The sequence below is a fragment of the Epinephelus lanceolatus genome, chromosome 7 (assembly GCF_041903045.1).
Source record: "Epinephelus lanceolatus isolate andai-2023 chromosome 7, ASM4190304v1, whole genome shotgun sequence".
NCBI classification, from domain to species: Eukaryota; Metazoa; Chordata; class Actinopteri; order Perciformes; family Serranidae; genus Epinephelus; species Epinephelus lanceolatus.
In genome coordinates this window covers 9,060,192-9,193,169 of record NC_135740.1, presented here as the reverse complement: position 1 = coordinate 9,193,169, position 132,978 = coordinate 9,060,192, and the positions used below count along the sequence as shown (strand labels likewise).

General features: G+C 40.5%; 9 protein-coding genes across 15 annotated transcripts; 3 read left to right on the top strand and 6 right to left on the bottom strand.

The window, feature by feature from the left end:
• Window positions 1–11,393: 11,393 nt before the first annotated feature.
• Window positions 11,394–26,138, bottom strand: LOC117260948 (LON peptidase N-terminal domain and RING finger protein 3-like). Its single transcript, XM_033633090.2, has 12 exons — window positions 25,293–26,138; window positions 22,490–22,608; window positions 22,264–22,386; window positions 21,663–21,779; window positions 21,382–21,589; window positions 21,186–21,270; window positions 19,770–19,884; window positions 19,086–19,207; window positions 18,310–18,468; window positions 18,036–18,198; window positions 17,764–17,913; window positions 11,394–16,820 (listed from the first exon to the last, which is right to left on the bottom strand). Exons 1-12 carry the CDS (start codon window positions 25,978–25,980, stop codon window positions 16,662–16,664), a joined length of 2,208 nt encoding a protein of 735 aa, XP_033488981.2. The 5' UTR covers window positions 25,981–26,138; the 3' UTR covers window positions 11,394–16,661.
• An 8,121-nt stretch (window positions 26,139–34,259) lies between these two features.
• commd5 (COMM domain containing 5) lies at window positions 34,260–43,160 on the bottom strand. The gene is made up of 7 exons (XM_033633005.2): window positions 42,883–43,160; window positions 41,637–41,797; window positions 41,303–41,331; window positions 41,130–41,180; window positions 40,746–40,841; window positions 40,355–40,430; window positions 34,260–35,102 (listed from the first exon to the last, which is right to left on the bottom strand). Exons 1-7 carry the CDS (start codon window positions 43,001–43,003, stop codon window positions 35,001–35,003), a joined length of 636 nt encoding a protein of 211 aa, XP_033488896.1. The 5' UTR covers window positions 43,004–43,160; the 3' UTR covers window positions 34,260–35,000.
• Window positions 43,161–43,168: 8 nt separating this feature from the next.
• Window positions 43,169–54,416, top strand: fam199x (family with sequence similarity 199, X-linked). Its single transcript, XM_033633004.2, has 8 exons — window positions 43,169–43,267; window positions 45,116–45,294; window positions 45,959–46,178; window positions 46,925–47,083; window positions 48,730–48,891; window positions 49,203–49,386; window positions 49,564–49,667; window positions 51,556–54,416. The coding sequence occupies exons 2-8, from the start codon at window positions 45,128–45,130 to the stop codon at window positions 51,727–51,729; spliced, it is 1,170 nt and encodes a 389-aa protein (XP_033488895.1). The 5' UTR covers window positions 43,169–43,267; window positions 45,116–45,127; the 3' UTR covers window positions 51,730–54,416.
• A 4,152-nt stretch (window positions 54,417–58,568) lies between these two features.
• On the top strand, window positions 58,569–60,773 carry smim19 (small integral membrane protein 19). The gene is made up of 3 exons (XM_033632750.2): window positions 58,569–58,851; window positions 59,493–59,617; window positions 59,897–60,773. The coding sequence occupies exons 1-3, from the start codon at window positions 58,718–58,720 to the stop codon at window positions 59,953–59,955; spliced, it is 318 nt and encodes a 105-aa protein (XP_033488641.1). The 5' UTR covers window positions 58,569–58,717; the 3' UTR covers window positions 59,956–60,773.
• Window positions 60,774–62,774: 2,001 nt separating this feature from the next.
• On the bottom strand, window positions 62,775–74,164 carry pld7 (phospholipase D family, member 7). 3 transcript variants are annotated; one of them, XM_033633376.2, is made up of 13 exons: window positions 74,067–74,164; window positions 73,743–73,987; window positions 73,122–73,223; window positions 69,750–70,745; window positions 69,339–69,526; window positions 68,292–68,475; window positions 68,076–68,190; window positions 67,724–67,851; window positions 65,806–66,009; window positions 65,504–65,643; window positions 64,914–65,079; window positions 64,716–64,815; window positions 62,775–63,760 (listed from the first exon to the last, which is right to left on the bottom strand). In XM_033633376.2, the coding sequence occupies exons 2-13, from the start codon at window positions 73,863–73,865 to the stop codon at window positions 63,558–63,560; spliced, it is 2,649 nt and encodes an 882-aa protein (XP_033489267.2). In that variant the 5' UTR covers window positions 73,866–73,987; window positions 74,067–74,164; the 3' UTR covers window positions 62,775–63,557. The 3 variants fall into 3 exon arrangements, with proteins under 3 accessions (XP_033489267.2, XP_033489268.2, XP_078025308.1); XM_033633377.2 differs by lacking the exons at window positions 73,743–73,987; window positions 74,067–74,164 and adding an exon at window positions 73,441–73,707; XM_078169182.1 differs by lacking the exons at window positions 73,743–73,987; window positions 74,067–74,164 and adding an exon at window positions 73,459–73,707.
• gpr137 (G protein-coupled receptor 137) lies at window positions 74,157–79,993 on the top strand. Its single transcript, XM_033633378.2, has 8 exons — window positions 74,157–74,281; window positions 75,803–76,279; window positions 76,594–76,643; window positions 76,768–77,008; window positions 77,721–77,870; window positions 78,037–78,162; window positions 78,297–78,415; window positions 78,950–79,993. Exons 2-8 carry the CDS (start codon window positions 75,893–75,895, stop codon window positions 79,044–79,046), a joined length of 1,170 nt encoding a protein of 389 aa, XP_033489269.1. The 5' UTR covers window positions 74,157–74,281; window positions 75,803–75,892; the 3' UTR covers window positions 79,047–79,993.
• Window positions 79,994–81,647: 1,654 nt separating this feature from the next.
• syvn1 (synovial apoptosis inhibitor 1, synoviolin) lies at window positions 81,648–94,515 on the bottom strand. Its single transcript, XM_033632472.2, has 16 exons — window positions 94,324–94,515; window positions 91,370–91,521; window positions 91,137–91,229; window positions 90,855–91,007; window positions 90,089–90,137; window positions 89,319–89,422; window positions 88,877–89,003; window positions 88,229–88,328; window positions 87,910–87,975; window positions 87,446–87,562; window positions 87,036–87,193; window positions 85,558–85,704; window positions 85,234–85,380; window positions 84,587–84,770; window positions 84,216–84,331; window positions 81,648–82,544 (listed from the first exon to the last, which is right to left on the bottom strand). Exons 2-16 carry the CDS (start codon window positions 91,499–91,501, stop codon window positions 82,336–82,338), a joined length of 1,902 nt encoding a protein of 633 aa, XP_033488363.1. The 5' UTR covers window positions 91,502–91,521; window positions 94,324–94,515; the 3' UTR covers window positions 81,648–82,335.
• Window positions 94,516–98,376: 3,861 nt separating this feature from the next.
• Window positions 98,377–110,769, bottom strand: smad5 (SMAD family member 5). 3 transcript variants are annotated; one of them, XM_033633589.2, is made up of 7 exons: window positions 110,517–110,769; window positions 105,333–106,287; window positions 103,535–103,846; window positions 102,238–102,345; window positions 99,984–100,205; window positions 99,622–99,878; window positions 98,377–99,481 (listed from the first exon to the last, which is right to left on the bottom strand). In XM_033633589.2, exons 2-7 carry the CDS (start codon window positions 105,733–105,735, stop codon window positions 99,338–99,340), a joined length of 1,446 nt encoding a protein of 481 aa, XP_033489480.1. In that variant the 5' UTR covers window positions 105,736–106,287; window positions 110,517–110,769; the 3' UTR covers window positions 98,377–99,337. The 3 variants fall into 3 exon arrangements, with proteins under 3 accessions (XP_033489480.1, XP_033489479.1, XP_033489481.1); XM_033633588.2 differs by lacking the exon at window positions 110,517–110,769 and adding an exon at window positions 109,985–110,144; XM_033633590.2 differs by lacking the exon at window positions 110,517–110,769 and adding an exon at window positions 109,657–109,815.
• An 8,813-nt stretch (window positions 110,770–119,582) lies between these two features.
• ap1ar (adaptor related protein complex 1 associated regulatory protein) lies at window positions 119,583–130,334 on the bottom strand. Of its 3 annotated transcripts, none has more exons than XM_033633335.2 (10): window positions 130,126–130,334; window positions 127,033–127,081; window positions 126,911–126,937; window positions 125,751–125,776; window positions 125,560–125,656; window positions 125,299–125,397; window positions 124,314–124,378; window positions 123,216–123,289; window positions 122,947–123,069; window positions 119,583–120,449 (listed from the first exon to the last, which is right to left on the bottom strand). In XM_033633335.2, the coding sequence occupies exons 1-10, from the start codon at window positions 130,194–130,196 to the stop codon at window positions 120,178–120,180; spliced, it is 903 nt and encodes a 300-aa protein (XP_033489226.2). In that variant the 5' UTR covers window positions 130,197–130,334; the 3' UTR covers window positions 119,583–120,177. The 3 variants fall into 3 exon arrangements, with proteins under 3 accessions (XP_033489226.2, XP_033489227.2, XP_033489229.2); XM_033633336.2 differs by having other exon boundaries at window positions 124,314–124,375; window positions 130,126–130,333; XM_033633338.2 differs by lacking the exon at window positions 125,299–125,397 and having other exon boundaries at window positions 124,314–124,375.
• Between the last annotated feature and the right edge of the window lie 2,644 nt (window positions 130,335–132,978).

Here is a 132,978-nt window from a genome sequence, read left to right as displayed (position 1 = left end):
TGTAGACATGATAGGCTACTTTCCACACTTCCAGCAGCAAAGCTGTCAATTAGGCCCATTATCTTTGACAGGGATCATTTCCTCCAACAAAACAAAATGTTGGCACTAATTAATGGTGCTGTTAAGTGTCCGCAAATGATCAGTTTCTTTCTTATGACATTTCCACTTCTTTCCACTCCTTTTTGAACAATCTTTTCATTGTCTGTTGTTGTTGCTTTCTTTTCTTTTTTAATGTTCAAAATAAACTTTCAAATCAAAATCAATCAAATTAATTAAACTTCCCGTCATGACTGGGCTGCATTTCTGTCAGCGGAGTCATTTTTTTCCGAACAGCTGATTGGCCAGTGGGTGGTGCTTTTTATAGGATCAGATTCAACCCTGAACTTACCCTGCTCTGGAGCAGGATAGACGTTCAGAGTAAGTTACTATGGTGATCTACCCCGATAAGAACTTAACCGGCTTCGTGAGACCGAAAACCCAGGGTTAACCCTGAAGTTACCTCGCTAAGACATTAATCCTGCTTCGTGATACAGGCCCCTGGTCTCAAATTGTCAGTCTTTATTTATTTATTTATTTATTTTTGAGAATTTGGGGGTCAGGAGCATAAAATAAAGGATTCATTAATTCATTATTATCTAATCTGGATTGCATCACTGGATATGTAATGAGACATTTGAAAGATTATTATAATTCAACAATTAAATGACAAAAAAATCAAAAATAATATTTCTTAACTTTCAGTTTCATTCCTCAAAACAGTCTAACATACTCTTAAAATGACTTTAAAGGGCATTCCAGCAATTAAGTACTGCAGTTCCTTAAAATAAGTTACTCACAAGTGACAGATTGAAAAACAGAACGGTCAAAATCAAAGCCCACAGGCTGAGATATCTTGACTTTAGCCTCCCCATGTGGGCCAAGCTCCAAAACACTTGAACCTACATTTCCCATAATACACCTCAGTGTCATCATTCATTAGACCCTCCATGCTGTCTTTAAAACTCCAAACCCTGGTATGTAATGCAGGCTTTCTAAAGTTCTTCCTGAGTCACAGAAAATATTATACAACTGTTGCCTCAGGCTGAGTTCTACTTCCTATGATGAGTAAACTGACCACTGTGTTAAATCTGTGTAATACTCCTTTAAGCAACACACTAAATTCTTTAGGCTTATTCAAGGTCACTTTCACTGAAGTATCTCGAGCCTTAAGCTCATAGCTGACAATAATCTAATTGGCACAAAATATTATGATGCAAATTATTTTATAACTTTAAATGAGTGGCTCAGTTTCACTGAATTATTTTACACCCACAGTGTTTCTAGTGACTCTATTTTGAATTTATGATTTAGAGCATAAAACTCATATTATAATACACTATAACAATGAATTATACCGATTTATCAAAAAGACTAATTTTTAAGGAATGACTTACAGTACTTTGAATAAACTCTCCTTTGCCAAACAGAGCGTCTCGAACACTCACTGTACAGTCTTGGCATGTACACACATGCACATCTGTGTTGTGTGTACGTGATTGTCTTCTCGTGTGTGGGCAGAATTTCAGCCAACTGTGTGTGTTGCGTGCATCAATGTGTGTACAATATGAGCCAATGTTTGCACAATTGACGGTCTATGTGATGTATGAGCATGCGTATGTGTGTGCGTGCGTGCGTGCGTGTGCGTGTGCATGCGTACAGGAAGCTGTAATCAGTGAAAGGGCTGTTTAAACTCCCCAGATGTCTTTTCTGGGTGAGTTAGGTAACGCCGCTGCTGCCCTACTTCTGATACATGCACTATCACACACACACACACACACACACACACACACACACACACACACACACACACACACACACACGAGACTCCAAACTGGACCAGCCAAGATGTACGATGTGTGAGTGTCCGTGCCAAGTATCCATAGCGATGACTGCTGGGTGCTGACCTTCTCATTTACAGGTTATATAACTAACCAACTTGGCAGGAATCCCAGAGGTGAGGACAAAAACAAACTACTAATCCTGCCATGAAAAAAAACTTCTTAATGTTAAAAGTAATTAAAGTTTTCATAACTGTGTTAAAATCAATTTAAGGCTCAGCCACTCCTGTGTCTGATATTATTTGTGTCAGGCATTATGTGAGACTCTGTCCACAGGAGTGACAAATATAGGACAACCATAAAATAGGCTCACTTCTCTCAAACAGCCAGAACTCTGTGAGACACAGAAGTGGTCACAAGTCACAAGTAAGTCTCAGGCCTTTGCACTCAAGTCCTGAGGCAAGACCAACAAGTCTCAAGTCAGGTCCCAATTCCTAAACTTTGAGTTTCAAGTACTAAACAAGTCATAATGAGCTCCTCACCAAATGTAATGTCATTTGAACACTGTAATAATATGTTGAATTTACAAAAACTATGAATGCTTTTTAATATTTGTACCTATTTGTTACTAGGTTTGTTTATTAAAAAGTTACATAGCCTTGACTTAGCATTCTTTGTGCAACTTCAAATGTCAAACAATGTTGGAGTTGTTGCACCTCCATCTGAATTTTTCTGCTTGCACATCTTGCAAACTGCATTTTTTTTTTGTTGACCACGTTTGTATGCAAACAATGTATTTTTGGTGACTTTTTTTTGGTCCCATAATTTTTTTATTTTTTTACCACTGGTGGTCAGCAACATAACATTAGATGTTCATGATTCTCTCCTGCAGCTTGATTGGATTCTGTTGGACTGGTTCAAACAAAGTGGATAATCTGGGAAATTAAGTGCCGACTTGCCGTAAATAAATAGTGTTTATTTTAATTGATTCAGGAAATGTGGGAAAAATGATTGATTCAAGGCCTACTTTTTAAATAAAATATGTTTTAATCTCTGGGCTTGGGGAAAGGTATCAAGTTAGACTGAGTGTCAGACTGAAGCTCCCAGAACCTTCAGTCTGACATGGCTTCCATTGAAGGCGATTTACAAGGGGGAGGGAATTTGATTTTTCCCTAACCAATCAGTAGAGATCAACGACTCACCCAGAATCTGACGTCATTAGTATCAGCTGCATCGCCGTTAAATCCAGTTTAGCAGCTTCCTTAATTTGGTCCTCCATTAACGTGAGTAGTGGCGAAATACCTCGATAACATTGTTAATGTGGTCTGTAGGATCTGTAGCGGTCGCCATTGTTGCTATCCTCACCAGTTACCCACCGGCGTACAGCTTGACATCAGCGTGGCGCTGGACCCCCGGCGTTCATTGGTCCATCCATCATTTGGACAAGATAAATCGTAAATACATTGAAGTATGCCAGACCATTAATGCAAGCCTACTCAGTTGAGTGGGCGGGGTCTATGGTCTGGAACCAGGCTAGTATCAAGTATTAGCAAGTCAAATGGCTCAAGTCCAAGTGAAGACAGGAGTCTGGTGTTAAAGTCCAAGTCAAGTCGCAAGTCTTTTTTTATTAAGTCATCAAATTTGTGACTCAAGTCTGAGTTACGACACATGAAGACAATGTAATTTACTGGTGTCACTTTGCATCCTTTGTGATTAGTTGTTGTATCATCAGGAAACATCAGTAGAAGGTGCAAGATGCTCACTTAAAACAGGTTATATGATTCATCCACTGCACGTGCTAAACCTGTATTTATCTCTATAAACAGATTCTGCATATATCTGCAGAAGCCTGAGCTGTATTGACCAATCAGGTTTGACCAGCAGGAAAATAATCCATGTGGAAAGGCACGATGCTTTGGCTGAAATACAATCTCGGAGCACATTCTCTATCACCTGAAGACGATTTAGCTTTGTTTGTTTTTTTGTTTGTTTTTTGTTGTTGTTGTTTTTCTTCAAATTTATCTGCATTCATATAAAGATATCCGAAATGACTGGTGCACTGAAGAGGAGGTCTTGGCTTGATATCCGCTGACTACACCAGATCAGCCTTAAATGTTGGCCCTCACCCCCAAGAGGCTTGTCTTCATCAGAAGATAGCCAGTGAGTTCTGAGATTGAACCTGCATTAACCCGCACTTAGGGGCAGTGAAAACAAGCATATTATCACCTCATAAAATTAGCTAAGTTGTTAGCTAGAAGTTTTTACATATTTAGCAGATACAGAGCGACATAAGCATAAATCCGGAGTCATGGCTGTGCTGCTAGCCTTGCTCTGTTTTGGTCTCCACCAATTTGAAAGGGAATATTTTGTCTCTTTAGTTGCTAAATACTCCACTTTTGCACTTTTTTGTATTTCCACTGCATGGTTCCACTGCAAGCTATTCAACTCAGCTCACTGTTTTTAGGTTTTCCATCCGCAAAAGTTGTTGATAGTACCCTACTACACTGAGGGGGTACTATATGTGGGGGAAACAAAATTGAGAAAAGGACCTGGTACCAAAAGTACAGTACAGGCCAAAAGTTTGGACACACCTTCTCATTCAATGCGTTTTCTTTATTTTCATGACTATTTACATTGTAGATTCTCACTGAAGGCATCAAAACTATGAATGAACACATGTGGAGTTATGTACTTAACAAAAAAAGGTGAAATAACTGAAAACATGTTTTATATTCTAGTTTCTTCAAAATAGCCACCCTTTGCTCTGATTACTGCTTTGCACACTCTTGGCATTCTCTCCATGAGCTTCAAGAGGTAGTCACCTGAAATGGTTTCCACTTCACAGGTGTGCCTTATCAGGGTTAATTAGTGGAATTTCTTGCTTTATCAATGGGGTTGGGACCATCAGTTGTGTTGTGCAGAAGTCAGGTTAATACACAGCCGACAGCCCTATTGAACAACTGTTAAAATTCATATTATGGCAAGAACCAATCAGCTAACTAAAGAAAAACGAGTGGCCATCATTACTTTAAGAAATGAAGGTCAGTCAGTCCGGAAAATTGCAAAAACTTTAAATGTGTCCCCAAGTGGAGTCGCAAAAACCATCAAGCGCTACAACGAAACTGGCACACATGAGGACCGACCCAGGAAAGGAAGACCAAGAGTCACCTCTGCTTCTGAGGATAAGTTCATCCGAGTCACCAGCCTCAGAAATGGCAAGTTAACAGCAGCTCAGATCAGAGACCAGATGAATGCCACACAGAGTTCTAGCAGCAGACCCATCTCTAGAACAACTGTTAAGAGGAGACTGCGCCAATCAGGCCTTCATGGTCAAATAGCTGCTAGGAAACCACTGCTAAGGAGAGGCAACAAGCAGAAGAGATTTGTTTGGGCCAAGAAACACAAGGAATGGACATTAGACCAGTGGAAATCTGTGCTTTGGTCTGATGAGTCCAAATTTGAGATCTTTGGTTCCAACCGCCGTGTCTTTGTGAGACGCAGAAAAGGTGAACGGATGGATTCCACATGCCTGGTTCCCACTGTGAAGCACGGAGGAGGAGGTGTGATGGTGTGGGGGTGTTTTGCTGGTGACACTGTTGGGGATTTATTCAAAATTGAAGGCACACTGAACCAGCATGGCTACCACAGCATCCTGCAGCGACATGCCATCCCATCTGGTTTGCGTTTAGTTGGACGATCATCTATTTTTCAACAGGACAATGACCCCAAACACACCTCCAGGCTGTGTAAGGGCTATTTGACCAAGAAGGAGAGTGATGGAGTGCTGCGGCAGATGACCTGGCCTCCACAGTCACCGGACCTGAACCCAATCGAGATGGTTTGGGGTGAGCTGGACCGCAGAGTGAAGGCAAAGGGGCCAACAAGTGCTAAACACCTCTGGGAACTCCTTCAAGACTGTTGGAAAACCATTTCAGGTGACTACCTCTTGAAGCTCATGGAGAGAATGCCAAGAGTGTGCAAAGCAGTAATCAGAGCAAAGGGTGGCTATTTTGAAGAAACTAGAATATAAAACATGTTTTCAGTTATTTCACCTTTTTTTGTTAAGTACATAACTCCACATGTGTTCATTCATAGTTTTGATGCCTTCAGTGAGAATCTACAATGTAAATAGTCATGAAAATAAAGAAAACGCATTGAATGAGAAGGTGTGTCCAAACTTTTGGCCTGTACTGTATGTTGAGTCAGGTTGAGCCGAACCTGAAACATTTGTCCACCAGCTAGTTGCTAATGTTGTGTGTCTGTTGTTTGGTGACATATGTAAAAGAAAAAAAAAAGAAAAAAAGAGCTTTTTCACTGAAAACAATCTGACTTAACCAAACAGTAGCCAACAGTTGCTGGCCATAAAACCAAAACAACATTAAAATGCTCTGTGGCTTTCTATAAAACTGAAGATCATAAAGGTCCTGCAACTTAAAAGTAGTCATGTGATCCTTTGTTTTTACAAAAAGATTGACCAGTGCATCCTAAGTCAAATAGCTGAAAGTACTGGCTGTTTGCAGTCTGAAGTGGACATTGTAAGCTACAAGGCCAAAATGAGATAACATCTGTCTGGCAGCAGATGACAAATTGGACTTCCACAGCAACAAAGTAGACACACACTCTGCATGCTTTGGGGTTTGGTCAGAGAGGCCTGACCTCACTGACCTCTGTGTACGAACCACAGTGACCCTGGATCGGGTGAGGTCGGATTCTCAACCTGTCATTGTGTCCAGTGACATTATAGCTGCCCATTTGATCCTTGCTGTGACAGTGAATTTCAATTAACACAACAATGACAGCAGTGGCTGGTCTAAACCTGCAAGATAAGCAGATCTGCCTTGCCATCAGTGAACACGCTGTTTCCAAGAACTGTGCAGTCACTGATGACACTATCATACTTCCAGCTACAGGCCATCCTCACCAGATTTAATTTCATTATTTCCTCTCATTTCATTACACACAAAGCTTGATAGTTACCTTGTTTAAAATGATAGAAGATTTAATATGTTTAGATTAAAACAAATCAGCAAAGAAATAACATGAAATGCAGCACACCTTGTTCTGTGTATTTCATGTCATGGCTCATCAGCTCTGTCAGAGATGATATGCTCTGCCTGTGGTTCAGCACCAAGGCTGTGTTTGGACAGTGGATTGTTTCATTTTCTGCATTTCCATTTCAAAAAAGAGAACACTCCCCTGTACCTCCTCATGAAAACTATGACAGGGATTTGCATGGGCAAGACTGAATTGCACTAAACCTTTTCATTTTGTTTTTGTGTTGTGTATTCATTTCAGTCATTTAATCATGACTCAGTAAATGCATGTTAAGAAAGAGAAAATATGACAAAGCGTATTGTATTTCACATTATCTATTTGTTTGATTCAGCGAATTACGACATTTTAAATCGTTTGCAGTAAATAATCGCAAGCATGAAATTTGGTTCTATGTGTTGTTGCAGACAGATCCTGCACATTCCTTTGGAAAATGAAGCCAATTATCATGTGACAAGCATGTGCAAGCCTTTTGCAACACACAAACTTATGGATAACAAGTGCTCTTTGTTTTCCATTTAAATAAGACTAAGACTTTACAGTCATGCTAGCAGCTCTGTGAGGCTGTAGTGCTTTAAGCTAAATGCTAACACCAGAATGCTAACATGCTCGCAATGACAATGGTAATATGTTAATATTTTGCAGGTAGCCTTGCATTAACTATGCTCACCATTTTAGTTTCGCAAGTTAGCATGTTAACATTTGCTGTGAAGCTGATGTCACGCTATATCAAGTTTTTTAGACGAGGTCGCCCTCTTGTGAGAAACGCACTGTGTTAGCTCTGCCTGCTACAGTCGTCAAGCAATGCTATTTGGACAAACTAATCATGATAAACAATATATGTGACTTGGCAGCCCAGAGCTGGATTACAGACCCTTATGCACTACCTCCACTTACATACCCGAATATTGTAGACTATCTTGTTTTTGGACTGCATACACTTTGGTAACAGAGATAATGGAGCATGTACCTCACATGATGGCGCCCACGTCAGACAGGGTACAGTATGACATACCTTCACATTCTTTGTTAACACTGTTTTTTTTTTCATAAACCAAAGTAGTGGACAAATTAAATTTAGACCTAATAATGGTGCTAAAATTAGGGCATCAACAAAGCTGTTAGAATTCATTTTGAGGGGGAATGTTTGAACCATAGGTAGTCCATCCTGTAACCTGTGAAGACATTTCATTCAAAACCACAAATCTAATGTTGTCTTGTTGGTGATGCTAGATGAAAAGTTACCTGATCAGTGAAGTCATTGGGGTTAATCCTCTGGGAACCACGACTGTCTGTGCAAAATTTCATGGCAATCCAACAGTAGTTGAGATATTTGAGTCTGGACCAAAGTGGTCGACTGACTGAGAGATCGGCATTGCATTACAGAGCCATGCTACTGATGTGGCTAGTGAGATAAGGTCACGTTTCCAGAATTTAAAAGATGTGTTTAACACATAATGAACATTTAACTGAACATCTTCATGTATTTTGGTTTGTGGCTGAGTGATAATTCAACAACAAAGACGGACCATCTAGTGCACTTGTAAGAGTCTCAGGAGTGCTGATTTGCATAAACAGGATAGATCCTAGACACTAAAGAAAAGGTTTTGATGACAGAAATGTACTGTATGCAATATGCTGGTCTCATTAAAGCTCCTATGCCTCTATATTTAGAGGCGCCGGGATTGGCAGGAGTAGGCCTTCAAATCTCTAAGAGTCCTTATGGGACTGCAGAGACGAGCTAAACTTGCTAATCTGCAGTATAATTACACTGAAGAGCAACAAATAAAGAGCATGCCAGGAAGTGAAGCAGACACTGCTCTTTCCCTCCATCTCTACTTCTCTAATACTTTCTCTAAGTTTCTAACTCTGACTGAGTGACCTACATTTGTGTTGCTTGCATAAACATAAACTTCCTGTCTGTCCAGCGTCCCCCCCCTCGCTCTGTGTATCTCTATCATTCGGATGCACATTAACAGTGTGTGTGTTTCTTATTTGTGAGCATGCAGTTCAAACATATTGGAGATGTGTGTGTGAAAACAAGCTGTCACTCACCTTGGTTTTGGTCCCACATTCCAAAAGCTTATACCTCTCTCTCTCTCTCTCTCTCTCTCTCTTTCTCTCTCTCTCTCTCTCTCTCTCTCTCTTTCTCTCTCTCTCTCTCTCTTCTTTCTCACATTCTCTCTCACAAACTTGTTTTCTCTCTGTGTTTTGTTCTCTTCAACAGTCTTTTCTTGGTTGTTTACTCTGCCTTATTTATCCTGCCACATTCACACACACACAAACCACCACCCTCCTCTTTCAAACTGCTCAGCTTGGATTTGTGTCCATCAGTAGTTTGGGCTTTCCTTCAGAGACCCTCTACTTCAGAGGAATGTTTTCATGACCCAAATTGGTTTTGTGAGCAGAAGTGCAGATTTACTGTATCAACTGTTTGTTTAGGCTATAGCCTCCTAACCTACAGGGTTTCACTCAGCCTGCCTTCTATGGACCTGACCTAAAATGAAATGTTGTTTAAGAATGTGACAACAGTGTGAGTTGTTACCTAACTGTTAGCCTATATAGGACTTGTGAAATGCAAAATCTCTGGTCACATTGCCCCCATGTGAACATATGAACTGCTGCTGCATCGATCTAATTAGATCGAAGAAGAAAATGTTGGCACTGTAAATCAGGAACACCTTGCATTTGCATGTTTCATAAGTATTATATCAATGATTCTAAATAACGAAGTACACGAGTTGACAGTTATCAACGGGCAAAAACAAAAATGCCTCTGGATGTAATTGAACAGGCTGTTCTCTTGCACTGTCTGTACATTTTCTTTCGAAAAGTAATGGAACAAAATTTGAATGTAATGTATTCCTGGTGATAATGAAACAGTAATTTGTGTATAACCCATGTATTTTGTAAGACTGCGATCATATGACCAATGCGCTGACAGGTGTAAAAGGAAGCAGTCCCACACAGGTTGGGGTGGTGGGTGGTTAACAAAACACAGACCTTTACCCCAGGAGACCGGAGTTCGGAGGCGTGTGAATCTTGAGTCATTTTAAGGTATGCCCCTACGAAGTTTCTTTTCTTAAACCTAACCACAGTAACTTTACTTGCCAAAACTAAACCTCCGTAACTTACTGTCAATTACGTAACTTTACGTCAAGTAAATAATGTCATTTGCAGGGCACTAACTTGTAGAAGATCATATGAACTGTTGCATGTGCATTTTTATGGCATATCGTTGTATAAGGATACATTGAATTATATAGACCTACAACCAATCAGAGTGACGAAACGTAGCGCTCAGAAATGGACAAGTGTATCAGACTGCAGCCTGCAGAGATAAGCTGTAACGGTGTAGCATCAATGTCTGTGAACGAGTTTTTGACATCAGAATGTGAAAGTAGTAGCCTACTTCAACAAAAAAATTCCATATGAGCGGCAGCCATCTTGGTTGTTTTCATTAGTGCCTTACCAACACTTTCTTTTATTAACCCTCTGACACTTGGAGCGACATCAGTTTTCTTGTGTTGCTTTTGGACACCTTTCGCAAGTATTTAAACCTTTAAACCTTTTCTTTCAAAAACATGGGAAAAGAGACAATGAACAACTTGATGAGTAAGTTGCAAACAAATATATAGATTAAGAAAAAATTAAAAATGAATAAATAAATACTGAACTAGGGAAAAAAGCCAGGTGAAAGTTATATTAATAGCTAATATTATTACATATTTCAAATTTGAATTTTTTTTTAAACTAATTTTCTTGTTTTTGATTTTCTCTTTTTACTAATTTCTTACAATTTTTTGGGGTCATTTCTTCTTTCATAGCTTATTGCCCTCTTCCCATGTTTCTGAAAGAAATCAAGCCAATTTACTCAGGTTTCAAAGGGTTAAACTACGTCTCTGCTCACCATAGTGTCAGCGTGAGAGTACGCAAGCCAAAAATGGCGTCATCATGTATTTTATACTAAATGCAAAGGCTCCACCAGTTGTCAGCCATCATATCAAAGATGCTCCATATTAGATAAATGGTTGTAATTGGCGAGGAGGGAGACAAGACGTGTCTGCCAGAGCAAATAAAACACGAGCTCACAGATTCCTCTGGTTCCCAGGCTAAGTCTGTATGCTAAGCTAGGCTGGTATCAGTCTGGTATTAATCTTTTTATCTAATGCATAAAAGTCTAGTACAAAGTGATTCTCTATGTTTATGTCTCTCTTTGTAAAGCCCTCCAAAACTACAGTGTTCGGTTTTTTTCCCAAAGAAAAGCTATTATTTTGAAGATTACATTTTACTTGCATGAAAATCTCCAAAACTGGAGTTGTATTGCTGGAAACGCTGACTACCTCCCACATCACTCACTGAACAGACCATTGTGCTTTGAAAGAATTCCGACTACACTGAAAGGTTTGATTCATCTTATGAATTATTGAACACAAAGTGATGTAACCAGAAATCTGATCTTATACTTTCTAAGAAACTCAGCCAACCCAGGAGAACACAAAGAAAGGAGACATCAGACTCAAGTCCAGTCCAGTGTGTTCTCAAGCAAGCTGAGAACACAAACCTTTTGGTTTATTCACAAGTTGCAGCTTCAAGACTGTACTTTTGCAAAAGTAATGCATACTAAAGTTTTACTATCAAAAACAGACATGTACAGAAAACATCAGAGAGATGTCGAGACATACATACATTCATCTTGTGCGATTTCACCCAGACACATTTAGAGGCCATGGACAGGAGGTTAACAGCCTTTGAAAGAAGCAGGCCATGTAGTGACTGATGTTAGCGCAAATATCTGAAAATATTAGGAGCACTTGGAAAAGCTTTTTTAGGACATTAAGATCTTTAAAGTTAGATGAGCATGGATGTTATATTAGGATTTTTTCAACTCACTTTAACAGGAGAGGACATACAAGAAGTCCTACACTTTGTTTCTGAGAAGCTTTTCACTTTGCCAGGTGAGATAAATCAAGTGCTCCTCAAAATACTTCAAATATTTGGGATCAGTATCCAATACATTACACACAAACCTATGAATTTTTGCAGTTTTAGTTGACAAAGTGACATAAACTCTGTGTGAAGAATTGATGAAGATGGTGCATTTTGACATGGGCACAAATCTTAAGAAAAAAAACACATTTTTGAAGCAGTGATGAGACACAGATGATATACGTTATTTGTTTAGACTCTCAAATTACACTTTTAACACAGATTAAACAAGACTGACAAGAAAACAACAAAATTAGGAAGCATAGTTTTTCTTTCTCTCTTTGTGGAAGTGCTCTAGAAGGATGCTAGAGGTAGTTACACTCCTTCAAAAGATCAGTGGTTGAATTCTGAAAGGTCAAGATATCAGTGGGCATCAGTAATCCCCCATCCTACTGTTTTTGCATAGCTGGATAACAAAAGATCAAAAAGATGCCACTTCTACATCTACACTGTTGTTATTTTGTTATGGTTACTGAACAAACTGGAGACATTGAAATTACAAGCCACTTCACAGCTTACAGGAAGTTTGTCAGCATGATCAACGTTATCATGAGTTTGGAGTGCTACAAAATGTCAAAAATGATACCATCAAGCTGCAGCAGCAGCTTAAACCCATCCTAATCTTTAAGGATTCAATTCTTGACACCAAGACAAATGCCACTGTGTTCACATCTTCACTGGGTCATAGCTTATAATCTGTGCTGTTTGCTATGGAAGCCGAGAAGGGTCGTGCTTGCAGTTATTTTTTTGATGCTGTCATCTCGAAATCACAAGTTAAATACGTTTTCATCATCACAAGATAACGAAACGATAAAAAAATAAAAAGTTTTCCAGTGATTACAGGTTAATTAATATATGTTGATTATTGGGAAAACAAAAGGCCAGTTTCTCAAGATAACAAGCTAATTTATCATCAAGATCAGGGGATAATTATTGGCAAGCTTGAAAATGAGTGTTTGGTTCATTTGATCACGCCTGACTTCAGCCTTCAAGATCACTGTCATGACTGTCAGGGAGGATTGTCCTTAAATGACAGGGAGCGTTATCTTTAACAGAGAGACAGAATGCAGTTTCTGCCGGTGTAGATAATGGTATAATTTACTAGTGATCTTTAGAGAAAGACTTTTTTTTGACACATTTTTTTTTAAATGAAAGCATGGCCATTTTTGGCTTCCGTAGTTTCCTGATTAACACTTCTCCTCTGAAATCATCTCTGTGATAATCCAAGCATATGGAAAAAATGTATCCTTTTTTATACATATATATATATATATTTAAAAAGCACAAAAAAAACATGAGTCAGCCAGGATTGCAGGAGCTAAGGCTAAGTGTGTTGGTTGTCGGTGTGGAAAAAAGTCAATTCTAACCCACAATGATTTAAAAACCTGGAATATGGTGGAGGTTTGCATTTAATAGCTTCGTAATTTAATGCAAAAACATGAGGGCAGCAGGCACCACCTCATTTAACTCTCAGCGAGAAAGCTAATAAGCTTATTTCCCAAAATGTCTTAATGTCTTATTGAATGCTTTAATTAGGCTAACTTAATGTGTAGGATTTCTGGGAACCAGATTACATAATGGATTAGTATTAACTGGTGTTATATGTCAATAATAATACTAATCACTTTTCCAACACAAACCCCTCTGCCATAGTCCAGGTTCTTAAAGACATTATCTTAAGATGTTATTTAGGGAACCCAAAGTTGTTGCACAAAACGTTAGCATACAGTAGTCACTATTGCAGTTTATACATCAAAGTGAAAATGGAAGAAGTCCAACTTAAGGCACTAGAACTGCTGTCACAGATGAATAATAATTCACAGAGTACAGTCAGGACATCAAGAAGCTTCACTGTCAACGATGAACTCGTTCATCAAGGGAGTTTAAATATTTTTTTCTTACTTATACTCATGCTTACAAATTGTAAAAATAAAATAGCATATGTGACTTTCTTTTCGGTGGCTTTTCCCTTTACCTCTACCTCTTCACATCTATCAGGAAATACATGCCTCTCTGAATTTGAAATATCTCTGTGATATGCTTTTATACTGGAGGTGTGGTTATATCTGACTAATGGCTTTTTCATTTCCTGCCCAGTTTGAACAACATAGCTTTTCAGTGGGCACCAGCTACAATATTAGCAAACATTACAAAGGTTATTGTTTTATACATTTTGGAGAGATAGCTGAAACCAGTTAATCTTATTTTCTCAGCACTTGTTCAATAGTACATGCCTCTTTAGACAGAAATCTTCTAATATAATTTAACACTTGGATCATTACACAATGGATTATATAGTTTATATAGTACTTTCTATAGTACTGCTGTTACATTCTGTGTCATATTGCAACCACCTGACAATAAAGTATCACCAAATTATTGTGGGGAAAATATTAAAAGATTGTGGTATTCACTTTCTCAATATTATAGCATTACACGGCTTTAGCCTTCAACAGAAAATAATAAATGTGGATAATTTAATGTGACACTCCCTGTACTAGTACAGGTGAAATACAGACAAAATAAACACACGACTAAGGTGAAGAAAATAATAAAATACAAAGAACGCAACTGACATAGAAACATGTAAAATCAAACACGCGTATATAAAATAAAAACATTTTAAAGGCAAAGCTCAACAATCTCTTGCATTTTCCAGAGATTTAGCTCTTGCCATGTAAAAACAGTCATGTCACAGACATCAGCAAGGCCTCAATATTTTTCTAACAACACCATTTTCTCAGAAATATATTTGTGGGAATTCTCCAAATCAATATATACAAATTTTCTTTCCGTGAAAATCATTTTCTGAACTAAAATTTGCAAAAGAAGGGAGATTAACCTTAAAATGGGCCTAGTATGCACTACCTAATGTGAAATTGTTTCACACCATGTTATTCTGTGGACAGAAGGCACCAGCCTTTAGCATACATCAATCAAACCCATATGAAAGGAGATCTGTAGCAGTAGCGTCGGACTACTAGACAGTGCAGACAGGCTTTCATTTAGGGACTGTTTACCGATTAAGTCATTAGAGGATTTGAGTTTATTCTGTGGTAATAAAAATAGTTAAGTATTCTGACACTAGCAATAGTGGAAATGCATATCCTGAAGCCTGTCTGCTCTGTTTCTTTCCCTTACTTAAAGTGGAAGTGCAACGCAAGTCTGAATAAATACTGAATAAATATACTTAGGACATAATGGTATCAGAAATCCAGGTATTGCTTGCCAGGCTCTCTTAAAGCCTGTAATTATTACAAGTACCTCTGCTATAGAGAGGCTGCTGACAGAGGGGGAATCCAAATATGTTAAAGTCAACATAGCTCAGATTGACACAGGCCGATACAAATACTGCATTGATTTGGGTCACCGGCGTTCTAAAAATATGTGGTCTGGAAGAGAATCTACCCTCAACTCCAATTTCTAGAGTTTGTCCTGGCTAGTTTTCAGTGGCAGCTATGTTGGCCCCAACTCTTTACCCCCTGCTGATTGTGTAAATAGTTGTATAACAGTAATAATACCCTACAACATTACAGAATATTATTACTGACGTTTGGGTCAAAGGTTAAGTTTAAACAAAAAGCCTTTGGAAAGTGAGCAGCTCAGCATCTCTTTCTGTAAAATGTAAACAATGTCACGGCATGCATAAATAACGACAAAATAAATAGTGAAAAATAAAAAACATGGATGAATGAAACACAAGAACAAGCAATGAAAAAGTTCAGTCCATTGTTATTCATGCAGCATGATGTAGTGTCAGACAGGGACAGCAATGAAGGAAGCAAGGAGGACAGGAAGACAGAATAGCAGCCAAAAAAATGATTGTTATTGAAGTTATAATAAAGGTGGCAGAATAGTAAACATATAGGTTTATCTGTTTCTGTCTACATTTAGTAATGGGCATACAAATTAATCATATCTAATCAGTATTATTATTATTATTACTACTATTCACTCAACAGTAGTGAGTGCAACCACACAAAAGGAAAATTGTTTGGTCTCTTGCAGAATTTCTATGTACATTTAGAGACATACAGCAAGTGGACACTGATTGGTTGAATCAATGGTACTTGCCATAAATGAATTTGTATGTCTGATCTGGGGAAATTGTTTTGTCTTTGTTTTAAAGCTATGTTCAGACAGGCAGCTCAGCCTGTTTTTGGGAAAAATCACTCATATCAGACTGCAAAGTTTGTTTTCACAAAAAAAATGTATGCAAGAGGAAGAACAAAGAACTATAAACATGGAGGAGGGCCAGAAAGGCAACAGTGGAACCTGGACATTTGAAGACATAAGAGCACAAAAGCTTGTTGCTGTATACCTGGAAATGTAGCTTCTTAGCATGTGCGCATTAGTATTGTTACAGTGACATCCAATGTTATAACAGAAGATGATGTAATGTACCAAATCTAATCACATGTGACTTGTAATGATGACAGTCATCATAAGAAATCAGATGTCCCTTCTGTCTGAACATAGCTTCAATCTGCAGGTCTGCACGGCTGTTTTTTTTGTATGGTGTGAAGAGAATGTTATGAACAAAGATATCTATGTATTCAGCTCACTCTCATCTTTGTTGCTGCTTTTTTTTAGTCAAAGTTTGCTGTAGATGTGCAGATGAGTCCATCACTGTTTTGTGAATGGGGTGGGGCTACAACAAAGAAGGTGCAACAACATCAATGTCAGTTCTTTGTGCATCAAAAGTAAGAACAACAGGTCAACTGCTGCTTTGGAGGAGGATGTGTGTCTGTGTGTATGGGGGGGCAGGTGGTTACTGCATTTTCCAGGCAGGTGGAGAAGATGTCACCGGTGCCTGTTGTGGGCCATGAGGAGCAGCACCTTGCGGATGCCGCTGAGGCGATCTTTCAGAGAGGTGAGGGCCAGAAATGGCAGCTGGGCTCGGCCTTCTAATGGAAGAACAGCTAGCAGCCACCAGCACCATGAGGGACCGTTAGGACTGTCCTGAAGGAGGAGGAGACACAATGAGAGGGTGTTAAAGATTAAATAAAGTAAAAAGAAAATTACAGTAAATTTCAACTTTTATTATGAAAACTGAGGCCATCTGACTATGTGTGACGCTAACTTTGCTGAGAGACACCTGTTTTTGATTATCTCATCAGTCCTGCAATGTTTGAACAATTTCAGTCTGGTTTTTGCTCCTTTTGCAGTACAGAGACAACCTTTGTGAAAATGATGATGGCAGCTGAGTCTAGGCTTTTAACCATACTCATCTTTTTTGATCAGAGTGTAGCTTTCGATACCATCTCACATAACATCTTGGAGAGATTATCTCCCACTGGAATCATTGGCACCTGTTTTGCCTGGTTTAGATCCTATCTCTCTGACCACACTCACTTTGTCCAACTTAAAAGTTTCAGATCAAACTTTTCCAGTTACTAGCGGTGTTCCTCAAAGCTCTGTTTTGGGTCCCGTTCTCTTTATTATTTCCCTTCTACGTCTTGGTCATATGTTTAGGATACTTGGCACACTCAATTTCACTGCTTCGTGGACAACGCCCAGCTCTGTCGATCCACCAAGCCTATTTCCACTCCTCCCCCCACTTCCCTATGTCCAGAAGTCCAGGCAGTGGAAATACAACGCAATTTTGACTATTCAAAGGGAAAGTGACATTGCTATACCAACCACTGGCCATCTTACAGTGCATCACTTCAGTGTTCCTACCGGCAGTGCAAATGCAAACAGAAAAAAAAGCCCTTAAATAGGCCTATGTAGTTCTTGGGGAGCTCTTTTAAGGGAGTTCCCAGAACGGTCTATGGTTAGTCGGACAGCATACTTCCCTCTACATCCCACCAATCATCTTGCTCATCGGTTTTAGCCAACAGCACCGTAACTCCAATTCACAACTTGATTACATCCCGTCACTTGGTAAATTGTGTCTGTGTACCTGAAGTGCAGAGTCTTTCTGAGGCATCGGTCCAAAGTGTCCTTCAATGCGTTCCTTCTGTTCTGTCTTTAAGGAGTTGACCCATACCAGAGCCTGGTCGTACACTATGTCATGCAGAGACTGCAGCTCACGCTCTTCCAGACCCTCCACCTACACACATACACACACATACATGTTTGAATATAATAAATGCTGGTAATTTCTCTATAAAGCCATCACTTCTCCATCCCATCAACCCTCTAGCTACTCCTCATCTGTCCACTCCCTCATACCTTAACATCCTCCAGGTACTCTATATCAGCTGTGTTGTATCCATCCCTCTCGCTGTGCTGAATGACTTTAAACCTCCGTCTGCCGATGGTGTCCACAACTGAACGGCCATCTGAAAAGAACTTCACATCACGGATCTCCAACAGGCACCCATAGTCTGCAAACCTAGAAACACAAAAAGGAGGGGCCGCGATGTTACACTTCTTGCATCCATACTCTTACACTCCTGTATTTAACACATGACCAAGCAGACACAGGTACTGTCCAAGTACTGACCCCTTAAGGTTATCTGCCAGACACATGCCAAAGCAGTTGGTTCCCGTCTCCATGCATCGGCGAATCATCAGTCTGTAGCACGGCTCGAAGATATGGAGAGGGCACGGCACAGTGGGGAAGGCCATGGTGCACACAAATATAGGCACATTCTTGTTAAGACTGAGGAAAGAAAGGAATAAAGGAGCATGTGTTTAATGTGGTGCACAGCAGCGTCATGATACAAGGAAGTGTAATATTTATATTCTGTTTTCATGGTCAAGAATTCATTTGTCAATCTCAATTTCGGACGCCAAAATGAGTGAAAGGTCCTTAAAATGTTCATAAAACAGAAATTTTAACATCTATAATTACCTCACTACTGTGCAAATTTGATCTGCACCATTACTCACGACTAACCTTTAGACCAAAGACCAAAAAACCCCAGAAAAAAACAACACTGGCTTCTGTGACAGTGAATAAGTTTTGCACCAGTTTAAGAGAAGTTATTTACTGGAGTTTGCTCTCGGCTCAAGGAGAGTGATACTTGATGCCTGAGGTGACGCACGCTAAGAAGTCAGTGTGTCAAACACGTGTGTTATCTACTCTAGGTCAGTGGGTCAAACAACAGGACATTCACATAATGTGTTATGTCAGTCACACATTCTTAAACATAAACTATAATCGGTGAGAGGAAAGGATTTGACAAGAGCAGAGAGAAGAGAACAAATAGAGCATAACGAACAAGTGAAACCTGATTGTAAGACAGAGGAGAGGAGCAGAGGACGGCACAAACATACTTGGAGAGCTCAGCCATCTCATCCTGGTGGATTTTCTGTCTTTCCATGAGCTCAGAGGGAAGATACTTCGATATCAGCTTCTCCATTGCCACTGTCTTACAGTACTGCCTCTGGACCAGGTACTAGAGAGAGATACAGACATGTCCTATGTTAGAAATGTGTTTATAATTAAAGAAACATAGAGTGAGTTTTCAATGCCATCCATGTTGAGGCTTGCTCTATATTTCGCCCCCAAAGATCACCTTGTTCTGTGTGTGACACCCTGATTGTGACCTTACTGAGACATCGGGTATCATTTGTGATGTAACAGATCGAAATTAAACAAGAGTTTGTGGGTCAATGTCATTTCAAAATTCAGCATTTCCACTATCAGTTACGTTCATTCAGTCATGGCAGGCCACCAACTCCACATTTAGATCAACAGCAATCCCTGGCATCATGTTTCCTTACATAAAAATGACCCCAGTGACTTACACAGTTAGATATACAGATTTTAAATATGGGAAAAAGAGAGCGCTGGTATCTGCTCGGTACACTGTATTGGCAAATATTCTTAAGTGTGGTGTCGGAGGAGAAAAAGTTGGATCAGGGAAATAATTACTGGTTTCGGTTTAGATTACGCTCAATGGCACCTTGTGGACCAGTGTATGTTATAATCCTATGAGAGAGTATCACAGGGCATACCTCAGACAGCTCCTCTTTACAGAGTGGACACCTCGGGTTGTGGTCCAGACATCTCTCCAGACACCGAAGACAGAAGGTGTGACCGCACGGTGTCGTCACTGGCTCATAGAAAAGTCTGGGTGGGAAATATATAAAAATACAACAGCTCAAAGTCATAAGACATAAGAGTGTGAGGCTGCAACCATAACAGTTTTTTTTCATTAGCCATTAGAGGGTAAGTTGGATATTATTCAACCTGGACCCCATTTCCCCATGTTTTTGTGTCTTAATGACTAATAGAGACATTCATTTTTGAAACTGATCCACCATTATGCAAGGCTGCTGCAACCGGCAGCTGCAAAACAGGCTGCAGTGCAACCACTTGGGGCATTTGTGCACCGTCCAATTATGCCCACTAAAAGTGCTTGTTTTTACAATTGACAGGCTGAGATTGTTGTTATACCTGTTTGGCAATATCATGGAAGGGACCCCTCCCTTGACCTCTTTGTCCAAGATTAAAATCCTTATTGTTTAATCAGAAACAGCCTCAAAATTGCCATCGCCAAACCCACCAGACTCCATATAAATTAACAATAGTTATAGCCTGTATAGAGCCAGCATGTTTTCATCTGTAAGTGGGTGAATTAATGGTTTACTTCAACCAAACCAGAGTTGGTGATCGTTGAAACAGTGTCGGGTCAACTCTGTCAAGGTTGGATGAAGTGTGTTTTATGATCATAGGTGATGACTAATGAATGCTGTTTCTTTAAATGGAGTTTTTTGCCATAGTAATTTTAGGGTTGTTTCAGGTTAAATAAAAAAGATATTACTCTTTAACACAGAGGAGTATCTCTGTAGGGATCCTTTCCATAATGTTATCAGACAATGCTACGAAAAATCTGAGCCTGTCAGTGGCAAAAATAAGCACTTTTAGTGGGCGTAAATTGACAGTGCACAATTGCCCATTAACATTACTGTATGTTGCATGTTTCACAGCTGCCTCACTTAATACTGGACCAATATTCAAAACTGTTGTCTCCTTTAGTCACTTAGACACAAAAAATTGGAACATAGAGTCCAGGTTTAAAATATCGAGGCCCCCCTTTAATCTTTCCATTATTTTTTAGATTAATCAATAAATCATTTTGTCTACCAAAAAAGAAAGTGAAATAAATATAAATATGAGGTTGTCTGTTAGTGTGAATATCAGCAGTTTGGTCCCACATTAGCTAAGACAAAGACTTTTTTATTCCTTTCTTAAAGGCTGTATGGCAGTATAATGATGTAGTAAAAGCTGCTGCATGTCACACATTTCGTCACAGGCTACATAACTGTTAGTGAAAATTTAGCACACACTATACAACTGATAACTTAATTGCATGCTGTGTGACTTTCAATAAAGGTTAAGCCTGAATCAAACTGTAAAGCAAAGCTCACCTCATACAAAGAGAACACTCCAGATCTGTGGGGTCCAAGACGTCACCAACTGCAGAGCTCGATGGATTAGTCGCCTCTGCTGGATCTGAATGGAGAGATTATCAAATCAAAATAGTAAAACACAAATGCTAATGGAGGGGGTGTGTATGTGTTACTCGGCTAGGTGCATGTGTGTGAACAAACTCTGAAAGCTCACCAGATTTGGCTTTCTTGTGATCGCTGCTACTCTCCTGTCCTCCCTCCTCCACCTCCTCCTCCATGCTCCACCGTTTCCTTTTGAGGAGAAAACGGTGATCCAGTCTCCTGACCTCAGGCTTTCCCTGACCTTTGACCTGACTGCCCTCTGGAGCAGGAGGAGCGGGCGCAAGACTGGACGCTGATGACAACAAGTTGGTGCTAAAGATCTGAAAGAAAATGAAACCTTAATGTCATGCTTATTTTCTAACTGCTGACTGCCAGATGTGGAGCATCTCTTACCTGGGAGGGAGTGTTAATGCTGCTCTTGATGTGTGCTCTGGAAGACAGTGTGTTGGAGCAGTCTGAGATGTGCTCAGGAACCTGATCTGTAACTGGAGCCAGGAGATCACTGAGAAGCTGAAAGAAGACAACATACAATAATGTGATTATTGTATATGCATTCATGATAGTATAACAATCCCCCAATGCTAATGCAGTGTGTCATGTTTTCTTTGAAATAAGCCAGACACAACTGGACAAAACCAAGAAATGACAAATTGCTTAATGCAGTTGTAGACTGTGAGACCTCTTCTATGTATTAAAGGTTCTGTATGAAACTTTGAGCGAATCCTTATTATTAGTGACACCACTCTCTAAGGCTGTGAAGTGAACTGCATCCTGGTGTTTGTGCTCACACACTGTGGCATGAGAAAACACCTGGGAAAAGTTGCTTTGCTTTTATTCGCCAATAGTTTTAAGCTGTTAACTATATAGTAAAACTTCATGATGTTAATAGCAAATAATAAGAAATGTAAACGTGAGATATATGACAATAGGGTCTTTTGAGGGGTGACAGCTGGGATAAGCATATTGTAAAATTAAACTTTGATGTTGTATTTACCTTGTGGGCCTCAGCCTTGGCCAGTCTACAGTCAGGCTCCAGAGACAGACAGACCAGGTACTCCCTAAGAGCTTCCTCTGTCCTGCCCAGTGATACCAGGGCCTGGGCCTTACGAACATGACCCTGTAGGCAGGAAGAAGACATACCACTTAGCTTTTTACATTTTATGAACATAAACTTATTATTGCATATATTTCTATAATGCAGAAAATGTTGTCTGCTATACCTTGGACCAGTGAGGCATAAGTCTGCAGGCCATCTCAGCATCTCTCAGAGCCTTTTCATAGCGTCTCAAACTGGAGTGGATCTGGGAGCGATTACTGAACAGTATGTGGTCCATGGGTGCTGAAGAGGAGAGGAGGGACAGTTAAATAAATCAGTCGGTCAGGTAGTTGTTACTTACAACCATAGTTAGATTGGTAGTGTTACAAGACATTAGGGCAACAGTCTAAAGGCCAAAGATATTCCCTTTACAATGATGTTAACCAGAGAAAAGTAGCAGATTGTCACATTTGGGCAGCTGAAATCGGTGCATTTTTGGTTTAATGACCCCTATACTGTGGCAACTGTTTCACAATACACTGCAGAATTAAAAAAAAAAAAAAAGCAAGGCCACCACCTGTTTATTTTCTTATGTCTTGAAAAGCTGAATTTACTGGTGATATAAGGTTTCAAGTTACATGACAGAAGGACTGTTCAAAATGGATCAGTTTCCACATTATAAAACACGTTCTGGAAAAAAAAAAAAAAAAAAAAAAAAGCGTGCTGCCTTACAAAACCAGTGCAGCACTATCAAGGTCACCCACATTCCAGGTTTCATAACGATGAAAACTTATGCAAATGTCGCAGTTAGCCCTATGGGAATCAGAGGGGAAATATATCTCTGGCTTTAGTACAGGCACAGGTAGTAAATCACTCCATGAAACAAAAACAGAAATAGAAGTGCAGGAGAGCAGAAGGGATTCTTTCACAAGACAATTTAAAAGATTTTAGGTGACCCACAGGTTGTAGATGTTAATGCATGTGCAGTATCAGGTATATCATGCACAATACTTGCAATAAAAGATGGATATAATGCATGCTTAGCACAATTTCTGAATGATACTCATTTTCAAGAGTAATTACTGCTTCGTTGCACACACACATGCATCTGTACACACACACACACACACTTGAGCTAATTATAACACTGTGATCACTGTACTGACTTGCATTCATTCCCCGCAGGCTTACCTGAACCTTAACCATAACTACCAAACACAACCTTCAGCCTTGGATTAATCCTGATCCAACTCTAAATTTAACTCTAAAACTATGTCTTAACCCCACAACAAGAGGTTAACCCAGTTGGTAAGTGAATCCCCACAATTTGAGGGTGCAAGCAGATATTTTTCCCCCACAGTGGGATGAATGTACAGCACACAAACACACACAAACTGCCCAGTACAAACACCATGCAGGTGATTCGACCTTATTTAAGGGCATTAAAAATATTTCCAGAAAATATATTGATAAACAGGGTAAAGCACATAACAGTTTCTGTAGGTACAGCAGCTTCCACTTTCCTTGCCTTCCTGAGATTCAGCTCACAAACTGATTTGCACAAATGCTTTAGTTAAGCAAGTGTTCCAGTAGAAATTGCATGCTTTAGTTAATAACCAAAAATGAGTCAGAGTGATAGAGTTAATGGGGCAGCCTTTAACCCCTCCCCCAGGATCAAAGATCAACATCCTGCAGGTCATTTCTGCAAGTCATTGCGGTTTGAAGCCAGTCCCACCAAAATATGAGCGTTATGTCATTCTTTGTTAAGCATTATTTATCACATCACCCTCGCTAAACATTCTGAATGAATCACATTGAGTAACATCCTGGAGCATGCTATAGGACCCTGGAAACAGCCCGGGACAACCCCATGCTATTACTGTGGGACCCACCCAGCTCAGCAACAGTCAGCTGCCTGCGCAGTTCCACTGCATCGGCTGGGAGATAAATGCTCTGCTGGTGGGGACCCAGTGCATAGAGATGTCTATCTCCTCTGTCAGCTGTCGACAAATCGGCCAGGGGAAACTCTGGTATACTTATCAGAGGATTCAAATGTCAGCGAAACCAGTAACTTTAAACTTACACAACCAGTGCTGCTGCAGAACAACACAGTGAAGTCAAATGAGGTTAGGTCACGTATCCCAGTCATATAAGACCTCCGTGTTAGAGGAGATTCTCCATTTCAGCAGTTGACAAAGTGCCTCAGAATCTGTTACACAGTCTAATTTAACCAAACTAAATTAACTAAACTAAAACTTAACTAAAACTAAATTTACATCACTTTACCAACTTTGCATAGTACATCTCATCTCTTACATGATTCATATATGAATCCCTATGAAGTAGCCCTTATTCCAGAGCACAGATCCTAACTGTAAATCTGTCCATACTATCAGTTATTTTACTACAGATAATCCCTGTCTGCAGGTCACAGTTCACCTGTCTGATCACCACACCTCCTCTGCCTATTATAAACCTCTGGTTTCATGCTATGAGCAGAAGCGTCCCTAGTGGTGACCTGCAATAGTACCCTTGACCCACATTTGCCTGAATCATTGTTTGACGTTATACAATGAGGGAGCTGAGGGGGGCGGGTTACGTGCTTACGCAATGTTTGGTCCACTAGCCCAGCCTACATAACCGTGTTATCCAACACATGGCCCTGTGACTCTCAGATGCCAGTAGAGGCAGCTAACTGCTGGGAAGTGTGTCTAACAGTATATAACACACTTATGAAACGAAGGCATATGTAATAATTGCGATATATTATTTATGTACGGCTTCATGATAAGTCACCTGACATGTTAGTATGTAGCATAAACCTTATTATACTGAAGAATAACAACAGCAAACATGGAGTTTAAGAAGCACAAATATTTAGCCCAGTCACATACGCAGTAGAGACATGCTCACTGTATGTCAATTGTTAAGTTGCTCTTACATATAACAGTGAAGTTGCTCTAACATATAACAGTAAAGTGTCCCACCTATCAGTATGGCTTGGTTGTATTTCTCCAGCGCTGCTTCCATCTTCTTCTCGGCGTACAGTCCGTTGCCCTCCCGCCTCAGCCGGCCTGCCTGGCTCCAGGTGGGGAACCACTTGGCCAGCAGGTTGCTGAGGACCACATTGACCCTGTAACTCTGGACGTCTGCTACCCTGGAGCTGTCCCTGCACTCCTTACACATCATCTGCTTCACCTCCCTCTCCAGACACTTCTTGCAGAAGCAGTGTCCGCACGGCAGGGTCACAGGCTCAAAGAGAAAGCTCAGACATATCCGGCAGGAGAAGTCCTCGTATCCGAAACCTGTCGCACCAACTCCCAGGCATCGAGCCGCCACCGTAGCCTCTCCCTCCTCTCCTCTCCCCGCGCACCTGGTTTGACTGTCACCCAGGTCTTGCCTCCTGATACTACTCGCCAGGTACTCTATGAGGTTGGCCAGGTGAACAGGTCTCAGTCGCTCTTTCTCCGACGCTTGTCTGTAGACACTGAAAGCTTCTGCGAATTTGCCCCCGAAGGCGAGAGCGTCAGCCCGCTTCACCATCAGCTCCTGCCGGCTGCCTGGATCTCCGAAACCCGCTAGTTGGCACTCGTAGATATCCGCAGCTAGGTCGAAGTTTTTCGACTGGAAAGCCTCCGCTGCAAGCTGCAGCATACTCTCACTCTCCGTCCCCATGCCTAGCTGTATGCTCAAAGTGTGTCTCCTCACCTATGTGGTGCATATCAGGTCGATACCCCAGCTGCCATTCATGTTTGCATCCGTTGCTGGGAAGTACTGACCACACTGATGCACGTTCATGTCAGGAAGTACCCATATTATTCTCAATGGACCAGCGCATTAGAAAAAAACTGTTATGTAAAAGTTGTGTCATGTGATGCTGGCCAGCTGTTCTCATTGGACGACTTGAGAAAAACTGTTACAAAACAATCTGCCATGTAACAGTGTCGGGGGGCCGGAGCCAGTCTGACCTGCATGCGGCACTTAAGTAAACAGTGGCGGGTCAGTGTGGGAGCCCAGCTGGGGGACCATCAGAGGTCACTGGCGGTGGAGCTGGAGGACTCCCCAACACATTAGGAACTTTATTAGAATCATATTTCAATAAGTTATTCCAAATGATAATAATTCATGTTCAATAATATTTTTTCAGTGAGTTTGCTGTCTTTGCTGGTCAGAGGGGACAGACCTATAGTAGTTTTATTTATGTACCAGAATCAGGTCATAGCCCTATGCACCAAAAAAAAAAAAAAGAGAGAGAGAGAGAAAAATACTCAAATGAAGTTTCTTGGGGTGTGATGTCAGGTCTGTTTGGTGGTCAGAAATTAAAGAGTTATAAAACACATCTGGGACACAGTAAATAACCCATGGGTGTGGGCTCTTAGAGGCATTCACTCCCCATTTCTGTTCATATTATACAACAAATAGGGGAAATATGTGACCTACAATAAGTTGCTAGCGTGACCTGTTATGTGACCTAGTACGGCTCCTCACCTGTCATGTAAAAGGTAAAGCAGTTATGTGACTGTCAAAACTGCTTTATGTAAGTTGTTTTCTTTGTTTTTTTTACAATTAGAAAACCTGATTATAATCATTACTTCTTTTATAGATCAAGTAGAAGTTCCATTTACATATCTTTGGAAATGCTATATACTAAACGTTATGTTACACAGGCATCAGTTTGAGCACAATGTAAGCATTGAGGACAGTTTACATGGGTTGCCCTGTGCAATACCCTTGAAGAAATGTGGGAATGTGAAGGCTTCTGCTCATGGGCACTTTGACAAATCTTTGGATGCAATAATACCATTCACTGTCAAACTGACATTTTGAATGTCAGACTTTCATCTTGGACTTGGTCACATTTTACTTGCTCTTGTCTCAGTCTCAGACAAAGAGGACTTGGGATTTTAACTGTGGAGATATCACCAAACTGCTGTTAAGTTTATTTCATATCTGCAGTGTTATCATTTGTTTGCTCATAGAAAACAGAAAAATAACCACATAGAATATTCACCTCTGCAATGGCTTTTGATTATTCTATTAAAACGTTTCTCATGGTACACTTACCCATAGCCTACACACATAAATGCAGTTTGGAAATAAAATGGCTGAATGAAGAGGGATCTTTCGTTTTCTGTGGGTGTGTTTAGAGGCTCTTTCAGGTCAATTTCAGGAGTGCCTGTTGTTTGTGCTTTCCACATTTGATCATAAGTGTGTCATGCAGTGTGGGACTCGTGCTTGTCTGATCTTGATCTTGACTTGGTCTCAACCCCTCGAAGTCTTGGTCTTGTCCCGGTCTCGATACACTCTGGTCTTGATCATGACCTGGTCTTGGTTAAGCTGGTCTTGACTACAACACTGGGATATACCGTGCTGTCAATACTGTGCAGTGAATAAACATTTGAAGCACTCACTCACTCACTTCACCTTGATACCCACCAGTCTGCTGCTTCCACCTGTGAGACATTTCAGACAGGCATGTAAACCTGACCAGCTCTTACACAAACTGTACATCTGAAGACGGATCATTTATACTGATGTGGAAAACTTCAAGGAGCCTCAGTTGTCCTTACTTGAATATGTAAGTTTATTACAACCCATATCTGATGACAGAAGCTTTTGGCACAGCACATGTGCATGGACAGAGATAGATATACCAAATACATAAAGTAATATTACTTTCACACAGCCTTATACACTTTATCACAATTCTGTGTTGCCCTGTGTGTGGCCAGAATATCATCTACAAGGTCTTGGTTCTGTATCCAACATTCAGAGCAGTAATATAGCTGCAAACCACTATTTGCTATGTTAACACATAGTGGAGTAATGGCAGTGAACTCTGAGGCCTCTGAAAAATATCCAACCATGACCATGTACAAATCATACATTCATGATAACATTCACATAACTTTATGTCTAAAATGTTTTTCTTCTACATATACTAACAGGGGAGCACGTCATTCCTTGTCACTGCCCCTCAGATCACTTTCCTGAGCGTCAGACAACATACGGCACAAAGCTTGGCCAAATATCAACTTATCAAACTGTTACGCTGCCACAGAGCAAACTGTGTTTGATAACTTTGACAGGCAACAGTCACCCAGTAGAACTTTGAAGTTTACCCAGTCACTGTTGCATAAAAGTGTTACGACAAAAAATGTGACACATTGAGACTTTGGTTTAAGTAAGACTGTATCATATAAACCTAGGTGTCACATACAATACTAGCACTAATAATAGTAAAACCAAAATTTCTAGCGATGGATATTTTAAAAACTATCACTGGCTGTATTATAATATACTATATGTGCTTGTAGCATTATTTAAAGGACCACTTCACCCAAAAAATAATCATTTGTATATCTGTTACTCACCCCGTGTTACGCTGAATTTGTGAAGAAGACTTTGTTTTTATCACATGCCTCCACAGTGAACAAAGACACAAAGACAAAGACATTTTTTGATAACTGGAGTAAATGGGGGCCAGGTCTAACAACAGCAAAACTAGAGCAAAACATCCTCTTACACACTCTATCACACCTCGTACAGTACAATCCCAGACTTATTTATACAGTCGTATGCTCTGTCCTTCCCAGAGACATGCATTTGTAGCTATTAAAGGATGAATGAAACATTCCTCATCTTGCAAATGAAAAGTTAAATTCATAAGCAGCAAACCACAACCTCAGGCGTTTTGCCGCTACAGCCTTTAAACAGATATTACTATATAACTGACATTACTTGTTGTACTGTTGCAGCATTTGCATTGAGCATTTGAATCAGTGGCGTCCCCAAGGTGAGGCCATGGGGGACAATGGCCACCCTGATACAACTGCTGGCCCCCACACTGGCCCACCCTGGCAAAAATACTTGGAGGCTGACACTACTGTCTTAAAGAGGCTGTCTCCTTCTTTTTTTAAGCTAGCATCAAGGTATCTTGTAAAACAACCTAAGGCATTATTTGGTGCCATATTGGCATAGCCTATTGGGAGGGGGGATAAATAATACTTCAGTTAGGCTAAATGTGGGTGAAGAAATTGATATAGTTTTCAACTGGACTATATACTTGAATAACATAATCGAATCCTGCAACTGAGTTATGGTTACGGGTTTTCGTTTTGGTGGGCCACATCCAGACTTTAAGTGGTCTCATCTGGCCACCCCTATACAAAATTCTGGGTGCGTCATACCTGTAATTGCTACTTTTGGGCACAGTGGCTGCTCTATAGCCAGGTACATGACTCTTAAAAAATGCTGGAAGTAGGTCAGAGTTTAATGACTCTGGATAAGGGATTGTCCTCCAAATTGTTTGGATTCTAGACTACATGGTATTATAAGCATTACCTGAAGTAGTATATCCTGCAGCCTTAAAATAAAACCTGTTAGCTCTGTGTGTGTGTGTGTGTGTGTGTGTGTGTGAGCAGAGATTATAGGCTGGGCAGTCGATCAGTGTCCATGTCAGTAGTAGCGGTGCTGGTAATATAGGTCGGCCGGTCTAGCCTGTGAACTCAATCCCACACACAGACACAAACCCTAACTAGACACTCCGCTGTAGCCAGACACAGACTGACACGCATGCAGAAACAGACAGACTGACATATATGCAAATGAGGACATTTGAGGAGTCTTATACAAGCATGCAAACACACACACCAGTCAGACATACATGCATAACAATCAGAGACCTTTCTGTCCCTTCACACCTTGAAACCTTGTTATGTGTGTATCTAAATAGGCCAACGTCTAGCTGGGTCCTCTAGCACAGACTGTCTGGACCTTGCAGACTAGGCCAGGACCAGCAGTTGTCCTCAAAGTCTCCTCACAGACTATTATACAAGAAAGAAGGATGGATATTCATGTGATGGATAACAGGCATGTACTTGTGCTTGTCTCAAACACCAGAGGTATCTTAATTCACAGAGAAAGAAAAATTGTATTTCAGGGCACTCCTTTGGGGAGGAATGCAGAAACAAACAGGAATGAGAGGCATGAAAGAATCAAGGTTACATGTGACAGGGGTCTTAAATCAGATTTGAGTTTGAGTTGTGAGTTTGAGCCACTGTATGTGTGTAAGATGTGTATCACCATGCAAATTACATTTTTGCCACTACATGGAACAGATGAGTTTTTTCTTATGGTTGTCAAAACAAGTAAAATCTGATTTGTGTTGGTTTCTGTTTGTGAGCGAGGCAGGATCAGGTCTGTTACTTATCACACAAAGAAGAGATGTTGTGTGTAAAATACTGCCTTTTTTATCTGTACTGAAATCATATTAGATGGGCATTATGGAGGGATGGAGGCTGATAGTCACTGCCTTATTACAGTGATGAATAATGTTAGCATTAAAAATTAAAGTATCTGTAGCTTTCACATCTAAATCCTTTACAAACATAATTTTTGTATTTTTTCTTCACTTTTTAATTAGCATTTTGTGTGTGTTTTAATGTTTAGTGAAAGATAATGCTTTTTCTAGGTATTTTACATATAACACATTTTAAATTGCATATAATTCAATTGATTTAAGCTAAATTTTAATTGAATTATATGGACCAACATTACTGTCTTTAAGAGGCTGTGGTGTGCTCATTTTTCAAGCTAGAGCAGATATCTTGGTATCTTTTGAAACTAGACAACCTGGGGCATTAATTGTTAGCAATCATGTCGGCATAGCTTGTTGGCAAGGAGAATAAGTCATGCTCCAAATTTAGGCTAAATTTTGGTGAGGGAATAACTGGCATGACACCTTTCAAAGGGGTCCCTTGAAATCTCACCTCAAGATATTTTAATGAAAATAGGTTTTATGGGTATCCACAAGTCTCCCCTAAACTTGAGAAGACTCATTTTCTGTAATTTTTTGTTCCTTCCAATCAATTAAAGCTGTACACTCACCAGCCACTTTATTAGGTACACCTTGCTAGTACCAGGTTGGACCCCTTTTGCCTTCAGAGCTGCCCTAATTCTTGGTGGCATAGATTCAACAGGGTGCTGGAAACATTCCTCAGAGATCTTGGTCCATGTTGACATGACAGCATCACACAGTTGCTGCAGATTTGTTGGCTGCACATCCATGATGAGAATCTCCCGTTCCACCACATCCCAAAGGTGCTCTATTGGACTGAGATCTGGTGACTGTGGAGGCCATTGGAGTACAGTGAACTCGTTGTCATGTTCAAGAAACCAGTTTGAGAGGGTGCGTTATCCTGCTGGAAGTAGCCATCAGAAGATGGGTACACTGTGGTTATAAAGGGATGGACACGGTCAGCAACAATACTCAGGTAGGCTGTGGCATTTGAATGATAATCAGTTGGTGCTAAGGGGCCCAAAGTGTGGCAAGAAAATATTACCCACACCATTACACCACCACCAGCAGCCTGAACCGTTGATACAAGGCAGGATGGATCCATGCTTTCATGTTGTTTACACCAAATTCTGACCCTGCCATCTGAATGTCACAGCAGAAATCAAGACTCATCAGACCAGGCAACATTTTTCCAATCCTCTATTGTCCAATTTTGGTGAGCCTGTGTGAACTGTAGCCTCAGTTTCTTGTTGTTAGTTGACAGGAGTGGCACCTGGTGTGGTCTTGTGCTGCTGTAGCCCATCTGCTTCAAGGTTCAACGTGTTGTTCATACAGAGATGGTCTTCTAGAGACCTTGGTTGTAACGAGTGGTTGTTTGAGTTATTGTTTCCCTTCTGTCATCTTGAACCAGTCTGTCCATTCTCCTCTGACCTCTGGCATCAACAAGGCATACCAGAAAAAATCCCAGTAGATCAGCAGTTTCTGAAATCCTCAGACCAGCCTTTCTGGCACCAACAACCATACCATGTTCAAAGTCACCTTTCTTCCCCATTCTGATGCTTGGTTTGAACTTCATCAAGTCGTCTTGACCATGTCTACATGCCTAAATACATAATATATTGATATGATATTATTTTTTTTCCCTCCTTTTTTATTTATTTATTTATTTTTTTTTTTTCATTTTATTACTATTATTATTATTATCTTTTTTTATTTATTTTTTTCTTTAATTGTCTATATTTGTTTTTATATACACTTTTTTCTGGTATCGAATATTTCTTTTCCATACTTCCATACTTTCCATTATTTTTCATGCGTGTGCTTCACCTCCGCTGCTACAACTCCATCCTAGGGGAAACACTGCTGTGTGCGTTTTGTGCAACAGGTGGATGTGGTAGTCTACTGGTAGAGTAGGGAGAGAGCTAAGTAGCGTTGAAGTAGAGTAGAGCAGGGCAGAGAGATGGAAGCAAAATATATTAAACCCGGTGTTAATACAGTAGAACTGGAGAGAGGGGTGTAACATAAGTAGAGGTGGGCATGGCTCAAGTAGGGCGCAAAATTATAGACGGATAACGATTGACAAAGATTGCCACTGCCCCCCCCCAGGTTTCAGGCTCAGGAAAATTTTTCACTTTAAGCCCTGACACTCATATTTGTGTAGGAATTAAGCTACAATACATGACGTATGTTGTTTTAATTAATTAATACAGTGTGAATAAAGATTACATAACATGAAAATAACTGCCGTCTTTGTTATTTGATAGCCGCTTAAACAATTTTTATAGGGCAAGTAAAAACTGACTTCGGGCAAGTAGATCTCTGACCAACTTGCCTGACCGGGCAAGTGAAAAAAACCTTAGCGTTGAACCCTGCATCGCCAACATGGGGGACAAGGTGATTCTGAGCCACATGAAAGGAAAAAACACAGACGTCTCGTTACTGCATCGCTTGCACCGAGAGTCCCAACCTTTGTGCCTCAGCCCAGACATTGAACTTACCAGAGTTTTTATTTGCATGCCATTATGGTACTTGGCTACAATCGCCTATTAAGAATAATTAAATATGATGTGAAATATGATACACTGATATATTTACTCAGATGTCGCATATTCTCTTAAAAAAACAAACAAAAAAAAAATGCCAAGAAGTCTGGAAATTAGGGTATGGAAAAGTATGGAATTTTGAAATTCCAAATGTGTAGGAACCCTGAAGACATATATATGACTTTTGTTTATTTTTTATATCTTTCTTGTTCACCTCGTCTGTGTCTCAAGAAAAAACACATCAAAAACTATCAAAAGAGTTGGGGAATATATTGATATGATTGAACGTTGCTCTTTTGTATTTGTATTGTTATGTCGGGTATAATTTTGTAAGGTAAAAGGGGTAGGTGTTTATAGCTTCTACCTACACCTTTTCAGTTACATTGATTATTGAAATGTACTGAAATAAGCACATTCATTCATTCATTCATAAATACACTGAGTTGCCACGATGTGACTGGCTAATAATCTATTTGCGTTAAGGAGCAGTTGAATAGGTGTACCTAATAAAGCGGCTGGTGAGTGTATATTTGTCTTCTAAAAGGAAAAGGACAACCAGCATATCTGAAAAACAAAGAATCGCCAAACACATGCAGATGCTTAACATATATAACAGGATTGTTGTGGAACTCACAATCGTCACTGAGCCAGTATTAGTCAATGCATATCAGATGATTAGTATCATTAACTGTAAAATAAGAAACCAAAGTCTATCAGCATGCAATTCCTTAATTCTCACACTGACATAGTTTTCAACCAGATTCCTGAAATTCAGTAATAGCTTTTGGTTTTGGTGTGCCACCCCACAATGTCAGTGGCCCCATCTGTACACCCCTATGAAAAATTTCTGGGGGCATCACATAATAAACAAATAATAATAATAAATTGAATAAAGCTTGAATCACTGTATGATTGATGGTTTTGTTGATTAACAGCTTTTGACACAGCCTCATGATATGATTTGTCGCTTATCTGTCACGTCTGTTGAGGCTGCCACTTTGTTGACTCATTTCCATAGTGTGTTTGTGGTGGTGTTGTAGGGGTGAAAAGTGTCAAGCCATTAAAAGAAAGCACCATATGAATTGTAACCTCTCTGAACAAATCATCTGCTCTTTGCATGTTCAGGAATGGACAGATTTTATTAGAGAAATGTGGTTTTAGAGGTAAAAGTTATTAATATCATTATAAAAAAAACATACAAAATAACAGAAGAATCATTGTTCTTTTTATACAATCATGCTACAGTCCAAAAGACGTGAATCTTCCGTTTTGTCACTGCTGAATTACATGTGTACAAACATAGAGAAAAAATCTCCTGGTTCATCCTTTGACTCGCACGTCTTTGTGTTTCAGAAGCATGTGAACAAAATGTTCACTCTCTAACAGATCAGATCACAAGACAGCAGTCAGAGAAGTGAAAGAGTGTCTGAGTGCTCACTTGACTGCATTTATATTTTGGCACTCTGGAGGCTTTGCAGCTGTCTCATATCTCTCTATAACCACTGATTTAATAATGCTAATATGTACACTTTACAACAACGTAAGAGAAGAGTGATACAGTTTTTAATTTAGGCTGTGAGTCCGTGTCTTTTTGTCTTCAATAGGTCACTAGGCACTGAAGCCAGCAGGCTGACTATTCTTATCATTTTGTCAACAGTCAAGAATGTTGGATGCCAACACCATCACATCATGACATCGTGACAGGCAGATTATTCTTATCTTTCATAATATCATATTAGACATTATTAAAACATGCAGCGTTTGATGCAACTTATAAAACTCTCTCTCTCTGAATCTCAAAAACTAAGCAGAGTGGTTTACAGTTTCATTAAATAACAGGCCTGTGTGGTATATCAATCTTGGATTTTGAGAATATTCCTCTTCTCCAGATCGTTCATCTCTTTGAGAATCAGAGCCACGTTGTATCGGAGCTCCTGGAACTTAGACACAGGCACCTGAACAAGAAAACAACAATTAATTCACAATGCAAAACAGACAAGGTGTCCAGTATAAGAAACAACTGCAGAGCCAAGGTGTAGCTCAAGTGTTAATGGAGTGCATTACCGCAATGACATACAAAAACCTGTAGCTGTGGGATGAGGACCATCATTAATATTTGTAAGTAATACCTGAGAAAATGACATTGTTTAAAGTGTAAAAGAAAAATGTGACTTCCTGTTCTTGTACACTGTCAGCCCTTTGTTACAGTTTAATTTCCCTCACACCTGTCCTCTGTGAGTGCAGTGGTGTTTAAAAAGGTAAATAATCACCGAAAGAGCTGTTGAAAGTCTGAAAGGCCTTAAACGTCACATTAAATAATTCATGCTTGAGTCTGACCTTTGACCTAAAACAATACAAATATATGGGTATGTATTCAATTAGGGGTAGAGGAAAAAATCAATTCAAAGATACATTGCAAAGCATCTCAGTGTGAAAAGATCAATTATTGGAAATATTAAGCTGATTTTTAAGCATTATGATCGCCTGTAACGATTTTGTAAGACTAGGCTGTGTGTTTGTCACTGCTGAACCAATTGGATGGTGAAACTTAACAGAAGCAAACATGCATGTGTTTACATTCTGATTGTTGGTGAGGATGGCTGAATGTGAGTAACTGCAAATGGATACAATGTGAGGGGCACCCCCCTGGCTTTAAAGCGACTTCTATGAAGTTGAAAAAAAAGTGACCTGAACAAGAGCCACACTGTATATATCTAAATTCCTCTGGTTATTCAAATACGATATGTTTTAAAAGTAGCATAGCAGTCACACAGTGAGGAACTAGAATTACCACCTCGCTGTTGTATGTCTCCGCGAACCAGTGAACCAGTCAAGTTGCAGTTGCAGTTTACATCCATGTCTGTCCAGATTCATAATGCAGCCATAACAGCAGACAATGCCTCAAATATGATGCTGCTGCAAAGAAGCTACAGAATCTAAAATGTGGATGCTTTAACCCAGCAGCACAGATCTATACAATCAGCACGGTTTCAAGGTAGACACACAATATTAGTGTCACCAATTTACTATCTGACCAAAACTGTCTCTGAGTTTATGATGTTGTATATGTGGCCAGAAAAGTGTTTTTGCAGAACATCTTGATGTCACAGTGAAGCTGACCTTTGACCTTTTGGATATAAAATGTCATCACTTCATCATTTTATCCTATTAGACATCAATTAAGTTTTTTTAAAATCATAATTAGCATATGAATTATTGAGGTCACTGTGACCTTTGACCACCAAATTCATCAATTTGTTTATTCCTGAGTCCAAGTGGACGTTTGTGCCAAATTTGGAAAAAATTATGAAATAAAACTCCCTCAAGGCATTCTTGAGATATCATGTTCACGAGAATGGGACAGACAACCCGAAAAAAGCAATGCCTCCAGCAACATCTGTCCAGGGCATGGAGACATTTATATAAACCACAGAGAAATAAAAACACCTGACGTATCAAGAGTATCAATAATCATTTTATAATCACATCATAGCCCTCTGAATCAAATTTTATCATGAGGTGCCTACAGATTCCCACCCCTAAACTGTATATTTTATCTATATCTACTATAATTTCTGTACCTCTTTTTCCTGTGTTAAAGTCTCAAGCTGACTGTGAGTGATCATCCTGCACTAGAGAGGATACATGTGCTAATTACAGAGAGTGGTTATGAAAAACTTCAGCCGTCTCTTCTGTTTGTTTGTTGTTGTGACAGCAGCAGATAATCTTCAGTCATGTTTTGGAACAGATCCTGAGAAACACACATCAGGTAGATTTAAGGAACATCCATCAATAGAATCTGCACACCGGATGTTGTTGCTACTAATCTCCTAATTCTGCTGTAATCTGATTACATAACTGCTGCACTAGGTACAGCGACGGCCGTGGTATAAGTCCTCCCTCCTGCTCCTGTCCGCATTAGTAGCTGGCTTTGAAAACAAAATCTATTCTATAATTATCAGGCAGGTACGGAGTATGGCGCCCCCTGTTGAGTAATGCATCTTACTAACTTGTTGAAGATTTGATCCAGTTTGCTGTCAACTTTCTCACTTCTCACTCTTTGTATCATTTACAAAATCACCTGTGACTAGGGGCCATTTTTCTTGAGAGTACATTAATATTTTTATAATACAAGTTATAACTGTTTTTCTCATATAATGGTTGTTTCTGGGACGTGTAGGCAGAAAGGTTGCTGCTGTTTGCTTAGTAAAACTACAATTGTTTTCTTTATATAAAGTCAGATTGTTATGTCTTTTGCTTATTTTTTGAACTGAAGATTTGGTCTTTTCCCTTGTCATTTAAACTGATAATTTTGTAAGAACAGACAGAAGAAACACAGTCAGAGGTCCAGCTACAATTCTTTAAAAAATGGCACTTCTGTAGCATCTGTTGTACACTGCTTTGTAATAAATGTTATACAATAAGTAGAACCATGCAGACATGGTGTAAACATAGAAACAATACTGTCATCATGTGCACTAGGTCAGGAACAGGTTCTAGGTTAGGCTGTAGTTAGTAAACGTTACCTCAATTATTCCACTGTGATCTTATTATGTAACAACTGAAACAGACCTAATTAGCCCACTGGCTAACGACCAACCTCTCTCTGCCCACAGGCTGGAGATTCCCTGGAAATTAGGGCTGAACTAAATAGTTTGAGCTTTTAAATTTCATTCATGGCATTGACAATAAATTTCTTCATTGACATTCGAATGCTGCAAAGCTTTTTTTATGTGTGTATTCATTCTGTTTAAATGTCGGTAGAATTAGATTCTGGCTGCCACCAGCAGTGTTTCTCACTCCTGTGATCAAAACATTTCCAGTTACTCCAGTCCAAAGTCAAAATTTATTGAAAAAGATAATGTTATAATTTCCAAAATTTACATGTTCTCATCTAACAAAATATTTGGCTTCAATCGACATTAGCTGCCATTCAGCCTTTCAAAACCAGCAATTTCACTGTGGTCACAAAACTGTTTCCCCTCCGCTGGCACACACAAAGGGAGGCACGCACTTGTATTACAGTTTTTCTCAATTGTTTACACACAAATACTGGTACTTGAGACACAATGACCACAACATGTAACTCATGCACCAACCCCCTGAACCAATTCTGCTAAACTACAAGCACAATTCCTGCTTTACACTCAAATTGCAGTTCTAACACACATTTTTTTCGAAACACTACACACAATTCTCTGCATTTGGCACAATTTTCATGAAGAAAAGCTCTTGTTTTCACAATGAACACACTGTCATTCAAAATTCTAAAGTTAATGGCCCTACTATGCACACTGACTCATCACATGGGCAAACACCTGTCACACAGTTTTACAATTAGCAATCAGATCTTTAGCCTAAAAGGGCAACAGGTGAGCTTTTCTGTTTTGGAGCAATTGATGCCAACATTGGAAACAGAGCCAGAGCCAGAGCCAGAGCCAGAGGAGTGAGAGTAAGAGGAGGAGGAGGACGGGGAGGACGAGGACGAGGAAAGCCAAGGATCGTAATCTCTGATGAGATCCGAGCCACTTTTTCTGCCTGGAGATGGAAAGTGTATGACCGAAATCCACAAACGCGTATACCCCTTCTCCAAGCTATGGTAGATGCATGTGGAGATATAGCAGTTGATGCTTTTCATGGCTGGATTTGCCATGCTAGGCGGTATTTGCCCCGCTGCTTGGCCAGGGAAAACATTGCTTGTGATGTGGATGAGGTGCTGTGGCCAGACCGAAACAGAAGAGAGGATGCAGCATAGTGGTGTTTTTTTTTTTTTTTTTTTTTTTTTTACTGTAACTGTATACAGTAAATTCTTCTGTTGTTTTGTATGTAGACCACTGTATGTGCAACTTTGTGTTGGTTGGGATGTACACTGTGTACATTGTTTTTGTGGGAAAAATAAAATATATTTGTTACTGTGTATTTGTGTGTTCTGAGTATAAAAACAATATTCTAAAATGTTTTACAACACACTTATGTATGTACTGTCTGTAGTAAGTGTAACAATGAACAAAAAAAAGGCCTAAGTCATTATGATGAATGGAGAAGAAGTGTTTTCCATTCATAATAGTGTTTTACATTGAGCACATCAGTGTTCAACTGGTTCTTATAAATGTCTATTCATATAATGGTTTGTGTGTGTCATTTGAAAACAAAATACCATTTTGAGAAGAAATAACATTGTTTTGAATGTAAAGTTTCATTTCGCAGGAGAATTGAGGGGTTTTGCCCATTGTGTGTGTGTTTTTTGATTTGTGTGTAGAGTTCTGAGAGTATGAGGCATGCTTTCAGAAAATGTGTGTAAACAATCGAGAAAAACTGTAACAGGGTGGCCTAGCAGTAAATAACAGCACAATAAAATACTAAAGGAAGTTGATTTAATGAAAACAGACTAACTCATTTATCCCAATTAATCACTTCATTTAAAGCGAGGATTTTGTTAGAAGATTTTTTTTTGTTTTTTAGTGTGATGATATAATGACACAAAATATTAGGGGCGGGATTCACCAGAGGCCCCATGACACCATACTGTCATAATACTAAGTCACGATATAATATTTTGCCATACTGAGTATTGCAAAAACACATACTGTGTTATATTGTGATTTAGTACCTTTTTTCAACTGCTAAATATATCCCAGAAGGAAAACTTTTTCAACATCTATTTTATCTAATAAGATTAAGTATTCAGTCTGTTTATCTCACTTATGTCATATATATTGCAGCAAAATCTATTGAGAGGACTGAAAAAGAAACTGATTATGTCATTTGATATTTAACTAATAGATGACTGGGTGTTTTTTAAAAAACAAAATTGTTCGTATAAATTTTATATTTTCTTTTTTAGGTACTCTGGTCACTTGGTTTATTTCTGTGTGGCACTACACCCTGAGAAAGGTGCAAGTTGACAGGCATTGGTGTATTTTTAAGGTTTGTAGCCTGTTGGAATGAAGATATTTTCTTTTTTTTTCAAACCATCTTATATGCCTGGACCTGGATCATTCATGCCTTTTTTGGCAATAAGTCTTCCTCTTTTTTTTTAGGAACACTGGTCTATATGCCTTCAGTACTGGTATCAAAATGGAAGCATTATACTCAGTGGGTTTTGTATTTTTTTATCTGGGCTCAATTTTTTCGAATAGCAACAGGTTACTTTGAGAAGGATGTAAACCTGCCTGTGGTATCAAGACCAAATCAATTGCTTAAATACCTCAAAGCGATGAAAGCTTCCATCTGACAGTTTCATCTGCATCAGAACAGAAGGCTGCAGGGCCCTGGCTAAAGAGCTGTGGAGACAGATGAGACACAGACACAGAAATTATATTTCTTCAAGAAATATGTCCAAAACATGTTTTTCTTTTGATGGACCTTTTTTTTAGCAGATGTCTGCTAAGTCTGTTCCACCATGGTGACCATTCCTGCTCAGTCCGACTATCCACTTCTCCTTGTATTTATTACAAACAAAGTACACGCATAAAACATGTCCCATGTCTGAGAGATTTTCCCAGGAAAGATGTAGCAGACACCAAACAACAAAAATAGAAAAGCTTCAATGAATTAGTTATAGGTTGAAAAACAAAAACATGTCTTCCCTCCCCTACCTTGTAGAAATGGCAACATCCACTCTCCATTTAAAGTCTTCTACTGTGGGGAGGTGTGGATCACTCTGGGAGGCCGCTGATTCTAGAGCTGCACGCCTGCAAACACAGAGAGAGGTGTGTCACAGCATGTATCTATGAACAGCATCTGAATGACAGCCATAGCAGCTCTGTTCTGAATTCATGGACAAATCTGAGAGAATGTCTGAAAACACACAGTCTGACTGACCACGACCACAACACTGGCCTAACAAGTTTAAATTGCAATGTGAAAAAGGCATGTTTTCTTTACTGTTTTAAAGGGAGCTCTGTGCTTTCATAAGAAGACACAAAAACAGCGACTAAATGTATCAATGTCTACATTCAGAGGCTGTAAACTTGACATACCTGCTGCCAAAAACCACACTGGAGAAATCTGTGATAAAGTCTTCAGGTATCCTACGTGACAAAACACAACAGAAACAACAAATTCAGCATCTCAGGTTGAAATTGTGTTGTGTTATAAGCAGGAGTGATAATGCATCAAAACACCGAGGATGTGATAAAATGATGAGACTTGCCTCAGTTCTCTAAGATCTTCTCTGAAGGCCTAAACAGGGACACAAACAACACATTGAGGATTAATTTATTCAAGACTTTATGTTTTTTTTTACATCTTAATGTGTAGTTCCATGCTTATGTAGAGGAAGCAGTTAGCATTGGTTGCCCTAGATTCCCCTACAGGTGTGTGGACACCTGAATCCAATGCAGTCACACCTGGGCTTTTCATGCTTTGACATGTCAAAATGTCTGCAGTGCCCATCTGTTAGCTGCCAAGTTACTGACGCAGAATGATTTTGTGTTGTGTGCCAACATATTCCAACATATAATTTCCAGAGTTTATCACCAGCTTACCTCCTGTTTAAGTGATGATGTGGGTATACGAATGGCCTCAGACAGCACTCTGTACATTCCAGCTACAATGTGACTGAGCCTCTCCTGTGGGATGATGCTGCTGTCCGCTATCGACTTCATCACCTCTCTGCAGTCCTTCCCCTCCAGAGCACTGACCACAGCTGGACACAGAAAAATTCAAGGCACATTAAAGGGATAGTTGAGATCTTTTGAAGTGGGGTTGTATGGGGTACTTATCCACAGACAGTATATTTCATTGAGTAGATGTCAGTCGGCACGCCCCTAGTTTGGCGGAGGAGGCTGGAGTCTGACGTGGAAGCTAAGCAATGTACTGCTGTAGCCACCCAAAAAAAATGACTATCAATTTAAAGGTATGCTATATTTAGAATATTCTTACTGCTTTACCTAAATGTCAGACAGTGATATCCACCGGAAAAATGAAGCCATTATATCACTTTCGTCAAAGCCAGACTCCGTTGAGAAAAACAGTAATTTAACACTGCTGAACACAGGAGCTGCTGGACTACTGCTGGCCCTATCATTTAGTTTGTTTGTGTTACTGTGGGACTTTGGCATTTAATAGGATTTATCTGGATTCACCAAAGTCACACAATAACACAAACTAACTAACTGATGGAAGCATTGGTGGACCAGCAGCTCCCGTGTTCAGCAGGCTAAAATGACTGTTTTCTAAATGGAGTCTGGCAGCTTTGATGAGAGCACAGATGGGGAACTGAAGCCATTAATGGCTTTCCCATTGAAACGGGCTGTCTGATGGCAAAGTAAAGCACTGAACATACTGTCAAAATAGCATACATGTACACTGATATAGATTTTTTTTATATAGGACTTTTAAATTTTTGTTGCTGTCCTCTGTCCACAGCATGGATAAGTACCTCATACATCCCCACTTCAAAAAATCCGAACTATCCCTTTAACTCATTCATTTGATGGCTTCAACTGATAGTACTGATCAGAGTCTCGTGGGCTGAGTCTTATTAGAGCTGAGCATGCATGCATCAGCAGGAGCATTTTGGTAGGAGTCTCCTGCTTATACCGTCATTTTAGCTTCACATCTTTCTGTCAAAATTTCGCAGCAAAGGCTGTTGGTTCCTTAATATCATTACTTTTTGAGAAAATTACAGACAAGTCCGTAATGAGTGACATTAGCTAAAAACATTTATAATTTACGAAAGCCGTTTTAGGGAGACACTATTATCTCGCTCAAACTGGTATTTAACGTTACCTTTCAGTATTTTTCTGAACAACTCTTGGTCCACATCCTTCAGGTTTTTCGACATGGACTCGATTTCTGGAGGTATCCTGCCTCCCAAAAAGCTGGAGTCCTTTGTATGGCTTGAAGACATGACTCACCATGCACTAATAATAATATATATAATAATAATATACTGTATATTGCTGAGATAACAAACGGCAAAAAGATAAATTGAAGCACAGGCGTTTGTGCTGTTTTATGCTAGTTCTCTGTTTATGTGACAACTTCCGCCTTCACGTCACATGACGCTGTGCTCGCTCCCGGGAGTCTCGCGGTGACAGCTTAGATCATCCGTAGAAAAGAAAGGATTTGCAAATGGAGGTGGCAGAAATGAGCATTGTTTGAACGACGAAAGGTTGGTGTTATAATGTAGATAGCCTCTTAATTACAACTGCGCCAGGTTAATAAACCGTTCAGATGTGTTAGTGGGTGGAAAGTATTAGTTCAGTGTCGTTTTGTGGCTTTGTAAACGCTACGTGGACATTCGGGGGATTAGCAACAAACGTTAGCTAACAGTGTTAGCTTGTGTTGTGTTCAAATTACAGGCTGCTCGTCTTTAGCAAAGACGATATCGACGTTTAATGTTAATGTAAAGTGTATCCAAACTAATGTGGCTACCTTATCTAATGCTGGATTCTCATTTGATTCACCTTTCTTCATACGACGATATGTTTATATTGAAGCATTTTAGTGTGTTGTTAAGAAAAACAAGTTACGTTATGGGAGTTGGATGCCTAATGTGGATGAAATCTAGTGTCAACAATAAACAGTAGTGAGCAGTTTAGGCAAAAAAAAAAAAAAGAAAGAAAGAAAAGAAAAAACATAATCAGTAGGTAAATTAATTAGCTTTGCCCACTGACGTTATTAATGTTAACGTTACCAGCAAAGATCGAAATTCAAAATCCAGATGTTACTGCTTGCTAGTATTTGGATGGACAAAAAAGTTTTGCGTTGTTGAGTGACTGGGTGCGACATTTTTGTAGTGTTTTTTCTTTTTCAGCTGCCTTTATTCAAGGCGACTCTCTTGAAGTGTTCATTCGGTTAAGTTTATGCATAAATATATATTGTGGCCTTTTCATTACAGTCCTCCTGTCTGTAAATTCAAGTGCCATACAACTAGACTCTGATTACAAGATGTTTGAAGCAGTACATATGTATTTTTCTAATGTGAAATTTACCCGAAATGAGTTATGTAAGATTAATCACTATTAACTTCCACCCCAGAACAGAAAACACCATGTGACATAAAACACATTAATCTGCACATTGCTACCAACTTTCCTAGTGATAAATATCTGCATATCTAAGTGAGTGTAAGCAATGGGAAAATAGATTAATCATATTCTGTAAATATAAAAATTGAGTCGTCATTTATATTTTGCCACAATCTTTGTAACATTTTCTTTACAGGAAAAAAAGGATGTAAAATCTATAAGGATACTTTTTCTACTTTGTTATGAACACAGTGTATTGGTGTTAAATATTGCAAGCATTGTTAGTATAGAAGAACATGAGCAGAGAGTCTGTTGTTTAGACTTGGAATCAATAATCTTGTATACAAATAAATAGATAGATAGTACTTAATTGATCCCAAACTGGGAAATTCTTGTGTTACAGCACCAAGTAATCAAACAGTATGTGGACATTAGAATGTAGAAATACAAAATATATACAAAAATGACTAGTACTGAAATTCAAAATATACAGAAATAAAATAAAATAAAGAATATCAAATTGCAAGAGTAAAAAGATCAAACTGTATACACAACACTCAGAAGTGAGGTAGAGGTTGTAAAAATGTACAAAATAGCTACAAGTGTGCAATTTGTTATTACCAGCAGTGCAAACAAATGGTTTTAACATAACTATTAAGCTATAGCTATAGAGGAGAGGCTGAAGAGAGCTGTGAGTGCTCTCTGTCAGACAGAGGTGAGGTGTTTTATAGTGGTATGGCTATAAACCATAAATCACAAACAAACTTTATGCAAGATGACTATCATATGACACAGCCCTGGACACCTGTAGAAGCCAGTGCAGTCCAAAACAACAACTTTGCGATCAATACGTACTACCTTTTTGTGAAGCTGTTTTTGAGAGCGTGTCAGATGTGTTTATTGAATTTGACGATTATTTTGGAGACTGTAGCTCTGTTTCAAAATGCCCTGTGATGTTTGTCTTATCTTTGCTTCTGTTTCTGTGCCAGGAACATCTAGCCATGTCTGAGTCTCTGTATGAGAAGTTTTTGGCCCCAGAGGAGCCTTTCCCTCTCCTCTCCCAAAGAGCCAACCTCAGTGATGTGGGAACCCTGGACGTCAGTGACTTTGGCTGTCAACTCTCATCTTGTCACAGAACAGATCCTCTACACCGCTTTCACAGTAACAGGCAAGTAGACAGTGTGTGTTTGTGTTCACAACGTGTGTGTCACTTGTCTGTGAGGTAAACTTGACTTTCTGAGTGTATTTTCAAAGGTTATTTCATAGTTGTTTTGGAAATTAATTTACTATATCCGTTTTTATGGTAGGGTATCCGAAGGGACAAAAGCTGGACCTTCCACCATCTGCTGCAGTATATGTCATTGCAGCTGCCGGTGGCATTCACCACATTGCTATCGACAAATGTTAATGTGCTTGTCAAGTTGGCAGTGCACTAGTATTGATGTATTTCATACTGTGTGTGTGTTTGCGTTGTCTCACTCCCAAATATACAGCACAAGGGCAGTTGTACCAGACTTAGCAGTTGGTTATCAATTGAAATAGAAAACACAGGGTTCCACATAAACAAAAATCTCCACTAAACCTCTTGCCTCTGTTAAAGTGTAACTGTGCAGAAAACTATATAAATAGTTACATGCAGCTGACACTAAAAAAAATCCTCAGTGACTTTTGCATCTATATTTTTGTAAATCCCTTGTTAAGACAACAATCTAAGACATGTGCATTGTTAAAATGTACATCCAACCACTCTGTCTCAGGAAAATGATCTGAACAATTTCCAGAAATGACTCATGTTGAGAAGGAACTTTGACGTTCACTCATTGTTCTTCCAGGTGGAACCTTACTTCCTGTGGGACCAGTGTTGCCAGCTCAGAGTGCAGTGAGGAGCTCTTCTCCTCTGTGTCTGTGGGGGATCAGGACGACTGTTACTCCCTCCTGGATGACCAAGAACTAACATCTCTGGACCTGTTTCCAGAGGGCAGCGTTTGCAGTGATGTCTCCTCCTCTATCAGCACCTATTGGGATTGGTCTGACAGCGAGTTTGAGTGGCAGGTCAGTTTTTCCAGCTGGTTATGTAAACTAGAAGTTAGTGGTAGGAGATATGGCCAGGATCCTCTGTCTCTGTGTATAATGTAATTTTATATCACGGTAACAGTGTACATCACAATAAAGTAATTGTTCTTTAAATTCAATTAAGAAATGGTTTAAAACAACATCACCTTATCTCATTACATTTAACTGTTTCCTTCTTTTATTTGAAACTCTAATACAAACAAATAACACCTGCCCCACATGAGACAACACTTAAAACCAAAATTCTTTTAAAACAGAAGCTTTAAGCTTCCTGAGAACAATAATTTCCAGTTATACATGTTTCTGTATTTACAGCTTCACTCTCCTCCTCCACGTCTGCCCAAATCACGTTACTTAGCAAGGCAAGTGGATTCACAAGATCACACAAGAATCCAACCCTGATTTGCTCCATAGCCTGCCCCCAGATAGCTAACACTGTTGCCAAAACTCTACCAGAGATTTGGCAATACACAGTCCTGCCGTTGCACAGTTTATACCATCATATCGCCCAGCCTTACCACAAGGATGTGTTAAAAATACTGCTGATTTTAATTTCAGGTGCTTTAGGATGGAAGTCATGAGAACCTAGTTGCATTATTTGTTTGCATCAAACACAGAGAGTGTGGGTGTTTCAGTGATTTACAGGATAGTTTGTCCAGTAATCAGTGCTCTTTTAATGTTTCTCTGCTGCTCACTGTCTGCCTGTCTTACTTCTGTCCACCCAGTTACCAGGAAGTGACATTGCCAGCGGCAGTGATGTCCTTTCGGACATCATCCCGAGTGTGCCAAGTTCACCCTGTCTGTTTTCCAAGAGGAAGCCTAAGCCCCACCCTCATCGCAACCTAGATGAGTTACCATGGAGTGCCATGACCAATGATGAACAAGTAAACAAAGCCAGCACACACAGCTGTGTTATTGTCTTTTTAAGTTAGTAACCTCTCAGTGCTGTCACAGTGCTTAGAATCAGTGTTCACTTTGACAAGAGTCTTTGTCATTTACTGAAAATTGTAGTTGGTTTAAAGTGACAGTTTAGTCTTTTTGTTTTGTTTTAGTCAAGATGTAGTGGGACTTTAATTTTATTTTAGATGAATTTCAGTCAGTGTTTTAGTTCTAATTTTCTCAGACAGATTCATGATACTGTAGTGGATTTTGCTGAAAGATATTTCTCCTGGCTATAAAAATTCCAGTAAGAAGTAAGCATACATTCGTTATTTGGGCTGAGAATGTGTTACTGACTGACCTTATTTCTGTCATATAATATAAAAATGAATGCCCAGAGTTATTTATATTACAGATACTTTACATATCTGATATTAATGAGGTCTTCTGCTAAATTTGGCATCATGTTTCACTCAGAAATCAACATTTGTAAAAATTCAGGAAACAATGTAGTTAACGCAAACAAGCAATAATGATATCTGGGATACAACATGTTTATTGACATCACATGGAGCTAAAATTAATACCAAATTGTGCTTAATGTTCACAGAATGAAATAGTGTCTGTTTATGAGTTGTTAGAAATCATAAATCATCTTTTAGAAGAAGTGCATGTTTACCACAAGCTAGCTAGGCTATGTTAAATTAAACAATATGCTATTGAAGTAAGGCATGCTAATTGCTGACACAATTAAAATTGAAAACACAGGTGATTACTGACTGAGGTTGTTTGCCCAAGCAGAGCCAAGTATTTTGTCTCAACTTTGCTCGTCAGGGAATAACAAACAGAGATTTTTACCATCATTTTTGCTGTCAGTATTTTTTCATTTACGTTGTTACAATTTAGCCATGAAATAAGGACGTCAGTGAACAGTTATTGGTAAAAAAAATTTTGTTGATAAAATAAACACTGCTTAGAATTCATATCAGTGAAACTGATAAACGTGCTTACGCCCCTGCTTTGTTGGAGCTGTCAAGACCAAGATTAGTATTTTGTTTTTTTCCCCTGTCACCTAGTTGTAATTCACAAACTAAACAAGAGGGCTTAAAGTGGAAAACGTTCTCACAGGGGGACAAATTTAATGAATTTATGAAAAGCCACATCATTGCAGATTTCAAAACTTGAGTCAGCAGCGCAATTGCGTTGCATTCCCAAGCTAACATCGTATTAGTATAGACATTCTTCCCATCTGTACAGTCTGGATTTTCAGCAAGTTGCATCCTTTCATTGTATTATTTGTTTGCAGATAGATATATACTATAAAAGATTTGTTTGAACTCTTTTCCACTTGCAGTAGTTTGCTTCGTTGTAGGTAGTGCTGTGCTGAGCTTATGCACAGAACCAGGGCTGATCCAGGCTATTTTTTTAATTAATTAATTACATTTTTTTTAATTCATCTGTGTCAGCAATATAAGGCACCAGTTATTTTCAGGTCATTAATTGTTGCTTCATTTACTCCAGTTGTCAGAAACACCCCATTACACTGGGTTACACACTTAATATTCACCTTTTCAGTCTTCAGTGTCTTCAGAGATACCTGGGGAAAAAAGGAACAAAACTCAAAACCACACGTCTGTGTTTCCACTTTCAGGTGGAGTACATCGAGTACCTGAGTCGGAAAGTCAGCACAGAGATGGGCCTGAGAGAGCAGCTGGACATCATCAAGATCATCGACCCCTGCGCACAGATCTCTCCCACTGACAGCGAGTTCATCATAGAGCTCAACTGTCTCACAGACGAGAAACTCAAGCAGGTGGGCACTAACTCTGAAACACTTTACTTAAACTTTACAAGTCAAATAAAGAAGATTCTCTCTCACACATGATTTCACTTTGCATATTTAACTATAAGGAAAAAGGTAGTAGGATAATTGAATTCACATGGTTCCGGCTTTGAAGGGTATATTTAGTCGGCTTTCTGTTTCAGCTGTTCGTCATTGTGGTGTATGAAAGAGAAGCACTCTTTGCTAATACATCAGTTAACTGAGGTTTTTTTTTTTTAAAAAAGTAAGTTATGTAGCATGTGAAAAGTAAAAAAAAATTTTGACCTGTATGATGTCATCAGGTGCGAAACTACATCAGAGAGCACAGTCCCAGGCAGCGGGCCAGCAGCACCAGAGAGGGCTGGAAGAGGAGCAGCCACAGCAGCGCCAGCACTGGCGGCGTCAGTGGAGCCAGCAGCAGCAACGCCAGCATGGTCAGCTCTGCCAGCTCCTCCACTGGCTCTACAGCCTCCAACTCTGTAGCAGGTAAGATGCCACCTGGTTGGCTAGCAGTGATGGTGCTACAACCAGAGGATCCTGTAGCGGTGGGCAATGTCAGAAAGACACTTCTGTTGGTGAAATAATAAAAAACTTTAATATTAATATTAATTTTCAGCACGGTTTTCTTGGTTGTAATACCGTTGATATTTCCATGTGTTCCAGGTGGTACAGCATCAGCCTGTAGTGGAAGCAGTGTTGCCAACATCAGCAGAGCTCACAGTGATGGCAACCTATCCAGTGCTGCAGAACGTATACGAGACTCTAAAGTAAGAAACATGAATGTGTGCGCGTGTGTGCGCGCGCGTGTGTGTGTGTGTGTGTGTGTGTGTGTGTGTTATGTAAGAAGATGGAGATGATCTCTACTTTTCTCGCAATCTTATTATTGGGCTCGGGTTTGTGAGACTACGGATCAGATTTCTGCTTTTGGATTTGATTGAATCTTGCAAATGGGCTGTTCAAAAAAAAGTTAAAAAAAAAAAGGATTCTGAAATCAGATTAGATTGTGTTTTCTTGGTTTTAGTCTCAGTCAAACCTTCAGTATGTGTTGTTCAAAACTTTTTTGTAGGATTGGATATGTTTGATCCAGAAAATCAGGAACTGTCTTATACTAAACATGTTTTCCAAACAAATGTAACATGCAAGCACAAGCCTATGGCATTTTACATTGTACAGGGTTCCTGCGGATCCTTAAAAAGTCTTAAAAGGCATTGAATTCATTAATCTAAAAATAAGGCCTTAATTGGCATTAAAATGTCTTAAATCAATCTTTCAAAAGTCTTAAAAATGTTAACACATGGTAAGTAGGATTTTATGATCGTAATGAGTCTCAAATCTAAAAATAATAGGTAACATTTATTTTTTAAAAATAATCTGCCGAATAGCAGTAACGTCACTCAATCACGAGAACGGAACCAACAAAACAGTGATGTGTTTGTGGCCGTGACTCTCAGAGCAGATGCACGTCGTTCATGTAGCAGTCGGACCACATGGGAAAGTTTAAATTTAATGAAAACTGGCTGTTCAACAAAGATTTTTCTGGATGGCTGAAACCGGTACCAGGCAATTTACACGAGGCACGGTGTATTTTGTGCAAGAAATGTTTCAAAATCAGCACGATGGGAATCAAGGCAAAATCAAGCTGTCAACAAACTCTCGTCTCTACCGTGCCTCCACCCCCATCTCCGATATCAACAACCGGGACAGCAGCACCAAATCTCCAGACAATGTTTGGGTGCACGCCTACGCTAAAAGTAGAGGTACTGTGGTGTCTGAACACCGTGACAAAATACCAATCGCAATAGGACTGTCAAAAGCCCCATGAAATTGATTTAGAGTATTTTCGAATTAATTATTATTTGTATTATTTTTTTTAAATTTATTTATTTATTTATTTATTTTTACAAAAAAAAAAAACCCACCCAAAATAAGATGCTTATTGCTGACGCAATATGAACGTGACACTCAGATGAAACACCCGTTCTGACCTCACTGAAGTGCCAGGTATGATCAACTTCTGCCTCACTATCTGAGCAATGTTTGGATACTTCAGTGCGTAGTTTTTAAGGATGGGCAACACAAGCAAAAACACTATTCGAAAATCGTGGCAAGTATTCGACAATTTTTCGAATAATATTTTTTTGACAGCCCTAAATCACACAAATCAAATGAGGGAGTTTTTTCATTTGTGTTGATTGTGTTGTTGACCTTAAATTTCATTTCAAGTGGCATTAAAAAGTCTTAAATTTAACTTGCCTTAAGCTGTAGGAACCCTGTTGTATAAATTAGCCTAGCAACAAGCGGAGATTTCCTCTGCTCATATGAAGCCAGGATAAATAAATTAATTTTAACTTTCATTTATCACTTAATATTAATTACAATGACACAGTCAAAAGTAGTCTCTAATAATGGCACCCCTCATACTGTTTTCTGTCTCTTCTAATAAAAGCTTGTATCTCTTGTTTGTATCTCGCCTTGAAATAACGGCACAAAAGTAAGATGGATTTACTGATCCTGGAAAGTAAAATATGAGATTTCCAAATCAGAATCATTCAGATCAAGATTTAATTTTTTGAACAAGTAATCAAAGTTGATTACCTCAATGCCTTGATCCTCATCTTGGTGTCCTCTCTGACCTGTCTCTCTCGTGTCCTTCAGAAACGTTCCAAGCAGCGCAAGCTTCAGCAGAAAGCCCTCCGGAAGCGGCAGCTGAAAGAGCAGCGACAGGCCCGCAAGGAGCGTCTGAGCGGACTGTTTCTGAACGAGGAGGTGCTGTCGCTGCGAGTGACGGAGGAGGACGACCACGGTGACGACCTGGACATACTGATGTGACAGCAGTGAATCAATCAGTGCTCCCTCTACGCCTGCTCCCCCACCACCCAGCCACTGCCATAGAGCTCATAGACCATGCTGCTCCAGATCACTGCATGCATTAGCTTTATGTAGGCTAACATAATGCATTTTGTAAAAGTAATGTCTGACAGGCAGTGACAGCTTGTAGTAGCCTCTTCCTTAGCTTGACATATTGCTTGCTAATACTAGTGTAGTACCGCTAGTGCTAAAACTGATAATTGCTGCAATCACTACTAAGCTAGCTATAGCAATAATGCTAATATACTGCTAATGCTTTGATTAAATACTGACATCAGTCCAGCCTGCTTATAGCCAGCGCTAATCCTGCAGAAGCTTGCAGATACACACTACATATACACTACAAAAGACAATTATTTCTGCTTAATACAGTTAACAAGAGGACTGCTTATAGATGCTTTAACAGCGTATATCCACTGCTACTAATACAGCCACCACTAGCAGAAGGACAGATCAGACATGAGAGGCAGAGTTTGGCCACAGTATGCACATGCTGCTCTGCGAAGAACCAGGTGTTCATTTCTTCAGAGCACACAGGGGGAACAGTTTTCAAGGTTGCAGTATTTTAGCTAATTTGGTCATAGTTTCCACCCATCTGCTGACATACAGACATATTGTACAGAGTTATATCTGTGCTGGCCAAACTCTGTTCATCTGCAGCTCTGCTCTAAACTGCTGCAGGTAATGTTACAGCATGATTATATTCCCACAGGCCTACAGGCAAAGGGGCCTGAGTGCAAAGTATCAGTAGCAGTTTTTACGTGAGTGTCCTCATCGGGACACGTCTGGGGAAATAAGGTGATGTCACAGAATTATGTGAAATGGCCGTGACCTCTTCACATAGAATTTCAGGGTGGTGGCACGTAATGTTTTAAAATGCATGGTTTAGGCACCAAGACTACTTGGTTAGGTTTATGAATGGGATGTAAGTATGTCATGTGACGGGACATAACTACACAAAGGATTCGAGTACGTAAAGTTAAAATAAGTCCACATTGACTTTTAGCTTCACTCGGGACACAAACAGGGGTCTCCTGGGTGAAAGTCCTGTGTCTGTTTGACCTATCCACCACCGCGATCTCCCCCATGCAAACTTTCTTGCTCTATATACTACCTATGGGGTCCTAACATTCATCTCTGCCGTGTTGTGTCCACCACATGAAAGGATCCTAATTGGCTGCCTTGTTTCCGTGGTGCCAACATGTGATTTCAAAACGTTTGCCACCACCATGCAATGCGGTGGTAACAGGTCGTGGTCATTTCACATATTTCTTTGAGCACATAGGGGGAAAACAACTCAAAATCTGGAGATTGAAACATTGCATTGATCAGCAGTTTCTCTACACAGAGTCAAAGTGTAAGGAGAAAATCATCCTCCAAAGCTACTTAATACATCAGAGGTGAATGTGGAATGTAAAGTGAAAGGAAGTGAGCTGGTCTGTCTTTCTCCCCGCTGAGTGTCGTGGTCCCATTTCACGCTGAAGGCTTAGAGGGAGCACTGAATCTGCATGTTTAAATCGTCACCCACACCGAGTCCCTGTGTGGTCGCATAACTAACAACTTCATTATTTGCATAATCCTGTTTAAAAAAATAGCTTATGTTTTGTAAATAAATGGTAACAGCATATTTACTGCTTGCTTTCAGCTTTTCCTTGGTGATATTGGTTTGATTTAACTTTTGTTTTTTTCCCTCTGTGTATATATAATGACAAGGTAGTGAACTAATTGGTTATCGTAGCTTAAATGCTGTCAATTGCCACTGGTTCTTTGCAATATTTTGAGTCTTATTTTTAAGCATTTAGCTGTTTTGTCACGAGTACTTGAGTTTGGTCTGGTCGTCGTCTCAGACTTCTTTTGTAAGTCCTCTTTGTTTCTCTGCCAGCACTCCTACTGTATTTCACCGAGACAGACCTAAATAATCAGATTCTCAATCATTTACCTCTGTGTACATTTTTGAATGATCTGACCACCACAATAACTTTAAAGCATTTGAGACCAGTCTTATGCTCTTATTCAAAGTTTTTATAGATCATATTGTGTCTGTCCACGTACTGTATGGCTGGTTGGGTATTGACGCAGAACTTGAGCTGGTTTCTTAAGCACGTGCATCTAACATCGAGCCATTAACTTTCAGAAGTGTGTTCATTTTGCTCCGTTAAAATATTGACGTGTTGACAAAGCACTAACGCCTCGGCTTTTTGTGGAGTTGTAGCTACCATGCCGTATTTTTCATACTTGCTAGGAGTAGCAACCACACATATTATTTCTTTTGTGTTTTTCTGCCCCCGTCTGCGTGTAAGAAACACCTCCTGCAGCTTCTCAGCTGTAACGTGATGAACCACTGCAGTTATTGGCCTCAAAGCCTGGTGTCATTTCTAATACTTTATGTGTACTGAGCTTTGGCTCTTGTCTCTGTCTCATGTATAAAGTTATTACTTGCAGCAATTATGTTAAATGCCGCTTTATGTATTCTGTAGTTATGAATTAATAAAATTCTATTTTGAAAATAAGATAATTTTGAAGAAAAAAAAGCCAGTGTGATGCAACAAAGTTATTTGTTTATATAAGGTACCATGTAATTGCTGATAATGAATGACTTTGATCTGATTTAAATATGGTTAAAAATAAAGATTTGACTGTAAACTGAACTTTTCCCCTCACTGTCATTGTTAGAATTATTTTACAGCAGACACCTGTGGAAGTAAAAACATTTCATCAGCTACAAGGATAAGTGTGTTTACATATAATTAGTTCATAACAAAGCAGCTGCAGCTGTCATTGGTATTATCACTGGTTGAAGCTTACTGAAACCAGCAGTCCCATGTTGTTGCTTCAGGCAGGACTGCGCAGTCCACTCACTGGTTCTGATTCACTGTAAACTGACAAATAAACTCACTGTGTTGCATCTTATTGTTCCAGTCTGTGATGGCATTTCTTTCATGTGTGGGTGCATTATTTTGTTACATTTACAGGGCCAGGGACTGAATCATTTAAAATCGAGGGTTTGTCCTTCTACACTGTGACCTTGTGTCTGTCCCATTCTGTGACACTGATATCTCAACTCATCTCACCTTGGCACAAACGTCCACCTGAACTCAAAAATGAACTGATTGGATTTTGGTGCGTCCATCTCGTTCTTGTAAATGCAATATCTCAAGAGGGTATTGAGGGAGGCTGCATTATCCTACAGTGTAAAAAATAGTTTACAACTGAAGTAATATCACCAAAAAGAGGGTGGTGTTGGTTGGGGTGGAGGGGCAGGGGCTTCCTGGACTCACTCGAGTGCTGAGAGTGGTTTAGTGGTCTGCTGTGGCGTTGGGTCTTCCTGGGATGATTGACGTCCACTCTCTGCTGCCCCAAGAGCACCAAAACATCAGAGGAGTCCTGTGCTACAAAACAGAGACATTAGTAATGAAGACTTCTGAACTCAACTATACATGGAATGATATTATAAACAATGAATAATGTTCAAGAAGGCTCCTCTAATAAAACTGATTCACATATGTAAAGTTAACTTTACCTGTTTACCTAGTGAGGGGATTACTTACTTAGCCCGCTGAATGAAAGGCACCCATCACTCCATCTGGTCCTGTAGTCATCCATCCTTCTCATCTGGTCCTGTAGTCCTCCACCCTTCTCATCTGGTCCTGTAGTCCTCCACCCTTCTCATCTGGTCCTGTAGTCCTCCACCCTTCTCGTCTGATCCTGTAGTCATCTATCCTTCTCATCTGGTCCTGTAGTCCTCCACCCTTCTCGTCTGATCCTGTAGTCATCCATCCTTCTCATCTGGTCCTGAAGTCCCCCATCCTTCTCATCTGGTCCTGTAATCCTCCACCCTTCTCATCTGGTCCTGTAGTCCCCCATCCTTCTCATCTGGTCCTGTAATCCTCCACCCTTCTCATCTGGTCCTTTAGTCCTCCACCCTTCTCGTCTGGTCCTGTAGTCCATCCCTCTCATCTGGTCCTGTAGTCCCCCATCCTTCTCATCTGGTCCTGTAGTCCTCCACCCTTCTCGTCTGATCCTGTAGTTCCCCATCCTTCTCATCTGGTCCTGTAGTCCCCCATCCTTCTCATCTGGTCCTGTAGTCCTCCATCCTCTCATCTGGTCCTGTAGTCTTCCATCCTTCTCATCTGGTCCTGTAGTCTCCCATCCTTCTCATGTGGTCCTGTAGTCTCCCATCCTTCTCATCTGGTCCTGTAGTCCTCCACCCTTCTCATCTGATCCTGTAGTTCCCCATCCTTCTCATCTGGTCCTGTAGTCCTCCATCCTTCTCATCTGGTCCTGTAGTCCTCCACCCTTCTCATCTGGTCCTGTAGTCCTCCACCCTTCTCGTCTGATCCTGTAGTCATCTATCCTTCTCATCTGGTCCTGTAGTCCTCCATCCTTCTCATCTGGTCCTGTAGTCCTCCATCCTTCTCATCCATCCTTCTCATCTGGCCCTGTAGTCCTCCACCCTTCTCGTCTGATCCTGTAGTCATCTATCCTTCTCATCTGGTCCTGTAGTCCTCCACCCTTCTCATCTGGTCCTGTAGTCCTCCACCCTTCTCGTCTGATCCTGTAGTCATCTATCCTTCTCATCTGGTCCTGTAGTCCTCCATCCTTCTCATCTGGCCCTGTAGTCCTCCATCCTTCTCATCTGGTCCTGTCTTGGTCTTCCACGATGAGGCTACTTGTGTGTGGGGGGTCTGTTACACCTATCAATAACAAAGTAAAAGAGACTTGGAGACTTTTCTTTATGTCAGCAATTATTACTTTCCCTCTCTTTGTTATTGACACCTACACCTGAAAACATCTGGTCCTGTAGTCCTCCACCCTTCTCATCTGGTCCTGTAGTCCTCCACCCTTCTCGTCTGGTCCTGTAGTCCTCCACCCTTCTCGTCTGATCCTGTAGTCATCTATCCTTCTCATCTGGTCCTGTGGTCATCCATCCTTCTCATCTGGTCCTGAAGTCCCCCATCCTTCTCATCTGGTCCTGTAATCCTCCACCCTTCTCATCTGGTCCTTTAGTCCTCCACCCTTCTCGTCTGGTCCTGTAGTCCATCCCTCTCATCTGGTCCTGTAGTCCTCCACCCTTCTCGTCTGATCCTATAGTCCTCCATCCTTCTCATCTGGTCCTGTAGTCCCCCATCCTTCTCATCTGGTCCTGTAGTCCTCCACCCTTCTCATCTGATCCTGTAGTTCCCCATCCTTCTCATCTGGTCCTGTAGTCCCCCATCCTTCTCATCTGGTCCTGTAGTCCTCCATCCTCTCATCTGGTCCTGTAGTCTTCCATCCTTCTCATCTGGTCCTGTAGTCCCCCATCCTTCTCATCTGGTCCTGTAGTCCTCCATCCTCTCATCTGGTCCTGTAGTCTTCCATCCTTCTCATCTGGTCCTGTAGTCTCCCATCCTTCTCATCTGGTCCTGTAGTCTCCCATCCTTCTCATCTGGTCCTGTAGTCCTCCACCCTTCTCATCTGATCCTGTAGTTCCCCATCCTTCTCATCTGGTCCTGTAGTCCTCCATCCTTCTCATCTGGTCCTGTAGTCCTCCACCCTTCTCATCTGGTCCTGTAGTCCTCCATCCTTCTCATCTGGTCCTGTAGTCCTCCATCCTTCTCATCTGGTCCTGTAGTCCTCCACCCTTCTCATCTGGTCCTGTAGTCCTCCATCCTTCTCATCTGGTCCTGTAGTCCTCCACCCTTCTCATCTGGTCCTGTGGTCCTCCATCCTTCTCATCTGGTCCTGTAGTCCTCCATCCTTCTCATCCATCCTTCTCATCTGGTCCTGTCTTGGTCTTCCACGATGAGGCTACTTGTGTGTGGGGGGTCTGTTACACCTATCAATAACTAAGTAAAAGAGACTTGGAGACTTTTCTTTATGTCAGCAATTATTACTTTCCCTCTCTTTGTTATTGACACCTACACCTGAAAACACATGACAGCGACACAGTGAGCCAAAGAGACGATGTGGTTTTATTATACTGCTCAGTGAGATAAATACTTGTAGGAGACTTGTGTTAAAGTTGTCATTAAGTACTGACTTACCTGTGTCCGGTACAGCCACCTATACTTTATAAAGAAAAACAGATAACAGTATAGCACGCATTATCTGTTACCTTACTGCTGGTACATTGGTCCAGCATCATCAACTATTATTCAAAAGTAAAATATAAATAAAAAAACCCTGGTGCAAGACAGGTCTTCATCACTGTCCTCAGAAGTCTTCCTCTGCCTCTTCACACTGACCTGCTGTGTGTTGCTTTCTTCTCTGCTTCTGTTTGTGGAGGAGCTGAGGCCTGAAGTTGAAGATCTTGGGTCTTCATCGCTGTCCTTTAAAAAAATGACTAATGTGGAAAGGGAATGTGCATGTGTAGCAGCTGCTAGGTGTAGTATAGACACCTCATGGGTAAGCTAGACAGAAATTTATCTGCTCATTAAAGTGCACAAATGTTCTATGTGTACTTAGACCTCAAGCCCAAGAAAGAGAACAATGAGGCAACAAGGCACATAGGATGTATGTTGAGAGAAGCTGCTGACATTCCTTAGCCTATATTTATGTTCAGGATGTAAAAAAAGGGTGCATTCATCAGGCCTAATTTGTTATTCGGTTCGGAAATGACAGTTTTTCACAGTATGACTTCTCTGGACAGCTACTACAGGTGTGAATTGTTTTTTTTAGGGAATCCTAACGGGATATCATTATGTGTGTCCTTCTCCCCCAACCCGCATTGTGGGACTTCGCCTTTTCATGCTTGAGTTCACACTTTGGACTGTAGGGGGCAACAACGCGTCCCGGAGATTGTTGTCTCCCCGGAAACAGAAAAGACGAAGTAGGCGGATGTGACGTCGTGGTGTTTACACCGCTAATTTGAGTAGCAAATGAACGTTAGCTGAGAAAAATAAAAAGGATATAATAACGTTTCTGCTTCACACATTTACAAGCAAGGTTTGGCTGTTGTCGCCGTATTTCAATGGGTGCTCACGGGGTTTTGGGGAACGAACCCGAGTCCATCGACTACTCAGTGCACGAAGCCTGGAATGAGGCCACCAATGTCTACCTGCTGGTTATCCTGGTCAGCTTCGGCCTGCTGATGTACGCCAGAAAGTAAGGACAGTTTACACCTGTAGTCAGTTCCTTACTGTATCACTTCCCTTTAAATGGATAGAGGCACAACACATTTTCACTCGTGTTCTCCCTTCGCGTCTTCACTCAAAATATTAAAATTTAGGCCAGACCCCATTTAAATTTTTCGTAATTTAATGTTTCCTTGCTTAAAAGGAAATACGTGAACATGATGTACCAGTACATTCGTATTTGGATTAATTTAAGGGGTCTCCTGGCTTTTTCGGCATTCATATAATCCTCCTAACATAATGTATTTTAATATAATGTCAATTGGAATAATTGGTGATATTCTGTATTAGCATAAGGCCTCAGCATTCTGTTTCTGAAATCTCTCTGTTCACCTTTCACGCCAGACTCCACTGACTGTTTTTGTGTTTTATTGTTTCCCTGCTTAAAAGGAAATATGTAGACATAATGTGGCATTACTGTGGTAATGAAAAATTATTTTAGGGTCTTCTGGTTAATTCGAAAATCATGTAATTCTCCAAACATAATGCATTTTAATGTAATGTTATCATTAATTATTTATGACAACTGCTGTCAGAAATAAATGGTGATATCCTGTATTAGCAGATTCTCTCTTTCTTTCTGAAATCTGTCTCTGTTCACCTATATTTTAGAAACAAGAGGAAGATCATGCGTATCTTCACTCTGCCTCCCACCGTCGGCAGCAGCCCAGAGCCCAACTTCTACGACAGCCTGCAGAAGGTCCGCCTGCGGCAGCAGCTAGAGATGTACTCTCTGGGTGAGAATTAGTGAGGCTCTGCACATCCATAATGTATATTTCACCCTATCATCTTCTGGTGAAAATGGATATCATAACAAAATAATATTTTCAACCCTATATTTTCTTTGTTAAACATAAGGCAGTCACGCATGTAAACCCCTGATAACTGACAAATGTTTTTGATGTTTTAGTTTGAAAATCTAGACCGCGATCAGTCTAAATAGCCACCTGTGTTTCCTGTTGACGTTCTGGGTAATCTAGAGGTAAATTAGAATCTCTCTCTGTCTTTTCTTTTAGCCAGGAAATTTGACCAGCAGCAGGGCCAGACCGACAGTGTGCAGCTCTCCATGGAATGAAAGCAGGAAGGAACTCACCCCTTTCTGTCTGAGCAAACACTCCTGCATATAATTCCAGCCCTCTGTGCGTGGATAGGATAAGACCTGGATGTCTGTCATGATCAGAGATGGTACAAATTATGTTACTTCCATCCTGGTTGTTTCTGTTTGGCTCCTCAAATGAGAAGCAAAGTTATTCACCTCCTGTTGTCGTCTTCGTCTGTTACGTGTGGAGTAAGTACTGTACAGCTGGACGGATGGAGAGGCCAAGAGCACAGGGAGTGAGGCATCCAACAGTGACTGAGGAATGATAAATCTGCAACTGCAGGAGATGTCACTGAGATACTCTCAGTATGGTGTGAGATTGAAAAAAAGTCCACCGTGAAGATTGTTTTGCACACAGAACAAAATCCTTTAAATTTAGCACAGGTTCTAGTTTGTTTCCATTTGTTTTTTACTTGTTTACTTGTTTAATGTTTTGTGTTAATCAAAATTTTAAAAATGTGAAAATAAAGGCACATACATGTAAAGCAGCTGAGTCAGCAAATGTTTTGATTATCAGATCTGAGTTAACTCATGATGATTGGCCTGTGTTTTATTTGACTTCATGGCACAACTTCAAAAATGTTTTTTGTTTTACTAGTTTTCTTGTATCTTACGAAGGAAGCATTTTAAGGGTCAGATCACCCAAATTACAAAAATAACATTTTCTCACTTAGCTGGCTGGGTCCAGCCGTGCAGATGATTTACATTTTTCACTTATTGCCAATTACTCTGTATAGTCCACAGAACATGGTGTAAAATGTAATGTAATTCCAATAAAGTCTGTTGACACAGAAGTCTGAAGGTTGTTCATAAAGGATGATGATGATGGTGGACTTTTTGCCTCGCTGTTGGTTCTAGAGGTGAAAATATCCATCACTGTGATCCAGACAAAACGTCTAAACAACTACTGTTTTACTTGTGATTCAGTGTTGCACAGATATGCATGGTCCACAGAGGGTGAATCCTAACGACCTTAGTGATTGTCTGACTCTTCCTCCAGCGCCACTGTGAGGTTCACATTTGTGGTTTTCAATGAAATACCTCAACAGCTATTGGATGAATTGCCTCAACATTTGGAACAGACATTCATGGTCCCCTTAAAATTCTTTAAATTTGACAATCCTGACTTTTAATCCAGCCCCTTTCATCCATGTATGTGTACAGTTAAAGACTAGTGGGCTGGTTTCATATTCATCTGCTGTGTGGGACAGTTTCTCTATGCTCATTCTAAACCTCAGTGACATCACGGGTCCAGCAATCCTTGCAATAATGTATGCGATAATATGTATTTATAGATTTCTGATTGTTCAGTGAGAAGGAGCAGATATAAATCATTTTTAACAATCTAAATAAACAAAAACATTTCAGACAGAAATTATTATGCCAAGTACAATATTTGTCTAAAAACATGTCTGCAGGGGATCTCTAAGTGTGTCCAGTACTTGACATAATAAATACATCTTAGCATGCTAACATGCTAAACTAAGTCATTGAAAATACTAAACATTATACCTATAAAACTTGTTTCTCTCACATGCCTCCACAGTGAACAACAAATCCAAAAAAGGCGAACATTCCTAATGAATTGAAGTAATCAGGCTCCACATTCAACAGCAAAACTATTTCAATACATCTGTTTACAAACTGTCACACAACTCATGCAGTATAATACAAGTATCATGTGCCAAGTCATATGCTCAGTACTTACCAAACATGCATTTACACTAAAATGTTATGACTTAACACAAGTACAACTGAGTAGTGTGCCTGGGTATATATATGTGCCCAGGATTGTGCACAGGCCCATTCAAAACTGCATATGTTTGTGAAGTCCTGAGCATACTGCTAGATAACTAGTTGCACTGCAAGAGTTGTGTGAGAGTTTATATATCTATGTTCTTATATAGTTTAGCTGTTGTTAAATGTGAACCCTGTTTCCCTCAATTCATGAATAATGTTTGCCTGTTTTGGATTCTCCGTTCACCGTGGAGACCTGCGAGAACAGAATTTTCTACACAATTTTCATATAACACACGAGTAATTGATAAACAAATGAGTGCAGTATTTCTTTCATATTAGCATGTTAGCTTGTAATGTGACCATGTTAAAATTTAGCTCAAAGCACCATTAAAGGGATGGTTTGGTTGGTTATGAGGCACTTAGCCATAGTCAGTGTATTACCTACAGTAGCTGTCAGTTGGCACGCCCCCAGTTTGGAGAAGCAGGCAGAAGTACCGCCACTGAAGCTAAGCAATGTGCTGCTGTGGACAGGGGCAGCAACAAAACACATTTTAACCACAAAAAAAAATATCAACATCTGTTTAAGTGTATGCTATATTTAGAATATTTTCATCACTTCACCTTACTGTCAGCCTTTTCTGAATGGGAACTGAAGCTGTTATCTATACTCCTTTGACAAAACAGTAATTTTACTTTGCAGAACACAGAACTTGCTGGTCTACCACTGCCTTGATCAGATAGTTTGTGCTTTACAACTTGAATCAGGTAATAATACAAATACACACTCTATAGACAATTCCCTCATACTGCTCCACTTCAAAAATCCCTAAAATTACAGCCTACCAGAGCAGCTAGAATGACTATAGACTGTTTTATGGAAGTTTTCCATGTTTTTAGCACCACAAATGAAATCCCATTCACTGTTGTAATCATGTGGCCTCAAAGACAAATGTCTTAAAACCTGCACAATCAAACTGATACAATACTATCTCTACCATAACTATTCCTATATCATTGTCTCACTCCTTTCATCATCCTCGTGAAGCTCTCAAGGATCACGAACAAAAAAGCATTATTTATTTACATTGAGACATCGCGTAAACAGCTCTGTTAGTCAGGGAACATGTCCACTGATAACACAAACAGGTGCCAAGCATATAATAGATAACCGTAGTAATGAAGGGCAGAAATATTTAGTAACTATCAATACAGTAAAACACAGATGGCAGGCAAGGAAAGTGTTTGGTTTTTCCACATACAGATCTTCTATCGAAAAAACAAAGCATGCTCACTCTGATTGAAGTGAGATATTATCTGTCTGTTCTGGTACACATTCAGATTGTCAGCCAGCCGTTAGCTATGAATGGAAAACTGGTAGTATTTACAACAATCTTGTACTTTTGGAATGACATACATAGTCTCACTACACATAAACAATAACAGCTGATAGCCCCAGCAGTGTAAACACGGTGCATACACCTCTTTGGAATGTTTTAATTCCTGCATGAGATCGTTGAAGCTTGCCGTCGACATCTTAAGGGAAAATATACACAATGCTCCAGGCATGAAATTAATTGTACAAAGCGAATTCCCCTGTACCTTAGCTCATGTAAGAAAATCGTCAGAACCACAGAGTATAAAAATAACATGTTTGAAACAAATATAAAAACGCAATTATATACAAAGAAAACAGGCAGTCGGTAAAGGAACAGCAATAAAATAAAGCGTGTTCATTCACGCAATACAGCAAGCAGATTCTGCACAAGTCAAAGTTCAAGTGGCAGGAGCAAGCAAGATGCTCATCTACGATGCAATGTGCTTTATTAAACAACTAACCCTCAGTGTCTACGGCGAGGGCAGACATGCATATCGTCAACAGAGAGACTGCTGGCATACTCAGACGTCCAGTCTCTGAGGAAGAGCTCCTCTGCTTGGCTCTGCAGAGTCTCTTTGCCTTTTGGAACCTCAGAGCCAGTTTGATTCACCACCAGGCCCACGCCAGCTGTCTGGGTGAAGTAGTTCTCCGACCAGTTGGATGTCCCTGTGAACACAGGAACAGACACATCAGTTAGACAGCCTGACAGTCCCAGGAACTAATACGACTCACATTTTAATGAGATTTATATTACAGATAGATTTTAACCACCACATGGATGCAATTCTTCTTTCCCACAGACAGCAGGGAATTTCAGTTTACCGTGATTTAATTGTATTTATCTTCTTGTAATTATTTTAGACTATAGATTATAATTCAGCAAATACCAACCTCTGCAGACCTGCAGCTAAAACCCTGAACTATCAAAGCAGATTAAAGAAACATGTAGTTACAACCTGACTGTTCAGGAGTGGATGAAGGGTTCCCATCCTATACTTAAAGAACCAGCGTGTAGGGTTTAGAGGGATCTATTGGTGGAAATGGAGTATTCATAATTGTGTTTTTTTTTTTGTGTATAATCACATGGAATTAGGAATTGTTGTGTTTTCGTTATCTTAGAATGAGCCTTTCATATCTACATAGGGAGAAGGTCCTCTTAACACAGAGCATGCTGTGTGTCTACAGTAGTCCAGAACAGACAAACCAACCACTGGCTCTAGAGAAGAGCTTTGTAACATTTTATGTTACCAGAAGGCCACCGTGGTTTCTCCTGCAAGTTTGGAAAGGGAGGGTGAGCAGAGGGGTGTTCAGTTGGTTGCAATCTGGTTCCGGTCCATTATATGAGCTCAGACAGGTTTAATTTCATGTAAATTGACTTAACCGGCATTTGTCATCATGACACACTGGAAATTAAAAACAAGCCTTTGCCAATGGTGTCACGGCGCTAAAGCCAACCTGTATTGCATCAGTAATTAGCAACATGACAAAGTGATAAGCATGATTTTATGCTTATTTATTAACAGACATACAGAGTCACTAGTGTCTGACGAGCCATGTGAATTTACTGCTGAGCCAAAGAGTGAGAGGAGTTCTAAAAATGAATCAAGTGGTAATAGCGTACCAATGTAGACCACTCTGTCAGTAACCATGTACTTGGCATGATTGACTCGTGCATAGGGGATCTTCATCTGTTCTGCTGTTGAAGGCACTGTGAAGATTTTCTACACACACAAAGAAAAAACAACAGCAGGAGTTTAGGATACATCAGCGTTCTGTTATGTCTTTGTCACTGTGGAGGAAATAAAATCTCCCAATGTACCACATCGATGTCACATTTCAGATGAGGCCTGTTGAGCACCACCAGGGACTGTAGGAAGGTGAACATGGAGGCAGATGAGTGCTCCCAGCAGCTGATCAGCATTCGAACCTGAACGTCTCTGGTACAGGCTGCGGCACGCAGGGCCGAGTCGATGGCGGGCCAGAACCTGAGAGAGGGAGACCAATGCGGTTTGAAGAAAATAAAAATAAGACAGGATTATACTGATTATATTGTCCTCTCTTCTCATCTCTGTAATATCAGTATATGTGTAATGTGTTTGGACACCTAAAAGCATCCCAGGACAGAGACAAGTTCCCAGCATCTGAACTAGAAAGCGTCCAGTCAGCAGGAGAAGCTGCTTTGTCAGACAATCTGGGTCCAGTTAGGTGACTGTTAAATACTATTTATCTACTTGCAAGTCATCTTGCATTGCATTATCTGTCACTGTAACACCTGCATCTCATCAAGTTACTCAACAAAGGGATTTCATACATTATTTTGTCTGAGGAATCAATTTGTGTCTGATGATGAATATATCTAGGATACAGTGTTAACATTATTGCCTTTCTCTGTATTGAGTGGCTCGTCACCTGATCGGCTCTGTGAACTCAGACATAGGCAGATAGTCCATGACAGAGATGTGAATGAATTTCTGGGCGTCGTCAATGACAGACAGAATGGTAGTGAGATCATCGGAGCGGCCACGGGCTGAGATCTGCGGAGGGGCGCTCTGCAGGAAACAGATATGACACAGAGGTGAGAACCATGGGAGCAACCAGAGAGAGGACTCTGTCACAGCTGGGTACATAAATACACTGACACTGAATTTAAAATAGGAATGTCTTTTTCTTTGTCTTCTCTGAATACTGTCTCATATCACACATGGACTTACAGACAGGTAGACCTGAGCAGGCACTCCATTGAACTTTAGGCGCAGGGGATTCTGGGCGCTGGACAGGGCAGAGAGACGAGCAGGCCAGTACAATGGCAGGGAGCCGTTATCCGCACCACCGATGTTCCAGTACACCTCGAAGATCCGAAAGGCATCCTGAGCCAGGCAGCTGCAGTCCTCCACAGACAGGCCGACCTCCTTCACCTTGTTTAAACAAAGCACACAGGACGCATTAATTCTGTCACTGCCAAAACTGTGACTGTTTGTGTGCGGGCAGTGGTGGGATCATCTGGGGCCAGTTCCAGGGAGTAGATTTAATTAATTATCTGAATCAATTTCCTGAGTGCAACCTGGAACCTTCTCTGATCTGGAGGCAGCACAATTATGTTGCACTAATAAGACTCAGATGATAATCCAGATTTGACTTAATATATAGATCAGCAAAATGTATCATGTCTATGTATCCCCCTTTAGAACAACATTGTTTGAATGCAGTTGAACAAACTTGACAAAAAATGCTTTTAATTAATAATGCAACACTCTCAGAAGCAATAAATCCACAGTATAAATATCACCTGCTTATAATAAACCAATCAATAACAGGCACTCTGTATAATAAACTTAATCTGTGACATTAATGTCTAGGCTTCAATCAATTATTCAGCCCTCCTTGGAACTTTATTTAAAAAGTCTGTTAGGCCGAGTAGTGCACCATCAGTCTGCAGCCAATCTAAAAACTGCTGTGTCACTGTAGCCCTGTTAGTTTTTACTGGACTCTTAAAATGAGTCTCCAAATTGAAGTGATTAACTGCTCAGTTACAGGGATAGTTTGCATTTTTTGAATTGGGGTTGTATGATGTACATATTTGTAGTCAGTGTATTAACTACAAGATGAAGTGTTGCTGAGGATGCCCCCAGTTTGGAGAAGAACAGAGGAGTACTGCCACAGAAGGTAAGCAATATACTGCTGTGGACAAGACCAGCAGCAAAATGTGTATTAGCCACCACAAAAACAAATCAAAATCAGTTTAAGGGTATGCTATATTAAGAATATTTCCACAGCTTTACCTTGGCACAGACAGCCCTTTCTAACGGGGAGTTCCCCCATTTATGCTCAGGCCAAGTAACCAGACTCCATTGACATAAACAGTAATTTTAGCTCACAGAACACGGGAGTTGCTGGTCTACTGCTGCCTCAATCAGTTAGTTTGTTTGTGTTATTGTGTGACTTTGGTGAATCTGAACCAATCCTTTAAAACACCAAAGTCACACCATAATACAAACTAACTAACTGACTGAGGCAGCGGTAGACCAGCAGCTCCTGTGTTCAGCAATGTTAAATTACAAATTCTCTCAATGGAGTCTGGCTTTGAAGATGTCAATGTAACGGCTTCAGTTGCCTGTTGGAAATCACTGTCTGACATCAAGGTAAAGTGGTAAAAATATTTCAAATATAGCATACACTTAAACTGATATTGAATTTTTATGTGGCTAAAATACATTCTGTTGCTGCCCTCAACCACAGCAGCACATTGCTTAGCTTCAGTGGCAGTACTTCTGCCTGTTTCTCCAAACTGGGGGAGTGCTGACTGACATCTACTGTAGGTAATACACTGACTATGGATAAGTGCCTCATATAACCCCACTTCAACAAAATCAGAACTATCCCTTTAAGTCCAAAGTGGCAGTGTATTTTCTCTGTTTAAAAGAGCTTTTACCCAACGGTCAGGCTCATGCTTTAACTGGTTGGGACATCAATGCAAATGAGATCAAATCTACTGGACAGTAATGTGATCTACAAGTGGACATTAATGAACCTCTTCCTCGTAATGCAAAGGGTCACGTGGGGGGGAACATGATGACTGCAACTTGTAATGCAGATTACATTTGAAAATGCCCATTTTTCTCCCAGTTTTACCTGACTTAGAGAACGCCAGTCCATGTTAGCACTACCCAAGTAGAAGTGCTTTTGATCCACCACCCACAGCTTGGTGTGGACAATGCCTCCTGTTACAGCCTTGAGGTCTACCTCTCTGACCTCTGCACCTGCAAACAAAACACACACACACACACACACCTAAAGAAATGACTGCAAATTGGTTTGATCTTAGCTAGTGATGATGAGAGTCTGTTTTCTGTATCCAGCTTCAATTATTTACCATATGTGTGAGTTTTGACATGCAAATGATATTTCCTAGTTAAGCTTTAACGTATGGTACACGCGGCAGAGTGACAACACAATGAGCTCCATACTGTCGTTGATGATGTACCTGTTGCAGCCAATTCGTCCGTATCTTCACTTGAGGTCTGGGGGGCGTTCACAGCAATCTGGAGTTTCACCCCTTTGGATTCAAGTTGTTTAAGTTGTTCAAAGACCATTTTTCCCTGCAAGATATAAAATAAATAAATAGATAAAATAATATCATACACACTGAAGGTTCGAAAGATAAATGTATCATGAGACTGGAGCATGCCACTGAACTAACCTGAGAGTCAGAAGGGTCAGAGGAGCGCGCCGAATCGCTGCTTCGTAGAGTTAGGTAGAAAGCAGCAATATGGACCGAGCTGTTGGCTTTGTCCAGCAGATGTAACCAGCTGTCTGCGATGCTCCCTCTGGATGAGGCAGAGGACGGATAGAGACCCACAGGGATGCTCTCCACCAGGTGCACTCTGAAATGAGAGAGAGAGAAACTCAAGCTTCAACTGCTAACACGCCAAACAGAAACCAGTCATCATCTCAGACCAGAGGATCTGTGCAACTTTACATTCCACTGGTTGATTTAACAAAGCTTTCATGACTTTTCTTGAGCTGCTCATTGGAGTGTGGATGCCCAACCCAAGGCCTAAGAGACCTGACAGGACATGACAAGACCCGAGAGTTTGTTGAGATGAAGACTTGACATACATCCAATAGTACGAATCAAAATTTCAATATATATTACTGTGTATGACGTTACATAATGAGTGTGTTTTGATTAATTACGTCCCTTACAACTACACTTAGACTCATCGACTATTCTAAAAGTAAGAAAATGCTCAGAAAACAGTCAAAATTGAGCACAATTTAATCTTCAGGGGTAAACACTGTCCAAAAAAATATTGTGTGTTGTAAGAGCCATTTGAAATCATTATTCACATTTTTCTACGAAGTTAGTGACGTGTTATCAACTAGTCGACTAACAAACTCAGTGCTTCAGTAATGTTAATTAACTGTGCGTGGCTTGGGTTGGGTTTGGACATTAAAAACAGAATGGGTGTTTGGTTAGGGTTGAACTCCGTTACTACTCTCTTGAGCTCGGAAAGAAATGTGCGGCCTGACCTGCACTACTGCTCATACATCAGCTTCAAAGCAGCAAAACTGACACAAAGTCTGGTGCATTAATTCTCTGCTGTGTAAGTAAAAGTGAAAAAAGAAAATCACAATCACAAAGCAAAGTTGTGTCTTTCAGAATGTTTTGGTCTCAATTTTTTTTTACTTTTAACACAGCAAAGGGCTCATAAGAACAAAACTGATCGCACAGATCATTTCTTACCGACAATCAGTGCTGCAAGGCTCTGGTACCAAGCCAAAGCCCTCCAGGAAGTGCAGTTCCAGCTGAGCTGTGAGCTGAGCCACAGACATGGGAAGCCCGTAGTGCCAGACATGCTGGCCAAACCCCCCTAATAGCAGCAAAGTGGTGGGCAGGAGGCAGAAGAGGGCAAAACTGGAGCATCCTGACCCCTATAAAACAAGACAAGTACAATATTAACTTCACAACATGTGTGCAGAGTTACGATCATAGCTCTGACAGAGGGTGGGAAACAGCTGAGGACTGTGCAGCATACCGAAGCTGTTACTGCAGGGTGTGGTGAAATTCCTTTTTGTGTGACTGACTCTGTCGAGACCACCAAGATAACCCTGACATCAGTGGAATCTATCAGGCAAGTAGAACAACATAACTCACCTTAGTGGGCTTGGCAGAATTGGTTGACTGAGCTTTAGCAGGCTTCTCTGGTGGTACAGAAGGAGTTGATTCATCAACATCGGCTCTCTCCTCCTCAAAATGTGGAATCTCTGGCTTGCTCATAAGTGGTTCATGATGCTCCATCACCTCCCCTGAATCCTGGCCCTCATATTTTTCATCTTCCAAATCATCCTCACACTCCGATGAAGACCTACTGTCCTTAAGTTCAAGTATGTTTGTCGGCTCCGTCTCCCACGGTGGTTGTTCGTCCATAATAGCCTCCTCTTGGCTGACCTCAGCTGCATAAAGGATGTCTGCAGACTGTGTCTCTTCAGCATCTCCAGAGGGCGTGAGGGTAATCCTGCTTTCAACCTCTATGTCGCATTTCTCTTCTGTGTCTTTAAATGGCTTTTGGCTGATGGAGCCCTCGTGTGGAAGGTGAGATATGGGGGCCTCCTGTGCGGTGGCAGCTTCTACTTCAAACGTTTTGCTCTTGTCCAGCTCTGGTTCATGTTGCTCCGATCCTTGCTCTGGTCTGAGGGCCGGCCTGGGGCTTGCAGTCATAGAAGAGAACGGCGCAGATTCAAACATCCTCAAGCCCTTGGGCGCACTAAGTGTCTGGGGAACATGGACTGCTGCTGCTGTAGCTTGTTCTGTGCTGCTGAACAAAGAAGGAGCTTCAAGGCTGACTTTTGGGGCGCGGACTGATGGCAGTGGGAGTGCTGTTTCTCTGACATCAGGTAGCCTGAACTTTGATGCCTCCACACTCCCAGCCCCAGCTTTCTCGGGGGGCTCAGCTACATGGACAGGGGTATCTTTTTTGGGAACAGGCAACTCATGGTCCTTTGTGCTGGTAGGTCGTTTATGGAAAGTGGGGATTCTGGAGACAGGTTTCCCACCTTTGCGGTTCATGTCTTCTTTCTCCTCAAGCTCTTTACTTGCAGCCTTTTCATCAGCTCGCAGACGCTCCAGCACAACACTACAATACTTCAGTTCCTGAGGAAGACAGAACTTGTTTAGAAAAGGCATGCATCTTGTGTGAATATAAAAACAATGATAACACCTGGAATACCCTTAAAAAAGCAGTTTAACAGACATTTGCAAACCCAATATCCACCTGTATTGTGTTTCCTGTTTTGATTCTGCTCAAAATCAACACTATAACACTGTGTATTACCTGGAGAGGCCTCCGGAGCACTGCAAGGGCTAGAATAGCCACACCTATTCAAATAAGCTCTCCTGTCTGATACAGCGCAGCATGGCCACCACAGACTCATTAACATGTGTTCATTGATGTCAATATTTGTTTATGAACATGACCATGAGTGTAACCATGGCTACAACACTCTTAAACTTTACATTATGATGGCAGTCAAAGATGAACATTAAACTTGCTTTGCTTTAAGTTCAGTCCACGATGCTAAATTGTTTATTAAAGGCCCAGTGTGTAGGATTTAGGGGGATATATTGGCAGAAACTTAATATAATATTAATAACTATATTATCATTAGTGTATAATAAACTGAAACTAAGAATTGTTGTGTTTTCGTTACCTTAAAATGAGCTGTTTATATCTACATATGGAGTGGGTCCAAACCAAACACTGACATGTAACTCTATTTCTAAACAGTGTTTACTTTATGTTGTATGTAAATGCAACTGAATGTCTGCCACAAGTATATGATTCTTTTCATCTTTTCTCCAGTGTTTGCATTTTGTACATGTTTTTATGTCTCACTGTTTAATGGCACGGAAGGCATTTTTACATGTCACAGTAGGAAACCCCCTGGTGTTAATAATTAATGATGGATTCCACTGAGCTGCTTCAGTTTCAGCGTCCTGGTATTGTGCATTGTGGCTCACTGTCATGGCTTACTGGGACACTTGAGTTGAAGACACGTGAATGGAAAAGCAGAGCCGTCGTTAATAGTTAACGATTATTATTAGTAACACCAGTGCTTCGCCTATGATGACAAAACAAAATACGAAAAAGATCTATTCTAGCCCAACCGAAGCAGGATTTTAAAAGCAAATATTAGCATCAGCTGCAGGGTTTCCACACCCTCTTAAACAATGAATTCAAGAACTTATAAATTACTTTCCAGGCCCAGTTCCCTCAAATTTAAGGACCCAGAATGACATAGTTTGAAACATTGATAAAGCCTTATTACCGTTATGAAACTGAGATTTTTTTTTACAACAACTGCCAGACTTTACAGACCCTCACAGAAAGCAATTAAAAACAGAGACATAGGTGAATGTGTAAACATTTCTAGACTGTGTTGTGTAGGTTGTGACAGGTGGCACATAAAACAATGATGCAACTGCAGGAGACACACATGTGGACGGCAAACATAGCCTATTTACTAACTTTAAATAAAAAACTGTCAAAAGAACTTCAATTTCTTGCAAAAAAAAAAAAAATTCAAGAGCTTTCAAGGACCTATGTCTATTTATGTCAGTCTTCCAAAACTTTCAAGGATTTAATGGACCCATGGGAACCGCTATGGCCAATAGTAACATAAACAATAATTTCTGATAATGATGTGTCAAATTATTAAAATAATTCTTCCCATGACATATACTGAGCAGAACAACTTGTTGAAAAATAAACTAAGTAATGTAACAAACTGTGAAGTTTAAACACTAATCTGCCAGCATGTACACTGATACTGATATATTTGCAGTAAGCTAATGTTTGCTTTTGTCAGTCCAGCTTTGAACTACATTTTATGAATTTCACTGAAGCGAAGCACCTTGTGACACCTGCTCCTGTAAGTGGCTATATATAGATATGTAAACTTAAAGCCTTACTGATTATTTGACAGTACATTTGTGGGTACATAAGCAAAAAGTTAACTCATATCTAATATTTATATTATATGTTTTGCACTTACTAGGTGTAAATGTATTTCTATTTGAGTGCACTGTTGAAAAAATGCTATTATCTTTATAATTAATTTGATTATCTTTGATTCTTTGCTTTTACATTGTTATAATGATAAAAAAAAAACAAACAAACTCCATATATGAGCCCACAAATATTGATTTTGACAAACTGGTTGGTTGGCCTCTCCTCTTTCTATATAAATAATCACCTCATAGTCTAAATACAGTATATAAATCAGCTTTACAGCCCTACAACAGGTTCAATGAGATTAAGACACTTCCGCACGAAATTGCCAATATTTCCTGTTGATGATTACATGCTGCTGCTGCACACCCTGAGCATAATTTCTCTCACCACATGGCTGTATAAATAAGACTCGAGCCACACCCAGCAACCCTTCTCCGGCCTGTGCAAAAACTGAAACAGATAGACAGAAAGAGGTGTGTTTGTTTGGGTTATCTGTGCGGTGAGTTATAGTCTACCGTTACATCAGCCTCCTCAGCAGTTTCCTCCTCCAGCTCAGCAGGGGGACTTTGTTGTGTCTCCATCACTTGGACAGACTCAGAGTCTGACTCATCTGATTCCTGATGGGACAAGATTGGTTATATTGAGTTAACAAGGAGGAAAGAGCACTGTACACAAAGCACAAGGTATAAATTCCACTTAAGGACATGTGCATTGGTTGTATCTTTATCTGCACCATGCCAATGGAAAAAGTACAAGAAAATGTATATAGATGGTAAACGTTTTGTTATCTTCTTCACAGAGAAACACGGTCCGTCAGCGTAAAGACAAACTTACCATGATGCGGTAACTTGCTCTGTAACGTTAGGAAGTTGTGTCTGGGCGCAGGGCTCAAACTCACGATGCGGTAGTTAGCTTTTAACAGTAGCTAAGCAAAGGTTACACGCGCTAAAGTGATAATAGCAGCAAACGCACGATAGTTAAAGCAGGCTGGTTTCTATACAGTCCCTCCGTGAGTATTTTCCTCGGGTTAGCCAGCTAACGTCGCTACCGTTAGCGAGCAAGCTACGTGGCCGACTGTGAAGTTCTCAGCAGCGGAGGAAGAGGAGGCGGAAAAGCTGAGTAATAAAAATACCCACCTCATACGTAACGTTGGTTCTCCTGTGCCGGCGGACCGACCTTCTCTGCGGTGTGTCCACTGAGTCTTCGTCACTTTCCTGACTGGGGCGGATGGACCTTCTGGATCGCAGTATCATCGGCATCTTGGACCACTTCAATAATGCAGCACTTTCGTGACACGAGATTAACGGACGGGACGTAAAGAGCAGTCACGTTTGTCTGCAGTTCTGAAGAGAGTCCACTCCGGCAAACGGCCAATATCGAGCTGCGGTAAACAAAAGTTGCACTGAACAGCTGCCAGAGTACTTAAAACATATTTATCAGTGACCTATATACAACCTTACCGTCTAATCCGATTTGAATGCGGCGTCCTTTCTGGCAAAAGTAAACAACAACTTGAAGTAACCGCGAGTCCCTGTCATCGCTGATTGGCAGTTAGAGTTTAAACCAGTGGCGCCGCCCATCAGACGTTACGTAGGCCACACAACACGGAAGTAAGGGATTACCGTCTTCTGCCGCTGCGTATCGTTCCAGGAGCTCGGCGTCCCTTTCAAATAAGGTCAGTTATTACCGTGAAATTATTACTGACAGCTTATACATTGTATATATCTTTGTGAGAAAGCAAAGCATAAATTGGGGGACAGCTCGAGATAGTTGACATTCATTCTTGTTAACAAAGTTAGCTTCAGATAGCTGTTGTTGAGCAGCCTGAACGGAACACGACCGCTTGTTTATGTTGCGAAGAGAAAAATAAAGACATTTAGGTTGCAAACGTTAGCTGGGTTACTTAGTGTCAAGGCTACTGTTAAATACACAGGGAACATATGCGTTTGTACAATACAATGTCATTAAAAGCCCCTCAAATATTACGTTAGTGAAGTTTGAAATGTTGAGGTCTCTGTCTGACCCTGATTACTGAGCTGTTGTGTTGAATGTATGTTACTATGTTACTGTATCATGTACTGTACGAGGTGGGACAGACAGCCACCATATTGTGACTGCTGTTTTGTTATGAGGTCCCTGTTTGTAGTTTAAATCCATGTAAACGTTGAAACAGCTTGGGAAAGTATTATATATATCAGAGTATTTATATCATAGGATAGTTTTTACATTGTCACTTACGGTGAACAACTTTTAAAGTGAGATTTCTACTTGACTTTGCTCTCAAACACAAAGGAATGCAGTGCACCTGAAAATGAAAGTAACTTTTTTGACTTCCCTTCACCATCCAGTCAAGTGTGAACACTAGCTAGACAACTTTCAAATGGCACATTCCCCATATGAACCCATGTATTAATATTGGAGAAAGGCTTTGTGGCTTTTGCAGAATTAGATATCATACTATTTGACTTAATGGCCTGATGTTGGTAAATGTCCACATTTTGTGATGTGGCAGTATTTCCTCACTGATGACTGGTCATTTCAGAATATTTTAAGACACAACATTTTTGTCTTGTGGGAGCAGGCAATATGGTTAAATGATTGTATTTAGGTTTATATGACTTCTACAGAAGCCGAGAAGGGCTGTGCTTCTTATTATTTTTAATGCAGATATCTCAAAATCACAAGTTAGTTATTTTATCTTGAGATATCAAAGCTTGGTGAAATGAAACAGCCTTTTTTCTTGTGATAAGGGGTTTATTATCTTGTTATCTCCAGATCATGGGGTCATTATTTCAAGAGAAAAAGCTTGTTTCTCGAGATAACAAAATAACAATTTTATGTTTTCCCGTGATAACAGGTTGATTATGTAGTTATCTTGCAATCATGGGGTCATTTTTTCGTTATTTGGAGAAAAAAGCTTTTTTCTCGATAAGAATTTTTTTTTGTTATCTCATGATAATAATGCTCAGTTCCTTGGGAGCCAAGGCATTTAAAAAATTAAAAGCATGGCTGTTCTCAGTTTCCGTACATTTTATGTCATGGTACAAATATACATCATGACATAGCACATTTTTTGGAATATCAATTGAGTAACTATTGACACTTCAAAATACCAAAAAGTAATCTCTGTTATTTGGCTAGTCCAATAAATTAAACTAATTAAGATACTTAATTATCTCTTGTGATTTTGTTTCAGGTTTCCCATGTGAACCTTTGGGGCTGAGAGGAGAAGGTTTGGCAGTTCCTCCACGATGATGGACAGTTAGTTCATCCTATCAGCACTCCAATGGAAGCCTCAGTCTCAGCTGCCCCTCCTCCCAACTCCTCCGTCTCGCCTGTCCCAGTCCCCATCCCCCTGCGCCCAGCCGTCGCCCCATCGGTCCAGCTTGGCTTCACCATCCTCTACACCGCTCTGTACTCTGGACTGTTCCTGGTGGTGTACATACAACTCTGGCTTCTCTACCTCTACAGACACAAGAGATGGAGTTACCAAAGCGTCTTTCTGTTCCTCTGCCTGCTTTGGGCAGCCCTCCGCACCACCCTGTTCTCCTTTTACTTCTGCAATGCTCTGGAAGCCAACCACCTTCCTGTGGCAGTGTACTGGCTGCTGTACTGCTTCCCTGTTTGTCTGCAGTTCTTCACTCTCAGCCTTATCAACCTGTATTTCACTCAGGTAAGATGGTTGTTTTGTTTTGTAGCTAGAATACATGAGCTATTATATTGAGGGAAATACTGAAAGAAATTGACAAAAAGATTGTGAAGAATTGGTTTGATTAAACCATAGTGATAAAAGACTTCACGTCATAATTAAATAAGTGAAAGTAAAACCACTTTAAGAGTAACAGCAGCTTTTAAGGTGAAACCTTATGGATCTTTAGAGAGACTGAAGAAAGAAGACACTCAGTAAATACTTCTTTTGCTTTCAAATCCATTCTTATGTCAGGTGTTTGTGTTCACTCTGTTGGTTGTTTCTGTCTTGTACCACAGGTGTTGCTCAAAGTAAGAGAGACGTACAGCTCAGATGTGGAAAGAGGAGTGTAAGTTTCACTCTAGAATAATTCTGCACCAAGCTTTTGTTCTGAACCCTGATTATCTTGATTACGCCTTGAACACAACACAGTACTTATGTATTTATAACTCTGACTTCCTTGTCTTCCTCAGGTGGCTGGCACGGTGCATGTATGGTGCACTGAGCACTCTTTTTCTCTCCATCAACATGGTCTGTGCGGCTCTTGGGGACAGAGGTGCCAGCGGTGGGTCAGGGGACCATACCTGGACTCTGGTCCTGGTTCGAGTTCTGGTCAATGACTTGCTCTTCATCCTGGATGCAGTGTTACTGGCTGCCTTGTTGTTGCTCCTGACCAAACACTCCCGCTCCACCAGCCCCTACCTGATCAGCAAGGTGTGCAAAGCATCACTCTTTAACATACAAATGACCTGATGCAGCAATTACTTTATTTTGAGTAAAATGTAAAAAACCTAAAGGGGGAACTTCACCGATTTGACACATTAAAATTAGTTTATTATTCATGATCAGTCCTGCTCCTCATGGGGCTAACTCATGGGGTGGTTGCTGGTGCTGCATCATGGATATATAAATAGGTGCTTGATTAGCTAATGTGTATGACCAGTCACTCAAGGTTCCTCTTGTGCTGGGAGTATACCTACTCTGAAATAGGAGTTAAAGAACTACAGTTGTTCCTAGTCTACAGACACAATAAATAATGGGTTCTTAGAACAATGAAAAAGTTTCTCCGATTCGAGGAACTGGACTATTGAGTTGCATTATGGGAAATGTAGGACACAATCTTTTTCCCAAGGGTGTTCTGGCGAGTCCTGCCCTTCTGTGCTGTGATTGGCTAGTACTAACCCTAACATGACATCTTTGCCTTAAACCTAACTGCCTCAGATCTTGATGCCACAACTTGACAAGTACAATCCAATCACAGGGCTGCAGGGTAGGTTTAGGCAACACACTCTTGGGAAAAAAAACATGTGCATCCCATATTAGGAGCTAAAAGTCAGGATATCTGGTTTGCCCATTCTTTGCCCCTTTAAACCCTCCTCTGTTCTGATGGTACTCCAGGCTAACAGCGTCTCCTTCTCCTGACTAGGGGACCACAGTGTGCCGGACAGCAACACTGGGAGCAGCAGTGATCTTGTTGTTTGCAAGTCGAGCCTGCTACAACCTGACGGTGCTCTTCCTGTCTCAGAGCCACAGAGTGGAGTCATTCAACTTTGACTGGTACAACGTCTCTGACCAGGTGATCATCTAACATTTGAGTTGAAGCACTCTTAGCCAGTGCATGGTTCAAGGTGACAGTAACGGGTGTCAATATTTTCATATCTCAGAACGTCATGGTATGGTTGATAGCTATAGCCAGTAAAATGCCATCTCACTAACTGATAACCCTGTGTGTCTGTTTGTAGGCTGATTTGCGTGATGAACTGGGTGACAGAGGATACATGGCCTTTGGCGCAATCCTCTTCATATGGGAGCTGCTCCCAACCAGTCTGCTTATCCTCATCTTCAGAGTTCGCCGGCCTGCTCAAGAGGTAGTGAGCACATTGGACAGACACTGGGCTAAATGTCAACTAAATGAAGAAATCAGAAATTAAAACACAAAACAGGATGAGTATTGCTGAACCAGTCGAGGTCATTTCAACCTGTTTTTTTCTCATTTCCACAGACCAGCAGCATGGGCGTTAACAACAGGGTCCTACCTCGTCCATATTTCTTTGACGATCCTCAAGGCAGTGATGAGGACGCGCCTGTTCCATGGGCACGGAGTTCACACCCACACTCCAGGTACTGTCTTTTCACAGGTAGAGCTGAAATGATTAGTCGATTTATCAGTCAGTCAGTCAACAGAAAGTGAGTCATCAACTTTTGCTATTCGATTAAAAAATGAAAACATTCCCCAGTTCCAGCTTCTCCAGTGTTAACATGTCCTGCTGGGGCTGGACGATATGGAGAAGATCAAGTATCACCATGTTTTTGAGGAAATACTTAGATATCTATTTTGCAAGGAAATTGTAGGATTGACAAGAAGAAGTGAAATGTGGATACAAGAGGCTGTTCGCACTACTCTTAGCCCCAGGCTAAGGGAGCTATTAGCCCAGGGCTGACTAAGTGCTCATACTGGCAGTTCTGACACATACCCAGTGAGCTAACCCTGACTGTAGCCTAGGGCTTGCTGGCACTGCTTCAGAGTCATGCAAGTTTTAAAATATATAACATAACCTAAGGTCCTGAGTAAATCAAGATCAGATTAATGAAGTGATTTGTCTTAATCAGATTAGGCGTATGTGTTGATGTGTGCTTCTTCTTACTCTGTTTCAGCTGGTATGGATCAGAGACCGCTCCTCTCCTGTTTGCCAGTAATCCTCCAGACCAGAGTCACCAGCACCACTCATTCTACTCCACCCCCCAGAACTGACCCTGACGTCTTCCCACTAATCAGGGTCGTCGTGTCCTCAGTGACATTCATCTCAAGGACAGACCGCACACAGCTACCAGCCAGTAGTACACTCCCTCTCTGAACAGTCTTTTTGCACTGAAAATCTCAGGAATTCATCAACAAACGGTGAATATGCACCTTATAATTTTGTAACAGAAAATATATCGAACATTTTTCTTGGCTCAAAAGGAAAAAAAATGGTGGGAGAAGCCTGAACGGCCAAACATTGTGCTCAGGGATCTCCTTATAAAGGTTAAGGTGAGGTTTAGTCACAATGTGTTATAGCCCTTACAATTCCTAAACAAATGCACATTTAGCTTCGTTAGCATTCCTTATTAAATTCGTGCACATAATGTAGTTCATAAGCTCCTTTGGTAACAACCACTGACCTAGTTTGTGAAGAATTAATTTTTTCTCTTACACTGTTCCAAGTGTACAGCAAACTGACTAAAATACAAACTATCAGCTGTCTCTTTTGGCATTTGGTGTTGCGTTTCTTTAAGAGCAGTACTGTCTTTTTACACGTTTAATACATACAATTCCACATCTCTTTTAATCTGAGATTTATACATCACTGCAGGTATTTTTACATCGCTGAATTGTACTTTTGGATGCTCCCTTTAGGGCCAGTGTCTGCTGTTTTAGTTTGTATGTCACTTTTGCTAAGACTTTCATAATTATTCATTTTAAAAGTTGGTTTTGATTCTTGTTCCCTTCCTGTATAATTGTATTTTGATGGAAGTTTAACTTATTTTATAACTAATGTTCTACCTTTAATCGTTGTTGGAAAAAAAAAAATCAAATGTCATCCTCCTTTATGTCTTTACTTGAATAAGACTTCCTCATAGCAAGTCACTCACATGTGACTGTACCACGTGATTGATGTTTACTGTGTAAAAATCAAACCAATAAAAAAATTAAATGAGCTTGTTCAGCCTGTTGCTAAGCAAAAACAAAGTATACTGTGTCTACATCTGTTTCATTCATGTTTAAGCTACTTTACTACAAACTGTATACCTGATTAGTGCTAAGGTTTCCAAGGCATGCCTCACTGTTTAGATTTTTAAATGTTTTACCCAAAGGTAAACATCAGGTCTACTTGTATTTATGTCTTTTATACTGGTTTTCCTTTATTTTACAGACCTGTGACTTCTGCATAACTTAATTTCCAAAAAATGTTTCCACAAAGTCTTCTGGGAAGAGCAATGTAACTGGGTACGACTTGTATGGAAAATAATTTGTTTGGTACACACAGGTCAGCTGAAAATAAACATAACTTTAAAAAATGCATAAAAGAGAACATAAAATTTAACAAGTAGTGCATTTTCAATAATAAATAAATACTGAATGAAAATGTACTTGGGTTTAAAGAAAGCTTGTCTTTCAAGTAAATTCCTATCTTTCCTAAGATCACTACCAAACCACATACTTGTATCCAGGAAACGTCCTGGGAAATTACCCAGAAAGCACAGATCTATAAGAAACAATGACTGCATTACTTAAAGGGGTAGTTTGGATTTTTTGAAGTGTGGTTGTAAGAGGTTCTTATTCACAGTCAGTGTATTACCTACAGTAGATGGCAGTTGGCATGCCCCCAGTTTGGAGAAGCAGACAGGAGAACTGCCACAGAAGCAATTCAATATGATACTATACAGCTGAATACTGCTGTTATCAGTTTAGATGGACACTATATTGAAGATATTTTCACAGCTTTACCTCACAGACAGTGATTTTAGATGGGGAACTGAACTGAAAGCGAAACCAATCTATGCTTTCTTAAAAGCCAGCCTGCATTGAAAAAACAGTAATTTCACAGTTTCTAATCTAACATTGCCTCAATCAGTTAGTTTGTGTCATTGTGTGATATTGTTGTTTCAGAGGTTTAGTTCGGATTCATGCACTGGCACAAACAACTAACATGACAGTGGTAGACCAGCAGCTCCTGTGTTCTGCAAGTTAAAATCGCTGTTTTTGTTTTGCTTCTGTACCCTGTTCGAAAGGGCTGTGTTACAACAAGGTAAAGTTGTGAAAATTCTAAATTCTAAATATAGCGTGCACTTAGACTGATACTGATTTTTTTAGGTGGCTAAAATGTGTTTCACTGGTGCCTGCATGCAGAGCAGTGCATTGCTTAGTGTCCGTGTCAGTACTCCAGCCTGCTTCTTCAAACTGGGGTCATGCTGACCACCATCTACTGCAGGTAATACACTGACTATGGATAAGTACCTCATACAACCCCACTCAAAAAAATCTTAACTATCCCTTTAACAGTACAACAGCAACACATGACAATGTGATAACTTCACATTTCTGACCAGGATTCTTGTTTTGCCTTTCTGGCATGGCAACATAATTTTTATCCAGATAGTTTAAGCCTACAGAACTACCATTAAAGAGGGTTTGTTCATCGCAAGTGTTAATGAATTTTAATTTTATAGCCCAGTCTTTAGGTCAACATTAAAGCTCCGACACAGCGAGTCTGAAGAGAAGCGCTCACTTTAACACATTCCACTTCACTACACCTGTATGGCATCAGTCTGTGAACATACACACCAATATAATCATGTTGTGCCACTGCCATTTCAGTCAAACGGTTTATTCTGCATTATGTACAGATCATCCTATTAAAACTCTTTATACAGTATGTACACATTCAAATAAATCAGTATGTTACAAACGTCTGCAGTGGCAACAGCAGAGTGATGAAGGTTAAAGAAAAAGAAAGCCAAAGCAGTTGATCGACTTCCCTCGATTTGAATTCACTGGATCCTGACACTGATCCAAGCGCTGTGTGTAACATGTTGACGTGGTGAATGGGACCACCTTTGTACTGAAGAAAGCTCAATTAAACAGAAAAATCAAAGTGCAGGCAAAGACCTCACCGACAGTAAAACTACCAAAAACAAATCAAACACCGTCTCACTCACATCAACCGAACAACTGGATCTGAGAACCCTCTTCCATCTGATTAGACTTACATTAAACAGCTGCAGTACTCTTATTGCAGTAGTCGTTCTGGGGGGAAAAGGTGACGAAAACAAACAAAAAAAGAGTCTTGCTATTGCTTTCTGACACAAACAGTCCAGATAAGTGGTACCGATCATTGCGTCTCCTGGTAGCCTGAGTCCAACTCGACACAGTTAGAAACCTGAGCCTGTGGAAGGCGAGAGCCACGACAGAAGAGAGGCGATGAAGAACCAAAGCAACGACCAATCAGCTCAGAGTTCCTGTTGGTCTGCAGCAATATGTCCGAGTCAGAACGCATAGATCAGTTGTCTGGAGGGGGTGGAGATGATGGTGATGATGTCTCTAGCTTGCGAAGGCGGCGACGCCTCAGCTCAGCAGCGTTGGGCTCTCCGTCCTCATCCCCAACCGCCGCTGCTCCTTCGTCCATCTCCTCTTTTCTTTCTGTGTCCGAGGCAGTAGAAGTAGAGTCAGCTGGCTGAGAGGAGACCGTAGTTTCGTCCGCCTGCTCGGCTGGAAATGAAAAAAATATATATATTTAATCCAAGGTTTTTGATTTAATAAAAGGATATCTTCAGTAATTTCCAAACTGGACTTTATTTCCCATGTTTTTGTGTCTAAGTGACAAATGTGACTTGTTGAAAACAGCAACCAAAACATGAACCAAGATGGCTTTTATGAGTTTTATTTTATTTCTGTCAACTTTAAATGAAGTGTGTTTTTCGATGATAAAATGACTATCTATTTAAATGCAGTTTGGTGGGGAGCTGATAATGACTTCAGGGCCATTTCTAGTTAAACAAAAAGGATCTTATGCTTTCACAAAAAGGTCTATCTCCGTAGGGATCGTCTGCATTACGTTGTCAGAAACTTCTAGTAATAATCTGAGCCTGTCAGTGGCAAAAACAAGCACTTTCAGAGGACATAAATTGACTGCGCACAATTGCCCTCAGGATTACACTACAGCTTGTTTTGCTGCTGCTGGCTGCAGCGGTCTCACTCAACACTTGACCAATTTCAAAAACTGTTGTTCTGATCAGTCACCTGTACTCAAAAACAAGGGAAAATAGGGTCAGGGTTGAAAAATACTGAAATCACCCTTTAATTGTCAATCTTACTATATAATGACGAAAACTCTGTGTGTCCGTGTATCTATTCCACTTTTTTCTCCTCACTGACTTGATCAATCCATGTGAAATTTGGCACAGTGGTAGAGGGCCATGGGAGGATGCAAATGAAGCAATATTACATCAATTGGCCAAAGGGGGGCGCTATAGCAACCGACTGAAATTGCAAGCTTTGAATGGGCATATCTCATGCCCCGTATGTCGTAGAGACATGAAACTTTGCACAGAGATGCCTCTCCCCATGAGGAACAAATTTGCCTCAAGAACCCATAACTTCCAGTTATACTGATTTTCCGCCATTTTGAATTTTTTGAAAAACACTTCAAATCAATCTCTTCCTAGGAAGTTTGACCGATCTGCATGAAACTCGGTGAACATAATCTAGGGACCAATATCTAAAGTTCCCTCTTGGCAAAAGTTGGAAAACTTACTAAAACTGAGCTTCTATAAGGCAATGAATATTGCGGAGGGCGTGGCTCATCACATAAAGGTGTATAACATCTCAAGGGTTTCACCGATCACCACGCAACTTTGTAGGCATATGACCACACATAATCTGAGGGGACCCCTCCATTACTGACCCAATCAAACAAAATGGGGGCGCTAGAGAGCTAATTTCTTATCTAGGCCTAACCGCCATATCCATTTTTACTAAACTTGGTAGATATGTAGAACAGGACGCCTCAAGGTGACTGGAGAAATTTAACTCTAATTGGCAACTGGGTGGCGCTATAACAACAGAAAAAGGCTTCCAAATGGCTAAAATGCGACCGATCGCTGTGGCTTCCCCTGTGGCCCAATGTTTTGGGGTTTTTTTTCTAATTTTTGGTATGACTAAGTCATGGTATGGTATGCTGTACATAATCACGGAAACTGTCAGTGTGTCATTCTGTCAGTCAGTCATTCTGTCTGTCCCATGTTTTTCTACTCACTGACGTGGTCAATCTATGTGAAACTGCACATAGGCATTGAGGATTGGCATAGGTAGAAGGTGACAAAGCTACCAATGGGTATGGACTAGTCTTTTATAGTTGATGTGAAATGTCAGTTTACTTACAGCTGGAAGAGTCCTTCTCCTTGCTGGGACTGTCTGTGCTACTGCCAGCTGCAGGAGGTGAAGCAGTGCTGTTTGTCCCACTGGCTTCTCCAGTGCTGCCCTCTGCCCGAGGAGGACTGTGGAGAACACAGCAGCAGAAGGACAATGAGGCATTCAACTGAAAATTACATTTTAGGTCAATTCTAAGCTCTTCTGTTTCAGTCTTTTTAAACTGGTAAATCTTGATTGTATTACTCACATTATTAAACTCAGTCAATGATCTTATTAATTAGGAAACAGCAACAGAGTAGGCTCACTGTATTTAGACCAATTCACTCTTAATTTGTCTAAATTTGGGAACATGCAACTTCAACTAAAGAAGGCTCAATTACGTGAGTGTGGCGACCGTGCTGAGGTAGTGATGGATGTTGAGCATGGCGGCGTCCAGCAGAGTGTGAATGTTCTGGAGACACTGGAGCCTGGCCTCCAGGCCCCGCCGACCCTCCGCCTCCAGCTCCCTCAGCTCCTCCTCTGACAGCCGGGACAGAGACGGAGGAGGAGGAGGCATTGACGACACTGGATGAGAGGAGAGGAATTAAGACAGACCGGTCCAGGTAAAACAAACTTCGACATGGCTACAACACCTCAGATGTGAGCACTAAGTAAGCTCTCAAAGAACAGAGAATATATGTATGAGGAATATATGTGTAACACTTTGGCAAAATTTTATTCCAATTGTTTTATTCACGATTGTTCGATCAACACTCTTGACAACTTTGAACAGATTTGATGCATTCTGACACTAAAAAAAGTGTTGTACATGTGGGGAATGCCAGGAACTTTCACATAGTGTGTCTGGACAGTATGTTGCTATGGAAATGCTCAACACTTCCTTAAACAAGAGGCTCAAAAGAGAAGTAAGACAATATGATCATCCACATGACTCACCCACATGCATCTAATTACACATCTTATTATTTCTATTCTCATAGAGAAGCAACATGACCGCCATCTTAGTATATAGAATGTGTGTGCTTACCAAAGGGAGGAGGTGGTGGCATGGGCAGCCATGGTGCAGTGGGGAAGGGCGGAGGGGGGAAGGAGAAGGGGAAGCCTGGGATTGCTGATCCTGGAGCAGCAGTGCCTGCAGCTGCCTCCGCGGTCGATGAGGTGGGCTGGCTGGTACCTGATGAAACAAACACAACATGTTAAATGTAAAGCTATTCCAGGGTATAAGGTAAATTAAAACAATAACAAAAGACATGAAGTTAGAAATCTGTTTTAGATACTCTGGGTTTGATTATCTTTTTTCTGTTTTGTGGTGTGGTAAATTGGAGTTGATGAGAGCAGGAGTTATCCTTACCAGCTACCTGTGTGGCCTCTGTGCTGCCCTGTGGAGCTTCAGTGGGACCAGGAGCTGCAGCTGCTGCAGCAGGGGGAGGCACTGCAGGGAAGGGACCCCAGAAGGGGAAGACGCCAGGAGGAAAGCCAGGTAACATGCCTGGAGCCACTGAAGAGGGAAACAGAACAAATGAGATACTAATGCTGGGAAAGGGTCCAAATATGTATTTACCAGAGGATGATTAACAACATAATTAATGTTCTCTGTGAAGGGGTAAACATGACAGACAAGACTACTTGTTGATTACACAAGGAAAGTTGGACTGAAAAACATATTGAACCAAGATTTCTGGGATAGTTTCTCAAAAGTTAAAGGGAGTGATTTAAAAAAGGTGAGACTTTCTAGGGACTGTTCACCCCCCAATTAAACTAGAATTACCACCCCGCGGTTGTATGCCTCTGCACACCAGTCAAGTTTCTCTTAAAGTTTACATCCATGTCTGGGAAAACATGGATGCTTCACACACATCTTCCGCCGACAACACAGATCTGTACAATCAGCACAGTTTCAAGGTGGACACCCAAGATGAGTGTGAGCAATTCAGTATCTGACCAAATGTCTCCCTGTCTGTTCCTGAGATATGACGTTGAATAGTGAAGCCGACCTTTAACCAAAAGGTCAAAGGTCAGCTTCACTGTACATCACAATGTTCTGCACAAAACATTCTGCAATGTTTCAAGAGCAATGTCTCGTTCCAGAAATCATGACCTGGTTGCTCAAGATGATCCACAGACCTTGTTGTGAGCAGTGTCATGTAGGAGAGTGTGGCATGTAAACATGACTGTAATGATGGCTATCTTAGTGGTGCTGGCAGTATTGAGTAGGTGCATGTATCTTTGTGCAAGGTGATACAGTTGGCGAGTATAGTTCAGTAGAAAGAAAATAGTTCCTGTAATAGTTTTTCAAATGTATTTTTCAAGCTTTTTATGCACCACAAGCCGAGTGCCATCTAGTTCCATTATATTGGAGAGAAGGCAGACATCTCTACGGTTGATATCTCCAACACTCAGGAACTCACACAAAACAATCTAGACTAATGAATAGCACCACAGGTAAGAGGAAAAATATGTATTACTGATCTGGAGGTGAACCTTCTTTTTAATACTGCATTAATTTTTTACACGGTATGTCTAATTTTTCTACACACTTATCTTACGGTCACCAAAAACTCTGCTCATGAATGCAAACATACATATAAAAGGTACACAGTGTCTGCGGAACAGGTAAATGTACTCTCAGGTATTGGAATGTTCAGTGTTGCACAAGGCATTTCTCTGCTCTAGTTTCCTCTTGTACAGCGGCTGTTTCACAGCTGAGGTCACCCACTTTACATGCGTTCTGCCCTGCCAAAAATTTGGGTGTAGCTGGGGGTCATGTGGTGCTGCTACAAACAGGAAGGCAGGGGTTTTGTGTTCCTGTGTACTGGTTTTAACTCTCACCATTGGCGGGTGGGGCTGCGGGGGCGTTAGCAGGGGCCGCAGGAGCAGGGGGCGGGGCCTGGGCAGGGGCTGGAGTCTGATTGTTATTGGATGCACGGAGGACGTCCATGCGACAGGTTGGGCAGGTCTGCTGCCTCTGAAACCAGGAGCGCAGGCAGCTGTGGGGAGAAATGTAGGATGACAGTATTTGAAGTATTCTGTAAACAAACACATAGCAACATTTAAACACAACAACAAAACCAAAAGTTATTGTTCTAAGTCATGTTTAAGTTGCCAGACTATTTAAATACAGGAACTGTGTGTGCAATCAGCTCCTGTAGATGCTGACTGCTTCCGACATCTATGCTGTTTTGTTTGTTTGCAGTCTATAATCTTTCCTGCTGAGTCAGGCTGTTGACTACAGGACGTACCTGGAATGGAAAATGTGATTACAAGGTAGTTTCTTGGCTCCAGTGACCATTTCCTCTCGACAGATGATACAGACGTTGTCAGAGGCCTGCAGATCTTCAGGAGTAGCATCAGGGTATCTGAACACAGACAAACAATAGAAGAGAAATTAATTTTAAAAAATGAAGTTTGTGGCCAGATACCTTGTTTGCAAAAGTTTTATTCAGGCCTGCACACCATGTCTAGATGTATCGTCCAGTTGTAGGTACCCCCGACTAAAGAATACCAGCATCACTGAATACTGTCCTGACAGAGGAGGTTACAAAATGTGCACATACACAACACCTAGAATATACTGATGTATATGATACCACTTGACCATGTTTTGTCTTTTTAATGTATAAAATCAATAAGGGAGACGCACTGGGAAATGATGATTTTCACACATACAACACAGGGCAATCAGGAAAGGCTAAAGATAACTCACAGTGTGTTCATGTTGCGAATGGCTCTCCGAGACATTATAGCATCTGTAACAGCTTTCTTGAACTGCCTGAGAAAAAACAAAACAAAAAGAAAAACAATATTTAACTCAAAACATGCCTCAAATATTAATCAAATAATATCCAACACCTCAAAATTATATTTGTTTGTGTAAAAGGTATCATGTATGTGTCACTTAAAGTATGAAATGTCATCAAAATTTAGAAATGACAAAACTCTTATTCCTTACATTTTCAGAATATTTAGACCAATGTGAGAAGTCAAAACATAATAAAACTTCTGACCACCACACAACTGCTCACCTCATAGCCAGATACATGGGCCGAATGGCAAACAGGGGGAAGGTGTGGACCTTTATCATGATGGTCATGAAGGCAATGTACAGGAGCACTTTGATAAAACCTGGAATAAAAACATCAGCAAATATTTGAGTATGGCTGCCACTGTTTTGTCTTGAACTGCACTCACACAAGCCCTTTTCACACTACACTTAGACTTGGGCTAAGGGAGCCATTAGCCTGGTGTTCACACTGGCATAATCCTGACACATTCCAAGTGGGCTAACCAACTAGCCCAGGGCTTCCTGGCCCTGCTCCAAGGTAGGGTTAGCACCTGAAAATGGACTTTACCTGGGGTTCAAAGTTGCCAGTGTTAAATGTAAGTAAGTTAACAACAGAATTTAAGAATGTTAACATGAGTAAGGTGTTCAGACTGACATTTAATCCAGGGCTAGTAGAAGTGCAGTGTGAGTCATATAGTCCCAGGCTTAGGTTTACCCCCGGTTAACTGGGTATTGTGTGTGAAATGGGGCCAGGTTAGCCCAGGGTCAACTCTCAGCAAATATGCATGTTAGCCCTGGGCTAAGAGAATGCAGCGTGGAAAGGCAGACTGACTAGCAGAGAAAAATAATAGCCCAGCATCATATTTTGAACTACGGCTAAACACAGTACCTGTGAAGAGCTCTGTGTAGAGCATATAGACGGCCTTGTTGTCCCAGGGATTCTCACTCTGCAGGTCAATAGTGTGCAGAAGGTACTTAATGAAGGTTGTCAGCACCATGGTCAGCAGGATGGCATACTGAGGGGCACACAGAGAGGACATATCCTATTGAAAACATCTGTGTCCTTTACTGTGTGTGTATATTAGCAAATGCTATCTGTTGCAACTGTGTGGTGACACGAGAAGAAGGTATGAAAAGGACTAAAATAAGAGCAAATAGTGAAGCAATGAGAGGTTTCATTTCCAACATGTTTCTTTTTAAATCTTATATTATTGTTGCATATTTTATGCCATTTCCTTTTTGATTTTCAATAACCAAGGGTACGTTAAATAAGCCTTTTTACAGGTAAAAACACAGAGCTAAACCTCAGCTTCAACTTAAGTATTACAAACCTCAAATCCAAAAACAAGCTGGACTGAGGCTCCTCGGGTAATGATGCTGTGACAGGCATGGTTGACAAACAGGAAGTCCAGGACAGCCAGCAGTCCCATGAGAGCTGCAGGAAATAAAGAATACTGAATAACACATCTGTGAGGAGGCTGCAGCATCTACAAGCAGGAGAAAACAATACCTTTGTTTCTACCCAAGATAAACAAGTACATTGTAATATCTATACCGAACTTGTTAAATCTATCCCCAGATAAATAGACTCCATGGAGGGTTGCAGCGGTATACTCGTTTCAAGGTATACTGTGGTATGAAAATTGATGAGTTATCTTACTGTGTGCATGTGCTTAACCACGATGTTGAACACTTGACACTTAACTTTAATGCTTTTTAAGACCTTTTCAAAATAATTTCTAAACAAATTTTAAACAGATTCTATGAGGTAACTTAAGGTAAGTAGTATATGTGGTCCCATGCAGAGGTGGGTCTTATATAGGATTTTCCCAACAGGTAGGTGCAAGTATAAAATAAAAACACAGTGTAAGGTTCAGGGGTAAATTTATAGATGTGTCACATCAGATATGTGGACTTTTACGTGGAGCTTTGTGGAGCTGCACCTGGCCTTATGTGCCAATAGCAATGATTTGCATACAGTTTCATTTAGCCTCAAGACTTGTTTCATAAGCAGAGTCAATACAGCAGAAAGAGATAGAGACAGAAGTCAAAGATAAAAAAAACATAGAAGGTTTCTGATAGGCTGATAACGTGTACTTACATAACACTCTGAAGTGAAAAATCCAGGATATGTTTGGACTACGTTCCATCTGACAGAAAACACAGAAATAAACATTATATAGACGTTACTTAAAACACGTGCAGTCACTTGTGTCTGTCTTATCACTGAATAATCAACTATGATTCTGTATCACCTTGGTATATGTGACTGCCAACATCATTACAGGAGTACAGAAACCTGTCACATATTACAGTTTGTTTGATATTCAGCTGAGTTTCTATCTAGTAATAGCAGTTTGATAAAGCCTCTCACACTAAAATCCTCTCCACCAACCTGGAAATGAGTTAGCATTTTCACACTTCCGGTTGCCTCATCTTGAAGTCAATGGGTTTTTTGAATGGGTTTTTGGTTAGATGCCTAAATGAAGGTCTGTGGTTCACACAAGCTGTAGAGACATTCATGTTTTGTTCTAAAATACGTCAGTAAACACCCCACTGTTGAATTCTAAAGTCTGTCTTAAAAGGGCAGCTGCTAACAAGTGGCTAAAGTGGCTATCACCCTTTGCAGCACTCTGTACTTGTCAGCTCACAGTGTGTCACAGTAAGGGCCCATTTATACTAAATTTGTAACTGAATTATAAGTCGCACAATATCAGATAACATTGTTTGTGCAACTCTGGTATGCCACACACCATCTGTCCCATGCTTCCTTTCTACCTTTAACAATGTACTGCATACGGACACAGTGGATTAAGTACACTGTGTACTATGCAGGATCAGGAAGTTGTTTCTCTCTCATCACTCACAAAGTCCACCCGGTCTTCAGCCAGCCAGTGGAAGCACTTGAGGAAGAGCAGGAGTGTGAAGAGGGCGACGAAGCGAGGGGAGAAGTCGTCCCTGAACACAGTGAATGCCAGGCACGTCTCGGTCACAGCGTACCAGGAGCGCTCAATCAGATGCTAAATGTATATAAACAAAGATGCCCGTTAAATACACTGCTGTCATTTACAACTGAGACCATTACATATGAAAGTAAATGTTGGTCACGATGAGTCAAGCGAGTCATGGATATAAAAAAATGACTCTACCTCCATCTCTGCAGCCCTTAGCTGTCCAAAGAAGACCTTCCTCATGAACTTTCCCAGCAGAAACACCAACACAAAGGCCTGAATGTACAACACCTGATACCAGAAACCAAAAGCGGATTAGTCACAATGTCGCCGACATGGCCTTTGAGGACATATTATCACTCTTAAAGATATTACTACGGGTACAATATCTAAATAACTAAAACCAAACTTCACTTTAGCTTTGCTCTTACCGCCATGCTGGGACTGCTCTTGGTGAGGTAGACCACAGTCGGGTAGAATTGATGTTTGAGGAGGTAAGCGTGCGCCACCACAGCCCCAGTCAACGCCAGACTGGTGGCAGTCACCAAGGCTGCTCGCACCATTTTGGACTCAGCTACAGATACTATGGTGAGGAAACAGATGAAGGGACAAAAGAAGAAGGTTGTTGAAAGTGAAAGCTGACTAATGGAGCAGAGTGGCATGTAAATAAAGGGGGTAGCACTTTGCTGGATCATTTTGGTCAGACATCTCTCTGCTGTGTTCATTTTACTCAGACAGACTGCTTTACAAATTATCTGCAAATATAAAACATGTGGTCACAAAGCCTTGACAACCTGGAAATCTGCTTTGCAAACTATGTGGTCATTAGAGCTGCCTGCAACTAATGATTATTGTAATTGATTCATCTGATGATTATTTTGACAATTAACTGATTGTTAAGTCTATAAAATGTCATAAAGTTGTGAATAAATTCTCACAAATGCTCATAAATAAATGCACATCCCAAAGTGACATCTTGAAATTGCATCATTTGTCCAACCAACAGTCCAAAACCCAAAGGCTCTTCATTAACTATCATACATGGCTAACAAAGGCAGCAAATTGTCACAATCAAGAAGCCAGAACCACCAAATGTTTGATGCTTTTGCTTGAAAAATGAAATAGTTGGAGATTATCTGACTAATAGATTATTTGACTAAACATTGCAGCTCTGGTGGTCATCGATCAATAGAGATAGCTTTTGAAAAATCATCTCATCCCATCATGTGCTCCCTCTCGCTCAGTTTATGAATGGTGCCTCTCATCCAAGCAAGCCCAACCTTTCAGGATGTTTAAACACAGTAATCAAAAGATATACTGTAAATTTTGATATTTAAGGGTTTATGGGATATTTGGATGAAGCTGCATTGACGAGTGTAGGTTTGCTGTAATGGAGCTGACAATGACCTTGTCTTGCTCAAGTTTGCGTCACAAAGCACAGAGAGCTGACACTTTAACTGAAAAACACACTTCATGGTTATCAACATTTGGAGTGCATCCACAGCTTAAAAGATAAAGTAACTCAGGTTTACATTTTATTAAGGCTTAAAGTTATGCAGAACTGAGGACGGGCCACTTTGAGTGACAGGCTGTCTGCCAACAGTGTCCTCGGCTTCTCAGTCAGAACCCTCACTCCTCCACAGCGCCAGCCTCTCGCCCACATATGGTAACTTCTGGCTCCAAAAAAACAACATGGCGATGGCCATAATGCCAAATTTAAGGCTTCAAAACAAACCAAACTACAGAAAATAAAATAGAGCTACAGCCATTATTTCTACAATCTATGTGAACAGCACACTATACTAGTGCTGGGCAAGGTACCAATATTACATCGATATCATGATATGAGACTAGATAGACTTTGGATGTTGTAATGTCTTAAGTGTTGTCTCTTCTGTTTATAAAGGTTGCATTACAGTAAAGTGTTGTAATTTTCTAAACTAACTGACTTTATATTATTTGTCTTTACCAACCTTTTTTTTTAATGAAAAATCTAATTGTGTAAATATTTTGTGAAAGCAGCAATGGTTAACAATGTTGCAGCAATATCATTATCAATTTGGACAAGCCCTACAATGCAGTCTTATAAACTAAAATGGCCCAGTACTCTGATAATGAAATCTAGGTGAGTAGGCAGTAGATTGGCAGAGAGGAAGATTTCTTGGACTGATGGCTGAATTTTGAGAAAACCTGAAGAAATAAAGTAGCTCACCAACCTATGTGGATTTTTCTAAAATGAAACTGTTGGGCCAACACCTACATTGCTCTGGCCATGTATGAATCACGTCCATATTTCAGACGACACTGATGTAATTTTGACAGCACATGTGAAAATCTGGACACTGGACACATTGCAGTTCAGAAGAAAGCAATACATTTGTTACTGACTGGGAAAGTACATTTGCAGGAGTCAACATGGTTACTGTTGCCCTTTGGTTCAAAGAAACTGTAGAGATTTCCTCCAGGGTTTTATATTAGCCACACTTGTTGTCAAGTATGAACTACACATGGGTAACTAAAAGAAGGCCTTAAAGGTTGTTTGAATACGATCTGGGTAAAACAAAGAGCTGTAAACTTGCCAGGTGAGCAAAAGTATTAAGAACCCAAATCTCAATCCTATCACCCTTTAAAATTAGCAATCTGAATAGTGCATTTTTAATGAGCTTTAATTACTAGGACGTCAAGGGAAAATATCTCTTTGTAGAATATTATGTTCCCACTTTTTTTACCTGATATATGAACTCATACAGCATTACATTACAATATATCTCCAAGTCACAGCTGAAGTATTAAGTAAATGTGATTACTGATCTTTTATTAGGCCGGACAACACAGCACCGCATCATACATTTACATTTTTAAATAGTAAAATGTTCCAAATTAAACTATCGCTTGCTTTATTTCATATCCACCTGCACAGATGCTGAGCAGATCTGGTTAGCATTGTGTACACTCCCACTATTGCATCGATTGAATCACTCCCTCCTGTGCTACAGTTGTCACACTGAATGCAACATAATAAACTAGCTTATCCCTTATTTCCACTTAAAATTATATAGCTAAACACCAACATATGCTTCCCATGAGAGGAAGCAGCTCTTTTAGCTCGCTAACATTAATGCTAACAAGGTAAAATGAAGTCTCAAAAATCCGACCAACCCTGTGAGACCTTTCAAAGATAAAGAGAAACTTACCACAGCTAGTAAGCTAGTTACATAATTCTAAGAAAGCTGAATACATACATTTTTGTACAAGTAGCGTTACTTCATTCCAGAGACCACCTAGTCAACTGTCAAAGACAGGTAATTAGGTTAGTTAGCTAATGTTAGCTAACGTTAGCTAGCTAGCAGGTAACGTTACAGCTGTCAGTACTCTGCGGACTCACCAACTCGACGTGTGCGGAAAACTTGCTCCTTGGTTAATTTGACGGACGTCTCCTTGCCTGGTAAAATCCCTATAACCTTAGCAGCTACTCCATTTCGATCGTTTCACGGTAGCCTCTCTATAATATTTATAATGCTCACCCCTATTCGTCTGGCTACGTGTTTATCTTTGGCTTGCTCCTTGGGAGCCACCTCACTTCCGGCTGTAAGGCAATTTGACGCAAGAGGAATTTCAAGCATCACTGACACATTGTCTGTTTTCTCTCATGTGCTTGGTGTAAAAGCAGTTAGAAAGAGACTTTGCCTTACATACTTAATTAATTGATGTTTGTATTTAATCGCACGTTTTATACAATGTGTCGTATTGTATTTGTAAATATTAGGTGACCCACCTTTTAGGAGAGTTACGGTAATACCAACGTGGACCAATAGGAAGTTGTCAGGCTGGTTAGTGAGGGAATACTGCACAGGCAGAAAATAACTGGCAGAAATATTAGGATATTGTGAACTACACAAGAGGCTAAATGAAATATGTCTAAAATATGTTAAAAGTATGTTTAAAGTAGGAATTATCCCGCTTTGATTTCAAAGCTCTTGCTAGTTATGAGTTTCAGACTAAGAAATTAAAGTTTGTGTCACTGATAATGCTAGCTACTAGAGGTTGTAATTCAATATCTGATGGGTTATGGTTTGGTCTTTCCACCAGAAACTGTTTTTCATCAACAATGTAAATGAAGAGAGAGTTTCCAAAGGCTGGGGTATTCATTAAAATAACAATAGGTCTCATTTTAGCAGATCCAGGAGTGTTAAGTCAAGGGCAACTGGATTTGTTTCAGTCTTGAAGACACTTTGCATTTCATCCAAAGGCTTCTTCAGTTAATAATAACTTCATTTAATAATAACTTTATTTATAGAGCTATCCCAGAGCTTTGTGGCCCTGACAGCAAAAGCACAGCTCTTTAGTTGTAACTCTAGACTGAGGGACTGTTAGATTTTTTTTTTTTTTTCGGATGATCTTAGATTGCGTGCACTTAGATGAAGGCATAACAGTTCACAGATGTATGCTGGTCTTAGGTCATGTAGTGCCTTAAAGGTAATGAGTAAAACCTCAAAATAAATCCTGAAGTTAACAGGAAGCCAGTGCAGGATGCTAAAATGGGGGCTTTGTGATCTTTTTTGGACCTACTTATCAGTCTTGCTGCAGCAATTTGTACAATCTGAGGGCATGAGCATGTTGTATTGGTTAGGCAGGTAAAGAGTAAAATACAGTGGTCAATTTTAGGGAAAATAAAGGCATGATTAAATTTCTCAAATTTAGAGAATAATAGAGATCATGATTGTTCAAACTGGAATCAAAGATAACTCTTTGAGGGGCGTTGGTGGCTTAGCAGGTAGAGCAGACGCCCCATGTACAAGGCTGTTGCCGCAGCGGCCCAGGTTCAAGTCCAGTCTGTGGCCCTTTGCTGCATGTCATCCCCCTTCTCTCTCTCCCCTTCACACTTGGCTTTCCTTTCCATTAAAGGCAAAATGCCCAAAAAAAATCTTAAAAAAAAAGATAACTCTTTGATATCTAGCACTGGACTTAAAATAGGAAATGTGTCATTGAAGACTGAAATGTTTAGTGGCCCAAATAATATTATTCCTGATTTTTCTTCATTGAGTTAAAGGAAGTTATTAGACATCCAACACTTGATATCACTTAGATATCTTTTAAAGAGGTCTGTCTCTGTCTGTTGGGGGATTCTGGTTTTATAGACACATAAGAGTTGAGTGTCATCAGCATGACAATGGAAAGAGATTTTATGATTGAATATTTCTCTGCCCAGAGGAAGTTATTATGTTATGTTATTATAGAATAGAAGAGGACCTAGGACAGAGCCTTGAGGTACTCCGTAGTGCATAATGGCAAACTGTCTGTTCGAGAGATAGGAGACGAATTATTTGAGAGTAGTGTCTATCACCCCTACAAGCTACAGACTGCAGCAAATCATTTGCTAATCCAGCAAAGCTAACCCTAGCTCCAAATGTGGCTGTCTGAAATGCGTGTTTTATATTTAGATTAGGATTACTTCTCAGCTAAAAAGAAGTTTAAAAAGAAAACATTCAATGTTAATGGCCTTAACATATTATTAGGAGAAAAAAAAAACATTAAAACGATATGCAACCAATGTCAAATAAAAAAAAAAGCACATTAATGGCTGCACCTCCAGTCACCAGTCTGTAAATATCCTGCGGACGACACCACCCTCATTGGATTCATCTCCAGCGGGGATGAATCTGCCCAGTGCCAGACTGACCAACTGGTGAAGTGGTGCGGCCAAAACAGTGTGAAGCTCACTGCTCTGAAGACAGTGGAGATGGAAGAATGCAGTCCCACCTGCCACCATCACCCTCAGTCAACAATTTGGAGTCCTTCTGCTTCCTGGGCTCCCTCAGCTCCCTCATCATAAAGCACACAAGATTATGCATGTCCTGCAGCAGCTGAAGAAATTCAACCTGCAAAAGTCGGTGATGGTGCACTTCTACACTGGCATCATCAAGTCCATCCTTAACTCCTCCATCACCGGACCAAAGGTAGACTGCAGCATATCATTCGCTCTGCTGAGAGGGTTACTGGCTGCAGTCTGCTGTCCCTCCATGACTTGCACGATTCCCGGACCCAGAGGTGGGCAGGAAAGATTGTGAATGACCCATCCCACCCCAGACACAAGCTCCATGAAACACTCCCCTCTGGCAGGAGGCTGTGGTCCATCAGGACCAAAACCTCACATCCCAAAAACAGTTTCTTTTCAACTGCAGCCTGCCTCATCGACAAGTCCTGCAACCTCCACTGACTCAGACTCCTACCCTGACACACTCCTAACAATACATTGAAGGGGAACACCATCACAAATTGACATCACAAAAGTGAGTTTTGGCACTCTTTGTTCATGTTTACTATACTACTACTATATATATACTACTATATTTTTGGACTGTCTTAGACCATAGAAATAATGTGAATTTTGAAAAGGGGCATAGTTTCTCTTTATTGCACACCCTACTGTCATTACTATCACCCCTGTTGCACATATCCTTACATCAATATTACACTGTGAACTTTCACATTATTACATCGTGCATGTTTCACATTTAACTGTACATTTTCTTAATTCTATTTTATAGTTGTTTTTTGCAGTTTAAATGTTAAGCACTACATCATAACCAAGTCACATTCCTTGTGATTGCAAAGGTTAAAGTTCAAAGGATAAAATCACAATTACAGTATCTGTTAGCTCTATTATAGTTCAAATCTCACCCCAGAGCACACACACCATTATGGCATCTTGCAGTTAGGCTGTTTTGTACGTGTATGATTTTAAAAAATAGTTTAAAGAATACAATTGATCACTTGGTCTATCATTAATTAAAGACAAGTGACAATTTGTAATCCACACACAGCAGGATCATTTAATTTAAATATGAACTTTTACTCAGTCCTGACAAGCAGAGATGTCTGTTTTGCCTTCCTTGATTGAGTTTTCCATTGCAACCAGTAAATTGGTTTTCATTTAAATATTTATTTTAACATCATAAAGTACACTATTATTTGTGTGCCACAGTAGATTTAGATACTCCAACAGCTTTACAGCAAACAAATAAGCTGACAGCTTAATTTATTTCAGTCATTGAAATTCCCTATTGCTGTCCAAGTTTGCTGTGGTGCTTTTGTACGTTTGCCATAGCAAAGATGAGACATTTTAAAACATGAGTGTTTTGATTGTATTAACATCTGCACATAATACCAGCTATTCAAACAAGTATAATCATAGCTGGACCAATATCCAATGGAGAAACCTGGGCAGTCAAGTGTTGAAAATCTACTATTAGTCTTTCATTAACAGAACAAATGACTATGTGCGTATTCCTGGTATGATTATTTTTACTGTTGATAATGATTCAACACATTGCCACACTCTCTGTGTACAGTAAGATGTAGTTTCCATTTGCACCTTGTCAGGTATTTATAAAATGTAAAAAAGAAACAGAAAAAATAATCAAACAAACAATCACTGTTACCAAATAACCTGTTTATTTCATTGAGCTAATGAAGTCAATTATCTAACATAATGCCTTGGTACCCACGCCAAAATTTAATATGCCTCCACAAAATCCATGAGTGCACAATATTGTTAATACGGTGAGTATGGAAAATACAGTCACTCTTACTTGAACTCGCGAGTACAAACAAGAATCAATAATGATGATGTCCATTGTCTGATTATATTATAAATGACTACTTCTATTGCAATAGATGTAACATTCACAATGTTGTTAGCTTATGGCATGTTATACTTTTTCAGTGATTGATCTCCCATATCAAAAACTATCAGGTTGGCATACATGACCTTCTTATAAGGCAGTAGCTCAGTGTTCATTTCTAGCAGTAGAGACTATAAAAAGAAAGCATTTGTTATATCTGAGCCTAATGGTAAACATAGTTGTGTCTATATCTTAATTGTAAATATCTGACGTTGAGACAACAATGTAAGAAAAGTGTTCGGTAAAATTCCAATTTTGTCTGTCGGACATAAGGCAGAGTAGTGAAACAGTTCTGCTACATTAAAAACTACACATACAGAGAAATAAAAACATTTGAGAAAAACAATAAAAACTTGATGCAAAAATTAACATTTGACAGATTCAAGCTTGACAATGGAGCCCTCAATTCTTGCAGGTGTTGTAGCATTGTCAAACAGTAGTGTGTCCATGTTGTTACTGCTCCTTGGGCATTCCTTATTCCTCTCTTTCTCCAGGTATCGGCTTGTAACGTAACTCTGTTTCAACAACTCATTCCGGCTGTAGCTGTTGTTGAATTTCCAGCCAGAGTTTAATATCCCTTCCCAAAGTTAAGTGTAAACAGTTCAGCCATTAAGACCACCTTAAATTATAAATCACTGAGGGGGGAGAACAGGAAAGTAAAACCAAAAAAAAAAAAAGGTAGAAAGGCTCCCCCAAGCTCCCATAAGTCCATCATTAGGACACAGAGGAGATTGGGTTGAGAGGCGAACCCATTTGTGTTAGCACCTTGTCCAGCCACTGGAGCGGCCCATGCAGGTGCACCTCGATCCAGCAGGGGGTGCTGGTGACGTCCTGTCGGTGATATTCAGCTCCCCAGCCCTGTGAGGAGGAAGGACAAAGTTAACAATGACACTGATTAGGGTGATGTCTGCCTCTGGTTAAAAGAAAGGGTGAGACATGTATAACTCTGTCAGCTTTGTGTCCTCTCCTGTCTTCTACTTAGCTGATGAATGCCTTACCTTGACAAAGCTCATCCTAATGGTACACATCTTGGTAAGCTCATAGACGGCCTCAAAGCCGTGGTTGACCGACTGGGCCAGAAGCTGAGCAAACTCCTGGTTGTTGAAAATCTTGAGGCTGCATCCACTGGGGATCTTGCAGACAGTGGTGGGGTGGAAGCCGTGGTGGTAATTACAGTTACGGCTCTGGACAAAAATGCTGGTGTCACTGAGGCACTCTGCGTACACTTCCCCTCCCACGTAGTACAGGTGCACTCCTAGTTGACAGAGACAGATATTCAGGACATTCAAACCACTCTGCAAGAACACAATCAACACCTCATTGACCTGCCTCCTCTGTTTCGTGTGACTGTTAGACGTACCTTTGCCGATGTGTCTGCGGGTGTTCTCGATGGTCGAGTTGCGGTTGACGTTGGACAGCAATCCGAGGCAGAAGCGGTTCTTGTTGTTTGAAGGGTCGGTGAAGCCGTCCACCAGCACGCTGGTTGACGAGGCATGGTAAGCTTCACCTACACGATTGTTGAGTTCATAGTAGACAATAGAGCACCAGTGGCTCGGCTCCTCGTACTCCACTGGTTGCACATCTGGGAAATTGCACAACAGGTCAGAAAAAAACAGGTGAGTCATAAATTGGCTGATGACATCATCACACACCCAAATCTTCTGAGGGCATATGACATTGATGAAGATGTACTGCACAAAGCATTAAGTTTATAGTTACAGGGAATAGATTCAGGCAGTGTGGGTGTGTGAGCTGTCAATATGTGTACACTGTTTAGTGTGCACACATCTACCAGCTACCTTAACACATATAAAGCTCCATGAAGAGTACTGGGACACTAAATCACTCAACTATTTTTTTTCCCCTTCAAACTTCTATCCATTTTCTGTATTGCTGTAGTATAGACAAAACACTAATTATAGAAACCACTTAGGAAAAAAATATGTAGTCAAACTGTATTTTTTAATGTAGAGGTATAAGTCATCAAAATTGTAATATGAGTAAAAACTAAAATTAAAACAGTATTTGATCAGACAAATATTCAACATTAAAGGCCTCATATCAGGGGCAAAAGTGTGCTGAGGATATTCTCAATCATACAAACTTTCAGACATAAAAATTACCAAATGTTTATCAAGACAACAGCACGTTCATTCCAAATGATGCTCACTAGGGCTGTTGATGGTTCACGTATTAATTTCGAATCGTCACAGTAAGGAAGTCAAGGCATGGTACACAGAATACTGTACTCAGAATACACACGGTGTAGATTCATGCACATAATGAGAAACCGAAGTTGTTTTTTTTAAAGAATATTTTTGGGCATCATTGCCTTTTAATTATAAATTGATTAACAGTAAAGATGAGAGAGAGAAGGGCAAAGACATGCAGCAAAGGGCCACAGGTCAGAATCGAACACGAGCTACTGTAACGACTCAGTTTATATGGGCTGCACACTCTACCAGATGAGCTAGAGGATGCCCCATGAGAAACTCAAGTTAATGAGCACAAGTTCTGCCTGGAACACACCTGAAGCTGTATGCTGTTAGCAACATGTGCTGAAATTAATACAACAAGCTGATTGCTGTGCCAGTCACTCTACTATGGGGAGTGCAAATGAAAGGGTAAGTGCTGAAGTCCTGCATGCAGGTTCCCGGTCAGCTACAACAGTTATAGAGAGAGCTTTGTGCAAGACGAGGATGGTGTGTCGACAATGTGACAGGAAACGCATCAAGCATACTCAGGCACATTCAACAACGTCACCCAGATGTGCTTATCACTGGGATGCTAAATGTTTTGAGTGCTTTGAATATTTAATTAAAGCTAAGGTAGACCAAATGGAAACACTTCTCAGGATGCACGTTTAATTTTTTGATACATCTATGCATTTTGATATTTTCAATTTGATATCAGAGAGGATCATTTTCAGTTTTATAACCTGTTGTGACCTGTTGCTTTTTGGCAAAGTGTTTGTACAGTGTAATACAGAAGTGCTTGTGTGTCCCTGTTTTTACGATGGACATAGTTTTCCAAAGTTGTCGGGGTAAAATGTTACTCCAGTCCTCAGCAGGAGGATTTTGTCTGTCTTTGTCACTTGCACTACTGTCGATTCCAAACAAATAAAAAGAAACACATCCTTAAACATTTTTTCCCCCGTTATTTTTTCCCCTGAATCGTCACTCTTAAAGTGGAGTATGAACCAAACCGTGACTTTTGTGTACTGTTACACCCCTAATGTTCATTCATTAACTTCAGTGACACTGCAGCAGTGCAGTGTGAATACAGTGGCAGAAGACTGCAGTACAAGAAAAATGAAATAGGGCAGTCCAGTGAAAAGCCACTCCTGGCTTTCATTTTGCAGCTATGCATTGTCATGGGTAGTGCCCAGCATTCAGCGACACGTACAAACATGTCGAGACAGAGGGGAAAATTTTGACATCAATTTTCCAGAGTAGTCAGATTGTCCCTCAAGTATTCTGTAATCTGCTGTGCAGCATCTTGGACTTATAAACCGTCAAACGGTACTTGGTTTATATTTCATCCTTTCACAGTTGTGTACTCTGTATTTCTATTGATGTAGTGCTATTGTTATTCTAAATGTGTACACTCCTCACCTCCCCTGGCCATGTTCTGTGGCACCAGGCTGCTGCTTGTTTCCATGGACTGGCTCTCCTGGCCCAGCTGCTCATCAGGGGGCATGTAGGCTGGGGGTGGGGTGTCAGCTGAGACATTAAGAGAGCAGTTAGTGAGGATGAGACCAGTTGTTGCTGCTGGCAAACACACACACACACACACACACACACCTCCCTAGACTCGGACAATCATCACAGGATCTGTACCCCGGAAATGGTGTCAGATTTCACATATCCCTCACTTGCTAAGCCACATGCTAACCCATTCCCGACAGAGATGCAATATGAGCTTTCCCAGCCCATATTGAGAGACACAGGAAAAAACAATGCCGTAAACCCCCACTTAGATGACAGTGAGGACATTTCAATGATTATGATGCTTGTGAGTGTACACAATAACCACTGGGGCTTTTCAGTACAAATAAAGCTCAAATCCCAAAATCCTAAATTGCCATTAAAAACTTTTTCTGCCTGACTGCCTGCAGCCACCGGATGTGTCAGCAGATCTGGACTGGAGCAGAATAGAGCACTGGTCACCAGAGACACACACACACACACACACACACACACACACACACACACACACTGAAACACAAGTACAATCCTAATAGTCAAACAGTATTTCTCCTGCATATCAGGACAATGTACAACAGTACACGACAGCAAGGAATGTCTCAGTTAAGTGATATTTCCTCATGATACATGCATCTGTTCTGTCTCCAGTCTGTAACAATGAGACAGAAAAGCTGCCTAGTCCACTGAGTTAGTGCCTTGACAGCAGCCAGCAGCCCTGGCTCTGGTGGATACTGCTTAGCTGGCATTTCCTTTGTTCTCATTTAGGGGTGTAGCTTGATTTGGATGAATATAATAACTTGACCTGGTTAGAGTACCGTTAAAAGCATTTTTCCATGCAAACAGATGAAGTGCATCATGCACCAGTTAAAACTATCAGTGATTAGAAAAATGTAATTCTATTCAACAAGTCGATGTTTTAATGTGCTGAACCCAAAATGTCCCCAGACTGGAAGTTTTATTTTAATGATATACATATTAAAACTGATTTACATGGATCTCTGGTAAAACTCTCATGTCACTCAGTTGTAAACAACCCTATGAAAAGATTTTCTCCTTGCATTACACATCTTAGAAAAACAAAAATCACCAGAGACTCGTGTTTATTAGCAGTTAGCCTCTTCTTGGCTACTTGACAGCGACAACCAAGAAAAACAATAGTTTGGCATCTTGCCCAGGGTCAGGTACATGAGTATATTTGGCGTACCTGGAAGCTGGAATGGACTGGAAGGCCCCGAGCTGGCAGGAGAGTTTGGATAAGTACCACTGCTGGCTGGAGACGGGGGATACGGAGAGTTGGGAGAGATGGGAAAAGAACCGCCTCCACCTCCTCCTCCGCCGCTGCCACCACCACCCCCACTGCTGCTACCGCCCCCGCTGTGCGGCTGCTGGAAGGACTCTGGAAAGGTGGCATTCAGGGGCATGTGCGGCTCGTTGTGGGTGAGGTTTCGGAACTGTACCAGCAAGCTGTGCTGGGGGTTGAACTCGCTGTGCCGCGGTACCAGGACAGGAGGGAGCACTGGATGGTGGAACAAAGCATGCAGGGGAGGAAAATTAGTTGGGCATTGAAAATGAATGAAGCACACAGACAGAGAGAGAAGGTTACTTTCTTACTGTACAGAGAACTATCTGATCTTTAAATGTAAGGGGCTCATTTCTACCACACACGTCTTTAACCAGAAAACCTATTTGAAGTATGGCTTTTATTGTGCTTAAATGCATCCCTTGTTAATAATGTATCCTTTCCATTACTAACAACGAAATACAGCCAGTGTTGAAAGAGAAGACCCTGATGGGCATGCTCTTGGAAAAGTAGCTGTGGTGCACCCTGATGTGTAACACTAGGGCTGCAACTATTACAATCATTTATTTTATTTACCTTATGACTCAGAAAATGTCAAAAAAATGTTGAAAAGGGCTCCTCACAATTTTCTAATCATATTACTTTCATCAAATTTTGTATAAGTTTTGTACACATCCACTATCAGCAGCAGCTCTTTGTTTTGTGAAACACAAAAATACACGTGTTAAAACAGTCTAACATAAAATACAGAACACTGCCAAACAACAAGCATTCTGCCTTCCTCACAAGCCACTTAAGACCTTGGTAAAGATATAACCTAAGAAGTCATCCACATTTATTTTCATTTTCAACTTTGTCAAGAGGATAGAGTGCATTTCCCCCTGCCTTGATTATCATCTTCGTAGTGACTTAAAGCGTCATGGCTCCAAGGCTGTCCCTTCAAACTACACAGTGCGTTTTGCTTTAAATGATATGATGTGCAGTCCCTGATGACCGACACGTGATCCATATCCTTGAATTGGTAAATAGTGAGCTGGCAATCCCAAACCAACCTAATGTCACAAAGACTGTCCTCTCAGGGTCATCCATGAGTGTATGTGACATGGTATGTCAATGACAGACAGAAAGAGAGAGAGAGAGATAGAGAGAAAGAAGGGGAGAGAAGCAGTGGTGATGAGAAAGTGCTGGGAGTTTAGTCTGAGTGGTTTATGCATTTAGTAAGCCACTCTCTGATGCCACACCCATCTGGAGTGCCTGAGGCATATAATCTAATAAGACTCCAAAAGAGCTAGTGATATTGATTTTCTGTGAAATGGAGGGAGCGGGTGGAACAGGCCCGTGTCATGACAGCCTCCTGACCTCTGTGGATTTGTTTACCAGCCCCCAGTTTACTCAGAGCTCTAGCTAAGGGATGTGCACAGCTCCACACTGGGCTAATCTTGTATTTTACATTACAAATAAACAGATTTGGAAATGACTGTGCTTTATTGAATACCTTTTTTCCAAATTTGGAATGGTAATGTCAACTGAAACACTTGTGTCATTTTAATTACATATCTAGAGGATCAATTAAATATTTTTAGGAGAAATAAAAAAGGTAGGAGTATATGTTTAACATCAACATTCCAGTATTAAAAAAAACCAACCTGAAGCCAATCCTTATTCTTCGACTACCCTATTCAGAGAAAGCGTGAGTACTTACCAGGACTCTCCACTCGCTTGTAGTGATATGGGTTGATGCAGACCTCCTTCTGTTTGGAGCCAAACGGGTACTCGCACACCTCCAGGGGCTTGAGCTCGTGGTGGGACTGGAGGTCTGGCCAGCGCCACACTCTGCAGTAGATTACATGAGGCAGACCTTTCCTGTGGGAAACCTGTAGCCGGCCGTCCAGTGATCTTGGAATGGTAACACACTTGCTGGGCTGCCCAGGGCAGCTTAGCGCTTTCTCCAGGTCCTCCATGGCACCTTTCTTCTTCTTGAGCTTTTTCACAAGGGCATCCACTGCCTTTTCTGCCCATTTCTCCTCCTCATCTCCCTGCTTCCAGCCAAGCAGGCGTTTGACTGCTGGGCTTGTGAAGGAGAAAAGACTGGACATTGAGGTCATGCTGGATGCTGCAGAGTAGGTAAAAGGGAGGATTTCTGTGATGGCTCCTCACTCCAGGGAGACCAAGGGGGTCTAAAAGTCCCCTGCTGATCTCAAGCTAGTGTTAGTAGCCTAAAACAGTGTTGGGCTGTGTGGTCAACAAGAGAAACCACTTAAGTGTGTGTGAATGTGACTGTGTGTCTATGAAAGTATGAGAGGCCAACAGAGATAAGGGGTGGGGTAGGGGAGAGGAGGCTTTCGCCTTGTCTGACCAAGGACAGGAAGCAGGGGAGGGAGGGGAGTCAGCAAGCAGGACGCAGCTGCTGCTGCTCAGGAAGGGCCCTGCAGCAAGCTGTCCGGAGTTGGGTCACCACCACTGATGGAGGGAGGGGATGCAGGCTGCAGGAGCTGAGATCAGGACTTCTGTAGAACTGACACGCTGCAGCAGGTCTTACTGGAGGAAGACGACAGGCTAAGAAATGAGGAAGACACACTCCTTACAAGAAGTCCCAGCTCCTCTGTGGACTGACTTCTCCAACCAGTGCAAAGTTAGTGTTCTACTCCACCGGCCGTCTGCAAAACAGAAAAGAGAGCAAACGCACGTAAAGCTCAGGAACACATTCATTTACATAGAAAGACAAACAAATATTCCTCAAATTTGGAAATAATATCACAATTAAATTCTCTCTCTCTCTCTCTATATATATATATATATAAACCTCAGCATGGCATGTGACAAACAGGATGATCAAAAAAACCCTTTGTCCCCTTTTTGATCTGACACATCATTTCCATAAAGTGAGTCAGTCTTGCTGAAACTTGGATGATGCAATTATCTGATAGGTGTTTCATGTAGAACTTACAATCATACATATGAAAAGACAAACATGGGAAGAAACACTCTTACAGCCAAACAAATGGCCACAACCATAATGTAAAGTTAGCAAGATGGTCTACCAGACAACATCTAAAACAATAAAATAAAAAATTACTATATTTACATTGTGTGTGTTTGTTTTATTGTTATAAAAAGGCTAATTAAATAATAAAAAGAAGATAACTATATCTATTCAGCAATGTATAATGCTGCAGTGTCAAATTGTGGAATGGATACTTCCAAACATAAAGTTAGTTAAACTGCAATTAATCAGTGAATTAAAGAGAAACAGTTCAGGTGCGTGGGATGGTCAGGGTAAAAGACGTTTATCCCGTCATAAAATTGACATAAAGACTAGAATACATATTTTTGCCCAGCATTAATGGTGCATACTAGTTTTTTATTAACTATGTTTAAAGCGGGTACAATGACGCTTCACGTGAGGACTGAAGCAACATTTTTACTTGTGTAATTTCTTTCATTTTCACTGAGAAAGACTGAATCTGCCCACAGATGTACGAGCAGTACATTTAAAAAAAAAAAAAATCAAGATATAGTCCTATTAATTAATAGGTACAGTTGTGGAAATGCTTGTTTGTAAATAGGCAACGTATTGCTGAGTTTGTTTGCCAACAGACAGGAAAATAAAATTATCAATCTTTAAATAAAATTAAACTGAGAAATAAATAAATGAATATATCTCCTTTCATTTACTATACTTTAACATTACTGACGTAATATGAATCATGATTAAAAATATCTTTCAGCAATCTCCGCATTGCACAATTGTGAGTCACAAAAAATGAATAATGAATCACCACCTTAAAAAAAATATTATACTGCTTCAGGATGTCTCCAATCATCACCCAACAAACTACTGTTTCCACTTTCTAATGCAAAGATACTGAGTGTTTCAAACCATCTTCCTGACACACTACTACACCAATAAAATGCTGTGATATCTGACACTTCTGCTCATATCATGCAGCCCCAGCAAACAGACAGTCAAACACATGTAGCCTGCAGCAGCAGCAGCTGTTTGGGGGCTTGTGAAACTGGCCTTAGTCAAAAAGGATGTGACCACAAAGAGCTGCTTCCTCCCTCATCCCATCTCTGCCCCGATCCCTCCCTTCTAGCACACAGCTGTCCAGCAGCACTGCACCCACTTCCACTACTCATTGTTCTCCATGCACATGAAAGCGGAGGGAAACCTCCTAAAGTAGATCATGTAGGCAGTTTTTCTGACATTCACCAGACTGAGTCCCAGCAGCTGTTTCCACACAGCCTGTTCAGTCAGAAATTTTGATACAGCTAGGCTTCTTTTAGAGTGGATCAGCAGTGATTCATCAGTTCATGTCAAAGGTGGGCAATGCAAAATAACAGATTTCAACATGAGGACATGCCCAATCTTCCTGCTACGAGCAGAAGCTATTGTTTGAGGAACATGTCATAGATATAACCTGCCTGAAAGAACAATTGTAAAAGCTGATTTGCACCTGAATGGCTAACCCTTCAGATAAAGCTGATCATCTCTACAAAGCTGATAACATTTCACACTGATAGCTCTTTGTGTTTTCACCATCAAAGACATCAAAAGGCTAACAATCAAATCACTGCTGACCGAACATACTGATCATTGCCTAAATTAAATGCAACCATGATTAAATACGGTCTTACAAAAATGATCAGTGGTTTCTCTAAAGAATTCCTGAGCATATGGGTGATATAAATATACAACAAAGAGTATGACCATCATATTTTGTGTGACAGAAAATGCTGTTTCTAGAATTCTCAAAAATGGCATATTGTTCAATCACAGCTTTGGTCAATTGAGAGATAATACATTTTTTATTTTCCATGTACAAAGCTCATGTATTTTACCAGCTCAAGATACAGGATACATTCAACTTAAGATAACATACCAGGAGTCTGTTTTTGTAAACCATGGGATATAATTCATACTGAGAATCAATACTTATCTAAAGTTTTTTCCGAAACTCAAAACAGCTCCATGCAAACTCGAAAACAAGCAAACTGGAAGTGGTATGGGACTGTTTTTTATTTATTAGAGGAGGGTGGCTGGCATTTAACTTAATTTTTCCCCCTTAACCCTCCCCAATGCTACAAATATTTTTCTTGAGCTTCCCTGAGTGATGGGAGAAAAATGCATGACCCTCCCTCCACCAGGACTTAATTATTAGATTTTTATAACTTACCCATACAGATGTTTTAAGTCTAGTTGAAGACAGAATTTCCCACACGTCATGCATATAGAGACATTGAACTGAGTGATTTCAATGAATCTCTTATGCTCAGACTTAGTTATGTTTTTCTCTGACAGAAGCATTTGTCACACTTGATGTGTCCAAGGATCTCAGGAAATATGAAAATCTCCAATAAATTTTGTTTTTACAGTTTCTGGCTATGATATTTTCACAGGAAAATCGTGCAGCTTGTTTTCTTTTAAAAAAAATGCAGTTAAAATTAATATAATATCAATAGCAATATTTGTACGCCCCTCCTCTACGCCAAGTCCCTCTCCCCATAAATAAATAAATAAATAAATAACAGTCCCTACACGACAAAAATCACAAGCTTGCATAAGCAGTTGTTTATCACAGCCTGGTCTCTTCTGAGTTTAACTAATACGTTAGGCCGTGGCGTGTTAACAAAGTCTACAGGACACGTAACACTAAAAAAAAAAGAAACAATACTTTGCTTTACTGTGTGAGTCTGCCTGAAATGCTTGACAAGTGTGAAGTACAGGGAACAGACAATATGGAAGAACGATTCGGTGAGTAGTAAGCACCCCCCGCCCAGAGAAACAGAGAAAAAAGACTCAAAGATCTAGCGTTACACAAATCCCCAAACAGTAGTAAAAATAGCTTTTAGTGCTGCTCTTATTTAACTGTACCACGAAAATACGCACAGTCATATGATAATCCATTATTTCAGTGGCATTAGCTAACCCTGGTATGTAGCAAGCTAATGTAAGTAATCTCGAGAATTTGCTAACTAGCTTAGCTAACGTTTACAGAACACAACTTGTTTAGCATAAAACTTACAGTCAGACACCTCACAGCGACTATCACTATGCAGTTTAGGAGTCTAGCGTTTCAGGACATTGTTTCATCCTTAAAATGGGACTTAATTAGCTATAGTTTGTGCCTCTTAGCGGTTAGCCGAAGTTACTTCACCCTTCCTCCTCTTCCTCCATTCCAGAAACTTTTTGAACTTCTCACAACTGGGGCTATGCTATGCTATGCTAGCTGTTAGCCCAGCCCTCCGAGGGAAAGTGGCGAGTCTCTGCCCAGCGTACCCTGCTGATGTAGCTCACTGGAGTTCACTTCTAGTCTTTAAATTAAACAACTAAATAGTCGCTTAGTCACATACCTGTTAACAATGCACACAAGCCATCACAATGTGTTTTCTTGGTACGTTTAGGTTGCAGTTCCTACTTTCTAAAAGATTTTCTCTCGTTTTCCACGGGTTCTTCCCTCCGTCTCCCCGTGCCATGTCCTCCAGATCCTGGACACAAGTAGACTGTAGTGGCGGAGTGCATATCACTCCGCTTACTAACAAACTAGGGCTCGCTTTGGCGTTACGGCTGAGGAGAATGCGGTCACTCTTTCCCTTCAACATACGACCATAACATAAGCTATAATAACTCTTCTATATTTCTTTCTCTAAAAGCAGCGTATTCTACGGCTAACCTTTCGAAACATTAATTCGCTGTTCTTGCGCAGAGATAGGGAATGTTCCGAGTGAACAAACTTTTTCCACCTTTGACAATTATAGCTGAATTATTATGATCATAAACGTCAAGCGTAACAACAGCAGCTGAACCTAATAACAAAACAAACACCAATACTTGGGTTTATAAATACGTTTAAGATGTTTCGGTGTATGAAGTTGGGATTCTTACGGTGGTCGTGCTGCGGCTCTGGAACGTCTCACAAGTTGCTGGCTCCACTCAGTCTGGAGCACTGCGGGTCGTTGTGTATTGTTGTCCTTTGTAGTCAGTTGTTCCGAGCTTCAACTGTCCTCGTGTTATTAGTTCATTTAATTGTAACTACACAAACTAATAATCACTCTTCCACATCCATTTCCGGAGACGAACCGCTACTCTCTGGCAGGATAGTGTTGGGAGTGCGGATTCTTCATTCAGTCTCCAGATTCCAAATGAAATGCGCTGTCAATATTCAACCACTAGTGGGCGACCTACACCCAGTTTGTGGCCGCTCAAGGCATATTTACAACATCCCAAATTACTGTTAATAAAATGTTATTCTCTTGATTCCATCCCATGCAGGAAGATATGTAATGTAAGTGGAAAAGTGCCAAACCCAGACCTCCATTCAGTGATCTCCATTTCTAGCTCAGCAATATCTTTCCTGCCTTGACACCCTCAGTTCACAGTGAAAATGCAAACATTTTGGTTCATTTTAAAGGCAATTTACTCTCACAAGTGATCTTTCTGTAGATCAAAATTATTATTCACAAGCAATATTATTTTTGAGATGTAAAGTGCCCACAAAATCCAGTTTACTGCAACACTCAACACTTTCTACTTGCCTCTTTGTGCAATTACCAAACGTTTCAAGACTTGGAATTTACTGAGATTAATTCTCACAACTTTCCATGCTTCCCAAACCTGTGTAGGAGCCTTGCCTACTGAAATCTTTATCACAAAGATATACTATGTATGCTATATTTAAAGGAGCAGTGTAAAGGATTTAGTGGCATCTAGTGGTGAGGATTGCAAACTGCAACCAGCTGAACCGTCACCCATGTGCCAAGTGCTGTTTAGGAGGTTTTTACCAGGAGCTAAATTATCCAATGAAGACTCCTACTCTCCAAAGCAAATTGACCAGGTGATTAAAAGCAGTAAAAAAATAAAGCAGTTTCATGTTATAAATCAGTGTTTCTCTGATGCTATTCAGCACGTTGTTGATAAGCTGCTTGCCAGCTCCTGCTAAAGTGTGCTCACCCTTTTTTTCCCTGGTAACTTAAGAACCAGACATTTGGGAGGTTTTTACCAGGAGATGAATTATTCACAGAGGTCTCTTCCTCTCCAAAGCAAACAAACCCGGTTATTAAAACCTGTAAAAATACTGAATAAAGCAGTTTCACAATAAAAATCAGTGTTTTTCAGGTGCTGTTTGGCTTGTTGTGGTGGGGCTGCTAAATATAATGGCCAATGCAAAAGCACGAATGGCCCTATCTAGAGCCACTGTTTGGTTTGTTAGTTCTGGGCTAGTGTAGAAATGTGGTGGTCCAACATGGTGAACTACAGAGACAAGGACTCACTCCCTATGTAGATACAAATGACTCATTCTAAGGTAGCGAAAACAATCTTTATTTTCGGGTGATTGTACACTCTACGAAACATACTCATTATTATATTCCATTTCTGTCAATATATCCTCCTAAATAATTTTCTGAGCATAGGTGACCTTGACCATAATAAGTCAGCATGAATGACACAATATCAAGTCATCAGATGTGTCATATTTATGATATCAGTTCTTACAGGAAAAACTACACAAAATGACTCAGGATACAAGTTAACTCTGAAGATGGATTCACTGCAACCAAGCAAAGCCCAAAGTGCTATGTGCTAGAAAATGGTCGTAAATTCTTTTAAATCTCTGAAAATTATTTCCATTACTTTACCCATTACAGTAGCCTCTGAAAGTCTACAGCATGTTCAAATACAACCAGTAGAATTGATCGGATGCTATTTTTACAACATAACAGAAGAGGCTGTGATAACCCCAATACCAGTGTGTTGTGGCAGTGCAGCTTACAGTTTACATTGATCTAATTAAATATTCACAATGAACAGCACATAGTGATGTGAGCTGATTCTGGAAACTTATACACTATATACCCATGTCTCCTAATGCAAAGCTTGTCATACAAAAAAACCCAAACCCTGGTATCCAATAATCAAATATTTTATTCATTTATGTACAAAAATCAGTTACCACATGTATCTCCACTGCCTATTCTCTTGTAATAAATATGCCATGACAATGCAAATATGCAAAGACAACTTTTATTTACAGAGAAGTCCAAGCTGCAAATGAAGCACACATCATTTTGTCAAGCAGTTCAGTCTCTGTTGCTGCAGAATTGTAAACATACATGTGCACAATCTAGTCTAGTTTTGTGACAAACTCCCTTCCAGTGACCACCATCAAGGGACAGGTAAGTGATAACATCAGATACATTTTATTTGTCCTTATGTAACAAACTAAGCTTTAGTAACTGTTAAGGGAACAACTACCAAATATCTTGCTGCAATGTGATTAAAGAGACAGTTCACCCCCAAATCACAAATACACATTTTTCCCCTTACCTGTAGTGCTATTTATCAATTTAGTTTAGCTATAGAGATGTCTGCCTTCTCTCCAATATCATGGAACTACATGGCACTCCATGAAGAAGGAAGTGTGCATCTACTCATAAACAAGAAGCTCGTGCTCATAACAGCACAAAATGTAAACATTAATGGTGTACTCCCTGGCTGAGCTGTAATATTAGCTAGCCCAGTGATGCTAGGTGAGCTAGCATAAGATGCACACTTCCCTCTGTGCTATATGATTAGCAAGTGTATTCAGTAGAAAGAAAATAGTTCCAACATGAAACTGCTCACAACAGGGTCTGTGGATTATATTGAGTAACTGGGTCATGACTTCTGAAAAGAGACATCGCTGTTGAGTTTTTAAATGTATTTATTTATTTATTTTTTGTGTGCTTTGAGCTCCACAAGCCAAGTGCCATCTAGTTCCATTATACTGGAGAGAAGGCAGACATCTATACGGCCAATATCTCCAAAACTCAGCAACTCACACCAAAAAAATCTAGACTGATAAGTAGCTCTACAGGTGAGATGAAAACTGTGTACTTTTGATTTTGGGGTGAACTGTCCCTTTAAACAGCTCTACAACTTAGTGCACAGTGGTAAACAACATGACATTGGTGCATTATCTGGTTCATAAACGTCCTCACTTACTGTAACTAATTAAACATATTAAATAATTTAACAACTTAAGTTATCACATTCCTATTTGTTTTTTGAGTTGTTGCATTAATATGGTCAGTATTATTTAGCGTTGCAGCCCCTCTGAATTAATAACCACATCATCATACACACTTGGCAGGTTTGACGATATTCAAGGTTGCCATTTTTGTTGCCAAGCCATCCTCAGAGTTTTATTTACTCACTCCACATTACAAAGATCACCTGCTTTGACTGACTGATCATCATACACAGTGTCAGTGGGTGATAGGAGACACAACTGAAATAAAAAATATTAAATCTATATGCAGTTTGAGTATTTTTATGTGCCACTCTTGTCTTGCATGCATCACTTCCTGTTCACAATGGATGTTTTACAGCAAAGCTCCACCAGGCACAGAGTGTTCAGAACAGCCAGTGAGTAACATCTCGATCATGAACTGTCAGGAAGTTGAATCACCGCTGTATTTTAAACACGGAGCAGCAAAAAGGACATTTGGTTACAGATTCTCAGCAGCCCGTCCCTGCATCTTGAAGCAACTCGCAACACTTCCAAACCCAGGTCAGACATAGGATCACTGTGACCTACAGTGCTCTGCTAGGAGTATAAAAGCTTTAACAACAAACATTCATTTTAATGCTGGTTGTATGTTGTTAACATGAGTCAGTGCTGCATGAATTGTGACCTGTGTGATGTGTGCTAGTTTCTTCCATTTATTCTTTGCATCATTACTCCATTTTATTTACTTGAAGGCATCAAATAACATGCTTTTCCCACCAGAAGTCAATTTCAGTTGCGCAGTATACTGCCCTCACAGAGAGGAATACATTCAGCAGAGATTGAGGAGGTTTCTTGGTTGTTTGTTAGTGACCGAGTCATGATTTTGTGAATAACATAAATGAGCAAAAATCATGATGCTATGATACTAGTACCAGTTAGGGCTGGGCAATATGGAACGAATCAAATAGCTATATTTTTGACCAAACAGTAGGATTTCTAAGAAGGGACTCAACCAATTTAGCTGCAATGCAACACGATTAAAGAAACACAGTGCAATGTAAAACTTAAAGGGAAAGACCACCTAAATTACGAATTCCAATATATTATTTCAAGGGTGTAGAAATGTTCAATCCATATTTGTGAACATGAGCTGCCCTCTCTCAAAGCCAGAAACCAAAGAAGTAAGTCTCAAACTTGTGATGTCATCAAGTATAAAGTCTGGAGCTGCTCCATAGGCAATGAATAGGAGACTGATTTTGTGGACCCACAGAATGTTTGTCTGCCTTTTTACAAGCAAATAAGCTTTAACCTATTGTAGTGATCTCAGTAATGAAGCAGAAAATGTACCCATATACTAAGAACATTCACCTGAGTGCTGCAAGTGTCATCTAGAACATCTTTCAGCATTCATTGTTCATGGAGCAGCTCCACACTGTTATCTGATGACATCACAAGCTTTAATTTTAGCACTCTAGCTCCTGGATTTGGGAGAGTTGTTCATGTTCACTAATATCTTTGGACTGCCTTAAACCATGGAATAACTTGTAGGAATTTCAAAAATGGGTGTACTTCCCCTTTAAAGGCAGCCCCATCTCTTGTCTTGTAAGACATCTATATACAGTAATACTACCCTATATAAAAGAATATCAGCAAAACAGCCATTTGTATATCAATTACTCACCCCACGTTACCTTGAATTTGTGAAGAAAACTTTGTTTTTCACGCATGCCTGTTGTGAACAAAGAATTGAAAAAGGCAAATATTCTTCATGAATTTAAGTAGTTGGGGTCCAATCAGTACTTCCCAAACATAATTTTGTTGCTAAACATTACAATATAACACGCCTATGAGTTCAAATGCATGCAATGTGAGACTGTTTGTTCTGACATGCAGTGTTGGGCAAGTTACTCTCAAAATGTAATATATTACATATTACTAGTTACCTTAAGGTGAAAGTAATAAGTTACTTCACAATACCACTCTCTGTGTAGAGTATTAAGTTACTTATTACACTACATTTGTGTTGCTTTCACCAAAATGACCTCAGAAAAATGAGTAGGCATTTTAAAATGATGAGGGTCATGTTGTGTCATAGCAGGTAATGTCGGGTGGTAACGTGTTATGTGATACTGCTGACATGTAAATTGTAAAGTTTTAGTGCTAATGCATGTGTCTGGGAATAACTAAACAACTGACTGGATAAATGTCACGAGGATTATACTGCACAAGTTGTGAGACTCTGTAAACATATTTTGATATAGTTGTGCTGTTGTTGTTAAATGCGGACCCCAATGACCTCAAGTCATGAAGAGTGTTCGACATTTTTGCACTCATTGTTCATCGTGGAGGCATGTGAAAAACAGTTTTCTTCATGAAATTAAAATAACAGGAGTTCCTTTAATACACTTGTTAAAGTGATATTTCAACTTCGTAGAACATCAAAAGCTCTTGTAGAGTTTAGATCTACTTTTTAAATTTGTTTTGCAGATTTGTAATTAGCGTTCTGATGTAGTTTAGGTGCTGCCTATGGTTCTCTAAAGTCACCAATTACTTTGTTTTGTCACCCTTAAGTCTTGCACTTTATGTGTGTGCACTACAAACAGTCAAACATTTTGCCAGTGTGAAATCGCCTTGAAAATAATAAGTCACATAAAAAATGTACTTTCAGCAAGAGCTAACAAGATATAGATTTAGGTGATGTTTCTGTTATAAAACACTACCAATCCCAGCTGTCCTTAATACCCCTTACACACTTGGTCATGACAGTGACTGTATGTGATGCCTGAAACTTTTCTCTGTATTTTATTTTTTTCTCTCAGGCTCAGTGTAACAAGGAATGTTAAGTTACAGTTTTATACAGGGAGTTACAGTGATTAATCAGAGATCATATAATCACAGCAAAACATAATATTGAAATGTGTTCAAAACAAATTTTTTTTGAAATCACACACTCAAATATTAAAAAGTAAAAATGTCTGCAAATCACCTCGTGTCTCGTCTACACACTTCAACAGCAGTGCACATTTCTCACATCAATTTCCCTTTCACGCGTGTAAGTCATTTCAGTGAATGTCTTCTAAGCTGTGAACACCAAATTAAAAATCCACACACTAGAGTGCAATCAGTGAACTACTTTTGATTCAAACAGATTCAGTAATCAACGTGAAACACTCTCCCCACTATGTGATGGGTCAAAACATCAGGATATAAAAAGCACAAGAAGTAGAAGAATGTATACAGCAGATTCACTGGGAGAGCAGCACTGGATCTATGTAGGGACATGACAAAGTTTACACCACAGAGTCATGTTTGCATGTTTGGTAACCTTTTTTCATCCAGACTCACACGATCTCCACAAAATATTGCTTTCATTATAAGCAGTGAAAAACAATCAGATTATGATTCATCAATGTTTTTAGTTCAGAGTGACAGGTTTGGATTTCATATCAGATTAAATAAAAAGTCATTGCACTATAAACTGAATTGTCTCCTGCTGGACACCAACTGTCAGCAACCAATCAGAAATCAGCACTTGTGTTTAAAGGGACAGTGCACCCAAAACCCAAAAATGAAGTCTGGGGCGCCATCTGCCATTAGGTGTGCTAGCCGCTCCCCCCGCCGATCTCCGCAAGGGATGTGAGGACTCTAAAACTTCACCACGGCCTCCATCGGCATATGGGTGAGTAGATAATGGCTGAATTTTCATTTTTGGGTGCACTATCCCTTTAATGAAGATTATCCCCTGATACGTTCCACCTATGTTGTATATTCTGCAATTGTTCTACCCCATATTTTAGAGCAATTACATCAACGGTTTAATAATTTAGCTTTGCCCCAGCTGTTTGGGTTTGTGACGTTTAACATGTATTTTGGTTGAGGATAGCAGCCAAAATATTGCTTACAGCAGCTTCTTAAATGCAAGGACTTTTTCAATTTCCCAATTGTTCCATGCATTCCAGGCTGTTTTCAGAAACCTGGTTATGACAATGAACCAGAGAACAACTTGATGAGAAGCTGCCCACCTATGAAAGAGGCCAGTTTAAATAATAATTTGTTGGAATAAGGAAAGTGCTTTGTGGTTTGCTGTATGCTTTGCCTATCGTGGCTATGCTAATTATTTACATACATAAAGATCAGCTGTTCTTAATAACCCATGTCATATGTGGATGTCATGGTGCCTGGCAATGATGTTACTGTTCTGTGCTATTGTCTATGATGTAAAAAAGACTGTCTAATAAAATCAAAGTGTCAAAGAAAGAAGAAAAATGGCAGTTTGAAACGCAGCTGCCTGCGATGGACAACAGGGCCTATTATGAGGAGTCATCATATGTGCTTGACTGTGTCGTTTTATAAAAGGTGTCTTGTTGTCAGATGGGCATGAGAAAATGAAAATTTTAATGTCACTGTTATCCTGGCCAAAATAACCGCAATTTACGATATTATCCTGCTAATCATGAGAATATGCTTTTTAAATGGCACCTCAACATACTGGAAGCACATCAACTTGTATTTTGTTAAGAAATAATTATTATTGCATCATCATTGGACAGATAGGACAGAGATATTTTTAAGTGAACAACAAACAATCGTAAATAGCCAGGCTTTTCAACTATTTGAAATTGCATTATATCTTTTGATATGAAATATGCCAATGATTGATATGATTTTTTTTGTGTTTTGAGTTTGGTGTGTGTGTGCAGTTTGTCTCTTTTATTGTTGGTTGCCCAGCAGTCTCTTTGGGCGCTGCTGGATACGATATTCACGATGAAATTGTAGATCGTCCCATCCCTACTGTCAAATGTGTGTATTTACAGGCATAAAACTACTGAACATATTACTACAAATGGAGAGTGAAAGTGTTTGCATGCATTTTTATGGACAGTTGGGCCTGTGTCCACATTGCATTTTTCTTCGGCAGAAAAGCAGTGGCAGGGCGCTGGGGAGCGCTTCATCCCAACACATTTTTAAATGACGCACTACACATGAATTTTGTTTCTATGACAACAATATCTTGACATTAATGTTAGCTAGGTCGCTAACGTGATGCTATGTTAACAGAGGGTTGACTACACAGTTTAAGACAAGCTTATCGAAATAAAAGCACAACACTCTCCAGCAACATTCAGTGTCGGGCCGTCTACAAATGGGCTTTTCTGTCTTTGTTGCGGTAGTTTGTGGATGACAGCTTGGGATTTACCATAAAGGTACACAAGAGATTTTGAATCAGAAGCGCACGGCCACACAAAAAAAAGCCTAAGTGCAGGCAGCCGCATACACTCTCCTTGTTGGGAACAACTGAAAAAACAGACACTGGCAAGAGAGAAAAAAACACCGTGTGGAAACAGGCACTTAGCCCCAAGCATTTAATCAGATATGAAAGCCTTTTTGAAAGCAAATGAATGTCGCCTAGTTGTTGATCTATTAAAATATAAGAAAATGCTCATTACAGTTACGCAGATTTGCATTTGATAGTTCCTGTATTGGCAATATTACTCTTAGGCTTGACTGAAGCAGGGTCACTGCACTGATTACTGCTTTCTCATCAGAGTGCAGGCACTGCCAGTGAATCACAAAATCCATGCCTTATTAGAGGGCGCTGCTGCTTTGATGACATGCTGCACACCCAGGTGATCACTGTCAATCAGACAGTGAGCAAAATCATACAGAAGTAGGATTGAAATTAGTTTGTGCCATCAATCCATGTGTCAGATGGTAATAATAGCTCATCACCTCCTCGAGCAACTGGAGACAGGAAACAATCCCGTGTTTATGGATTATTACAGATTAATCTGAATGATTTAGTCTAATATTTTACCTTTTTTTTTTTTAAATCAGAAACCTCTGTATGGAATTCAGTTTCTTTTTTGCCATCATGCAACAGCTTTGTAAAACTGAAGTGCAGAGCTGAAACTAAGGCGATAGACTGAGAGCTGAGTGAGGACTTGTTCTGTAGTTTGTTGATGTTTTTCTGTGTGTGTGTGTGTGGGTTTTCTCACGCATCAGAACACATGCTGGAATACTCTTGGCATTACCACTGACCAAGACACTGGCCTCAGAACTGCAGTTGGTCCCCGGACACTGCACAGTGACTGTTTGCTGCTGATAAATTTATAGTTAAGGTCAAATGCAAAGGACAAATTTCCATGCTGAGATTTAAAAAGTACAACATAATAAGTTAAACTCCATGACCCCCCTCTCCCAAACACACTGCTCCTGAAGCAGCCATCTGCTCTCGCAATAAAGCTTCACTTCAGAGTAACTTGGCATTTTCTGTATGTATCCCCTGTGTCAAATGCTAATGGATGCTAAGTGATCAGTTTGCGTTACAATGCAGAAATGGTCGGCAAATGAAGGCACTGAAATAATGAGAATTTGATAAAAACACCACTACGCTGTTCTGTTCTGTAGTGTAGAGATACACAACATATTCCCGCAGCATTAGAGTCTCATATTACAAATATGAAGCGGGTGTTCAGAAGTTTTCCATTTCATGAGACAAAAAGCTGGTGAGCTCTGACATGAAGAGGACACAATAAATGTCTCCTTTGGTGCCGGACACTATCTGTCCTGGTTGTCCAACCTGAGGCCGCGGTCCGAGGCGTCCTCAGAGGGAGTGTCTAGGACAGGATTGACAAATCCTTCAAACTCAGCATCTGCGCTGTCCTCTGGAAGGGTACTCACAAAATCATTCTCCCACTCCAGTGCATTGGAGTCCTCGGAGGCCGAGGTCGGCCCGCTGTTCATCTGCTTGCTCCCGGGCCTCAGGGCTGCACGCAGGATGTCCTCCTCCGTCCGAGACCTCTCCCAGGCTGGAAGTGCACGATTGATTCCTACGACACAAGGACACAAGCTTTCAGCAGAAGTCACTGAAGACAAAAACGGCTGCAGGCAGTAATCTGGTGGCTCAGAGAGCATCCAAGTCACCTGTTCCAACCTGAGATTTACATCTCAATATACTGCATTTCTTATGTGGAACATAACCAAGATGCCATATGTGTAAATACAGGATGTTTTTTATGGTCAGAGCTGAACTGACTGTTTATATCTCCTTGGCTGTAACACAGACACACAGGTAAAAACAGTAGTTTTTGTATTAAGGAATAAATGAGAATATGCCCTGGGCCGTAAATGATCCTGACAGCGCCCAGGAAGCCGTGGGGGCCAATGTTCCCACAGTGCCATGCCTTTGAACAGTGAATAACAATACAAACTAGAGCACTCAGAGAGCGCAGACCTCCACCAAGTAGCTCGGATTTCCCGCCATTGTATTATTTTATCCACTTCGCTTCAACCGATCACCACCAACATTTTATCAACTGTTCCTTGTCCTATTATCAACCCCTCCTGAAAATTTCATCAAAATCCGTTCACAACTTTTTGAGTTATTTTGCAGACAAACAGACAAACAGACCAACACCAGCAAAAACATATCCTCCTTGGCGGAGGTAATAACCCTGTATAAATCACAACAAAATCAAACGGGGGGTGCACATTAGAGATGCCACAGTGAGAAAATTTTCCCACCAGTTAATGAACCAGTGTTAACGATTACACCAGGCATTTCACAAGAAAAGATATTCATTGATGACACTTAGAGCGCTGACTTATCATTATCAGGTTCCCTGTTAGCACTGGGTTTGAATCTGAAATATTGCCAAATAGGGGCTTTTGCTTTTCCTTTTTACAACAAATCCTGCCATTGTCTTATTGGTCAACTCTCCTTATTCTCGTTTTTTGATAAGTGAAATGCTACTGCTGCCGTACTGGGCAGACACTTTCAACTTATACTTGTTAGGGTTGGGTAGCAACTTGGTACTTTTAGGGAAACCGACAGAATTCCATTGATACTTTGATTAATGTTGCCAAATTTCAATACCTGAGAGTGCATCTGGGTGAACAAGTGCATCTGGCTGGAAGTGCCACAAAGTGTCTGAAAGTCAAGCCCCCAAGAACAGAGCCAGGCTTTGATGACAATTTTACATAGTGGCCAAAAGTGAAATTACAATTACCAGGTCCGTCACATCATGCTATGGGGCCCAAAAAGATTTCTCCCATAGACTTACATTGGGAAAGGAACGTCTGTAAATCACTGGATAAATCATTTTGAGTGTCATAACCCCCGCAAAATGTGTCGTCTTGCTATGAGGATTTGATCTTTTTGGTCTGATAACATTTTGAAAATCTAGAAGAGCCACAAGACTGTCTTATCCCCGTTAAAGTTAGCAGAGTGCTAAACTGGAAATCAGCTGCTCAGTCGATGGAGGTTGGCTGCTTTGCCACACTTGGCCTTGAAAGTCTCTAGTGCGCTTGCTCTCTAGGCCCCACAGTGCGCAAGATCCAGGTACTTTCAAACCACAGAAACTGAGCTTTTTTTGGCTTCATGCACCACTGAGCAACTTCCATTAGAATGAACAGGGCCCTGCCTCCAGTGCTATATCCAGGTCTCTCAGCACATCCAAGCTTGAAGCCTGGAAACCAGCCACAGAGCTCCATGGCCAGAAAGAGAGCCGCCAGGTTCAACCTCAGACAGGAGGTGAAAGGGCCCACAAAGCCGGAAGGCTGGCAACAAAGCTATCCAGCGAGCCAAAACTACTGCTTCTATGTGAAAATGAAATCAGTTGATTTTATTTATGTAAAATATAAAAGAAAATACATATTGTGTAGAATCTTTGCTGATTCAAATTTTCCTACATGTCAGTAACTTTTGGTCCAACTGATGAGGAGGAAAATCTGAATCAGTAAAACTCAGTGACATTTCCACAGTGTGCTGACAACACTAAGATGAATGGAGAAAAAAACAGTGGTACCCAAAGACATAAAAATACACTAAGATCAGCAGAATTTACTGCAAGACTTCCTAAACAGCACTGATGATTGTACTGAATATGCCCACAATGTGTTATTGCTAAATGGCAACGAAGAATCCCTACACATGGACTTAACACCTGTAATTCAAAACTTGTTTGGGACTTTTGTGAAGGGTTGATACATAGAAGATTTACTGTATGACTATGCACAGATGGCCTGCTCTGCCTCTTCCTCCCCCTCTTTGCTGCAGTATCACTGAAAAACAGAATCAATCTTGGCTGCGAAATGACTGAAGCACCAGTTTGGAGGCAGAGAAATCTCTGACTTGTCCCCTGGTGTGATCGATCTTCAGTCAAAGTTCAATCAAGATGTTGCAAGAACAGTTGATGGATTAGTGATTTGTGACAGACCAAAAGTTTTTTCATATTTGCAGCTGAAGAGTCAGAGCAAAGTCTTGAGAATAAAATCAACTGCTCAGAGACAAGTCTTCCAATTTGAGCAAAAAAACTGAATTCTCACCTTCCTCATCTTCCCACTCTAGATCCAGTGAGGTCCCGTCATCATTGGTGGAGCGGGTCTTGGTGGTGAAGTCCCAGCTGCACTCTGTGTTGGGAGTCATCACGTTGGTGTCAGATGGCAGTCCTGGAAACAAACAGTCAATCATTACAACAGGATGTAACTCTTATACCTTTTCTTGGTTATGTAATATGCTTTGAACTGATAAACACGTGCATGCGTACCGGTATATTATTAGAGCCAATATATTCAAAGCAAGATGGTTCACTTACTGTTGCCCCTGAAAGCTTCTGACTGGGCTTTTACATTTTGGAGGTAGACGTCAAAATCCTCTCCAGAGGCTTGTCTGGAACAGGGCATGAAAACAATCAACACAACGACAACAGATGTGTAAGAGCAGTCACTCATAACTCTGTGCCTGAATAATCTCTCCTGCTAAGGTTTTTAGTGAGTCCTATTCCTCTGTGTTTGTAGCTCCCTTCTGGCACAGTGAAGATAAGTTAAGCATTGAATTCTGACACTGGATACCTTGTAGTGCTTTAATAGCTCATCTGCAGCCTACACACTGCAGGAACAAACTGTGTGCTCGCATCATTAAATCAATGTTTCTGGTGAGAGCTTAAAAAAGAAATATGCAATGTGAGATTCTGTCTGGATAACAGCAACAAATTAAAATATCACACATCTGCGGTGCTGATAGAGATGTTGATTTATACTAATTATTAATTGACTGATCTGCAACATGCTGGAAGTTCTGGTTTTCAAATCTGTCTTTGCATCTGCCAGAGATGAAAGACTTTTAAACACGCACCGTATGTTATTTCTGCCCCTATGGGTCTTACAATCGTAACAATAACAAAAGATGGACTTTGATGAGGCCGTGAAGTGGCGTGGGATCATGGGAGTTGCTGTCTTCATAACCACGATTGCTGATTTATCTGACTTGACTCAGTCAAGAATAATGTTCACGGATGAGGAAATGTATTTAGGTTTTCTTCAAGTTACATTTATTCTCGCCTCATACATTCCCTTGTCTCCCCGACTAGAGGTGGTAAAAGTTAAATGACATCACGGACAGGTGATCAAATAAAGTAGATTTCTCTGAGTTTGAACACTGTTGTAAACATTTGAGATAGTGTAAGCACACAGTTGAATAAAACATGACATAAGTGTTGTCGTTTTTAGATGTTGTAATACGGAAATGTTTGACATTAAATCTTCAACTTATTGCCTCTTTAAATATATCCAGCAACAGTCCTCTAAGTATATCTACTTTAGTAGACTTAATAAAGCCCATGAAGAGCCTCATGACCGCAGCTTGTCCTCAGCTACACAGCTATCCTGTTGTCTAATGAACTTAAGTGACTTACTTTCTTTGCTGAGTTTCACCGCCGGAGCCATCTGCTTTCCCCCGTGTCCTCTGGGCAGACAGCTGCTAACAAAAAACCCACAGATCAAGAAAAAAAAGCCCTGTCTTCCCATCATTTAAACACAGACTAAAAGTACTGAACAGTTTTGCTGCCATTAAGGAAACATTAGAGCCAATAACTTAAATAAAACAAAGCAACACCAGAGAAGCACTGGAATGTGGCATGAAAAGCAAAGACATCTCAAATCCCAGCAGAGCCAGACTTTCTTTTATATATCACATACTGTGAAAAGCCATTTCCCTGCAGCAGGCCCTTCCGTGAATCAGTATCGGAAATATATAGCCTTGATATTTGTCTTGCTGCAATACTATTATATTCCAATAGTCCACATTTCTCTCTTAATGATGCAGGGACTGTAATGACTGCAAAAGCCAGGCAGAAGTAATGCTGTTATTTGCAGCCTGGGCCTGGTCTTTTCCTCATTTCACTGCTTGTACTTATGAATCAGGGTCATTGCAAGTTTTATGTCCACTGGCACTTGAGTCCCAGTTGCATATCATGCATCATCTACTGGCCATTATTCCATCCTCAAGTGCCATACTGAAATAAATGTGATGCCTTTTGCCTCTCCATTATAAAGTGACCAAAATACTGATAGTGAGCTTTGTTCCACTGCAGCTATGATGGACCTTTTCATTATTTGTCTAAAAGAATGAGTAGGAATGCTAACAATGCTAACAAGTTGTTTGTCAGGTAAGTGAAGTGCTGAGAGAGACAACACATTAGCACAGTGGATAACTAGGACATGTTAATGAGGACAAAAATACTGAACGGAGAAAATATCACTGTGTTCCTTTAAGACACAGAAGGCCGAGGACTTGTAACGCTGGGACGCCTCTGCACAGGGCCAGCAGGTTAGAGGAGAAGTTGTTTTAGCCAAGCAGTAAGTCAAACTGGCAGAAGGGAGCGCTCAGTGCCGCCTCACCTCCTTCATTTTTCGTTCACGTGCCAACCTGGCGGCCTCGCGCTGGGCGGCATTTCTAGCCTCCTCTTCTAGCCTCAACTTCTCCTCTTGTTCCTCTAACTGAGCAGAAACAACGAAATGAAACAAACACAAAACACAGAACAGAAAATTACAAAAACAGAAAAAACAATGCAGCAAATTAAAAAGAAGGCAAAAACAGGTCTAAAACATAAAATGAAATAACGGTGGCTGTTAATCCAACAAAGACAGAGTGCGTCTTACCTCCACTTGTAGCTTCTGGTCTATCAGGATCTGCTTGTCTGAGATCGCAGTGTAGTGGTGCTCTGTGAGGTGTTTGATCTCATCTTCACTGATGGGCCTATACAAGAACGACAACATACTTCAAGATTAATTGTTCTTTTGTCAAAGAATACTGATTTTTATCTTTTTTAGACTCATACCAGATCTCTTACCTCGGGCAGGGCTGTGGGCTCTCAGCCTGCAATGCAACAAACACAACATTTTACCATACGGCCTTGACTGTGTCAGATGAATCTTCCCTGCCGCACTGTTTGACTCAAGTGCAACTAGTCTGGGACTGGAGACAGTAATCGAATTACTCCCACAGTAATGAGCAGTGGCTGCTGCAGCCATCATTTTCTATCCATCAGTGTAGGACGGCTATTGCAGGAAGGTCTGATGGGAGTCTGAAGTAAAAAGTGTCCTGGGAATATCAGCATAATGCCGCTTTTAGTTAGACTATACATCTTATAAAACACTCACTCAGTCTTTTACAATGTAATTGGTTCTGAAACAGTATAACAATAATAGAGATGAGAGAAAACTCACTGACAATGTTTTTCTTATTTAGGTCCCAAACAAGTGGCAACCTCCGAGGCTAAAAAATGAAGCCAACAAGGAAGTGAAAAAAACTGCAGTTCCTTTAATGACCACTCGAGGCTGGCTCCAAAACAAGACAATCCCCATAGAACTCATCCAATTTTACAGCACAAATAAACATGTTTACAGCCTGGTGCAAGTCTATAGCTATGCTTTATTTTATTAAATCTTAAAGTTACACATAATTAGGGGCATGTTTTCTAATATATCTTATAGGTCTGTATCGGTAAGCTTTGATGTGTATGGGTTTACGTGCCCATTAGCAGATACATAAAACAGATCACAATCAGGAATTTACAAATTTTTACTTCTGGTGATTTGGTAAAAGGTAGTGTAGCGCTAAACCTACAACTGGCAGTTGATCCATAAAAGTGTACAAGGGCAGGTGCGTTCTATTTAAATCCCCCATCCACTTTCTCTCTGCTCTCCAAGTGGCCTCCATATACTGTTACGTGATATCAAGGGCTTAGAGGAAGTGAAACTACTAAAGAAACACAGTGAATGAGTCAGATCCACCCCTCGCTCCTCAACAGCTCCACCCTCTCTACTGATTATGGCCACTTCTGGCTCCAAAAATCCAAGATGGCAACAGCCAAAATGCCAAATTTAAGGCTTCAAAACAGGAGTCCACAAATCAGTGGGTGACGTCACTGGGGCTATGTCCATTATGTTATACAGTCAATGGTCTAGAAGCTCTTCTGTATAAACAGAACATTATAACATGATCACTTACCTCATCACTCTCTACCAGATTTTCAAACTGCAAAATTAAAAGACACAATTAGACAACTAACATTATACTCAACAGTCACCATTAATAACAGAAATCGATACTAGTAAATGTACAACTCATACCTCTATTGTATAATGTTCCCCTGTGGTACTGCTTCTGAAGTATTTTGACCTGCAGGAAGAATTAAGAGAGTATGAACACATTGTCAATAATCCGAGACATCTAAAAGGTGATGTAAGCTTAAATTTTTATTCTGAAAAGCTGCAAATTCACATGACAGAGCTGTGATGATGATTACATTGTATACCCCTCACATCAAACACAACATGTATCAAGACATGAAAAACTGAGTAGCTCAGTAGCTCTGGCACTTCTTTGCCTCACTGCACAGTGAATTTGCGAATCTGCAACAGTCCCAAGACTTGACCTCGTCAACTTTACACACAATATAACTTATGCTAAAACTTCAGCATTGAACCCAAATGACAGCAATCTGCTGTAAATGCAGTGGTGCATTTTGTGTCTATATTCTCAGGGCTTAACAGGTAAATTCATCTGTTCACCTCGTCAAAGGCAGCACTTTCATACTGAAGGGTTCAAATCAGGGTCCAATTCAGAAGTGGAAGCACAGTGTGACAGCCATGTTGTAATGACCACGAGACAGTGACTGTGATTTCTGTGCTGACTAATTTGGTTTAGTAAGAGCCAGTCACTGAGCAGTTACAGTAACACAGCATGTGTGACACAGGACAATATATATCATCATATATAATAGCCTGCAGAGTCCTGAAATTTAAAAATGATTGGAAACATTTTTTTTAATGACACAAATCTGTTTCAAGGATTTATCGTTTTTAAAATGATGTTCTGATAAGTTTAGATACAATGGCATCTTAGTTTGTTGCACAGTCTGTGATAAATCTGGGTCTCTGGGGATGTGTGCATCTAAGGGTTAATGGGCTAATAGACACGCAAAAAAAGCATTCACCTAGCATCGCACCTGTGTATTTTGTGCTGACTTGTCATAATGTCTGCAGTGAAATAGATCTATTGCTCTCTTTTGGCTGAATCTTTAAGGCATGTTGCCCTCACAATGACCTCACAGCTGGTGTTTTGTTTTTGACAGGTGATAGGAAAGCTTATGTGACATAGCTGACTTATTAACTCATTTTCTAATTATGTCCTTAATTAAGTTAAGGATTGATTTAAAGGGACAGGCCACCCCCAGGTCAAAAATACATATTTCCCCTCTTACCTGTAGTGCTATTTATCAGTCTAGATTATTTTGCTGTGAGTTACTGAGTGTTGGAGATATTGGCCATAAAGATGGCTGCCTTCTCTCTAACATAACAGAACTAGATGTCACTTGGCTTGTGGTCTGACTCACCAGATGTAGACTGTGGCTATAAGCCTGTCATTAGGGTGCTGATTTCGGCTGGAAGGCCCCATTCCTTCTGCTATCTGCAAGGTAATGTTTCCAAATCCCCTTCACTACAGGAAACTACTGAGTTGAACAACTTAAAATGGCAGGTTTTGAAGTCAATGACAATAAATTCATAACGTATCAATCCATTACACTTCACACGAGCTCCTGTGATATCGTCCTAAACATTTTCTGCTAGCTACATACAGCTAGCATATCATTTGTGGTTTTAACGGGTCCACTGACTTCCTAGTCAGGCTTCACCTCTACGGCACCAATTATCAATTTGTGTTTGCCTTTTTAAACCACTAAAAGTGCATCACACAACGACATACTGGCACTGGCATGTGACATGCGTGACATATAGTGCAAGACCACTTTCGTTGTGTCCTAGGCCTAGCGCCGCCCAACACAATTGTGATTGGTTTAATGTAACAAAAAGAAGCCACAGAGTTTTTCCCCCACAGGATACAGATAATCTGTGATTCTAGACCTCTCTCTAGTGCAAAGACAGCGCTGTGGAGATAGGTCTAGTTCACCTAGCACCACTGAGCTAGCTAAAATCACAGCTCAGCCGAGGAGGACGCCTACAAGGCCTCTCTTCCATGAGTAGATGCACACTTTCCTTCTGCATGATGATACAGTTGGCAGGTGTAGTTCAACAGAAAGAAAATAGTTCCTACATGAAACTGCTCACAACAAGGTCTGTGGATTATATTGAGTAACTGGTTCATGATTTTTGAAAAGACATTGCTGTTGCATATTTCCAGTGTATTTTGGGGGATTTGAGCAGCTGAGTGCCATCTAGTTCCATTATACTGGAGAGAGGGCATCTCTACTGCTGATATCTCCAACACTCAGCAACTCACACCAGAACAATCTAGATTAATAAATTACACTACAGGTAAGATTGATTTTGGGGTAAACTGTTCCTTTAAGATGTTTAGAGAGAGATGTTTAACCTTGTGTCTATGCAAAATAAATAAAACATATATTTTTTCTATTTCACTATATTGCATGTGGCATAAAACACACACTATATTACTCCAATTGAAATAGCTGTCATTTTACAATGTTAAAACATGACCTAATACGAGCATTAAAATGAGGTTTCCAAGCTGTCAATCCCAGACTAATATTTTGAAACTACCACTGTATCTGTTCACATCAGTATTCAAACATATGCCAGTGATAAATGAGTGTGAAACAGCTTGCTGCTGGATCAGAGCAAGCCTTCTGTAATCATAACAAAGCACAATGTAAAGTCAGACCATAAAACATAAATTATTAACCTAAACATGATGTCATAATGGCCTGCAAATAACACAAGAAACAGACAGTTGAGACTCAGTACATGGATAAAGACTAAATTAACTACAAGGTCCAAATATTACTCTACAATTACTGTCAAAGACTTGTTACACAGCCCTCTCTCAGTGTGTCTGTATACCAGGGCTCTAGTCTGATGAGACGGAACTAACATACATGTCCACAGTGTTGACAATAGGGGTGGGGTCTTGAGTCCTGCTGACACTGGCTGGCTGCAGGTTAGACCCCACAGGGACCCTTCAGTAACGAAACCACTACTGCTAACTGACTCACCTTTAATACACAGTTACAACACCACTACCAGGCTCACACACAGAGCTATCAATACGTCCTAACAGACATACTGTGGTGTCAGTTATCGGCTAACTAACTTGGAGCTAACGCTAGCAGTAACCGGATACGCTGGTTCAGATGATGCTTCTATGCTAGTTAGCTCACCTAGCTAATGTCATGTTTCACTTACCCGCCTCCTCTCTGGATCCTGTTGGCTTCTCTCCTGAAGAGCCCGACACAGTATGCCCAGCAGTTACCCATCGCATTGTCAAATATTACTATTATCTAGCTGCCTAGCTAGTAATCTCCTGACAGCTGCTGGTGCATTGGTGTGTGGGTCGCTACATCTCAAAGTGCAGTCCTGCTCCAGCCACTTCCTCATCCTCCTTCCTCTCCGGCTGATGACAGGGAGCACACAAATGTTCAACACCACCACCTACTGTCGATTTATGGTCATTTTTGAGAAATAGGACCACATTGAGAAACAGCATTTAAAATCTTGGATCATATTGCCCCTTGCATTGCACAGATGGAGTCATGATTACAACTAAAATGGTCTGGGTGTGTTGGTATTGATGTAAAAGTATGGTACATATGTGTACATTGAGAAAATTACCAATTCAGAGCCCCATACACACTACAGTACTTGTAAAAAAAATAAATAAATAAATAAAGGAAAAAAAAAAAGAGATCGATAGAAGTCAAAAGGTCAAAGATCAAAGAAGCACTCTGTTACCAAAGCAAATTCTTTTTTGTTTTGGTTTTCAGTGCAGCAATGTTTACTCAGGTCCTGTTGCTGCAAACCTATAAGTGCATGTATAGCCTGCTTGGCTGGTCATTTCTTAAGCAAAAATGAAGAGACGCTTTTCACTGGAGGAGACTCTGACTGCTGTCCTGCAGTCCTCTGAGGGCGAGGAGGAGGTGTCCAGCAGACTGAAACAGGCAGTGAGGAGAAATCAGGGGAGGCTTCACCTGAATTTGATCATGATGGGTCTTTCACCTCCAGCTAAAATGAGGACATGGAGGAGGAGGAGGATGCGGATGCTTCGAAATCCAGAAATGGGCAGCTGATCTGGGCTCCAACCCCTGAAGAGACTCTGCGGTATGTTCCACCCCCAATTCTGACCTCAGGGCCCAGGCATCCTTTGAGCTCTTCCTTGCTGAGAAAAGATCCCAGGACACAGAGCCACTGGGCTGAGGACACAGGACGATCAATATTTCGCGCTACAATGTCCAAGAGGAGGTTCCAGCAGATCAGCATGGCCCTCAGGTTCGACGACCGCCTGAGTAGAACAGCACATCAACGGGGGGATAAGATGGCTGCCATCCCGGGTTTGTGGGATTTGTGGAGCAACGGCTCCTCCTCCTTTGCAATCCAGGTCGAGATGTATGTGACGTACATACACCCCAAGCAAACCTGTCAAGTATGGGTTGAAAGTCTGGGTAATCTGTGATGTGAAGACCTCATATGCCTGGAGAATGTACCAGGAGGTATCCAGGTGCAGAGAGAGAGAGAGGTTAACCAAGGGATGTGAGTGGTCCTTGAGTTGACAGAGGGACTTGAGGGCCACACTGTCACAGTGGATAATTTTTTTACTTCGTTTCCACTGGCGGAGGAGCTACGGAAGAGGAAAATGACCCTGGTGGGCACCTTGCAAAAAAACAAGCCGGAGCTCTCCCCGCAGCTACTACAGACCCAGCTGAGAGAACTGCTGTCCTCAGTGTTCGCCTTCACTCGCACCCAAACAGCTGTCTTACATGCCAAAGAGAGGGAGGAATGTCTTGCTGCTCAGCACCAAACACAGGGAGCCAGCAGTGGAGGTAGGACCGAAGAAGAAGAAGCCTAAGATTGGGACTGATTACAACCACTGAAAAGGTGCAGTTGATAACCTGGATAAAGTATGTGCCATTACACATTAATTATTTGCAATTTTAAATTTACTTTGTTGTTGCTCAATACATGTAATTTTCTGATATAGCCATGGGTTATTTCGTTCATTTTATTGAGTATTTTTGATATATTTCTCTAATAAATGACAGATAGTCTGTATTTGTGTGGAGGAAGAATATTTGTATTAATTCATTTTTTTTCTTTAGGCATTTCTTTTTCTTTTGAAGCTTGTTGGCACCTACAGCTGTCGTCGGAGGTCCTGCAGGTGGCCACAGACCCTTTTTTTTGCAACATCTTGGACATCTCCTCCTATAATGCTTTCATCCTCTTTATCGCGGTGGATCCCAGCTGGAACCAGAGGAAACTGTTTAGGAGGCGCCTGTTTCTTGAGGAGTTGGGGAAATCCCTAGTTGCCCCAATGATTCCCATAGAGGTCGACCCTTTCATTTAAAGAGAGAGATCCTAATGATAGCAGATGTGAATTACAAGAGGTACCTATTTGTTTCATGCTGCAAGAAATGGATGGACTATATAATACCATGCAGGCCGGACTCTGACTCTGCTAACCTTAGATAATACATTGTGTGTGTGTGTGTGTGTGTGTGTAGCAATAACCACATCTCACTCTATGTGTTAATGTTCTTGTAATGTTTTTCTTTATTTGTGTGTTCTTTTGTCCTAAAATTTCCTTTTTGTTTAAGCAGAAACAGCCCTGAAATCTCTATCACCAAACCCACTAGATTCCATTCCATTCCAAAGCCGAGAAATGACGTAAACGCTCATAAGTTGTCTCGATTCATCTTCCCACCATTCAACAATCAAAAACAGTTTTCCTTACCTTTTGCTGATGCGGTGTGTTTGTTAGTGTGTGTAAGTGTAAGTCTCACTCAAGGAGAAGTCTCATTCTGAAATTTTACAGACTTTCCACATTGCTGCAATCAGCTAAATATTTAAAAATATTCAAAATCATTTAGATAACACTAATTTACACTTTCTGTTCTCCAACATAACAAACTCTTGTCGGCACTCCTCTCTAACTCTCCACTTTGCACTGTTGTTTTTTGTGCCACAAGTCATTTTCTGCAATAAGTCATTTTGAGAAGAGCAGCAAAAGCTACTGAAAAAACATTTAATTTCTCTGCAGGATCCTTT

Excerpts from the sequence above, each read along its gene's own strand:
- LOC117260948 (XM_033633090.2), bottom strand. The coding sequence starts at position 25,980 with ATGGGGACGGAGAGTGAGAGTATGCTGCAGCTTGCAGCGGAGGCTTTC. Across the intron at positions 22,387-22,489 it reads TTATGCCTCACTGGTCCAAG|GGTCATGTTCGTAAGGCCCA; the intron begins GTATAGCAGACA and ends TCCTGCCTACAG. Across the intron at positions 18,469-19,085 it reads GAGATGGCTGAGCTCTCCAA|TCTTAACAAGAATGTGCCTA; the intron begins GTATGTTTGTGC and ends TTCTTTCCTCAG.
- pld7 (XM_033633376.2), bottom strand. The coding sequence starts at position 73,865 with ATGCCGATGATACTGCGATCCAGAAGGTCCATCCGCCCCAGTCAGGAA. Across the intron at positions 64,816-64,913 it reads TGAAATGTGACATCGATGTG|AAAATCTTCACAGTGCCTTC; the intron begins GTACATTGGGAG and ends TTGTGTGTGTAG. Across the intron at positions 63,761-64,715 it reads TGACAGAGTGGTCTACATTG|GGACATCCAACTGGTCGGAG; the intron begins GTACGCTATTAC and ends CTGTGTTCACAG.
- syvn1 (XM_033632472.2), bottom strand. The coding sequence starts at position 91,501 with ATGGTGCGAGCAGCCTTGGTGACTGCCACCAGTCTGGCGTTGACTGGG. Across the intron at positions 91,230-91,369 it reads AGAGCAGTCCCAGCATGGCG|GTGTTGTACATTCAGGCCTT; the intron begins GTAAGAGCAAAG and ends TTCTGGTATCAG. Across the intron at positions 88,329-88,876 it reads CTACACAGAGCTCTTCACAG|GTTTTATCAAAGTGCTCCTG; the intron begins GTACTGTGTTTA and ends TTTTTATTCCAG.
- gpr137 (XM_033633378.2), top strand. The coding sequence starts at position 75,893 with ATGGAAGCCTCAGTCTCAGCTGCCCCTCCTCCCAACTCCTCCGTCTCG. Across the intron at positions 76,644-76,767 it reads TCAGATGTGGAAAGAGGAGT|GTGGCTGGCACGGTGCATGT; the intron begins GTAAGTTTCACT and ends TGTCTTCCTCAG. Across the intron at positions 77,871-78,036 it reads GGTACAACGTCTCTGACCAG|GCTGATTTGCGTGATGAACT; the intron begins GTGATCATCTAA and ends GTCTGTTTGTAG.
- ap1ar (XM_033633335.2), bottom strand. The coding sequence starts at position 130,196 with ATGGGTAACTGCTGGGCATACTGTGTCGGGCTCTTCAGGAGAGAAGCC. Across the intron at positions 124,379-125,298 it reads GTGAACGAAAAATGAAGGAG|CAGCTGTCTGCCCAGAGGAC; the intron begins GTGAGGCGGCAC and ends GTTTTTTGTTAG. Across the intron at positions 123,290-124,313 it reads GGTGAAACTCAGCAAAGAAA|ACAAGCCTCTGGAGAGGATT; the intron begins GTAAGTCACTTA and ends GCCCTGTTCCAG.
- fam199x (XM_033633004.2), top strand. The coding sequence starts at position 45,128 with ATGTCTGAGTCTCTGTATGAGAAGTTTTTGGCCCCAGAGGAGCCTTTC. Across the intron at positions 45,295-45,958 it reads CACCGCTTTCACAGTAACAG|GTGGAACCTTACTTCCTGTG; the intron begins GCAAGTAGACAG and ends TTGTTCTTCCAG. Across the intron at positions 48,892-49,202 it reads CAGACGAGAAACTCAAGCAG|GTGCGAAACTACATCAGAGA; the intron begins GTGGGCACTAAC and ends TGATGTCATCAG.
- smim19 (XM_033632750.2), top strand. The coding sequence starts at position 58,718 with ATGGGTGCTCACGGGGTTTTGGGGAACGAACCCGAGTCCATCGACTAC. Across the intron at positions 58,852-59,492 it reads CTGCTGATGTACGCCAGAAA|AAACAAGAGGAAGATCATGC; the intron begins GTAAGGACAGTT and ends CCTATATTTTAG. Across the intron at positions 59,618-59,896 it reads GCTAGAGATGTACTCTCTGG|CCAGGAAATTTGACCAGCAG; the intron begins GTGAGAATTAGT and ends CTTTTCTTTTAG.
- commd5 (XM_033633005.2), bottom strand. The coding sequence starts at position 43,003 with ATGTCTTCAAGCCATACAAAGGACTCCAGCTTTTTGGGAGGCAGGATA. Across the intron at positions 40,842-41,129 it reads AGTGTGGTTTTTGGCAGCAG|GCGTGCAGCTCTAGAATCAG; the intron begins GTATGTCAAGTT and ends CTGTGTTTGCAG. Across the intron at positions 40,431-40,745 it reads GATGTTGCCATTTCTACAAG|CTCTTTAGCCAGGGCCCTGC; the intron begins GTAGGGGAGGGA and ends CTGTCTCCACAG.
- smad5 (XM_033633589.2), bottom strand. The coding sequence starts at position 105,735 with ATGACCTCAATGTCCAGTCTTTTCTCCTTCACAAGCCCAGCAGTCAAA. Across the intron at positions 100,206-102,237 it reads ACAGAACATGGCCAGGGGAG|ATGTGCAACCAGTGGAGTAC; the intron begins GTGAGGAGTGTA and ends GCAATTTCCCAG. Across the intron at positions 99,482-99,621 it reads TTAGGATGAGCTTTGTCAAG|GGCTGGGGAGCTGAATATCA; the intron begins GTAAGGCATTCA and ends TCCTCCTCACAG.